The sequence below is a fragment of the Hyperoodon ampullatus genome (assembly GCF_949752795.1).
Source record: "Hyperoodon ampullatus genome assembly, chromosome: 12".
Lineage (NCBI taxonomy): Eukaryota > Metazoa > Chordata > Mammalia > Artiodactyla > Ziphiidae > Hyperoodon > Hyperoodon ampullatus.
Genome location: NC_136925.1, coordinates 28670600 through 28814778, shown reverse-complemented (window position 1 = coordinate 28814778; position 144179 = coordinate 28670600). Strand labels below are relative to the sequence as shown.

Genomic DNA, 144179 nt, shown 5'->3' with positions numbered 1-144179 from the left:
ACTTCCTGGAGAAAAATTACCTGGCAGAAAATTAGAGTTTGGAAGGATTTCAAGTTTAGATCATAAGTTTGGAAAACATATGTAGTGCCTTTTTGACTAGGCCTCTTCTTGGACTTAGGAAAACAGGTAGGGTAGTTAGGAGTGAAGAAAGAGTGCTGGTTGAGAGGCATTGAACTAGGACTAAATTTTCCATTTTGCATGTTATTTAGGGTTTGTATTCATTTTGTGCCTAGCCCAAATAAGGCATCTATTTCTTGGGGAAGTATTTTCTCTTCTGTAGATATTCTAAGAAGTCTTTATTTTGTTCTGTGATAATTTTAGAAAATAGCCTTGACTCTCCATTAGAGGGAGGTTTACTTGAGTTTGCAAGTTGTTATTTTGGATGGTGAATGCCACACAGATGTACAACATCACTGTAAATATGGTCTTAAGTAGCACTTAATCTTAATCATACTTAGCTACGTCTAATGGAAAAACGGTTTTTGTTTTCTTTTAATTTTAGAGGAATGGTATTTATTCCTCCGTGGCCTATTTGAAATGGTATTGGTGTCGGAAACACAGCACTCTGTAGCAGGTTCACGTTTATTTGACAGAATGGCTGATCCGAAAGGTTAAATACCTCTGTGCTTCCTACAGCAGTATATAGAAAATGAGTTCAGATGGCTTTCATCTATCTCCAGATGCTGTGCTTCCATTGGTCCCACACTGATACAGACAACCTAAAAAATAAGTCAAACTGTAGCCATTGAAAGCTGCTACTCTGGTCTGTGGGTACATAATTGCTTTCCCGCTCAAACCTGCAAAGCTGGTTGCAGCTCGGTGATTACACATCAACTCTGAGGGAGAGAGCTTCCGTGTGAAGATGATGCATCACCCAAATTCAACAGTGCATTGCGCACACTCATTTTAATCGTTGTCTGTATACTATTGCTGTCATCCTTTTTTTTCTTCACAAGAATATAAGTATTTACTTACAAATTTTTAGTCAGGAACAAAGCATCAGGTAAGCAGGGGACTGTTTATTATTATAGACTGTGAGTCAATTATTTCCTCATTTTTATGACCAACTTATGACTAGTTTCAAGTTAGAAGCAAATGTTGACTGATGATAATATCTATTAAGCACATGCAAATGGTAAATGCAGTATAAAACCTAGGAAAGCCATAATTCCTGTTATCTAACAGTGCATAATCTAAGACTAAAAGATAGTCATATGTTCAGCCTCTGCCTTCCTTACCCACCGGATCCAAAGGAGATTGGCAATAAGGCTGTGAGTGAAACAGTCTTCCCTAGTCATTCTTAATTAAGACAGCTTTTTATTGAGTAGATGATATCTGAGAATGTTTTTGGGAGGGGCGGCTGATTACAAGTGGGCCCAAGGGAACTTTTTGGGTGATGGAAACGTCCTATATGTTGATTGTGCTGGTGGCTACATGAGTGAATACATTTGTCAAAACACATCAAACTATATATTCAAAATGGATGAATTTTAATATATTTAAATCATACCTGGCTCCTAATTCATAAAAGCAATCCTGGAAATTAATGTAAAGTCCAACTAACTGATAGAATATTCTTCAAAGGATATGAAAAATCGATTCACAGAAAAGGAAATACAAATGACTCTGAAGAAAATATACTGGTACTAGACTCCTCTCAAAATAAGGAAAGGCAATTTAAAATAACATAATGTAGTTTTTTTTTTTTACATGTAAGTTTGAGGAAAATTATTGATAACAAACACATTGTATAAGAAAACAGGTGCTATCAAAAGGAAAGCATGAAGAATCCTTGTGATGATGGAAGTGTTCTGTATCCAGGCTGAATCAATGTCAACATCTGCCTGTCATATTGTGCTATAGTTTTGCAAGATGTTACCATCAGGGGAAACTGGGTAAAGGATACACAGTATCTCTCTGAAGTTATTTCTTACAACTGCATGTGACTCTGCGATTACCTCAAAATAAAAAGTTGAATTAAAAAGAGTCCATATACAGATTAGCATGGATAATATGCTACTTTATATATAAAAATTGAGAAACAATCTATAATTGTTTTATTGTAAATAAATAATGGAATGCTAGAAAAATTCTTAAGAAATTTAAAAATGTGGGAGGAAGGGATGGAGGGAAAATGGGGGACATGAATAGAAAGGAGACTTTTCACTGTATGTTCTTTTAAATTTCCAATTTGTATATGCTTCTGTTTTAGATTATAAAGTCCCATAGGCCAAGTATATGTGTTTTCTTGATACATACCTGTACACTTCTCCATGCTATTAGTTATTTAATAATTTGTTGAATGCTTGCTAACTGGTTTATAAACGTGAGTTAGATTTGCCAAGAGGACAAATCTAGTTGAATAAAAATGTAAAACATGGAGAATGGATTAAATAAAGCTGGAAGCTGAGTGGTGAAATAGAAGATAGTGAGAAATACGAGAAATAGACACACTTGTGAACACTTACCAAATGTAATTAATTTTTTCCATCCTCATTTTCTTTATTTGATATGAACTCGTCATTATAAAGCTGTCAGCTCTGGCTGTTGGGTAACTAAACTTTCTAATTCTTGGATCAGAGTTCATTTAGTCTATTTACTTCATTGACTCAACCCTTATCTTGATACTGCATGAGTGTGTGTGTGTGGGGGGGTGGAGAGGTAGTAAGAGAGAAGGAGAAATGGCACATCCTGCAGTTTAGTCTTCAGGTTTCTAGTCATTTCTCAATTCACTTTCTATCCCAAAGAGCCCACACATAGAAAACAATTAGATGCCAGGCACCATGTAAGCACTTTCTGCACTTATTAACGTAATACTTGTAACAACGCTATGATGCAAGTTGTATTATTATCATACTCAGTATTATCATACTTTATTTTTCTCATCTATAAAATAGGTGAAGTGAACAACTTTCTAACATCATATAGCTAGTAAGTAATGGAACCAAGATTCAGTGCAGGTCTGATACCAAAGTGTATGCTCTTTGCTGCCCTGCTTATATGTGAATGAGGAGTAATCAGGTGAGCGGAGCAGAGGTGGTGCCGTGATGAACGACATGCAGCATATCTATGTCCAGAAGAGTTCATGGGGAGAGAGGCAAGAATTGGGTAACTCCTTGACCAGATTATAGTAGTCTGTATAATGAAATGCCTGCGATATCATAGATGCTTGGGTCATCATGAAGGAAATGTGTACTTTACAGAAAGTATGAAAAACATTTTGTCAAAAAATGGAACGTGGGAGAAAAGAGCAAAACATTGGACGTCCTGTCCTGGGGAAAAGGACATGATGGTGCCTTTTACTAGTGAAAATTGGTAGTAGAGTTATCTTGGTTAATGAAAAAAGAGAGGGAAATACTTCTATTGCCCAGTTCTGCTCTATGTGTTAGGATGTTATTCAGACAGGGAATGAGGACTGGCTATCCGACAGAAGGGCAGAGTGACGTGAAGTGTATGAGGAGGTCGTGACTCAAGAAATTAGGATGGCTAAGCTTGTTTTGATGGCATACTTGGAAAGAAAAGGACAGGGCCAGTACAAAGATGAAGAAAACCAGACTCCTAAATGAGAGAAAACGAGGAGGAAAGAGAGAGACCATGAATCGGTTCAATGATAGATTGATAGGTTTGAAATAGATCTTTGAAAGAATCAGATGCGTTTGTCTAACTGTTTAAGGTAGAACGTTTCACTGTGCTGAACAATATCCGGGTATAATTTTCAGGTAATTTTAGGCTGGTAGAAATATCACTTTCGTGGAGCCTGCTGTATTTCCCTTCTCCTCACGTTTGGATTTCTGCTGATGGAAGTGCACTCCAGGCACCAGTGCCGTAACCAAGTGCCAAGTCCCATTCCAACTCTAAAATTAACCACGATGGCCCTTTGGGAACCTCAAGGATAGAGAGACTACAATTTTAAATTGTCTCCTTTCCTTCCTGCACCTCTTCACTTGGTTAGGCCAGAATTTACGCCTGACTCTCTCAGATAATTGTTGGGTGGCTGCCAATCCTAGTAGGGACAATGGTTTAGAAAAATCCTCTCTCACTGATTTCAGGGAGTTTGCACATACTGTGGGGGAAGTACGCCTTGCTGTAGCCCACCCCTCTGGGAGTTCATGGACCAGTGGCTGCACATAATGAAGCTCTACCTGGGGAGACAGCCTCTGTGATAATTTAGTGATCTTCAGGAGAGAAAGTCTGAGCCCAAGGAGCTGCTCTCAAGATTATGTCCTTGTGGAGAGCCCTTCCTTTGAAAAGTCAGCCTCCTTCCATCACACTGTCCAGTTGCAATGGCACTTTCTCCACAGCTTAAAAATTATCACCCGACTCACCGTTTGGGGGATGTGCAGTAGACTTCCAGGGTTTGTTAAATCGCCATAGCCTAGTATCTCACACAACATGTGCTACTGACATTTAACCCAGAAGAAACAATTTTTTTCTAAAAGTAAATGGTTACTAAGGAGATTACAACTATCTGGCAGGAACCAAACATAGTCTAAAGTTTGGACAAAGTGCTAGGGGAAAAAAAGGTCAATTGTGGTGTAGTGCTGAGGCCCTTTATATTCCTCCTGATTAAAATTCGCCTGATAAATTACTTTCTGGAAACAAAATGTAATTCCTCAAAGCTAACCTTTAATTCTTAAGACCTAGGTAATAAATAATGAATGGGACCTAGATAAAATGAGTTCTAAAAATGTAATTTTTACTTTACCTGACAAATTATATTTTCTTAAAAAGAGCCTCTTTAGAGATTCATACTAACATACAGATGAGGTAGTATGATGTCTGGGATTTGCTTCAAAATAATCCATGTGTGAGGGGAAAGGAATAGGTAGAAGTATAGAAAGAAGACTGGCCAAGAGTTAATAATTAATCGAATTTAGGTGATGGGTACATGGGTGTTTATTGTGCTGCCCACTGTACTTTTGCATATGTTCTCCATCATGAAAAGCTGGAAAATGATAGCACATAACGGTCAATCTTAGAGGCATTTGATTCTTGTGAATTTGACTACTTTCCTCAAGACAGATCATTCCAAAATTTCATAGCAACTGTACATCATGCTTACTACTTAGCTCTGCCCCCAGGTCTTTATTTAGCACGAAATGTTGGCACAAAGTATGGATATATTTTCAAGGAGGAAGCTCCAAGGAATTCAGCTTGATTAAGCTGAAAGAATCTATATCATATCCACCTGCGTTTCTAAGGAAGAGCTCTCTGCTGGGTCAAGAGACCTACATGCTCAGGTGCCAGAAAAAAGTGAGGTTCTAAAAAGAGAGGACCGAGTGTGGATAGAATTCAGTTTTTTTTTTTTTCCCACACACACTGTATTTTATTTTTACAAGAGATAAATAAACTGACACCAAGCATTGTAAATGGATGACCACAACAAAAGCAACAATGATTGCAATTACCAAACACAAAACACGCTCATACTATGTCATAATATTGACATTCAGTCCAGTAATCCTCCACTGTAACAGCTCCTTGACTTTGCAGTGAAAATTGATTTGTATATTTTTTGCCTCTGAGTCCTTGTGGGATTTTTTTCTTTTATTCAAGCAAAGTCACAAAAATTATAATCATCCTCATCAGTTCACTCAGTCCCATGTAATTAATTTTTTTTCATCTTGATCTTTTGTTAGCACTTTTATGAATTCATCAGTTTTCCATTAGAGTTCGGAAAATGCTTATTCATTCGGCTCAGCAGTATAGACAGTTACCAGAAACCTGTACCTGTCAGAGTCTTTTCCATGAATTCCTTGAAGATGAAACCCTATTATAGGAACATTTTTGTGAAAGCATCAGAGTACGCCCAGAACTGTCTGTAAGTGACAAAAGACTTAAAAATGACCATGGTTAAAGATTTTATGAAAGTTTATAATAATGCAATTGACAAGGAAATTTAGTTATTTCTGAGATATACATTTTAAAGTAATAACTAGAATTATGACTTATAACATTATACCAGAACATACAAGATTTTTAGAAATTCATATAATGTCTGAAACATTTATATTCACATATTTCCATACAAATAACCCAAAGAAGGTTAGTATTAGTTGTTTTTTGTTTGTTTTTTTATACTGCAGGTTCTTATTAGTCATCAATTTTATACACATCAGTGTATACATGTCAATCCCAATCGCCCAATTCAGCACACTACCATCCCCACCCCACCGTGGTTTCCCCCCTTTGGTGTCCATACGTTTGTTCTCTACATCTGTGTCTCAACTTCTGCTGTGCAAACCGGTTCATCTGTACCATTTTTCTAGGTTCCACATACATGCATTCATATACGGTATTTGTTTTTCTCTTTCTGACTTACTTCACTCTGTATGACAGTCTCTAGATCCATCCACGTCTCAACAAATGACTCAATTTTGTCCTTCTTTATGGCTGAGTAATATTCCATCGTATATATATGTACTACAACTTCTTTATCCATTCGTCTGTCGATGGGCATTTAGGTTGCTTCCATGACCTGGCTATTGTAAATAGTGCTGCACTGAACATTGGGGTGCATGTATCTTTTTGAATTATGGTTTTCTCTGGGTATATGCCCAGTAGTGGGATTGCTGGATCATGGTAATTCTATTTTTAGTTTTTTAAGGAACCTGCATACTGTTCTTCATAGTGGCTGTATCAATTTACATTCCCACCAACAGTGCAAGAGGGTTCTCTTTTCTCCACACCCTCTCCAGCATTTGTTGTTTGTAGATTTTCTGATGATGCCCATCCTAACTGGTGTGAGGTGATACCTCACTGTAGTTTTGATTTGCATTTCTCTAGTAATTAGTGATGTTGAGCAGCTTTTCATATGCTTCTTGGCCATCTGTATGTCTTCTTTGGAGAAATGTCTATTTAGGTCTTCTGCCCATTTTTGGATTGGGTTGATTTTTTCTTTAATATTGAGCTGCATGAGCTGTTTATATATTTTGGAGTTTAATCCTTTGTCTGTAGATTCGTTTGGGAATACTTTCTCCCATTCTGAGGGTTGTCTTTTCGTGTTGTTTATGGTTTCCTTTGCTGTGCAAAAGCTTTGAAGTTTCATTAGGTCCCATTTGTTTATTTCTGTTTTTATTTCCATTACTCTAGGAAGTGGATCAAAAAAGATCTTGCTGTGATTTATGTCAAAGAGTATTCTTTCTATGTTTTCCTCTAAGAGTTTTATAGTGTCTGGTCTTACATTTAGGTCTCGAATCCATTTTGAGTTTATTTTTGTGTATGGTGGTAGGGAGTGCTCTAACTTCATGCTTTTACATGTAGCTGTCCAGTTTTCCCAGCTCCACTTATTGAAGAGGCTGTCTTTTCTCCATTGTATATCCTTGCCTCCATTGTCATAGATTAGTTGACCATAGGTGCGTGGATTTATCTCTGGGCTTTCTATCCTGTTCCATAGATCTATATTTCTGTTTTTGTGCCAGTACCATATTGTCTTGAATACTGTAGCTTTCTAGTTTATTCTGAAGTCAGGGAGTCTGATTCCTCCTGCTCCATTTTTTCCCTCAAGATTGCTTTGGCTATTCGGGGTCTTTTGTGTCTCCATACAAATTTTAAGATTGTTTGTTCTAGTTCTGTAAAAGATGCCATTGGTAATTTGATAGGGATTGCATTGAATCTGTAAATTGCTTTGGGCAGTATCATCATTTTCACATTGTTGATTCTTCCAATCCAGGAACATGGTATATCTCTCCATCTGCATCATCCTTGATTTCTTTCATCAGTGTCTTATACTTTTCTGCATACAGGTCTTTTGTCTCCCTAGGTAGGTTTATTCCTAGGTATTTTATCCTTTTTGTTGCAGTGGTGAGTGGGAATGTTTCCTTTTCTTTCTGAACTTTTGTTGTTAGTGTATAGGAATTCAAGAGATTTCCATGTATTATTTTGTATCCTGCAACTTTACCAAATTCATTGATTAGCTCTAGTAATTTTCTGGTGGCATCTTTAGGATTTTCTATGTATAGTAACATGTTATCTGCAAACAGTGACAGTTTTACTTCTTCTTTTCCTATTTGTATTCCTTTTATTTCTTTTTCTTCTCTGATTGCTGTGGCTAGGACTTCCAAAACTATGTTGAATAGTAGTGGTGAGAGTGGACATCCTTGTCTCATTCCTGATCTTAGAGGAAATGCTTTCAGTTTTTCACCATTGAGAATGATGTTTGCTGTGGGTTTGTCACATATGGCCTTTATTATGTTGAGGTATGTTCCCTCTATGCCCACTTTCTGGAGAGTTTTTATCATAAATGGGTGTTGAATTTTGTCAAAAGCTTTTTCTGCATCTATTGAGATGATCATATGGTTTTTATTCTTCAGTTTGTTAATATGGTGTATCACACTGATTGATTTGCGTATACTGAAGAAATCTTGCATCCCTGGGATAAATCCCACTTGATCATGGTGTATGATCCTTTTACTGTGTTGTTGGATTCTGTTTGCTAGTATTTTGTTGAGGATTTTTGCATCTATATTCATCAGTGATATTGGTCTGTAATTTTCTTTTTTTGCAGTATCTTTGTCTTGTTTTGATATCAGGGTGATGGTGGCTTCCTAGAATGAGTTTGGGAGTGTTCCTTCCTCTGCAGGTTTTTGGAAGAGTTTGAGAAGGATGGGTGTTAGCTCTTCTCTAAATGTTTGACAGAATTCACCTGTGAAGCCATCTGGTCCTGGACTTTTGTTTGTTGGAAGATTTTTAATCACAGTTTCAATTTCATTACTTGTGATTTGTCTGTTCATATTTTCTGTCTCTTCCTGGTTCAGTCTTGGAAGTTTATACCTTTCTAAGAGTTTGTCCATTCCAGGTTGTCCATTTTATTGGCATAGAGTTGTTTGTAGTAGTCTCTTAGGATGCTTTGTATTTCTGCAATGTCTGTTGTAACTTCTCCTTTTTCATTTATAGGTTTATTGATTCGAGTCCTCTCCCTCTTGATGAGTCTGGCTAATGGTTTATCAATTTTGTTTATCTTCTCAAAGAACTAGCTTTTAGTTTTATTGATCTTTACTATTGTTTTCTTTGTTTCTATTTCATTTATTTCTGCTCTGATCTTTGATTTCTTTCCTTCTGCTAACTTTGGGTTTTGTTTTTTCTTCTTTCTCTAGTTCCTTTAGGTGTAAGTTTAGATTGTTTGAGATTTTTCTTGTTTCTTGGGGTAGGCTTGTATAGGTAAAAACTTCCCTCTTAGAACTGCTTTTGCTGCAACCCATAGGTTTTGGATAGTCATGTTTTCATTGTCATTTGTCTCTAGATTTTTTTTATTTCCTCTTTGATTTTTTCAGTGATCTCTTGTTTATTTAGTAATGTATTGTTTAGCTTCCATGTGTTTGTGTCTTTTACAATTTTCCCCCTGTAATTGATTTCTAACCTCATAGTGTTGAGGTCAGAAAAGATGTTTGATATGATTTCAATTTTCTTAAATTTACTGATGCTTGATTTGTGACCCAAGATGTGACCTATCCTGGAGAATGTTCCATGCGCACTTGAGAAGAAAGTGTAATCTGCTGGTTTTGGATGGAATGTCTGATATATATCAATTAAATCTATCTGGTCTGTTGTGTCATTTAAAGCTTCTGTTTCCTTATTTATTTTCTGTTTGGATGATCTGTCCATTGGTGTAAGTTAGGTGTTAAAGTCCCCCACTATTACAGTGTTACTCTTGATTTCCTCTTTTATAGCTGTTAGCAGTTGCCTTATGTATTGAGGTGCTCCTATGTTGGGTGCATATATATTTAAAACTGTCATATGTTCTTCTTGGATTGATCCCTTGATCATTATGTAGTGTCTTTCCTTGTCTCTTGTAACATTCTTTATTTTAAAGTCTATTTTATCTGATACAAGTAGAGCTACTCCAGGTTTCTTTTGATTTCCATTTGCACGGAATATCTTTCAGTCTGTATGTGTCCCTAGGTCTGAAGTGAGTCTCTTGTAGGCAGCATATAGACGGGTCTTGTTTTTGTATCCATTCAGCAAGCCTGTGTCTTTTTGTTGGAGCATTTAATCCATTCACATTTAAGGTAATTATTGATATGTATGTTCCTATGACCATTTTCTTAATTGTTTTGGGTTTTTTTTTTTGTAGATCCTTTTCTCTCTTGTGTTTCCCACTTAGAGAAGTTTCTTTAGCATTTGTTGTAGAGCTGGTTTGGTGGTGCTGAATTCTCTTAGCTTTTGCTTGTCTGTAAAGCTTTTGACTTCTCCATCAAATCTGAATGAGATCCTTGCTGGGTAGAGTAATCTTGGTTGTAGGTTCTTCCCTTTCATCACTTTAAGTATATCATGCCACTCCTTTCTGGCTTGTAGAGTTTCTGCTGAGAAATCAGCTGTTAACCTTATGGGAGTTCCCTTGTATGTTATTTGTTGTTTTTCCCTTGCTGCTTTCAATAATTTTTCTTTGTCTTTAATTTTTGCCAATTTGGTTATTATGTGTCTCGGCGTGTTTCTCCTTGGGTATATCCTGTATGGGACTCTCTGCGCTTCCTGGACTTAGGTGGCTGTTTCCTTTCCCGTATTAGGGAAGTTTTTGACTATAATCTCTTCAGATATTTTCTCTGGTCCTTTCTCTCTCTTTTCTCCTTCTGGGACCCCTGTAATGTGAATGTTGTTGCATTTAATGTTGTCCCAGAGGTCTCTTAGTTTGTCTTTATTTCTTTTCATTCTTTTTTCTTTATTCTGTTCTGCAGCAGTGAATTCCACCATTCTGTCTTCCAGGTCACTTATCCGGTCTTCTGCCTCAATTATTCTGCTGTTGATTCCTTCTCGTGTAGTTTTCATTTCAGCTATTGTATTGTTCATCTCTGTTTGTTTGTTCTTTAATTCTTCTAGGTCTTTGTTAAACATTTCTTACATCTTCTCGATCTTTGCCTCCATTGTTTTTCTGATGTCCTGGATCTTCTTCACTATCATTATTCTGAATTCTTTTTCTGAAAGGTTGCCTATCTCCACCTCATTTAGTTGTTTTTCTGGGTTTTTCTCTTGTTCCTTCATCTGGTACATAGCCCTCTGCCTTTTCATCTTGTCTGTCTTTCTGTGAATGTGGTTTTTGTTCCACAGGCTGCAGGATTGTATTTCTTCTTGCTTCTGCTCTCTGCCCTCTGGTGGATGAGGCTATCTAAGAGGTTTGATGGGAGGGACTGGTGGTGGGTAGAGCTGACTGTTGCTCTGGTGGGCAGAGCTCAGTAAAACTTTAATCCTCTTAACTGCTGATGTTTGGGGCTGGGTTCCCTCCCTGTTCGTTTTTTGGCCTGAGACAACACAACACTGGAGCCTACCTGGGCTCTTTGGTGGTGCTAATGACAGACTCTGGGAGGGCTCATGCCAAGGAGTATTTCCCAGAACTGCTGTCAGTGTCCTTGTCCCCACGGTGAGCCGCAGCCCCCCCACCCCACCCCCCTGCCTCTGTAGGAGAGCCTCCAACACTAGCAGGTAGGTCTGGTTCAGTCTCCTATGGGGTCACTGCTCCTTCCCCTGGTCCTGATGTGCACACTACTTTGTGTGTGCCCTCCAAGAGTGGAGTCTCTGTTTTCCCCAGTCCTGTCAAAGTCCTGCAATCAATTTCCACTAGGCTTCAAAGTCTGATTCTCTAGGAATTCCTCCTCCTGTTGCCGGACCCCAAGGTTGGGAAGCCTGACGTGGGGCTCAGAACCTTCACTCCAGTGGGTGGACTTCTGTGGTGTAAGTGTTCTCCAGTCTGTGAGTCACCCACCCAGTAGTTATGGGATTTGATTTTGCACCCCTGTGATTGCGCCCCTCCTACCGTCTTATTGTGGCTTCTTTTTCTTTGGATGTGGGGTATCTTTTTTGGTGAGTTCCAGTGTTTTCCTGTTGATGATTGTCCAGCAGCTAGTTGTGATTCTGGTGTTCTCACAAGAGGGAGTGAGAGCACGTCCTTCTACTCCACCATCTTGGTTTCTCCCTAGAATTCAGTTTTTATTAGTCCCTATGAGCCTTGGCATCAAATCCATGTCAATGGCTGTTTATAAAATTTATTCAATTAGAATTCTCCTAAAAAAAACTCTAATAAGTGCATTTCAAGTTCTCTTCTTTTGTAAAATGCCAGGGATTAATAAGTTCAATTACAATTTCCTGCAGAAAAGCAAGAGCACTCCCAATGCACTGATTTTTTTTTTTTTTTTTTTTTTTAGAGTTAGTCATTGCTAAAGCACAGTTACCAGATAGGTTATGCCAATTTCCAAACAAGGTCGGCAGCTACAGCTTAGATAACAATGTTGGAACCTATTGTTAGTGCAGATGCATTTTTAGATATAGCCAGAAAAATAGAGAGATGGATGTCATTCATTCATTAATCAATCATTTAGGAGGGAATTATGGCATAATGGTATATGCGCGGGCTCTGGAGCCAGACTGCCAGCAAGAATCTCAACATTTCCTCTTACTGTGTGGCCTTGGGCAAGTTATGACACCTTTTTGTGTCTCATTTTTCCCCAACTCTTTCATAGTGTAGTGGCTTAACTAAGTTAATAAAGGCTCTAGAAAAGAGTTAGCTTTTGCAGTCATGGAGCTTATAGTAAGATAGGCTGTTAAGACATCAATCCTAGAATGTTGGAGCTTGAAAATAGACTAGGAAGCCTAGTCTAATCCTCTTATTTTATAGCTTAAGCATGAACGAATACCAGTGTCCAGGTTCCACCATCAGAGAGCTGGCATCTGGGTTGGGCCCTCGGGTGAGTCTAATGTGCAACCAGGGGTGAGAACGGTGACTTGAAAGTTACAGAAAACTGTTCTACTGGAGGTTTTTCAGCTTAATCTTACTATCTGACATCTGGATGGAACATTCTATGAGGGCTCTCAGCCTTTCACCCAATGTCTGTGCATCCGTTCCCACTATGTTAAAGCAGAGCAACACAAACATATAATTAGTGTGCTCATACCTAATATTTATTACTGTGAAAACCTCTGATTTTTCTTTCCCAGCTTAAAAATAGTTGTTTGCTTTAAAATGCCAAGTGTGACAAGAGGGAGGGGATATGGGGATATATGTATATGTATAGCTGATTCAGTTTGTTATGCAGCAGAAAGTAACACACCATTGTAAAGCAATTATACTCCAATAAAGATTTAAAAAACAACAGCAAAAAAAACGCCACGTGTGATGGTTCTGAAGAACCTAGGGGCAAGACAGGAATAAAGACGCAGGCGTAGAGAATGGACCTGAGGACACGGGGAGGGGGAAGGGGAAGCTGGGATGAAGTGAGAGAGTGGCATGGACATATATATGCTACCAAATGTAAAATAGATAGCTAGTGAGAATTAGCTGCATAGCACAGGGAGATCAGCTTGGTGCTTTGTGTCCACCTAGAGGGGTGGGATAGGGAGGGTGGGAGGGAGGGAGGCGCAAGAGGGAGGAGATATGGGGATATATGTGTATGTATATGTATAGCTGATTCACTTTGTTTTACAGCAGAAACTAACACAACATTGTTAAGCAATTATACCCCAATAAAGATGTTAAAAAACAACAGCAAAAAAAGCCACGTGTGACAAGGCCAGCGTTGCTAAGGGTAGAGGTGAAGGCAATTTGCCTAAATCTGAAGCTTAGCAAAGAGCCTGGACTAGCCCAGTAATGTCACTTTAGACAGTAACAATTTTCTGCCACCTAGTGGATACTTCAAAGAATAAACCATATTTTTATTTTAAAAAAAATCAACATTATCACAAAGCAATGACTTCTAAGGGTCCTGCTACCAGAAGGAAACGTTTTGGGGTTAGTGAGACAAATAGTTTTCCACACACTATGTCTGAAAGGTAGTCTTCTACTTTTATTCATTTACTGACTTATTTTTTCAATGGAAAAAAATTCATTGTCCCATCACTTCTCTTAATATTGCTAAAAAAAATAGATACACAAAATATAAATCCAAATATGCTAAATTCCTAGAAGTTTACATACTTATCGGCCTGAGGTATAGATAAATATGTTTCTATTTGGCTCTTCTAAAAATTTCTCCTACTGGAAAAAATTAAAATATTGTCTACACAGAGACTCTCAAGGAATCTACAAAAACGCTCTTAGGACCAATAAGGGGGTTTAGTAAAGTTGCAGATAAAAGGTCAACCCCAAAAAAATCAACCGTATTCCTGCAAACAAGTAATGTGCAATGGAGAATCAAAGTTTAAAAAAAAAAATCCCATTTACAAAAGCTCCAAAATAACTGAAGTATTTAGGTATAAATCTAACAAAATTTGTATAGGATCTGTATGCTTAAAATTACAACTAAAAACCTACTGGCAGACAAATAACTATTCTGCAATTCAGGGAATTATGTACCAACCAAAATATAAATAAGGCTTAATAAAAGTTCGATAACAAAGTAATATTCAGAGTAATAAACACATTGCTTTACTTAAAAAAATTTCTCCTTTCCAATACTGGGGGAAATACTAGTGTCCAAGTTTAAGAGCATGAACGCGAAAGCCAAACTTCCTGTTTTAAAATTCGGGCTTTCCCTTTTATTAACAGTGGGAACTTGGAGAACTTAACCTCTTTGTGCCTCGGTTTCCCCATGTGATAAGGATAGTACCTGCCTCACAGGGCTGCTGAGAGGATAAAATCCATGCAAAGTCCTTGGTGTCAGTGTCATTAGTATTTTTAACTGTTATTTTTTACATGTGTATCAGTATTTACTAATTATGGGGAAGAAGTTCAGAAGTGGCTTGTACTGAGACCCAATTCAATTTAAAAAATTAACAAGCATTTATTTAGGCTTATTTTATACTCAGCATTACAGGGAATACAAAACTGAATCAGACATTGCCCTGTTTTGAGTCAGTGTTCTCATAAACGAATGGGGGAGAATTAACTATAATTCAAAGCAAATACATTGAGTGTGAGACCAGAGTTATAAACAAAGTATAGAGGTGGAGGAGGGTGTTTGCAGCTGGAGAAGGTGACTTATGAGCTGTAACTTAAATAATGGATATATTTTAATGGAAATTAAATTGCCTAAGTGGAAATGGTAGGGAGGACTCCACAGGTACATATTTTAAGCAAAGGAATCAAATTGGGAAAAATCTAGGATTTATTTATGATTTATTTATTTATGGTACGCGGGCCTCTCACCGCTGTGGCCTCTGCCGTTGCGGAGCACAGGCTCCGGACGCGCAGGCTCAGCGGCCACGGCTCACGGGCCCAGCCGCTCCGCGGCATGTGGGATCCTCCTGGACCGGGGCACGAACCCGTGTCCCCTGCATCGGTAGGCAGACTCTCAACCACTGTGCCACCAGGGAAGCCCCTAGGATTTATTTATTCTGGTTGCAATAAGATCGGGCTAAAGCATAAGATTTCTTCATTCTTTCACCCAACACTTATTTGAGCATCTACTCTCTGCCAGGCTCTGTCGAGGTACTTATATGATGGTCCAATAGAGTAGACAAAGACTCCATCCTTAAGGATGCATATTCCAATGAGGAAGGAATACTGGGAGAGGAAGTCTGGGAAGAGAGAGTGGGACTAGATTTCGGAGGAGCCCTCATGAGGAGACAACAAAGGCTGCTGAGTAAGATGGAGCCATGATCAGGTGCTACTTGAGAAATATTTATGTGGTGGAGGAAGTGTGTGTGACAGATAAAAGGATGATGCTGTAGAGGCACAAAACATACTTCAGTAGGCGGTAATGAAAGTCCAGGTGAGAGATAATGAAGCCTTGAAACATGGAAGCGAAAAGGAGGAAACTGACTTAGAAGACATCCAACAGGGGGAGCAGGACTTGGGCCAGCAGGACTAGAGTGGCATGGACATATACACACTACCAAATGTAAAATAGCTAGCTAGTGGGAAGCAGCCGCATAGCACAGGGAGATCAGCTCGGTGCTTTGTGACCACCTAGAGGGGTGGGATAAGGAGGGTGGGAGGGAGGGAGACGCAAGAGGGAAGAGATATGGGAACATATGTATATGTATAACTGATTCACTTTGTTATAAAGCAGAAACTAACACATCATTGTAAAGCAATTATACTCCAATAAAGATGTTAAAAAAAAAAAGTGATGCAAGTTGATGGCACTAGGCTTGCTGACGAGAGGGGAGGCATAGTTATGTAGTGCGTCGTCAGCATCACTGGCACCATAGACGCTGGAGTCAGACCTATCTGTATCATGACTCAAGCCAATTATAGTATCTCTTTAAACCACAGTTCCCTCATCAGCACAATGGGAATAAATAAAAGTACCACTTTATTAGATTGTTGTAGAAAATAAAAGACAAGTCCTTCCCACATTACTGCAGACATGGTGGGCGCTCGGCCCTGGAGGCTGTCCTAGGGGGAAGTAAAGAAGGCTAAGCATAGTCACCTACACCTGACTGTATTTAGCATCAGATGTATTTGTAAGCGGGGTGTGGGGGTGGTGGTGGTGGGGTTGCTCTCACCTTACAGCTGACAGTTGTTCACAAAGAAGATAATTAGCCAAGAAGTTTTTGACAATTATTCCACATTTTAGAAGATGACTCACAGATTAAAGGACCTTAATTTTTGTTGGAGTATAGTTGATTTACAATGTTGTGTTAGTTTCAGGTGTACAGCAAAGTGAATCAGTTATCCATATACATATATCCACTCTTTTTTAGATTCTTTTCCCATATAGACCATTACAGAGTATTGAGTAGAGTTCCCTGTGCTATTCAGTAGGTCTTTATTAGTTATCTACTTTATATATAGCCGTGTGTGTATGTCAATCTCAATCTCCCAGTTTATTCCCGCTCCCTTACCCCCTGGTAACTATAAGTTTGTTTTCTATATCTGTGACTCTATTTCTGTTTTGTAAATAAGTTCATTTGTACCTTTTTTTTTCTTTTTAGATTTAAAGCAATTTATTTTGCATTTGGGAATCCAAGCAGTTGTGAATTTTGGTAGTATTCTCCTCATAAACTGGCATAGTCCTTATTTCAGCAGCTAGAAACATACCTCTTATGAGGGACAGAGATTTCATGAAAAACCTAAGAATGAGAATTGGACTAAAGTTTCAATAGCCAGAGTGTTTTATTTCCCCCATCTCAGGACCTGTCTCTGAACATTTGCCAGCTGAAGACTTTTATTATCCCATCTTTAGAAGCTACATATAGAGCATAATATCAGGAAGCAGAACTGTGGGTGCTGGTTAAGGACCAGACAATATGGATCAAGAAGTGTGCCTCGATGTCTGTTTTCTGGAATTCCTTCCAAAGTAATTAGGTGAATAGTCTGAATCTGTGTCCAGAGGGAATTAATGCACATTAACACAAAAAGAGCGCTGAAATAGGAGAGGTGAAATGGTCAAAGGGGAAGCTTAATAAGGAGGAACAAGAGAAACAGGGTACCTGGGGAGGAATGAGGCAGCTCATGAACGCTGCTCTGCTACGATAAGAAAAGTTAGGATGCCCAGAGCTACACATACTCAGCAACAGGTTAGAGTAAAATTGTCTTGCACTTTTTTTTTTTTTTTTTTTGCGGTACGCAGGCCTCTCACTGTTGTGGCCTCTCCTGTTGCGGAGCACAGGCTCCGGACGCGCAGGTTCAGCGGCCGTGGCTCACGGGCCCAGCCGCTCTGCGGCATGTGGGATCTTCCCGGACTGGGGCACGAACCCACGTCCCCTGCATCGGCAGGCGGACTCTCAACCACTGCGCCACCAGGGAAGCCCCGTCTTGCACTTTTGAGAGACACAGAGAATGCACTTTGCAGTTTAAGCAAAGTAAGTACAATTACATTTCTAGCTGTAAGTCCAGGAAGCAAAACTTTTTTGGTTAGATCGACTCCAAATTTGGCAGGCGTATTTGGGATGGTATGGCTTAACATAAAAGCTACTCTGCATGCAAAATCTACTTTGAGGGCCCAAGAGGAAACTTCAAGTATAGGCAGTTATTCTCCAGGGCACCTGAAAATTAAGTGTCTGAAGAAACCCATGTGAATTCTGGTTGAAAGAAGCACACTCTACAGATCAGTAGTCACTGGGCAGAGGAAACAGCGACATCAAATTTAAAAAATTCAAAGCAGATGCTTGAAGATGCAGGTGTTGATTTGCAATCTAGCAGCTTCTCACATGGGCAACTTCATACAACACAATCAGGATGAGCAGCAAAAAAGATTTACATATTTATCATGGTTACTGACATCAACATAGGAAGAATGTTATTATAACAATGATAACACTTTCACAGGTAAAATTTAATTCAGTAAGTATTTATTGGTCATCTACCAAGTGACAGACATTTTGCCAAGCTCTGGGTTTATAAAGATCAGTAAAAGCATGATCTAGGGGTGGAGTCAGGGTGGAAAAGAAGGTGAAGATAACTAACGTTTAATAACTTTTTAATAAGTTAAATATGTTTTATGTAGATGGGAAGCAGTTTGCATCTATTTCATCTAATATTCAGAGCAGCTTTTTGAAGTTTATATTACAGATCCCCAATTAAAGATTGAAACACCGAGGCTCAGAGAGTTTAGTATCTACCAGATGTCACACGCCAAGGGAAGGAGCTAGGCTGGGATCTGAATCTGGTTTATCTGGCTCCAAAGACCATCATCTTTTAATTAGATTTTCTCCCATTCTAACTGTAATATAAGTTGAGTTATTTAAACTGCTCACAGAATTGTAAAAGAAGTTGAGGAAAATGAGGAGGTAACTTTGATCTGGGCTTTAGAGGTTGATTAACATTTTGACAGGCAGGAGACTCCTAGGCAGAGAAAGGGTAAAGGAATGAAATTTGAAAGAAATGAAAAAAGCTTGCAAGGGAAAATTTTAAAAGTGTGTCTTTTCTCATAGGAATTAGGTGTAAAGGGACTGGGGAGAGCAGGGAGCCAAGACAGATTAAAAAAAAAAAACTTTATGAGATGTACTTTACATATCATACAATTCACTCATTTCAAGTATACAATTGAATGAGTTTTAGTAATTTTGCCAAGAGGTGCCACCATCACCATAAATCAGTTTTGGAATATTTTCATTCCCCTATTAAAGATCCCTCATGCCCATTTACATTATATCCCCACTCCCACTCCTAGCCCTAGGAAACCACAGATCTACTTTCTGTCTCTATAAATTTGCATTTTTGACATTTCATATAAATGGAATCATACATATGTGGCCATTTTTGTCTGGCTTCTTCCATTTAGGATAATGTTTTCAAAGTTCATGATGTGGCATGTTTCAGTACATCATTCGTTTTTATGGTTGACTAATATTCCGTTGTATGGCTGTATACGATGCTTGTTTATCCATTCATCAATTGAATACTTGGGTGGTTCCACTTTTTGGCTATTAGGAATAATGCTGTTGAGAACATTTATGTGGACATATGTTTTCATAGCTCTCGGGTAGATAGCTAGAAGTAGAATTGCTGGGCTGTTTGGTAGTTTTATATTTAACTGTTTGAGAAACTGCCAAACTGTTTTCCAAAGTGGCTGCATCATTTTACATTCCTGCCAGCAGTGTATGAGGATTCCTGTTTCTCTACATCTTAATAGCACTTGTTATTGTCTGACTTATAAATCACAGTCATTCTAGTCTGTGTGAAATGGTATCTTGTGGTTTTAACTTGCATTTTCTTAATGACTAATGGTGTTGAGCATCTTTTCATGTGCCCAAGACATAAAATCTAAAGGCTCTGTTTGGATGATGCATTTAAGATGCGGAACATAAGAAAATAAGTGGAATTTGTAGGAAGGATAATAAAGTTGTGAGCTGCCCACATAATACTGATTTGCAGATGGTCAGAAGGCAGAGAAAAACTTGGGTCTGGAACTCAGAAGAGAATTGAAGGCAGGACACATAGATTTGGGCTCAGTTACACAGAAAAGGCAATTGAAATCAAGAAACTAGATGCATTCATTGACCGGGAAAATGTGGAGCAAGAAGCTTGAGGAGAGAATGTTTAGGAATATCTGTTTTAAAGAAATGGATAAAGGATAGTGTACAGGCAAGGGAGGCACAACTTTAGGTGACATTAAGAGAGACAGGTGTCATGGATACCATTGGAAGACAATCTTAAAATTTTGCTAATGTTGATATTTTATTGTACTTCTTTTCAGTGTTTTTCTTCACACATAAATTAATAAATTAACATTGGAATATATCATACATGTTGTTTTATAACACTTTATTATTTCCACTCAACCTCAAGTCATGAACATTTTTTCATGTCACTAAGTAGTCTTAAAAAGTTATTTTTTTCATGGCTGTTTTTTAAAGTTATTTCATTATAAGTAGGTATCATAATTTATTCTCTTCTTTTGGACCTTTACATTGGTTTCTTGTTTGGGGCTTTTTAAAGAACACTGCAGTGAACCTTCCAGTACAAAAATATTTGTGTGGCTCTCCAATGATTCCTCCAGTATAAGTTCTTAGAAATCAGAATTTCTTATTGAAACTTATGGAAAAGAATTTAAGGTTCTTTTTATATATGTTGACAAATTGCCTTCCAGAAGTACCTTTCTCTCCCCAGCTGTGTATAAAAATAATGAGCCAGATGTATTGAACATGAAAAGAATATCTCATAAACATAAGGACAATATTTAATATCACTACTATTTTAGAAGATTTGTTTCCAAGATTGCTGTGAGCACCTATTGATGGGAAGCACCTGGAGAATTTTGTAATTTTTTAATTTTTAAAATTATTTAAGGTGTACAACATGGTAATGTGATATGTGTATACATAATGAAATGATTACTGTGGTCAGATTTTGAAGGAACAAGGGAAGGCCAACAATAGCAAATACCTCACAGCAGCATTGGAAGGTGAATATTATTGACTTTGGCAACTATGTATCTGTTGGTGGCATCTTAGAGTAATTTTCCCTTGAGAGGGGGAGACAGATACCAAATTATAATTCTCAAAAATTTTATTAAAAATGTTCTTTTTCTTTGTCCATTTATTTTGCTTCCTTCAAATGCCTTGTGGTTTTGAAAATGTTTCATTATACTGTAGGAAAAAATGTTTTTAAATATCAATGTAATTTTCTGTTTTTTTCAGGAATGTTAATTTTTTATCACCACTCTTTTTTTCTTCATTTCTTCTTTATCCATACTCCCTCATTTATTTCCTTGGGTTAGAGTTTTCATATAAACAGCTTCATAAGTGATGCTACAGAAACAAATCAAGGATAGGCTGTCATTTGTATAAAGAAAGAATAAGCCTTTGGGATTCAGTGTGTGGACTTCCATAAATGTCAAACCTAACTTTTGTTTTTGTATGTGTTGGGAATAGAATTTAATGTCACTGTTTGAGTCACTGAATGGGTGTCTGTTGAGCTCATTAATGTTCCCCATTCAGAGAACCCTTTATGGACATCCACTCCACAAGTTTATTACCATTTGTGGGAAAATATTTGACCCAAATACTTTTTGCTCCTCTGTGACATGGATCATAATTCTATCACAGTGAGCTGTTTCCTTTCTCAACCACAGAGATATACAATCCAGGCATTCCAAATACACATAAACTCTGTTATTTCTTTTATAAACTCAAACTTGAGCATGAATCTCTTCCATTTCTTTCCCCTCCTTTTTTTTTTTTTTTTTTTTTTTTTTTGCGGTACACGGGCCTCTCACTGTTGTGGCCTCTCCCATTGCGGAGCACAGGCTCCGGACGCGCAGGCTCAGCGGCCATGGCTCACGGGCCCAGCCGCTCCGCGGCATGTGGGATCTTCCCAGACCAGGGCATGAACCCGTGTCCCCTGCATCGGCAGGTGGACCCTCAACCACTGCGCCACCAGGGAAACCCTCCCCTCCTTTTTGATTCCCAATTTGAGAACTATCTCCTCCAACCCCACATTCAACAGGGTATCTGGTCCAAAAGCTGGTCATCTGGGGAAATTCAGAATGTTCAGAATTCTGAACAAGAACTTCTCTAATTCTCTCTGGATAATGCATTTTTAGGACCATCCAGGAAGCCACATGGATGATTGAGTGGATGGACTAATTTCTAATTTCTCTTGAGTTTGGTGGTTCAAATGAAGACTCTTGGTATCCTTGCCCCTTGGTGTTCTTTTGTTATGTTGGCATAACACATCTAAACACAGTAACTTCTGAGAAGTTATAAGGTCAAAACTATCTTATGACATTTTACCCAAGTCTTGCTAGGTCTCCTTTACCTCTTTCTGGAAAGAGGACCTCAAAGTTCCCCAAACATTTCTTTACAGTTATCCCAGCTGACTCTTGGAATGTTTCTGATAGAATAATAAAGATTTAAAGGTCTGATGCTTCTGAGGGAAGAGGTTCATGCTAAGGCTTATACCCCAGCAAGTATAGTTTCTAGTGATATTCCGTTTCATTGAAGAAACACCATTCTAAGACTTAAAAGTTTATCTTTTGAGTACCCATTAGAATTTCATTATGTTTCAAAGCCGTATGATTTTAAAAAATGCTCTAGAAATGTTTGAGAGATATTCTTCTGAATCTTTGTGGAACATGTTCTGACATTAAATGAATTAATCATCTAATGTAACTCTAGAGAGAACCTAATTGATGCTTGTAGTGTGGATTAGCAAAAGTTTCATGAAGTCTGTTACAGACACAGATTTTGCTTTAGATAAAACAAAAGATTAAAACCACTAAGAGTTTTAACAATTCCTCTTATATATAAATAGTATTCCTCCAATATATAAAAGAAATTAGCAGAAGACTACCTCAGTCAAAACAGGAAAATCCAATTGAATGGGATATTTCTGATAGAACACTTTTAGAATCACAAATAATAATTAAAATAATTCTTAGTTTAGAATATTTTAAAATTTGATCACTAAGAAAGAACATAGATGTGGAGGCATTACTGTTTGGGTCAGACAGAATGGAATTATGCTATTTTTATATTAATACAAAATGATATTTGGACATATGGTTAATTTAGACATTACAAAAATGAAGATAAAAATCATTATGTCCACTTATGTAACAAAAGTAGAAACACTACAAAAGTTATTCCATACCTCTTTTGCTTGCTGTACAGTTAATGTAAAAAATAAATATCTAAAACAATTTGAGAAATATGTACTATGCAAACTTATTCAGCATAAGAAACTTCTGAAAACCAGAATTTGTAAAACAAGTAAAAGCAGTATTATTGTAATAATAAACATCTGTAAATGTATTTGAGAATAGTTTATGTGCTCAATTAAATATATCTAAAATGTACTGTAGCAATCATTTTCCTATTTAAAATATGAATTATTATCAATACAACAAGTAGGTTAAAAAATATTTTTTTCTTAAATTCAAAAATGGTGTTATATTTTTAGGCTGATTTTTCATTTGTAGTACTAAATTTTGCAGTGATATTTAACCAAGGCCATCTGTGACAGTGTTATGCATTTTCACAGTGGTTGACCAGTCTTTCACTCCAAAGTACAACTTAATGTTTTTTTAAAGTAAGTTTTGAACCCATGATTGTAGCGCTGTCACACTTCACTTAACCAATGGGCCTAGATTGTCCCAAAATAACGTTTATGATTTTGTTAAGTGAAAACTGAACGGTTGGTCACCCTTCCTGTTATCATGGAAGCAGAAATTCTTCTCTTCATTTTTCTTTTTCATCTCTAACCCCAACATGACAACACAAAATATTTGATTCATTGACTTGTCTACTCATCTATATCAACAAATCTAGCTCTTGGCTTGCATTACCTATTGCTGTTTCTCTCTTTTCAGTTCTATAGCCACTGACCAAATGTATTACTTCAGTCAGAGACCTTCACCTTCGGAACCTTGCCCTCTTCAGTTCTAGGCCACACGGGAGCATTAGCACAATGTTCCTCACACACTGTCTTTAATGCTTTTTCTTCCCTATTTAAGAACAATTAGTAACTTTCTATTGCCTGTTCTATTAAGGGTAAACCTTTAATCCTAAGAGTTCATTATTCTCCCTTCATCTGACCCTTTCTCATTTAGCAATCCCATTTCTTGTTGCTCTTTGGCACTGTTGTTCTGCTACTTCCAAGCCATCTGGCTGCTCTTAGCACACAGAATTTGCTTCTAACTGCTTCCCTACCTGTGCAGATGTCACACCTTGAATCACTGGAAGCCCACTGCTTCCTGAGACAGCCCATTCCATTTTTGGATAGGTCACTTAGAGAGGTTTTCTCTTTACTGAGCTAAATCAACTCTAGTATATTGTGTATGAGTTTTACTTTTATCTTTGTGTGTCAGTCTAAGGGCGTCTTCCTTCTCAGTTGTTGTGTATATGTGTGTTATGTCTATAGTGGCACTTTTCATAAGCTCTCTGCATCCGGCTCTCCCATGCTTCCATACCCTGATCTACCCTCCCACCACCCCAGAATCACAGTAGATTGAGCTCTAACTGTGCACAGTAAATGTTTAATACATGTTTGATGACTAAGCTACCTTCTAAATAGGGAATAAGTATCTTCTAAAAATAGAAATAATTCTCTATTTAGAAGGTAGCTTAGTCATGTGAAAGTATATATACTTAACTACACTTATCAAAGGATCACAAAATCTCTGTGTTGGAAATGGTTCTGTGAATTTTTTAATTGTAAAGATTGAACACAAGCCTGATCAGTGCATACTCACACCCACCCCCCCATCCCACACAGCAAAATGCCTAAACAATACCAATTGTTTAAGAAAAACCATTACATTTTGTATGTTTGTTTATAATTGACTGACTGAGACAGTATTACATGTTGTATATCTACACGGATTCAAAATGGCTTGGTTTTCTAAATATATGATACACTGTTATATTCTAGATCATAGAACAATTGGCATATTCAGTTTCACATGTGTGATTTCAAACAATGCAGGAAAAATATTGATATTTTTGCCTACATTTAACAATGTGAATAAGAGAAAATATCTTGGCATTGTTAATACCAAAAAAAGGACAATTATATCTTTCAAATCACCTATGAAGCCTGACCTTTTATTAGTATCTCTAAATTGCTAATCTCCAGATTTCCTTGCATTTTAAACTATTTCAAAAAATGTGTTTCCATAACAATTTTAATTAAATCTCTTGTGATATAATTGTAATCAGCCACAGCATGTAATTAGACTTCAATCAGAACCTTTAATGCTATGCAGTAATCTGAGAGTAGACACTTTTTAAAATGTTATGTCAATGTGGATTTCTTCTCGTGACCTCTCTCTGCTCCACCCAAGTGAAACTATAATAAAGGGTGGTAACTGAGCATGGAGAGCAGAGGTTGATTTCCATTTATCCCACATTCTGTGGAAAATTTTGTCCAGGGGCAGCTAGGTAGGGTCACCATCAGTAGGTGTCTGGTATAAAGTTAAACACATGGTGATAGACTTTTCACTAAGGCTGTGACCAATAAACACTGGCTTATTTGTAGATTGGCTACCGAGGGTTGAGAGTGCCCCTCACAGCCATGCAAGAGCTTGAAGCCCTAGAACATCATTGGCATGGGTGAGGTGAGTTGCATGGGCATGGAGGAACAGTGGGGAGGGCTCATCTGTAGACCTTATCGCTCTGTTGTGCTGCTTTGCCGGTCCTGAATTATCAGCAGTGAATTATTCTTTTTCAGTTCTTATTATTAATAGGTTTCTTTAAAGTCCACTTTTATGTCTTCCCATTAATCAACTATGTAATTTTGGAAGGCAAAATGCATGACGCTCAGAGCTAATTATGCACTCTATTATGCCTTTAGATATCTGGGTGAAAGTCAGTTTCCAACACTCAATCCCTTCCCTAAAACTCATTTCCAGAAATGATGATTTAATGATTTATTTACTTTAAAGATTTGCCTTTGGGGACTGATTATCTTGGTTAGCTCTTTTGAAAGAATAGACTTTTCTTTCATGGAATCTGTAAGTATTTAGAAAAAAATCTTTGTGGGCTTTGAAATGCATTTAATACAAAATGTGTTGAAACCTATGCTTTGACTATCCTTAGGGAGAAAGGACCCTTTTATGTTTATGCAGAAAATGAGAGGCATAGTGCCCAGAATTCTCAAATTCCATTGATTAAATATGGTAACCAACCAGCTGTGGAAGCAGGGTGGATGAGGGCAAATCGTAGCTTTGTTTTACAACTCTGAAGTCAGTACTTGTGAACAATAAAAGAATGATAAGATGACAAAATACTTAAATGTGATGATTAGTAATCACTTCCTCCTGATCATTTTTGTTGTTCTACCATTCACAGCCAGTCATGTTATATACAACTAGCTAGTTAGGAATGCAAAATTAGTCTTATGTATGCTCTTCAATTTGATCTCTTATTTTCCTTTTTACTCTACAGGTTTGAAAAACATCAGTTTTCAGTAATAACATCCATGACTTCTAGGTATAGATCATACATTTGATTACAATAAAGAAATATTTTCCTGTATTTCTAACAGCAGAGTGCAGTATTTTGCAAGGAAAGGTGCCTTTGTGACTTAGTATATATTCATTTCTGTTAGTCTGTGGTTTTATTTTTTTGAGCTCTTATAACATAGTTCAATCAGACTGTGTGCAAAAACTCTTCCGCTATAAACTCTACATGAATTTTTTCTAAAAATTAATTCAGAAATACAACATCGATCGAGTTCTGGATTTAGTGGGAACAAAAGCAAGGTGGATTTCAGGTGGGGAAGGACTGTCTCCTTCTACATGTCAGTGTCCACCCCGGAGCCACATTTGTGGCAGAAGATTTCCTTGTTGTGAGTCAGGAAGCCTTCCCCCACTAAGGAGACTGAGCACTTCCCACAGTTAAAGCATTCGCTGTGCCACTGGCAGTCTTGAAAGCAGATAAACTTGGCATCTCTGAGACCTGTAAAGGAATTGGAGAAAAAGAGTAATCTATTCTTTCAACAAATAGATTGAACGTTCTCTCAGGGACTCTTCTGGGAACTGGAGATACAGCAGTGAGCAGTAACCCTGAGATACAGCAAGACCATGTAGAGGCAAGTAACCTAAGAAAGGAGGCTGCCCCAAGTGACCTGTGTCTATTTGGGAAAGTCGCCCATGGACAAGTTCTTTCTATGAGACCCAGCCAGATTCTCATTCAAATTTTTCCATAATCTACATAAGTAGGTAGAATCTGGGTATACAAAGCACATATTTTTGGAGACAGTTAAGGATTGCCTAAGACATAAGGAAATACAGGGTAGTGCAGTGAGAAGAGGGTATAGGTTTTGAAGTCAGACATATCTAAGTATGAATATTTTTTCCTCTCTTTGTGACCCTGTTTACTTAGAAGCAAAATTAAGATAAAATAAATGTATACTTCCCAGCCTGGTATTTGATATTTTAATGACTTTTAGTTCTCTTCCCTCTTTTTTCATGTTTCATTTTATTCAGGATAAAGTCCCATGGTCGTATTGTGGTTTGGGACACAATTCCCAAAAGCCCTAAATAGAGAATTTCATCTAAACTATCCGGTAGCTGGCTGATGACCTTATTACCTTGCCCAGAGGTGACTTCAGCATAGGCTTGCAGCAAAGATCTGTGAATCTGATTCCTTTGGCCACTGAGGCCATGCTACCCATTGATGAGTTTCTAAGAGGTGCTTTGTCAGCCTGTATCACTTCAGCTTGGGCCTCACTTGAGCCATAGGGTTTCTAAGAAAGGTATGAGAATTTGAGTCTTCAGTGAGACTCTATCTCTATATCCCAAATATGAATCCCGCGTACGGTTCAAGGAACTGATTTCGAGGAGTCGTAGAAAAGGAGAAAAGGTCTAAGGATTGGGAAGGGGTTGGGATGCCCTAGGCTTGAGACTTTATTTGCCAATGATAATGAACTTTTGTTTTCATCCTGGAAACATTTTTATGTCTTCACATAAATTTACTAGTTCAGGGATAAATTTACATCAAATTCTTGTACTTTTCTTGATTAAATTTGTAACTTATTTATGATGCTGTCATCACTACTTTCTAATAAGAGTAAATCAATAATGTTCCAATTAATTCCCTTAATATTCAGAACATTAATAAGTTGACTGCAAGAATAATGTTCTGTATATACATAAATCATCTCTGTTCATAACACTAATTATTATACATCTAGCATTTTGATGCACATGAGGTTTTCTTGATTTTATTATTAGGCCTTGTACAGGTGGCAAATGTAAAAATAATTCTTTCTAGAATTTTACAAAGAAGAATAAAAAAGAAGCATCTGGTAGCAGGAATATAAGAAAGTCCTGACTCAACATGTGAGCTGATTGTAAAGTTTTTTTGATTTTGGATATATTTACTCCCTCAGGTCACAAGGGTCATTTGCAGTAAGAAAGCCGACAATGAAACAGGTCTCTGACACCTGTTTTATTTGGCTTCATTTATTCCTGAAAAGTCTGTAGAATAAGAGCTAGCTGAGCACTTGAAGATGAGCCAGTCACTATTCTAAGCCCTTTACTTTATATAGCTCTCACCTCACCTTCATGGGGTAGATATTACCATCAACCCGACTTTGCAGACAGAAATTGTCGGACAGAGAGGCTCAGACTCTTGGCCAAATCACCCAGAGGCTAAGTGGCAGATCTGGGATTCAATCCTAGGCCATCTGGTTTCAGAGCCTATGCTCCTAACTTCACCAAATTGTCTGAATTTTTTTTTTTTTTTTTTTTTTTTTTTTTTTGCGGTACGTGGGCCTCTCACCGTTGTGGCCTCTCCCATTGTGGAGCGCAGGCTCAGCAGCCATGGCTCACGGGCCCAGCCGCTCCGCGGCATGTGGGATCTTCCCAGACCGGGACACGAACCCGTGTCCCCTGCATCGGCAGGTGGACTCTCAACCACTGCGCCACCAGGGAAGCCCTGAATTTTCTTTTTTAAAGAACATAACCAGGGGCTTCCCTGGTGGCGCAGTGGTTGGGAGTCCGCCTGCCGATGCAGGGGATACGGGTTCGTGCCCTGGTCCGGGATGGTCCCGCATGCCGTGGAGCTGCTGGGCCCGTGGGCCATGGCTGCTGGGCCTGCACGTCCGGAGCCTGTGCTCCGCAACGGGAGAGGCCGCAGCGGTGAGAGGCCTGCGTACCGCAAAAAAAAAAAAAAAAAAAAAAAAAACATAACCAGGAACCTTAGCATCCCTTTCTGAAGAAATCAACATTTGAAACTCACTTTACTAAAAATAAACAGAAATAGAAGAAAGCAAAGATGTGATCTGGTTCAATTCCTCATTTTGCAAATAAGGCAAATGAGGACCTTGGAGGTGAGTTTTGTACCCACGGGTCACACAGTAGTCGGGCAGAGAGGCAAGACCAAGGTCTTTTACTCCCTAGATCAGAGCTCTTCCTACTAGATCAAGCTGCTTCGTTTATCCCAGAAAGTTTGCAAGGTAAATCCTATCTTAGAGGAGGAGAAAAATTGTAATTGCATCTTGAGTTTGTTCCTTATAGATTTAGTTACTTTAAAATAGTGTTTTGAAAACATTCTAACATAGTTTCTTAGGATGACATATTGTTTGCATGAATGTACAACTTTCAGAAGATAAATATATGGTAGTATAAGTTCCCTATGGTACATTAGTTCAAATAGTTCAATTTTAAAGAAGCACTACTACAGGGCCTATATACATTTAAGAATCAGATCAAAACATATTAAAGTGAGTTGGAAGTTTTTGCAGGCATTTAGTTTCTGGTGTCTCTCAATCACAGAGCTAAAAGAAGGTTAAGATAATGACCAAAAGACTCCTAAATTAAATGCATATCCTGCATGTGGATTACTTTGGGGACAAATCATTGGTTCCTGATCATCCCTATGCTTCATGTGGAACAATGTGGTTTTTCTGTCTGAACTTAAAAAAAAAAGAAGAAAAGAAAAAGCTGTGCTCAGTGACTGACCTGTAACAACCCATCAGAAAAATCACATGAATCTGTGATGGGTCAGAAATGAAACTCATCAAGTTCAGGGCTTGTGTAGACACTTTCAGATCAGTATTAGCCATTTGGGTCCCCAGAAAATTTTCAAACCATTTTGAGTTGTTTAATTTTCTCATTTCTTCATGGAACACCCTTCGCCCTCATTTTTTTTTTTTCTGGCCAATTCAAGAAAAGTGTTGTAGAATAAATTGACTAAATCCATTGGGCTGTGATTGCAGATTTTACTAAGATTTTGCTGCTCCAGTTACTGTTGCATTTATGGAAGTCCCATTTCTAACTAAAACCAGTAGAGTTGGTGGCTTATTCTCTTGGCTTCAGGAGTTGCCAGATGTATAGAAGCAGGAGAGCGGAGTGGTTAAGAGCCCAAGATTTGGAGCCCTATAGTCTGGGATTGCCAACGTAAGCCCTTGAAAGGGCTGGAGAGGTGACATAGCTGAGTGATAGAGCCAAGGTGGAAGCAGCAAAGGGGACATGCCCTACATAATGGGCCAGCCACTCAGCTCCATATGACTGTGACCCAGCCGGGAATGTGAGGGTAGTCTGCTCACCCTGGGCAGGCTCTTTGTTTAATTTTGGCTACAGAGATGGATTTTACATTAGTTGTTTACAAACAAGTGCAGGCCAAACAAACCATGCTTGCTGACCAGATATAGCCCATAGGCCAGTGTGAGATTCTGAAAAACATGGTGCTTTCCTTGTACAGACAGAACTATGTTCTGTTTATCCAGGAAACTCCCTCCCTTGCAAGTAAGTGAAAGCCTATCAAGCTGGGTTTGCAGCAAAACTCTTTATTTGAAGATGAATAAATATTCAGTTTTACTTTGTGATATATTTGAAGATAGAGGAGGAGGAAAAGGATAAAATAATCTTTAATTCTGTGTTATATAGACTGAGCTAAAAGTGAAATATGATCTAAGAGTACTAGGAATGGAGAAGAGAAGTATAGTTCTGCCACGTTATTCAGTGACCATACATTGCCTAAAAGAATAGCTGTTGGATTTCTCAGGTGTGATGAGATCTTCAGTTCCTTTACTTCAGGATTAGCATTTTAGAAGTGTCTCTAAGGAAAATATAATGTGCTCTTTACCTTGAAAATCCATTTAACACAGATCGATTTACCATTTATGTTATTTTCAAATCATGTCATGTATATTTTGTTTCTTCAACAGAATGCTATCTTTTTTTTTTTTTATCACATCTGTTCACAATTAAAACTTATTGTAGGGCTTCCCTGGTGGCGCAGTGGTTGAGAGTCTGCCTGCTGATGCAGGGGACACGGGTTCGTGCCCCGGTTTGGGAAGATCCCACGCGCCGCGGAGCGGCTGGGCCCGTGAGCCATGGCCGCTGGGCCTGCGCGTCTGGAGCCTGTGTTCTGCAACGGGAGAGGCCACAACAGTGAGAGGCCTGCGTACCGCAAAAAACAAAAACAAAAACAAAAAAACCCCACTTATTGTAAGTGAATAGAAAGCAAAGAGAATAATACATTTGTTAGAAGCATCTTAAATTGAGGTTTAATTAATTCCTGACCTATGCTATCCTAATTATTATAACTTCAGAGTTTTGCACAGTACTTGCATTTAATTAAAACTTTTTCTGTTTTAAGGCCCTGTTACCCTTGTTTGGAATTCAGCAGCACTTTGTTTTATAAGTATCCCTTCCCCCACTCAACTCCTTAAAGTTCTGCCTCAGATCAGGCCTCCTTGTGAAGGTCTTCTCCGCTCATCTTATCCTCCTTCTTCCCTGAATTATTCCTTATGTAGAGTCAGTACCATGAGGTTTAGTATTAATTACCCTCTACAGAGCATAGCTACCTTAATTACACTCTATACTTGCCTTGAGGGCGCTGCGTAATATTTATATTTATATATAGGCACCCATGTTTATTTCAAAAGGAAACACAAAGGAAAGAGCATTCTTTTTTAAATTGCATTTCCTGAATTAACTACGTAGCATTTACAGAGCCATAACTGTCTCATGGTAGGACCATATTAAACTGAATAACTCACCAGTAGTAGGCTTGGTGCAGGTGGCACACTCTTTGGCATAAAGATGGTTGTAGCAGTCCAAGCAGAATGGATAATCATCTCTGGACATAAACTCTTCTTCACAGGGCTCTTTCCTACAGCCACTGCACAGAAAACACTCTATGCCATGGCTGGTCACAAAACATTATCCCACCTGAACTAATCACCTGGCAAATGATCACAAAAAAGGCAATGACTGTGGAAGTTATTACAATTCAGACATTTTGTGATTCTCTTCTGTGCCCACAAGTGGTACTTTGGGCTATTCTATCACATTGTGTCAGGATGTCTTTTCCCTGTGATTTTTTTTGCATCTATATGAGAAACAAAAGGCGACAGGGATTAAATAGAACTGGTGATAAATATCCTAATGTTTCTCCTACAATGGAACAGAAAGGAAGCAGGACCATAATGAACTCAGGAAGATGAAAAAGAAATAGGCCCTTGATTCCTTTGCTCATCTTTCTCTTTCTTGTTGGTTTTCAAACATCTGTTTTTAGAGTTCAGATATTTTCTATGCTATGTTCTTATGTCCATGTATAACTTTTAAGGATTCTAAAAAAAAAAAAACAAAACAAAACTTTTTTTTTCCTGAATGCTTTATTCCAGCAGTAGTAACCCTGAAAGGAATTGATCAACACCATAATCTGCTAATAATGAATAATATTTCTGAGGTGCTTTTTCAGTCTTCAACCCTGTTCTTAACTTCTTCTTAACATTCTCGACATGCTGACACAGTAGGGACTATTATCTTTCTCTCTTTAGAGATGAGTAACTACTAAGAGTTAGAGTAGTTAAGTCACTTGCTAGGGTCACACAGAGCTAGCATTCAAACCTGCACAGTCTTATTCCACAGCCCATGTGCTTAACCATGAACACAGTACTGAGATTAGATTACTTTGCACTGATAAGCAGTTGACAAGTCTTTATTGAATGAATGAACAAACACTAAGGGAAAAAAATGTTTGGAAAGCAACTCCAGTATTGTATCTAGCACAAATAGGGGTGCTGTAGGCAACTGTGTGAGTTTTCAGCATTAGGGCTCAAAGTCATAAGTGCTGGTTGTACATTGAACCTTAATGTGTGATATGCTAGGGTTTTGCAGAGATGCTTGTTATTCCTCCATAAGATTTATTTTCTAAACCAGTTTAATCTGGATTTTACTTTTTTAAAGGCTGAGATATCTTTATTTAAAAATCAGATGGAAAAATATTAGACAACTTTTCTTGTGCAACAATTTTTAAGTCATAGCATCTTTCAAATCCACGGCTCTTGAGGTCCTGGGTTGTCCTGGGAACCTGGCATATGCTCATGGAAATATCTTATAATGACTGAAGCAATGTGATATCTGAGATGCCGCCTGTAATCTTTGTATGCAAATTAAGTAGATATAGAAAAAGTAGTCTATTCTAAGCCATCCTATTGTGACATCTAAGTATCCTATAGCCATCCTATAGGATACTTGTCTATCCTATAGGCTTTTGAAAAGATTATTCTAAAAATATTTTAAAATCTTACAATGACTATCTTAAAAATTAAAGATACTTGATAGAAAGTTATTTTTCATAAAGGAGAAAAAGTATACTATGCTAAATAAGTAAATAGGAAACATAATGATGTGTGTGAGCTAAAGCAATTTAAAATACCCCCCTACTGACTTCAGATGCCTTACAGAAGGCACAGGAGAATTCCAGATTCCTTTGATTTGTTTGGTCAAATGATTAGCAGGCAATGCTTAAAAGATTCAAAACTTGAAAACTGTATTCACAGCAAAATAAAACTTGATGTACCCACCAAAGATTGTTTCATTAGGGAGAAGAAACTCTGGAACATTAAAAATTGTTTGCTTGTGATTATATTCTTTTGAAGAGGCAGACGGGCTAAGATGAAGTCTAATATCCAAGCGTGGTTTCTGCTACTGATTGATCCCAGGATTTAGAACAAGTTTCTTCTCTGGCAAAGTGGAGGCAATAATGATTTTGCACCCAGTGGATGAAAGCTGATATGAATCACAGAATACTCTATGTGAAACTTGAGGAGTTTGAATTCAGAGTACTACAGTTTGAGGTTACTTGCTTTTTGGTAGAAAATAGATTTTATTTTGTGAAACTAAAATGTATGAAAAAAGTTCTGTGAGCCTGATGGTCAAGTAGTTTTTGCTTATTTTCTTTTGTTTTATATTTGGTCTTTGGCTTGGGTTGAAACAACTTGTTTTTCTTCAGCTTGGATCATCTTGATCTGAAACATTTATATCCAGCTTTCCTTAAAGGACTTGTGGTTTTAAAAAATTAAATAGAAAATAATCTGGCATGTTGTGATCTACTACCCAATAGAAACATTTCATAAATTTTTTGGTGACTTCAAATCATGTCCTAAATATAGGGCAGGCTCCTCTAACCTGGGAAACGCCAGGGCTTTGGCCCCAGATAGTTCTCAGCTCTGATGTACTAGAGAAGTTCTCTTGACTCCTTATAGCATTGAAAGAAACTTTATATTGTGTGCCCAACAAATGATTTTAAGATGAGTCTCACGAGTGTCATTAATGTTTTAGTGTAAGTCCTTAAGAAACGTAGCCTAAAAATGGCCAACTTAGTTGTCCCACAAAACAGTGAGATAAATCTATTTTATTTCCAGCATCCCTTTCTAAATGCATGTCATTGACTGATAATTTTTTGGAGCTTCATCTGTCACAGGGTTATAGGGTCTGACTGTTTCTTGTAAAGTCATTTTCTAAGTTGTTACTTCTGGTAGAGTAATGGAAGTCTTCGGGTGTAAGATGGTTTTGTAGCATGTTACTTTCAACTGTAATTTTCAGCCATCATGACAGTGTAATTTAATAATTATAACATAGGGGTTGATTGATGCCTCTTCAAATGTAGTACCAGTATTTTACATATTTGTGGAAAATCATTGAGTGTGTGTATGTTTGTACATGCATTTGTAGAAAGTGGCAATGACACTTCAGATGCAAGTATGCAAATGGTCTTAAGAGACCTGCCAGAGTAGCCTGTAGATCAAAAATGTTTAGAAACCACTGGACTTATCCAATATGTTTTCATGATTCAAGCTTTCTCATCACAAGTTATAGGCTTATTTGAAACTTATGATGCCTCACAGTTCAAGAATTTCTTTGAGAACATCGATATATATTTATGGAATACAGACAGACTTTATCAAGGTGATAGAGATGAGTGACTTCTTCACGTAAAAGCTTAGAGGATACAAAAAGAATTGGACCGTGTTTACTTGAAAAAAAATGACTTTTTTTCCTATTGGAAAATATGTTTTGAATGGGTGTCCAAGTTGAAAGGCCCTGCATGGAGCTCTGGAGATGGAGGTGAAGGAAACCACTTGCAGTTCTTAAGTCATCTTTCTGTCTTTCTGTCTAATGAATTTCCCTAAAGATCTTGTCAGTCTCTTTGAGTGTCATGCTCTTATCTATCCACTCTTTTTTTATTTTTTTAAACATATTTATTGGGGTATAATTGCTTTACAATGGTATGTTAGTTTCTGCTGTATAACAAAGTGAATCAGCTATAAATATACATATATCCCCATATCTCCTTCCTCTTGAGCCTCCCTCCAACCCTCCCTATCCCACCCCTCTAGGTGGTCACAAAGCACCGAGCTGATCTCCCTGTGCTATGCTGCTGCTTCCCGCTATCTATCTATTTTACATTTGGTAGTGTATACATGTCCATGCCACTCTCTCACTTTTCCCCAGCTTATCCTTCCCCCTCCCCATGTCCTCAAGTCCATTCTCTATGTCTGCGTTTTTATTCCTGTCCTGCCTCTAGGTTCATCAGAACCATTTTTTTTTAGATTCCATATATATGTGTTCGCATACGGTATTTGTTTTTCATTTTCTGACTTACTTCACCCTGTATGACCGACTCTGTCCATCCACCTCACTACAGATAACTCAATTTCGTTTCTTTTTATGGCTGAATAATATTCCATTGTATATATGTGCCATATCTTCTTTATCCATTCATCTGTTGATGGACACTTAGGTTGGTTCCATGTCATGGCTATTGTAAATAGTGCTGCAGTGAATATTGTGGTACATGTCTCTTTTTGAATTACGGTTTTCTCAAGGTATATGCCTGGTAGTGGGATTGCTGGGTCATATGGTGGTTCTATTTTTTATCTACTCTTTAGAAATATAAAAGCTTCAAGCTAAGAAGACATTTATATTGCTTGGACATGATGTGAAGAGTGAAATATCCTGTTTAAATTGGTTCCCTTAGTCACTCTGTGAGACAAATCCATATCTCTCTGAAATTAAATGGATCAGAAATTTTCTAAGAAGTATTTTGTATTCAAAGAGAGATGTGGGCCCTCTACCAGAATATGTGAAATCTTGCCTGAACAGCAGTGAATGGAACTGGAATATCAAATCACTTGAGCCCTTGGAACATTAAATTCATGTTCTGGGTGGAATTTTATGGTGATAAAAATAGATGGGCCTCCTCACTGTGACAGGTAGTGCTTTCGAACATGTTGGAATTCAAAATTAACATGAATGTGCAAAGATGGATATAACATGATAGTATCAGTTCATTTCAAACATATAATGCCGCTAAAAAGCGATGGTTTGGAAGATTTCACAAGCTTCATCCTCTTTAGATATTTACCTTCTTACAAAATCTGCAGTAGTGAGCAAACTCCATCTCAAAACACGGCACACAATAATTGCCACTCTCTATGGAAATCAAAGGTTTAGTTCCTATTGGCTGTCGGCAATGCTCACACACAAAGCAGGTTTCATGCCAGTAGTTTCCCTTGAATTTCATTTTCCGGGAACCTGTACCCCCAAAGTAAGAACCTGTTAGTACAAATCAAGCATAATTGTTCTTTTAAGCAATAATATGTCAAATTACTTAAAATATATACTAAAGTTAAGGTGAAAAAAGCAATCATCCATATAGAAAAAATAGTGTTTACTGGTTTCCAAAACATTTATCTGAAAAAAGAGGTCAATAAATAGAGTTCAGCCACGATGATGGTGAATCACTCTTTTCGCTGGAAACTCTTGTGCTGTTTCACAATTTTGAGACGTGAAAGTACTATAAATGTAGACTCTGAAAGGCTGCACATGCTTCAGATAAACTGGGACATAATAAGCATTACAGGGATATTAGGAATGCCCAAGGCACAAACTCCTGAGATTGATGTTGTGTAGTTATGATCTCCTAGAAAATCTTTGAACCTATAATAAGAAAATGAGAGAGAATTGTTCGTATGCTGCTGTCCATAGGGATTGAGAAGAGGATCAAAACAGAGAATTAGTACTTGCCTAAAGGTGTAACAATTTACTTGGATCCTTGTTTTCCCAGTTTGTGTTGAGCTACAAAATGATGATGGGTCCCATTCTCCTATGATGGATTATGTTTTCTGATGCTATTGGTTCTGCCTAGGACAGGGTGTTTAGTGCAGTGTTAGTATTATTTATTGGTATAGATTTTATCTTTATTCCATGGCTCAGTTTCTGGTTCAAAATGTTCCTATGAATTAGGTTTATGAAAAAACACAAAAGACAGTACTTTGCCCATTGGAGACAGAAAGAATAATCTTTTCATGTGTAAAGTACACTAAATGAGATAAAGAGATAGCAGAAAGATGTCTTTCTGCAAAGCAGGGTTTTGTATAGTATAGTTCCCCCCTTTATCTGTGAGGGATACCTCCCACGACCCCCAGTGGACGTGTGACACTGCAGACAATACCGAGCCCTATATATATATACACTATGTTTTTTCCCATACATACAGACCTATGTTAAAGTTTATTTATAAATTAGGCATTGCAAGAGATTAACAACAATAACATAATAAAATAGAACAGTTATAACAGTATACTGTAATAAAAGTTACATGAATGTGGTCTCTCTCTCAAAATATCTTATTGTACAAGTTTAATGTCTTTTCCATCTTAACCAAGCACCTATCATGCTCCGTGGCCATAACTTTTGCAGTTGGAGGTGCAAAACTAGCACAAATTTCTTTTTCCTCCTTCACAATTTCATGGATGGAAAATTTGTTCTTACATTAGATCTTAGCAACCTCAGCATACAATTTCTTTCCTTATTAAGTTGAGAACTTCCTTTTCATTTAAAGGAAGCACTTTATGGCTTTTCTTTGGCATACCTGAATGGCCAGCATCACTACTCTTGCACTTTGAGGCCATTATTAACTAAAATAAGGGTTTCTTGAACACAAGCACTGCAATACAGCAACAGTCTGATCTGATAACTGAGATGGTTATTAAGTGACTACTGGCCAGGATGCTCTGGACAAAGAGATGATTCACGTCATGGGCAGGATGGAGAGGGATTTCATCACACTACTTAGAAGAGCACACAATTTAAAACTTAAGAAACTTTTACTGCTGGAATTTTCCACTTAATATTTTCAGACTTAAAATTTTTGGCCTCGGGTAATTTTTGTTTGTTTGCTTGTTTGCGATACACGGGCTTCTCACTGTTGTGGCCTTTCCCATCGCGGAGCACGGGCTCCGGATGCGCAGGCTCAGCGGCCATGGCTCACGGGCCCAGCCGCTCCGCGGCATGCGGGATCTTCCCGGACCAGGGCACGAACCCATGTCCCCTGCATCGGCAGGCGGACTTTCAACCACTGCGCCACCAGAGAAGCCCTGGCCTCGGGTAATTTTAACCATGGAAAGTGAAACCATGGATAAGGGGGGACTAATGTACTACACTCTTCCTGTACCTGGGTTTAATTCAAAGCATTGCAGGTTCAGTTATAGACCAGAAGTGCCTTGTGATCTTACTAGGCATGATGGTCTTCTTACAATGGAAGCATTTGGAGGAACACTCGTTAGAATAGTACTCGGAGCACAGCAGGCACTCATCCTTGGCAGCAAAAGGCTTTTCCACCAAAGATTGGTTGCATTTGGCGCAATTGAACCATCCTTCATGCCAGTGACGGCCTTTGTAACAAAGATCCTTTGAGACAGTAAATAAAAGTTAATTAAGTATGTTTGTGACCAAACAGGCCATTTTATAAAACAATACTAAACACTCCTGGGACTCTGGTGCCAGTAGGTGGTGCTGGTAGCTTGAGGGCATGCTGTTATTGATACTATTACCCACAGAGGGGTGACTCTCTGGGGCAATTAAGAACTAGAGCCTGGGGCTTCCTTGGTTGGTCACAAAAGACAGATGGAAAATAAGTGTACTCTCCTGTTTCTTCAGATTTCCTCTACCTTCCTTTTATAAACTATAAGAAAAGTTTTTCATGGAATGATTTTTACTTTTAGGTTGTAACATCCTATTACTGTTTGAGATTTACCTAAACAAAATCTCAACACTAGTTAACTAAAACAAAGACCTCCCCGGCTCACCCCACAAAAAAGGAGAAAAAAAATATAATAATGTGCATTCTGGGAGGAATGGGTGTATGTGTGAGAGGTATCAGCGCACAATGGTTTAATGAAGATGAGGCTAATGTGAAGTGAGAAGATACAGGTTTTTGAATCTTTCTGGCTCCAATTATTTATATAGTTATTCACTTATACTCTTATCATTCTAGAAATAACATTTCAGCTGTGTAACTTTGGGCAAATGACTTCTTTAATCTTTAACATCCTATACTATCTCCTAAGATCACTGTAAGGAGTAAAGTGTATCTTATGTTTCATAGTGCCTGGAACTTGATTGACGATAGATTTGAAAATCCTTATATCTAGTAGCAGAGCATTAGAGTATTAACAGTCAACACTAAAGAAAAACAGGCATTCCAAAGCACTTGTCTGCTGTTCATATGCAATAATTCTGTGAACTGAGGTAAGACCTACCTTGGAATCTGATTCCATTGGTTCTTTGCACTCCTCACAATAGTTAGAAAAGATACAATCATAACAAGTAACACAGTATGGATTGTCATCCTTTAGTACATACTTCCCAAGAAGTGACGCCATGCAGTATTGACAGTCAAATTGAGCAGTTGTCATTTTGGCTTAATCCTATGAATAAAAAAATAATTTACATATATAAAGGCAAAATTTTTTGATAAGATAAATTATAAAGCCTCAATACAGCGTGAGTCAAGCACTTGAATAGATTTATATTTTCTTATATGAACACCCACCAATTTAGGAAATATGCTGTAGTTATGGTGACACTTGGAGTGATTTAGAAAAGGCTACTCTCCCATCTGGGCAGTTCCTGTGTGTTTTACTAGCAAAATGCATTAAACCAGCAGCCAGAGTGTGAAAAAACATCTTGTATTCCTCATTCACTAATGAGGAATTCAATGAGAATGTAATATGTGTTGAAATAGGATGGTTTCACCTCAAGGATATAAATATGAACTGTTGATAGAGCTTTCACTAACTGTCATCACTTACTGTCTTGTTGGAGAGTGCTGGAGGTGGAGTTCAATGGGAGTAACAACAGTCTTTTTTTGCTCTAACTGAAATAGAAATTAAGTACATTTCTAATGTACTTAATGTACATTTCTAATGTACTAATCAAGTACATTGTCATTTTCCCTGCCATCCTTTTATTTCCCAATTCTTTATCGGGTACCTAATGAGGGTTCTGCACATTAGTCCTAAGGTCTTCCTGTACCATAGACTCTCCTTTGGGATGTCCTCCTTACCTGTGGCTTCAACCTCCCTAAGTATACTGCTGACTTAAACCTCTAGCTTTAGCCTGTTCTTCATTTGCCTCCTGGACATCTCCACTTAAATGCCCCACACTTAGCTGGTCAAATAAAACTCCTCAGCAGTGAGGATTCAGTCCAAGTGTTAGGTCTTTGTGACTGCCACTGAGCAATTTTCCAGATGTGGACGTGCAGTTAAAACCATCAGTGGTAGAAAAGAGCTATCGGATTCTTCAGGTTTTAGGGCTAAACTAACATGTACACAGAAGGAAGAATAACAACAGCATTTTATAGAATGAAAAACATAAAGCCAAGGTCAGGGTAAGAATTCTAGTTATTTTGTAAATTTAGGAAAACCATTAAAAAACAAAACACGTGGATTTCAAAAGGGTTTAATTAGGCATCGAACACAAGTTTTTCATTGTCACCAAAAATAGTACCACTGATTTTCTTGGAAAATAAATATATTGGGAACTATGAATATTTTCCAATTCTCCACATCAGAAATTTGTTTTTTTAATTTTAGCAAAATTAGAAAATCAATTAATTATTGATGATTTTTACAGCATTTTTAATGCCAGTTTTTATTTACTACATTGCATTCTCACATATTTTGCTGCCTTTTATTTTAATGATGAAGTTTCCAGCAGTGTCTTGCTGAATGTACATTGTCATTAATTCTGTTTATAGCAGATCTTTACTAACAAAGAAAAGACTAAGGATTTAGAATATGTGTGTCTCTTCCCAGGAAAGATGAAAATTCAGACTAGAAGTTCCCAGTGGAACATGCCAAAATTATCTGCAAGAAACGCTGAATTCCCTATTTGATTAATTCCACAGAAATGTCCCTTTTTAGTGAATACAAACACACTGAAAGGATTGCTGAGAGCTTGGAAACAGGAGGAAATAGATCTAAATCCCCTGAAAGATTTAAAAATGCAAATTTTATTCACGTTTACAGTGATCAAGTGTTTATCTCTTAATAGTGAAATACGGTATATACCTTTAACTTTTATCACTTAATATGGAAAATACCATTTTCATTGTTAATATTTCTTTAGTTTTAGATGTATATAATAGCACCATGAAGCACAGCCTCTCAGGACTTAGGAACTCCCAGACTACTTCCATTTTGTGAGGCTTTTAGTATATTATAAAATGAAGAAACACCAAAGGTATCACAAAATCGGTAGAATTTCAAATTTTTATTTTAAACAACACTCTAAATACAACATTATAATACCTGTACCTCATTTGGTGATCAGAAGTCTAAATATCTCAAATCTAAATATCTAAATAAATACTTATTTTATAATATTGATATAGAAATATATATCAGTGAATATAAATACTTGTTTAAATGTAAGTACAAGAAGATCCTCCCCATCCCCATTCTAATCACATAATAGGCCTTGCTCCATAAAGATTCTTAACAAAATTGACCCTATTTTCTCCAGTTTTTTAAAGGAGAAAGTACATCTTATTCCATCTGTTTTTTAAAAGCAAAGTCAGGGAGTTGGGGAGGGTGAGAAGAGTCAGTTCAATATCTCAGAACTATGTAATTTTGCATTTTATAGAACTATACAGTGGGAGTAGGCATTTGGTCCAAGTCAACATGTGTTAAATGTCTACTCTGTAATAGTTGAAGTCCCTGCCCTCAAGAAGTCTGGATTCTCTTAGCTCTTACCTTGGTAATAGTGAATATTATTTGAGATAAGAGAATAAACTGAACGTTTGTGGTCTTATTCTTAGTTGGGGAAAGTACACTAAGAAATTCAATCCTCATTTTCATAAAGTCTATCATTTAACTATGGGTATATGAATACATCTATATAGAGTTTCTTAGAGGTGTTATAACCATAAATATGATACAGATTCCACTAGAACCATATAGAATTCTTAGTAACTAATAGAAAGGGGTGGGGAGCTACAGTAAAGGGAGACCTTTCTAAGAAGATTTGAAGGAAGTTAAACTTTTGCAAGTCTGTTAGGAAGGAAGGAAGGGAAGAAGGATCTTGATTAGCAGCGAAGGAAGGGGAAAAGACAACTGGGAGAATGGCACAGGATTACATCCGAAGTTGGGGAACGGTGAGTCTTGCCAACAGATTTTCACCCGGCTCCATTCAGGATAAAGGAAGACCTTGAAACTATTTAAAGCTTTTCAAAGCTATTTGGACCTTTAATAAAAGCAGTTCTAAGTGGTGTGAGGGCAGGCAAAAGAGGCAAGGGTATGAATTTTTCCAACTGGGTCACATTTTACCACCTTATTCACTCCTAAGCATCATTCTGTACTTTTTTTTTGGCCTTTGTCTCTTTTTTCCCCCTCTTCTTTGTCCCTTACATTAATATTTTTGAATAATCAGAGAATAACTAGTGTCCTCAAGAGCAGACCAAATGGCTAGTTTTTAATCATTTTCTAACAGGTAAAACTGTAGGAAAGGGGATAGGGACTATATGATTCTCATCTCAGGAGCCCCCATCTGAGGGTTAATTTGGCAAAGATATTGAAAAATGTTTGCTTTCAAAGATTTAAAATCCTTGAACAGAGCTGATTTATAATTATGAGTCATAAGAAATCTTAATAGTATCCCAATTGAATAGCATTTAACTTTTCCTGGCATGAACTTAGAAACGTTAGTATCAATATCAATTAGACATTCTTGTCAAACTTTTCAAAAGGATTAGATTATATTTTTGCCAAACTTCTATAAAAATGATTCTGCAATTATGCAACAGTTTAAGCACAGAATTTTTATCATTGCATACTGGAGTTTTGGAAGACTGATTTAGAGGTACACCGATATATCAAAGAACCTATGAAGATAAGATAAATAGCTCAGAAGTCCAATGTCATGAATGCACTTGGCTTTCTTTTTCCAATTATCTCCCTTAGATTTTAGATTTCTACCTAAAAGCATGTGAGTTTATTGGTCCTAACTTCTATAGCTGAGAATGCTGTTTCTTACATGTTATTTTTAAAACCAGGAATAATTTTGTGTCAAGTTATGTTATATGGTGAGTTAATGATTAGAAGTTTAATGCTGTGAGCAATATACTCACTTATATTTTTATTATGCTGAACAGATTCCCAGAAAGTATAGTTGAGAGAATATCAAGCAGGAGAGAGGCAAGGACTTGAGGCTATGCAGGGTATCTTTAATATGCTTTGGTTTGCAAGGCATCACACACCATTCATTCATTCTATAAACAGGTAAATATTTTTTTTTGCACAATAATCTGCTAGAAATTATGAAGGACATTAAAAATAGACGAGACTCAAATCCCATCCTCAGAGAGCTTATAATCTAGTAGGAAAAGTATGGACATTTTATAAATAACTAAACAAAGGTTTGGAAGTGATAAGGAGAAATGAAAGGTTATACTAATTTAGAGCAATGGTTCTAAACACAATGCATGTTAGAATTTTTTAAACTTCCAAAGTGCACTCCTATTCGAAACCAATTAAATTGGGATTGCTGGGGGTAGAGAATGAGAATAAGTATTTTTTAGCTCCCAGAAGGTTCTATGTCCAGTGAATTAAAAACCACCAGTTAAGAGAAGGAGGAAGGAAATTACTTTTAGCTGGGAAAAATTCCGGAACAACTTAGAGAAAATGGCATTTGAATGGATCATGTGGTAGCTATCATGGGTTGGTTCTCCCAGCCCTGGCTCTATCCTCCTCCTAGTTGGAGAGGTCAGGCAGCTAAAGACATCTCCTGGACCCTCTTACAGCTAGTGTTGAGGATGCAAACTTGGCTCTGCTAACTCCGAACAGGTGTGTGTACATTGGAAGGTGGGAGTGATACGTTCCTGCTGCTGTTGCTGCTGGCAGACTGGGTCGTAGAAATGTGAGTGGTTTCTCCCATTCAGAATGCCTGGACTCAGGTTTTCCAGGGTCCAGGGACTTGTTTTCGGGTTGTGAGAGGTAGTCGTGGTAGTGGTATCAGCGGTGGCAGCAGGTTCCTGACCTCTGGATTACAGGGCAGAATGGGTGCTGTGGTGGGCAAAGAGCAGCCTCTACCATCCTTGAAGGAATTGTTAAAAATACTAACAGTGAGTTCTAATGCTCCCGTGTGTTTCCTGAGAGCCATGTACTGTGTTAACTACTTTGTGTAGATTCTCTCTCTTAATCCTCATAACAATCCTGTAGGATGGGTCTATTATTAATATCCCCATTTGACAGATGAAGAAGTTTAGAGAGGCCAAGATAACTTGGCTGATAAAAATGCCAAATCCAGGATTTTATCCTACACCTGTCAGAAACTGAAGCCCAGGATCTGAGCCTGTGTAAACCTTTTCTTTCCTGAAGATGTTGAGGGAGGGCACTTGAGACTGACCAACAGAATTAGGAAAGATGTTTATACTTGAATACATGAGGCCTGCATGGAAAATAGCAAGTAATCTATTTGAAGTGGCTTGCAGGGCATGAGAAGGTACTAATTGGAGGACAAGTTTGGAAAAATAGGCTGGGCAAGATCACCAATGGCCTAAGTTTCAAGCTAGAGATGAACATATGTTGTCTATAGAAGAGATATAACTACTGATGATTGAGAATAGAAGAGTGAAGTGTTTTGAGCTGAGATTTGTGAAAATTAATGGAAATAGTGAGAGAAGGGATTGGAAGGTAGATATACCACAGACAGGAAATCGATAAGGGGTCTACTTTTTAATATTCCATTTAATCAACAAATATTATTATCCCCATGTAAAAAGAGTTGTTTTATGTATTTTGGTGGGAATATGAAGAATTCTTATTGAGGAAATAATGTCCAATCTATTAAAGCTGACAAAATACATGTTACAAATTTAAAAAACAAAACAAAAACTATGACCCTCACCCAGACTAAAAACACACAACCTAGGCACCTCTGGGTAAAATTACTAAAGTCAAAGATAAATAACATCTTAAAAGTAGGTTAAAAATATTACTTCCAGAGTAACAACAAATTGAGAAGTTACCTACTTCTCAACAGAAAAAAATGGAAGGTAGACAATGGAAAGATAAAATGGCTGAAAGAAAATGGGAGCCAACCTAGAAGTCTATACTCGGGTAAAATATCTTTTGTTATAAAAGGTGAAGAAAAGATATTTTCAGACAATCAGAAACTGAATATATTAATAGCACACCCATATTACAGTAAATAACAAATAGTGTTCTTCAAGGAAAAGGACACTGAGCTCAGATTGAAGCTTAAAAATAAAGGGGTGAAAAACAACAAAAATTATAAATATGTAGGTGAATCTGAATAAATATTAACAGAACAACCTTAAAGAATTTGAACACTTAGGCAAAATGGGAAACTTCAAAGATAAATAAAACATTAAAACGGACACAAGAAGAAATATAAAATTTTAGAGAAACTGAATTTGAAATTAAAAGCCTACCTATAAAGTAAAATACAAGGCCACATGGCTTCTCCAGGGGATTTTACCAAGATTTAGGAAGAAATAACACCAATATTAACAAACTATACCAAATAATTAAAAACAAGAAACATGATCCACTTAATTTTGAACCCATTAAAACTTTGATTACCAAAATCTAAAAACATTTTAAGAAAAATTTATAGGCCAATCATACTCATAATAATAAATTTTGCAGTAAATACAAAAAATTTAGCACAGACAATAACTAATTGAATCCAGTGATATATGAAAAAGTTAATATCATGATAAGCTGAGTTTATCCCAGGAATGCAATTTTAGTTTAAAATTAAGAAGAGAATCACTGTATTTTACCATATTTACCAAATAAAAGAGTAAGCCATATACTTAGCAGATGCAGAAGACTGATAATTTTAAAAATTGCTCATTGAAGGATACTATTAATAATGAAAAGCAAGCCACAAAATGACAGACTAATAGATGATATTTGCCACGTATATAACTGACAAAGGATTAAAATGCAGAATATATAAAACATCAGTAAGAATTAAAAATAAACTAATGGAAAAATGGGCAAAAGATATAAGAAAAAAATTTTCCATTTTAAAATGACAGATATTTTAAAGGAAGCTCATTCAACTCAGTATGAAATAATTTTACTCATGGTCAGAAAAAATTAACAAGTCTGACAATATGAAATGTTGGTGAGAATAAGGAGCAACTGGAATTCACACACTGAAATAAGAACGAAAGATGAATGGATAAACCACTCTGAGAAACAATTTTTCATTATATTGTGAAGTTGAATATGTATCCTTCATATGACTCAGTAATTTCTCCCCTAAATGTGTGACTCATAAAATCTTGCAAAGCTCACCTGAAAGAATGATCATGGCAACATAGTTTATAGTAGCCCTAGTAGCAGGAGACTCTGAATGTCTATCAAAGGGAAAATGGATAAATAAGTAGATGTATGGTCATATAACATACTGCTATATGGCAATAAAACAGATGAATTATATAGGTGCCCTCCTTAATACAGATAAACCTCACTACTGAGTGAACTAAGTAAGTTATAAAATAGTAAATACACCATGATTGCATTTCTATAAAGTTAAAAAACAACCAAAATTGATTATTAGGAATTATGATAAATATATGGTAACATGTTATTAAACATAATAAATGTTATTAAAGCTATTTTAAAAAGCATGATGATGATAAACACAAGAATTAGGATGCAATTTAAGATTATCTAACTTCTGGAGTTAGTCAGGGATTAGGAAGTTGCAGAGGGTTTCAAATATGTGGAAAATATTTGATTTCTTAAGCCAAATTATTTTTATACTTTGCATATATTAGAAACATTATTTTCTATATATGTTTTGTTTTTTAATAGTTTAAAAAATGAGTGGGTGATAAATGAGTAGAAGTAGTATTGATATATATATTAAACTGTTCTTTCCTTATGTTTGTCAACAGAGAAGTAATCCAGATGGATGTAGTAATATCCTGAGAATATTTTTGTGTGCTAATGGTGGTCATGGAATTTATTGTCCAAGCAGGGAAGATATGGGGATAATTGGGGCTGATTCAAAGGGTAAATTTCTCAGGGTGACCATTTTGGATACAAAAGAGAGAAGGAGACAAAGTTTTCTCTCTTTCTTTCAATACTCAGTTACCATGAAAGTGTGCAAAGCCAAAACATGGTTCCAATGTGTATGATCTTTGTCTTATTACTTTACAATAAGACACGAGCTGTGTCTTACTATCGTGTCAGAGATTACAAGTTTCAAAAGTAAGAGGGCTTTTACTTTTTATGGTGAAATTGAAACATACTAGGATATAATTTGGGCCTTCTGGTTTCCAATAATGTCTCTATGTTGGTGTGGTTTTGAGAAATTTTATTTACTTGAGGGAGTTGAATTACCATATATCTTATATTCTAAATATCAAATATAAGTTGTTACATTGATTTGATTATAGCTTTCTTTGTTCCATGTGGAGGCAAGGCAGTACTATATAAAATCATCAAATTGATTATGTGTCTTGATAAGAGGATATACAGTAAATGGTATTTAAGATTACTTCTATCTCTACTACATGACTTGTAAATTTTGCTAAATGGGTGAAAATAATGCCACAATCACTACTTTTGCACATATGTAAAAGCGCACTATTCTTCAATTCAAAGTTTGTTGGGTTTTCTGGCTTAATTTTCATCTGGTTATTCAAAGTAGCCTCATTCAGCCTGTATAAATACATTAGTGCTCATCTGAGAGTGCTACATGACTATTTCAATTGCCCATTCAGGTCTTTCATTGATTCTGTAAAGTAGATCTGTTTCTGCTTCTCTTTAGGAAAGAACTTGAAAGAATTGAAATCTAAAGGGCATCAGGAATATTAAAATGCTCTTGGGAAATGTTAGTTCAGAACGCTGACGTCTTTGAAACTTGTGTGATTGATGTACGGAACTTGGGTGAAGATGGAAAGTGGATGAAGAATCTTAATTGGAACTGTACCTAAATGAATTTACCTGTGCTAGTTTTCCCATTTAGGATTTTAATTTGAACTGTTGCTGTGAGGGCAGATAGGGGCTGATGGCCAGTCAAGGGCACTTTGGAAGTCTTACTGAGGAAAGTATATTGCTCTGTGCTCTATAAGGAGTTACAGAAACCATCCTCAGTATGTGGTTATGCAATCCACCTAGTCTGCCAAGGCAGTGGTTTCAATCATTCTCGCCTCTCTCCCTGCCTGTACCCCCTACATGTATTTACTGGGTACCATATCCTATTGATTCCACTTCAGAAGCATTCCTTAAATCTTTGTTTAGGCCCTCCTTGTATCTCTGATGGACCATAGTGGCTTACATCGAACTGAAGATATTATTAAAAGCTTCTCCCTCTACTGAGTAGAACCAAGCACATTTCTACTCTATGAATTTTGCTCTCTAAATAAGCTCAATTTCCCTGGGAGTTCCAGAACATCTTCCACAATACTCAAAAAAAATCTTTCTCAGACTCATGATCATCTCCCTTCCTTGGAGAAAAACCTCCAACAACTCTTCTTTGACTATAAAATAAAGTCCATTACTTAGCATAGAGACCCTTTGCTACTTTGTCTACTTTTCTCACTGTCTCTTCATCCCTTTCCCAACCCTGTACCATCTGATACACACATACTGCACCTATGCTTTAGCCACTTCCCATGACTCCCTATTCTTCAAATATACTATATCTTTTTACACCTTTGAGCCTTCACACGTGACTTTTCTTCTATCTCTAATGACTTTCTTCTTGTCACCCCCCCGCCCCCATTGACCACCTACTTCTCAGTCAAGGTCCAGCTAAAAATCTTTCTCTCTGCAGCTTTCTCAGATTTCTGGACACAAGTCGCTCCCATTAGTTCATACATATATCTCTTTTTCTTTTGCCACATTTGGTAACAGTTATTTTGTACTGTGTGTGTCTCTCTCACTTCTAAGCTCCTCAAGGGTAAGGATGTTGCTTAATTCTGTGTGTCTCAGGTCTGAGCATAGCAGGCCCTCAGAACATGCTTTATGGCTGAAGAAATGAATGAATGGAAAACTTCCTACTTCCCATGAGCTTGGAGTCCAAGACAAGAACTAATGAAAACACATAGGCAAAGAGGATTCTATCAACAGAATAAAAGATAAAGGCTCAAGTATAAAAAAGTTAAGAATTTGCATATGTTCACTTGAGTAGTGAATTAATTCATATCTATTATATCTCTGGCAAATACATCCAAGGACTGAGATAGGATTAGGGAACAGAGGTGAAGATCTAAGGGCCTGTCCATGACAAGGAGAGTCCTTTCACTTTCCCTGAAGAAGACAGCTAGAATGCCCTTTAAATACCAGCTGAGGAAGGTATCAAAGAAACAGCAGAATGTGGTTAATCTGTTGACATTATTAAAGGGTTTCTTTCTAAACTGTGGGCACCAATAGGCTTCCATGAACAGTTTTTGAACTGTATGATCAGATACTTCAGTTCTCTTTTGAAAGATGCACCAGCCGTTCTGCATCCATGAGTATGATTTTCGGAGACAGATCATGTCTTTACCAAGATTGCAAGGTCGTTGTCTTCAGAGATAGGTGATATTAGCTGAAGTATTATTTCACTGAAGTGTTATTTCTGAGTGACTGAAATTGACAATTTGGGTGGACAATTTGGGTGAGATATATGAAAAAATATATCCTCCAAAGTCCGTGTAAACTAGGCCAGACAAAATAAGTATATGTTGTACAGTGGGAAAATTTAGATTCACAGATTTAAAAATATCATGGAGTTGGAATAACTAGTAAAGTTCTACTCTTAGTTTTTTCCTTTGTTTTTTTCCTATTCTGAGGGTGGAGTTGAACAGAGCTGTGTGTACTTCTGTATCTGTTTTCTGCTTATAACCCAAGACATAACATACTGAGAAAAATACTGGGTTGGAAAGCAGAGGCTATAGATCTTTGCACTAGTTGCTTAAGCACGAGCATGGAAACTACTGCTATGGAAACCGTTTAATCTTTCTGGCACTTACTTTCCTTAACTATGAAATGAGAACATTATTAGCTGCTTATGATCCCACCCACAGATCAAGTGAGATTAGAATGGAAAAGTCATGAGTGAGTTGGCTGTAGGTGTACTTGACTTGATGGAAAGTGTGATTGTAAGTGTAGTTCTCATTTTGAAGAAGGAGGCTATTTTCTAGACCTCTCAAACACTACTTTTGAAAACTAAACAATTTTAAAAATAACTAAAGCCATAACTTCAGGCCATCAATCAAAAATAACCTAAAACAAGCATCATAGAATTGTGGTGGAATGCTTGATATTAGTGTCTAGGGACATATTCACAAGCCCAGTTTGTTGGAAGCTGAATGTCTTGTGTAGAGAGGTCAAATGAGAATTCTCCTGAGACCTGATGGCACTGCTCTCCCATGAAACAAAACAGCTGACGAGAGCTTTCCATCTGGTTAATTTGTTCTGTGGATACTAACAAAGGAAAAATGTGCTTTGTGTGATTTTCTTGGAGGGATTATGTTCAGAATCATGTAATTATGGCAGTGATTACAGAAACAGGTACATTGTAGTTCATGGTAATACATAAGTATAACCACATTTTATCAAACATTATATTCTTTACAAAATAAAAAAGTAGGACTCTCAAAAAATATATAGGTTTAATACCACCTTTGATTTTTTTCCTCACTGAGATATAAGAAAAATGTTAAGACATAAAGAATACCACCTTTTAAGGTGCAACTGGATTATCTAGATCTCTGACTATCCAGATACCAACTTCTTGCTTTTAAACCCATCATTAGGCTTGCCTCAATTTTTAACCCAAAGGAACCACTATCATTTCAATAGGTATAAGCTGTCAGTCCTTCTACTCCCTGTAGCCTTGCTATTATTTCTGTAAAAGGTGTTCTGGAAGAGCAAATACAGTTCCTAGGTTGCCTCAGGATCTCCTCAAAGTCTTGGGTTCTCATGTAGTGCTGGGGTTTGGTATATACAATGACTGAACTAAAAGAGGTGATTTATCTAAATGTATTTAGCACAGAGTCAGCACATGGTAGGGACAGGATGTTTCCTGCATGTGAATCCCCCAAATCACCCTCATTTTCTGGAGATGGATTCTCATCTAAATATCACTGCAAATCTATTATAAGTATCAGAGAGTATTCCCTCCACCCATCTCTAAGCTTTTTGAAAAATTCAACAAGTACTCTTTGGAATACTAAATGTAGTAGTTGTGTCAGTTTTTTTGGTTCTGTTTTGTTTTGCTTTGTTTCCTTGGTTTTCCTTTCTATTTGAAGATCACCTTCATCATGCTCATTAACTACTATCAGTATCTGAGCCCTAGTAGCTGTTTTCTCAGCAGTGGGGAGGGAGCTCATTGATTCATCTAGTTAACACTGTTTCTACCTGCTTCCTCTTGCATCTATTGACAAATGTAAGCATATTTAGCAAGAAGTGTGATCTGCCATTGTAGAAACTAAGTCTCCTGTGGAAGGACTGAATCTCTAACACATGCTAGTCATATGAATCACCCCCACAGGGCCAGGTATTTGAGTTCACAAGATCACATGAAAACTTTGCTATGGTCTAGTGGAATGTACTTCATCAGACAGGAAATGCAATATCTTTTGTACCGTTTTTTCCTTCAGTTTTTGAGTTCAGTGTCATGTGTTATAAAGACATTGTGGCTGGATCACTGTAAAACCAAGACAGCTATTTTATTTTCCTGGGTGGTTTTTTTGTTTGTTTGCTTTTTTGGCCGCGTTGGGTCTTCATTGCTGCACACAGGCTTTCTCTAGTTGTGGCAAGCAGGGGCTACTCTTGCTTGTAGTGCACAGGCTTCTCATTGCGGTGGCTTCTCTTGAGGAACGTGGGCTCTAGGTGCATGGGCTTCAGTAGTTGTGGCACGTGGGCTCAGTAGTTGTGGCTTGCAGGCTCTAGAGCACAGGCTCAGTAGTTGTGGCGCACGGGCTTAGTTGCTCCACGGCATGTGGGATCCTCCCAGACCAGGGATTGAACCCGTGTCCCCTGCATTGGCAGGTGGACTCCCAACCACTGCGCCACCAGGGAAGTCCCTTCCTAGGTGTTTTAAAATAAACTCTAATTTCCTTCCAAAATTAGTGATGAGAAAACTCTCACCTTAATTAATTCACCTTAAGAAGATGGCAAACATATTCAATTTACACAGTGCCTGAGAGCAGATTAGGGTAATAACCATGGACCCAGGAATTTAGAGGAGCTGAGCCAAGTGCTCCAATCCCCACAGGTGTCGATGCATCTTGACCCCATGTCATCTTGAAAACCTAAAAGTACGTGCCCCTTAGAACACAGAAGAACCAAGCAAAACATACTTTCCATGATTTTCTTTCCAATAAATCTTTTTATTTATTTATTTATTTATTTATTTATTTATTTATTTATATTTATTTATTTTGCGGTACGCGGGCCTCTCACTGTTGTGGCCTCTCCCACTGCGGAGCACAGGCTCCGGACGCCCAGGCTCAGCGGCCATGGCTCACGGGCCCAGCTGCTCCGCGGCACGTGGGATCCTCCTGGACCGGGGCACGAACCCATGTCCCCTGCATTGGCAGGCGGACTCCCAACCACTGCGCCACCAGGGAAGCCCATCCAATAAATCTTTTTAAATATGAGAAATAAACCATTTCTATTCTGATGAAAGATAGTATTAGAAACTGTCCAATGAAATGAAGAGTGTGCTTTATTTGGAAGGTGGCCAATATAAAATGATAGATGTATTCTTTATCTAATAGAGTCTATAAAGTAGTTTTCTAAATCAAAAAATGGCTTAAAAATGACAACTCCAGTTAAACGAATTGGGAAGAATATTCAGTCGTTTAACTAAGAGCACGAAACGAAATAAGATTTCATAATCAATCACTTAATTCTCTCCTGAGAATAAGACAAGTCTGGCCATATAATATATTGGCTTTCATGTATCCTGGCATTAATGCGTATTATAGATTCTGTTGGTTTATGAACTTCTTCAACTTCATAAAACACAATGATGAAAGAAGAGCTCATTTCTGGGCCTTCCGAAACAGAGTCTGTCAAAAAGTTCTAAAGCTGCAGACATTTTTGAATTTTAGGGTATATGAGTTTGTATTATAAGGTATATATAAAGTATATGAGTTACATTTATGAGTTGTATTATGGTATGTTCAATGAAGGCCCTTTGTGTTTCTCTTAGATAATTCTTATATTCTAACTTGTATTATAAATTTTGGAAGGGGGGTTGTTGTATTCCTTATGACCATAATATAAGCTCACTGAGAGCACCGTATCTTACTCATTTCTATACTCCAAATGGAGCCTGGAAGTGCCCCCACACTTACTGGGTGATCTTTTAAAATGTTGCAGATAAAACTTATGGTAATTTTTAAAGGATTTCTACTTTATTGAAAGTGGTGATGGCTAAAGACCAAGAAAATAAGCTGAAGCACCTCCAGTTTTGAATTTTCTGTTGGGAGGCATCATTATGATTCCCTAGTGACTAAGCATGCTAGGTAAACATTCTTCTCTTGATTTATTGGGACAAGGCACCAGATACTCTCTCTTTTCCTCTGAAGTTGTAAGGCAAGTCAGAGGATAACAAATGTCTTATGTCTTTCAAGTCTACCAGCAGTTTAATAAGTGGATACAGGTGTGGTGTAGGTGTCTCTTTGGAACTTTTTATTCTGTTTTCAACAATAGTAGTCACTGCAGCCTTTAGACTCCTATGAGCCTGTAGCAGGAGCTCTTCCTAGCCCTTCACTGCCCGGGGATGGGGGTGGCAATCCCAGCAGCCTGCCTCTGAGGACTGGCCATAAGGCATAACTGCCCCTTGTCATATGAATACAATTTCCAATCATTCTCAAAATTCTTAACTCTCAGTTGATCATTTTCATGATTTTTGTGGGGACAGGTCATAGTAACAGTTTATAAAACTACTCCATTATCAGCATCCCATTTGGCATTTTGACAGCATCTAAGTACGTATGTGGCAGAAATCATGACATTTATATTCTGCCTTATAAGGTAGAATATTGTAAATCATACCCATAGATGGCGCTTTAGAGCAAATTAGATAATACATATCAAAATACCTTAAAAACAATTATGAGTTATGCAAAAATAAACCTTGCTGAGAATATAGAGGAATTAAAGTAATGGTAGGCAGAAAATTTTAAGACCATATATAATTTGTTACCCTAATAGTGGTGTAACATTTGGTACTGATCAAAACCAAACTTACCTTCTCATTAACCGACATTTAACTTAAAAATACGTAGTCACTCTTGAAGAAACCACAAAAACAGTGATGAAGAGACAGAGAAGGTAGTGAGATTTACTTTCCACTTGTATATAGCCTTTTGTACTCTTTGAATTTTGTACCAAATGGCCTATTTTAAAAATTAAATGAAATCTTAACACAAATCAAAAGGCTAAACTTATTTCCCTTTGAATCACTTGTTCTTGACTATAGAACATAAGAACTAAAAAAGATAGATCAGTTTTAGCTCCTCATTTTACAGGGATAGAAACTAAATTCCAAAGAGGATATTTGTAGAGCTAGTATTTCTTTCTAGAAAAATTAGGAAAAATGGAATATACCTACCAAATTAATTTTTGTAAATACTTAAAAGGAAATACCCACAGTGCTAATCAAAGTGAATTTTAACAAGCTTCTTTTTTTTAGCTTCTTTTTTGGCTGTTTAGAGCGAAACAGCTACTCCCCTCCCATTTTATAAATAGATGCTGACCCAGAGTCTTTAAATGGCTGTCTTTAGATCACACTACTTTCAGTGACCTATTCCTGGTCCAAGCTCTTTAGCATTTCAGACCTTTCAAAATCTGGCATCTGCCTTGGCCTGGTTCTATCAGTTTTAAACCCAACAATACCAAACAGCTCTCTGAACACAGTGAACGGTACTTCTGTAGGTTTCACAAAGAGCTCCTGAGTGCCAAACAGTGCTTGGCAGTGAAGGTAAGACCAGGTCTCTCCCTGTGAAAAGCCTCCACTCTGGCATGGGAGACAGGCTCATAAATAATTACTCCATCAGTCTTACCAGATCAGGGCCCTGGCTCTCCATACTTCAGCACACACTGTGCACTGTAGCCCTAGTTAATCGTCTTTCCCACTCAACAGTAAGCTTCAGGCGGGACAAATGCTGTTACCACCAAACTAACTGGTGTCTAGCATATTATCAGCATGTGCTGGGCACTCACTAAATATTGTGGATGAGAGGGAGTGGGAGGGAGAAAGAAGAGAGGGCAGCTGAAATGCTTGGACATAGGCACAGGGGGCCCTGGAAATTTCAGGAAATTTCTAGAAAATGTCAGATAACACTTCTAGAGCTGTAGCTTGAAGATGGAATAAAAGCTAATCTCTAAGAAAAGGTGGGGAAGAGCAGTGGGGAATCCACACAGTTGTGGATGTGGGGAAGCAGCACACTGGGAGTGTGGACCAGGCAGAGAGCATTGCTAGACCTGCTTGAGGGACCACACCTGGAGGGTGGCATTTCATCCATACCTGGAAAGGCAAAAGGTCACTTACAAAATGAGATACTTTTACATGTCAGAGCTTTAAAAACTCAACTATACATTGCTATGAATATATATTTGCCCACTCTTCTCTTCTTGGCCACCTGAAGACCATACCCTTAAACACAGGTCTGGGATGTATGCTGTCAACTAGAAATCTCTCTTGCTTGGCAGTTTAACAGTTTACATTGATGACTTAAATTTATACTAAACTAAAATTATACTTACATATATACAAAAAGCAGGAATAGTTTTTTGAATTAAAAATCATATAAGAGAGCCTCTCATTTCCCTCAGGTTTCTATACTGGTCATTTAAAGGAATTTCTCTCTTTTGAAAGTGTTGGGGGTAAAATGTTGGTCCCTTAGCTCACTGATTCTGTTCTACCTGGGGAGCGACTTAATTGAGAAGCAACTGGGTACAGGGGTCTGCTCAAGTGCCACTCACTTCCCTTCCCCTCCTTCCAGTGGGATTTGCCAGTGCACAGGCCTAAACTCTGCCCTCCTTCCTGGAGAGAGCCCACTATAGCTGCCCGGCCCCATGAGGGGGCACTGGGTTAGAGTTCTCTACCCCACTGCAAATAAGTTTAATTCAGGATGGGAGGGGCAGTCTCAGGGAAAAGCTTTGTTTTCCAACCCAGCCTTAACAATAGTAACATTGATAATAAATGGATTCATGTATGACACTTCTATTTCACAATTGTCTTAGAACTCTGAAAGAAGAGGCTCATGATTAAGTGGGACTTTCAAATCCACACATATATTACAATAAAGGTGGCTTTATTCCTAAGTCCTTTTGCTGTACTGCATGCGTATATGTATGTGGCAGGAGGGAAGAAAAGAGAGGATAATATATATACCAGTTTTTATTAACCAGGATGGTAAATTAGGATTCTCTAATTATGCTAGGTTTGTAGTTTAAAACTTAACAGAAACAAAATGAAGAAATGAATAGCATTATTTCTAAGTTCTTGGCTCAGTCAAAAACCAAACAAAATAATAAATATTCTAATTACCTTCATCAGAATAACCATTAATTCTGTTTTAAATGTGTTTGGTAATTTAACTTGTTATCTAATTCCTCTTTAGTTTACAGTTTATAAGATTTTTGGATTTTGAGTATCAGTTTTTCAGGTGGAATTCTGACAATGGCATATATTTATTTTTATTAATCAATTTTTTCAGATCATTTGGTGCCTAAGTGAAAAATATCATAAGTGAAGTACCAATAGGTATTCTAATAATGATGTATGGTTTACAAAGTGCTTTCATGTATATTACTTAGAACAGTCATTCTTAAACATTTTTAGGTTAAGAATTTTTTAGCACCTAATGAAAGCTATTTACCTCTTCTTAAAAATATATTCATATTCCTGCATTCACAGAACTTTCTCAGACCTGATGAAGCCAGGGTTCTTGGAACCAGGCTGTAGAGTGGAGGTTGCCAACTATATCCCAAGAACCAAAATCTAGCCACAACCTGTGTTTGCATGGCTTGAGACCTAAACATAGCTTTTACATTTTTAAATGATCAAAAAAAAAAAAATCAAAAGGATAAAACTTTTTTGACATCTGAAATTATATGACATTCAAGTTTCAGTATCTATAAAGTTTTACTGGAACACATCCTCAGTCCATGGCTACTTTTGAACTATTATGGCAGAGTTTCTTAATTTTGAAACCTAAAATATTTCCTGTCTGACTCTACAGAAAATATAAAATATATTTTGTGTTTTTTAGTCATATTTTGTTGCATGTTTGTTAAATTACACTTAACTAGGGTTTGAAAAGGACTTCTGCACACTGCTTAAAAGCATATACAATTATTTACTAAATGGCTTTAAAAATAATACTAGAAATCATTAACATGGTGTTTGGAAAAGTACTTAATGATGTGGCAAAATGCACCCGATATTGCTTTAAGTGAAAAAAAAAAAGTAGGAATTAAATAATCAGTGTGATCTCAACCACATAAATACGTTTGAAGAGTAGGAAACAAGTTTAGAAGAAAATATGCTTGATTAAAGTTATAGATTTTTTAAAAAGCTTTTTACTGTTCATTACTTTCTAAATTGTACAATGCATAATGTATCACTTTGAAAATAAGGAAAAGTATTGAACAAAATTCGAGTGCAGTTATTCAGTTAAAAAAACCCTCAAAGATTAGAATCTTCTGTAATAGTATAACTGCAGAAATTTTCAAGGGCACAAATTAATAGAATGAATGTAATTACAAGACCAGAAATAATTTTTAAATCTTACTTCCTTTAGGTGGCATGACAGCTTGGTGTCAGGTGCTTTTTTTTTTTTTTTTTTCCTGCATGCAAATTATACCCATGAATCTGTTAAAGAAGTGCTGAATTTTATGGGAAGAAAACATTTTACGTAACATCAAAGCATTTTTAGTACTATACTGAGAAGCCTTTGGTCAAACTTTATGATAGGCATCTCCTTGTTCACCCATGAAATGGTCATCAGCACAGCGCAAGGATTCATGATATAAGCAAAATTGAACAGCTTGACCAGTGTTTCTGTAGATACTATACTGACTTGATCTACTTGGTGAATGAATGAGTGAATACATGAATGAATGAATTACCTGTATGTATGACTTTTTGGCCCTGTCAAAAAAAATGATAAATAGTTTGATACCTTGACCAAGACAACTATTAATAGTTTTTTTAAAAGTATTAGGAATTACATGATTATGATATTTTACTTAAATTGTCTTATGAACAGCAAGGATCATTAAATATAAAGGATCATTAAAAAGGACAGAATCAAGCTGGAAGACAAGAACCCCAGAAGCCCATTTCCCCACCATCTTCAGCGTGTACTATCATTAAAATTAAATTGAAAATAAAACCCAAAGCATATTCTTAAATAATAAGAGGGGAGAGTCTGATACATCAAAATGATCTACTGAAAAATAAAACTCAGGGTCCATTGATGATACTGCTCTGGCAAAATGAATAAGCAAAGGAAAATCTCAAAGCTTTGCCAACAATCAAGTAAGATGGGTTTAAGGTCCAGTAGCAATCTGAAGCCTGCAACAGTGTGTGGGATGCTAGAAATTCAGCGGTAATTGCCACAGTCCCTTCTCTAAAAGAGCATACAGTCTTGTAGGAGATACAGATAAATAAATGAGTTTATAATGTGAGCCCAAGAGGGCACATTGGTAGTATGAGGGTATGCAGAAGTGGCACCAAACAGATTTGGGTGGAGAGTGGTCTGTAAGTTCTTTCCAGAGAAGGGAGCACTTGAGGGTGACTAGGGTGATTTAGGTCTGTATGCAGAGAGCTCTTCTTTGGGTATATAAATTGAGGGAGAGGTGAAGTTAGTTCACCTCTAGGTTTTGGCTTGAGCAACTAGTTATTGCCCATGGAAGCCTGGCAGGAAAGAGGCATTTGCTCAGTTCTTAATCTGCTGAAGGTCATTTGGTATGACTGAGCAGCAGAGTGTGTGTGTGTGTGTGTGCACGCATGTGAGCCTGTGTGTGCACATCAGTGCGATAGTAAAAACTGTTTGGGAGAAGAATGTAGAGGCTAAATTATTCAGGGTCTTAAGTAGTAATAATAACAACTTGCACTTAACACTTTTTCTATGCCAGACACTGTTGTAATTTTAATATGACACATTGATTCCTCATTTCAAACCTAAGAAACCTAAGAAAAAGTTATACCATCATGATCTCCATTTCATATACAAGGAAAATGACAGACACAGAGGCTGACTCCTCTAAGTTCCCAGATCTAGTGAGTAATACAGCTGAGACTTGAGCTCCAGCCAATCTAGCATGAAAAGTGTGGTCCATGAACCAGTATTATCAGCATCACCTGGGCGCTTGTTAGAAATGCAAAAACTCAGGCACCAACCCAGACCTACAGAACCAGAATCAACATTTTAACAAAGACCCAGAGGTGGTTCCTGAGCACTTTAAAGTTTGGGGACATCTGTTATAACCCATTAAACGCTACTGCTTCTCTTTACTTTGGGAAGGAATCTGGACATTATCCTAAGGCCAGTGGAAAGTCAGGTAAAGGTTTGAAGTAAGAGATTGACAAAATCAAATCTGGTTTTAGACCAGTAGTTTCAGTGGCTTCAGTGTGGAGAATGCAGCAGAAGAGGGCAATTCTGGAGGCACGGAGACCCATGAAAGGGCCACTGTTCACCAAGTAAAAGAAGATGGCAGCCTGAAATAGGGTGATGGCAGTGACAAAGGAGAGAAGCTGGTGAATGTATGAGGTAGCATGGACAGAATTTGGAGACTCTTTGGGTATACAAGTTGAGGGAGAGGTGGAGTTCGTTCACCTCCAGTTTCTGGCTTGTATCATGATGTCATTTTCTGTATGAGAATACTTGGGGGAAGTAGGGTGGAAAGTAGGAGAGGGGAATGATGAATTTACTTTTGGATTAAAATGAGACTTGAGAGGACTGTGGGAAAGCCAAGTAGAGCTGTTCAGCCAGGTCCAAAGAGAGAGGGCAGGGAAACCACAGACATTACTTGAACATTTTGAAATTCTATGTCAAAAATTTTACCTGGCTTGCCCTTCAGGCCCCTTCCCTTCCCGCATTGTATTCACTGGGGTCCAAGCTTGCTCTGGGCAGTCCTGTATTCACCAGATAATTGGACATATAGGTTTGTAGCTCAGAAAAGTTACCTTAGCTGGACATAAAGATTTTGGACTCAGTCATGTAGAATAGATCGTAATTGAAGCAATGACATTTAGCTCAGAAAGAGAAAGGGAATCTAGGATGTAGGGAAGAGGAAGGGGAATCTGTGACACAGACTGAGAATAGTGGTCGTAGAGGTGGGAGGAAAACCAGCAGCTGGATACCATGGAATCCCTGTGTAAAGAGTGTTTCCAGATGGGGAAGGTGGAGAATAAGGTAAAATGCTTCTGAGATACTAAGAAGATAATGAGAAATGTCTGCTGGATTTAGCAATACACTAGTGATCAGTCACCTCAGTGAGAGGCAGGGGAAACTGATAAGGACCAAAGCCAGACTGCAGTTGATTGAGAAGTGGGAGTTAAGAAAGTGGAGATTCTTTACAAGGTGTAGACAATACTTTCACGAGATTGAGCTATGAAGCCGAAGAGTGAGGTAAGTGGAGGAGCTCAGTAATGAAGGAAAGCTTTTCAAGATGGAGAATTTGAACATGTTTAAATGTTGATAGGAGGAGCCAATAAAGAAGGAAAGAATAAAGATTGTGATCCCTGAAGCAGAGGGTATGAGATAACAGGCACTAGTTCAGATCTTCCCTTTCAGGTTCCAATCTACCAATAGGCTGGTATGGGGATTGGGGAGAATGGCCAGAGAAACAGGAAGGTCCCACTGCAGTCACCTGTTCCACATTCTGGGGTCTCTAGAGGCTTAATCCTATCACCCTTCCATTCTAAGTCTTACTCTCCACGAAAGGAACTGTTCTGATACTTGAACCTTCTACTTTTTTTTTTTTTGCGATACGCTGGCATCTCACCGTTGTGGCCTCTCCCGTTGTGGAGCACAGGCTCCGGATGCGCAGGCTCAGCGGCCATGGCTCATGGGCCCAGCTGCTCCACGGCATGTGGGATCCTCCTGGACCAGGGCACGAACCCGGGTCCCCTGCATCGGCAGGCGGACTCTCAACCACTGCGCCACCAGGGAAGCCCAGAACCTTCTACTTTTATTTCAGTGGACACATTGCCCAGAACAAGTATGGCTACAAATTAACTATGTATCTGCTTTGAAAATGAACCCTTAAATGTCATCTTCAGCTAAAATCCTTACCTTAACCTTACCTGTCCTCAGGAGAGGACAGTTGAGAGAGACAGTTTAGACATACTTCCACCGTAAGCCTTTTAAAGATTTGGTAAACCCACCAACCCCAGGGTTTGTCTGAAGCTGAAGTCTGTGGTTTCATGGAGAATAGTGGTTCATCATCAGGACCCCTCAAGAATACTCAAGGACAGGTTTCAAGAGTCTATCAACCCCAGAAATGTGAAGGAAAAATCTATTTACAATGGTTTTTTTTTTTTTTTAAATGAGAAGAGGGTCCATTGATTCTATCAGATTCTTAAGGGAATCTGTGATCCCAAAGTGGTCTAATGTGGAGATAGATAATGCTCAAGCTGATCATTTTGGAGGGACTCAAGGTGTTATGGCAGGAAGGAGTCTTCTACCTCCTCCTTCCCCTCCTTCTTTTCACAGCTCCTTCCAGGGTACCATAAGGTAACCAAGAAAAATGACAATCAGAGAGGAAAAATATAATTACAAGAACATGGAAATGTATGGTTGTTTAGCTGACATCTGACTCAGAACTTTCCATGTGAACACAAGTATTTGGTTTTCAATTCTAAAGAGATCATGTTTCCTGGATTGAAAATGTGAAAAAACAAAGCTTCTCCAACATGTTCTAGATAAAATTTTATTTTCAATATTATAGTAGAAAGTTACTAGGCTTGCTTAAGGAACCCAAATTAATCCAGCTTTACTCAGAATGTTGTTGGCAAGTATAATAAAAATAAGAGGTAGACTTGCCCCTGAGGTAATGTTACATTAAAGCACAAATCTGCTGCTCTTGTTTAGGTAGAACAGTCCCAGAATTGGCAACTAATGATAACACATGGGAATAAATAGAACAAGTATAGAAAACAGACATCAGAGTTTACCTTCCCCACCAAGCAATTTGGATTATGGCTTTAGGCACATATCATAAATATGTTAAGAAATATCTTGTGTGATACATATATTTGCAATATTTGTGTTAAATTTTAATCCATATACGTTACTAATAAACATGCTGGAATTTATACACGATAGTATTGTGAATGTGAAATGAGGGCTAAAATGGCTTGAGGAATTTCTTACATTTTATTTATAAGAATTACACATTTTATTAATGATTGTTTTTAGTTCCTACATTTCCAAAATGAAAATTGACAAGCTGAGGAGTTGCATTTGGTTTTCGAATGCATGACAGACACCAAAAAGGGTCTAATTAAAATAGTGAGGGAAAAAGCATAAACACATATGGGAAGCATCCTTTTGCTTATGTAACGCTATCCCAGTTTCAAGAAGCAATGCTTTAGATTCATTCAGTGTATTACATATCTGTGTGGGTCAGAAACAGACATTTTAATTCAATCTTAGAAAGCCTAAGATTAGGAATTGTCTTTATGCCTGCTTGTGAAAAATAGGCAGATTTGTTTTTTTGTTTTTGTTTTTTTAAATAGGAATCTCACTAACTCACTTAAAATCTGTAAATAACTTTAAATTGTACTCTGGATATGTAAATCCAGCCATAAAATATCCTTAGTGATAAAGTCAGTCATCCAAATAAATTAAGCCAAATAAAACTCCAGTATGGAGTCATTCCTTTTTTATGAATACAATGAAGTTATATCTCCAATTATAAAGACAATTTTTAGAACTCAGGAGGCAACTCGAAAGTTATCTGGCTACAATGTTGCCTTAATACACATGGCACGGAAATGAGAAATCTGAAAAGCTCAGCATATAAAATTTGATAACTGTTGGCTCAAGTGTTTAAAAAGTTTCTAAGAAACTTCTAGATATATACTTACTTGCTAAGTAAAAACAAATCACTACAAAGTTTCTTTTAAGCAGTCACTAGAAAGTTTATAAGACTCTCTTGTACTTAAAAAAAAATTAAAGAAGCCAATAAAAACCACATTAAAAACACAAAAAAACTTTAAGGAAAAGAAAACAAAACTTACTTTTTCTTAAAGCTGCTTCTTCCAGGGATTTAAACAATATGAAAGGAGAATATATGATGATTTACTTTCCCCTCCAACACATTCATATGTCAACTCCAAGAGGAACAGAATGGGCCACCAAAACTATCTGAGGGTCCCTCCCAGTTGCAGCTTCTTAAACTTTGTGGAAGACAATAGGAGGGTGTGTGAGTTTCCTCCAAGTCTTGTGACATGTACATAGCTGACTCCTACTGGGCTGAAAAAGCACTCCTTGTCAATTTTTACTTAAAAGTGTGAGTAACAGATTCTCTGCAGGACATCTTTAAAGGGAAATCCTGCCAGAATTAGTATCTGAAACGTCTGGATAATCTCCAGAAAGTTTAAAATATAAAGTGCACATACAGACACTCACATACACTCAAGAAATTCCCACTGCCTAGGCTAAATTGAGGGCATATTTAAATAAAAAAAAAATTTCTATAAAGGATGATGTATTTCCTGTTTTTTGTTTTGTTATTTCAGTGACTATCAGAACCCTTCTTATAGGTTAGAAATGGCTGAACTATAGAGCTTTTCTTTTGAAATATCTGGAAAGAGATGTGGCCCCATGTTCTCACCTGTAGCGTTTTTGGTAGCTTGAGAGATGAACCATGGTTTGTGGCTTCTATCACTGCCTTCCTGGGAAATTTGCGAACTTTGAGCCTTGGATTTGACTAGGATAACTCAAAAGTAGTTGCCTGCTTCCTGCACCAGTACCGTGGACCTGGCATTCCCTGCTGTTGTCTATTTCCCTATGAGCTGGCAACAATTGTTATGTCACGTCCACAGCTGTATGACTTCATTTAAGCACAGACTCAGATAGTCTTTTGAAATCTTAAGTCAAAACTTGAAAAGTGGCTAGATATTTCATGAGTTGGATCTAAAGAAATGTTTGAATATTGAACTAATCCACAACAGGACTTCTCAGTGGGTCAAATTGATCCATAAAGCAAGTGACATTTGCTCTTAAACGCTCCATCTGAGGCCATTTCTTCAGTTAGTAAAGGTGGGTGAGGGAGGAAATGTTCCGCCTTAACTCCATTTATGCTCAGACCAAACTTGAACTGTCCTTGTTCTAAGTGCCAAAGGAATGATATGTTAATATTTTCTGAGGTCAAACTCAGTTACATACAATCAAAAAACTTGAACTAGGGAAATATAAAGCCAATCAACTCTGTGCTTTGTTATTCACCCGACTTTGATTATGAAGATATGATGAAAATGAAAACATGGTGATTAGCAGCAACAAATTGTTCTTATGTCCTTTTACTGAATCAATCTATTATAAAACAGTCAATCTAAAATAAAATATTATTAGTAATAGATTTTGATCCTCTTGACACCATGGCTAGACAGGCATGATTTTTCTCCTTTTATAGGTGAGGAAGTGGAGTCGAGGAGGTATAAAATCGCTTATGTCCCCATCTAGCTATGGAACTATTACCCTCTTTATTAAGCCTGTGCTTCCTGAGAGGGTAATCTACATTCACGTATCTAACCTATGGCCTCCTGCTCCCTTCTCAAACTACTCCACCAAAGAAAAGCTTCATTAAGCTCAATAAAGATCTTAACACCCCAAAGAATAGTCTTTAATCTTACCTGAAATTTCTCATCTCTGCCATGTCCATTTCTTTTTGAAATTCTCTTCCCTTGGTTTCACTAAGTCACACTCTCCTGATTTTCTCCTTGGGCTTATTAGCATCGTCAGCCTCCTCTCCCTTTATTCACCTCACCCTTCCCTAGAGCTTCATCCTCAGTTCAGAATGCTTCTCTCTACACTCTCTGCGGGGTTCCTTATGAAAACAATTAATGATATATTATGACTCCTAAACCTGTATTCTCAACTGGTATCACTCTCTAAGGTGCCAGACCTGTATCCTGTTGTCTATTAGCTGTCTTTGTCTAGAGGTCCCCATGCATCTCAAACTCAGCAGTCCCCAAAACACCCTCATCTCCTCCCAACTCCCCACTGTACAGAGAGTCCGCTGTATTTCCTATTTCAGGGCATGGCACAATCATCCAACCCATCATACCTTGGACTCCTCACTTTTCTCATTTATTCTCCACCATCCCCATCATTCATCCCCAACCCCAACTTCTGTTGGTTTTACTTTGTTAAATATCTCTCAAATTTGTCATTATCCCTGCATTCTGGTCCTCACATTTCTCACTTGGATTATTGTCATCAGTCATAAAACAATTGACATCTGTCTCAGTCTGGTCCCCTTCTATCATTTCTTTATATCACTATAAAGCTATTTATTTAAAGATATCAGTTTATTGAATTATACATGCTTCTTGCAGAAAGTCTGGAATAAGAATGAAAAAAATAAAGTTTAAAATGACTTGCAATCCAAGAGACAGAACTCAAAACGTCACCCAAATATTATTATGCATACATATAGCTATACAAGGAAATGTTTATGTAAATGTTTTCATGCAAATGTTTACACAGCTATAGTTAAATGTATTTAATTAGAAAACCAAGATCACATTGCATATGGTATATCTATTATACTTAATATACTGTGAATGATTTTCCAAATCAATTAAATATTTTTAAAGTGGCTGTGAATAATGGCTGCAATATAATGAAATATGTGATGGAATAGTGCTTCCTCTTTTTTTTTCCTCTCTCTCTGTCTCTGATCTGTTTTCTTCAACACCAAAACTTAGCCTGAGCATTTATAAGGTATGAATCACAGGACTTGGATTTAGGTGGGAAAGAGGGAAGGAGAAAAATACAGAACACTCACTTAAAGTTCATTTACATTAACTAGACACTATTTAAACAACTATACATTCTGTACTGTGTTTCATGCCCTCAAGGAATTATCTAACCTGTAAGTCTATATAATAAAGTTTAAGGCTGCATTTTAGGTGAGTAAAGACAAGTTTAGTAGGAAAACAGTTTGATAAAGTGCTTTTTTTCTTCTTTACATTGAATAACAAGAAACACGAGAAAACCTGTGGGAATTTTAGCTTGACTAGTTTAGTTTTAGCTTGACTAGTCAGAGAAAGGGTTTTTTTTCAGCAGACTAGCATGTGAATAAACAAAAATATTTCAGAGCCAAGAAGATTGCCTCCTTTCCTTGAAAGACACATTGTCTATGTTCCTCTTCTATCAGAGGATGGGAAAAATATTTGTACACATTTTTAAGTCCACATTTTACTTCTCAGAAGGGGAGACACTGATTTCACAAATAACGTATACTTCTTTTTTTCTCTCTGCAGGGATGGAGAGCTTTATGTAGTTGCAAAAAATATATATTAATATATTTGATAATTTTTAACATAACACAATCAAAATGCATTTTCTTTTTTTTTAGTATATGCATTTTTTAAGAACAACTTTATTGGAGTATAATTGCTTCACAATGCTGTGTTACTTTCTGCTGTAAAACAAAGTGAATCAGCTATATGTATACATACATCCCCATATCCCATCCCTTGTGTCTCCCTCCCACCCTCCCTAACCCACGCCTCTAGGTGGTCACAAAGCACTGAGCTGATCTCCCTGGGCTATGCAGCTGCTTCCCACTAGCTGTTTTACATTTGGTAGTGTATATATGTCAGTGCTACTCTCTCACTTCATCCCAGCTTACCCTTCCCCCTCCCCGTGTCCTCAAGTCCATTCTCTACATCTGTGTCTTTATTCCTGTCCTGCCCCTAGGTTCTTCAGAACCATTTTTTTTTTTTTTTTTAGATTCCATATATATGTGTTAGCATACGGTATTTGTTTTTCTTTTTCTGACTTACTTCACTCTGTATGACAGACTCTAGGTCCATCCACCTCACTACAAATAACTCAATTTCGTTTCTATTTATGGCTGAGTAATATTCCATTGTATATATGTGCCACATCTTTATCCATTCATCTGTCAATGGACATTTAGGTTGGTTTTATGTCCTGACTATTGTAAATAGTGCTGCAATGAACATTGTGGTACATGTCTCTTTTTGAATTATGTTTTTTTCAGGGTATATGCCCAGTAGTGGGATTGCTGGGTCATATGGTACTTCTATTTATAGTTTTTTAAGGAACCTCCATACTGTTCTCCATAGTGGCTGTTATCAGTTTTCATTCCCACCAACAGTGCAAGAGGGTTCCCTTTTCTCCACATCCTCTCCAGCATTTATTGTTTGTAGACTTTCTGATGATGCCATTCTGGCTGGTGTGAGGTGATACCTCATTGTAGTTTTGATTTGCAATGACTCTACTACCCAAAGCAATCTACAGATTCAATGCAATCCCTATCAAACTACCAATGGCATTTTTCACAGAACCAGAATAAAAAATTTCACAATTTGTATGGAAACACAAAAGACCCTGAATAGCCAAAGCAATCCTGAGAAAGAAAAATGGAGCTGGAGGAATCAGGCTCCCTGACTTCAGACTATACTACAAAGCTGCAGTAATCAAGACAGTATGGTACTGGCACAAAAACAGAAATATAGATCAATGGAACAGGATAGAAACCCCAGAGATATACCCACACACATATGGTCACCTTATCTTTGATAAAGGAGGCAAGAATATACAATGGAGAAAAGACAGACTCTTCAATAAGTGGAGCTTGGAAAACTGGGCAGCTACATGTAAAAGAATAAAATTAGGACACTTCCTAACACCATACACAAAAATAAACTCAAAATGGATTAAAGACCTAAATGTAAGGCCAGACACTATAAAACTCTTAGAGGAAAACATAGGTAGAACACTCTATGACATACATCACAGCAAGATCCTTTTTGACCCACCTCCTAGAGAAATGGGAATAAAAACAAAAATAAACAAATGGGACCTAATGAAACTTCAAAGCTTTTGCATAGCAAAGGAAACCATAAACAAGACGAAAAGACAACCCTCAGAATGGGAGAAAATATTTGCAAACGAAGCAACTGACAAAGGATTAATCTCCAAAATATACAAGCAGCTCGTGCAGCTCAATATCAAAAAAACAACCCAATCCAAAAATGGGCAGAAGACCTAAATAGACATTTCTCCAAAGAAGATAATACAGATTGCCAACAAACATGTGAAAGGATGCTCAACATCACTAATCATTAGAGAAATGCAAAACAAATCATGTATGCATTTTAAAGGATTTTGGTAAATTGTCAAAATGCCTTTCAGAATGGATGATCTTTCTAGAAGACAAATCTAATCACCTCACGTCCCTGGTTAATCTTTAAAAGCGCAACCCCTTGTTTTTCGGAGGATGGCTAAACTTTTCCATTTAGCATGTAAGGCATTTTGTGATCCCCCTCTGACCTCTCCAGCTTCATCTTACACTATTTCCCCAAACCATTTTTCTTATTTTCATACTTTAGGGATTCTCAAATGTCTCATTTCATATTAATTTATCTTAGTACTCCAGAATCTCCTTTTCTCTGCCCAGAAATGCCCATACCAGGCTAGCCCTACTTTTCCTTCAGGACTCAGTTCAGGGGGTTACCCCCAGCCCGTTCAGCTCCCCTCCCTGCAGTGCAAGACAGTTTGACTTTCTTCTCCCATAACATCCTCTGCTTGCTTCTCTCAAAATACTGTATGGAACTACAACTGTTGATTCTTGCCATCTCCTTGAAAGCAAGGCACATTTTTAAGATTTTCATTCATATTCTTTGTACTTAGCTGTCTTACAGGATCCAGGAGATTATTGAGCCAGGGATTTAACATGTCCTCCTTTTTTTCCATCACACCCCAATGCAATCCCTTCCTGCTCTTCAAACACACATCCAGGTTAGGTCTTACTAGGTTAGGCCTTACTACTAATTACTGAAGAGGAACAGAGGTGCAAATAGAGACAAGCCTGGTAAAACAGATAAAACACAACACTGGGAACTTATAAAAATTTAATAACCTGTTCAAAGTAGTTTTTCCTTCTTTTTTTGTGTGTGATGTAAATGGAATAAACACTGTTTCTGAAGGCCCAAAAGTCAGGCTTTCTTTCTTAGGTGGTTTGGAAGAGGTCTGTCCTGTGTTCTATTTTTCTAAATTAATTAATTTTATAGTTGATTTACCAAGTCATGGTAAATCAACTATAAAATTATATAAAAAATATTTTCAGATTCTTTTCTATTATAGGTTATTACAAGATATTTAATATAGTTCCCTGTGCTATATGGTAGGTCCTTGTTGTTTATCTATTTTATGCATAGTAGTGTGTATATGTTTATCCCAAACTAACTTATCTCCCCACTACCCCCTGCTATCTCCTCTGGTAGTAACCATAAGTTTGTTTTCTATGTCTGTGAGTCTATTTCTGTTTTGTAAATAAGTTCATTTGTATCATTTTTTAGATTTTTTTAGATTTCACATAAGTGATAATTATGTCTATCTGATTGTATGATAATCTCTAGGTCCATCCATGTTGCTGCATATGGTATTTCATTCTTTTTAATGGCTGAGTAGTGTGTTGCATATATATACACCACATTTTTTAAAATCTATTTATCTGTTGATGGACATTTAGGTTTCTTCTATGTTTTGGTTATTGTAAACAGTGCTGCTATGAACACTGGGATGCATGTATCCTTTTGAATTAGTTTTCATCTTTTCAGGATATGTACCCAGGAGTTGGATTGCTGGATCATATGGCAACTCTATTTTCAGTTTTTAAAGAAACCTCCATACTGTTCTCCATAGTGGCTGCACCGATTTACATTCCTACCAACAGTGTAGGAGGGTTCCCTTTTCTCCACACCCTCTCCAGCATTTATTATTTGTAGACTTTTTGATGCTGGCCACTCTGACCAGTGTGAGGTGATAACTCATTGTAGTTTTTTTTTTTTTTTTTTTTTTTTTTTTTTTTTTTTTTTTGTGGTATGCGGGCCTCTCACTGTTGTGGCCTCTCCCGTTGCGGAGCACAGGCTCCGGATGCGCAGGCTCAGCAGCCATGGCTCACGGGCCCAGCCGCTCCGCGGCATATGGGATCCTCCCAGACCGGGGCACGAACCCGTATCCCCTGCATCGGCAGGCGGACTCTCAACCACTGCGCCACCAGGGAGGCCCCCTCATTGTAGTTTTGATTTGCATTTCTCTAATAGTGATGTTGAACGTCTTTTCATGTACCTGTTGGCTATCTGTATGTCTTCTTTGGAGAAATGCCTATTTAGATCTCTGCTCATTTTTTTTATTGGTTTTTGTTGGATATTGAGCTGTATAAGCTGTATATTTTGGAAGTTAATCCCTTGTCAGTAGCATTGTTAGCAAATATTTTCTTCCATTCAGTAGGCTGTCTTTTCATTTTGTTTATGGTTTCCTTTGCTTTGCAAAAGCTTTTAAGTTTCATTAGGTCCCATTTTTAAACTTTTGCCTTTGTTTACATTACTCTAGGAAACAGATCCAAAAAAATATTGTTTCAATTTATGTCAGAGCGTTCTGCCTATGTTTTCCTCTAGAAGTTCTATAGTATCCAGTCTTATGTTTAGGTCTTTAATCCATTTTGAGTCTATTTTTGTGTATGCTGTTAAACATTCTAATTTCATTCTTTACCATGTAGCTGTCCAGCTTTCCCAGCACCACTTATTGAAGAGACTGTCTTCTCTCTGTTGTATAATTTTGCCTCCTTTGTTGTAGATTAATTGACCATAAACATGTGGGTTTATTTCTGGGCTCTCTATCCTGTTCCATTGATCTATGTGTCTGTTTTTGTGCCAATACCGTACTTTTCTGATTACTGTAGCTTTATAGTATAGTCTGAAGTTGGGGAGCATGATTCCTCCAGCTCTGTTCTTCTTTTCCAATATTATTTTGGCTATTTGAGGTCTTTTGTGTTTCTGTACAAATTAAAAATTTTTTTGTTCCAGTTCTGTGAAAAATGCCATCAGTAATTTGATGGGGATTACACTGAATCTGTAAAATGCCTTGGGTAGTATGTTCATTTTAACAATATTGATTCTTCTAATCCAAGAACATGGTATCTCTTTCCATCTGTTTGTGTGGGCTTCAGTTTCTTTCATCAGTGTCTTACAGTTTTCAGAGCACAGGTCTTTAGCAGGTAAGTTTATTCCTAGGTATGTTATTCTTTTCAATGCAATGGTAAATGGGAGTTTCCTTAATTTCTTTCTGATATTTCATTGTTAGAAATGTAATGGATTTCTGCATATTAGTTTTGTATCCTGCAACTTTACCGAATTCATTGATGAGTTCCTGTAGTTTTCTGGTAGCATCTTTAGGATTTTCTATGTATAATATCATGTCATCTGCAAACAGTGACAGTTTTACTTCTTCCTTTCCAATTTGGATTCTTTTCCTTCTCTGATTGCTGTGGAGTCCTGGGTTCTATTTATTCTCCTGTTGGCTTGGTGTGGCCTTCAAAGTGGAGCAACTTGAGTGAGTCTGTACATCATTTTAACAGCCACTTTAATAGTGCTCCTAGGTTCTGTGGAAAATGTACATCCCAGAGCTTATAAATATGTTTTTCTTTCATCTCCCATGTACACTGGGTCAAAGACTTCATTGGTATTAGTCAAAGAAAGCAAACGTTCCATCGTCCCCACCCCCTATCCAACTCACATAAATTAGCTCTTGATAGGAAAAAAAATCCCATTTGGCCATGGGTCAAGTGGCATTTCTGAGGAAGGACTGAACCGTTTCTTCACACACTCTTCTTCAGCTCACTGTTGCACTTTGACCTCATCCTTGGTGCTTCATGGTCTGACTAAAGTATCAATACATTCTCCAAAAAGTTCAAGATGGTTCTACGTTCAGGTTAAGCAATTTCTACATTTATTGTTCTAATTTAGCATTAAGGTCTTTCTGGAAAATACACTGATTTTGGTAAGATGTACCACTCTTCACTGAATCTTTCTGATGGTCAGAAGTGAGTTTCCTTTGACTATTCAAAAACACATGGTCTGGAGATGGAACACATGAATGTGAATACCTGAGCACATTATTCAAATATCTCTACCATTATCTGCAACAGTAGAAAGTAGCAGATGAGAGTTTAGCTACACATTTGCTGAAAACTAGCTAACTGAAAATGATTTACTAAGGTGAAATGGTTCACGAAATGGCAAACTTTCAAGGAATGAAAGGACTATGGAATTATTTTTGAGTAAGAAAAATGTAACAAAATCCTTTAAAAATGTTCAGAATAGAATTTAAAAATGTAAATACATATATGTATCAATTAATATTAGTAATTAAATAACAGAAGCTTCAAAGTACATAAAATTTAACAGAAACAACAGACTTTATTTTAAATAACATTCTTAAATCTGCCCATTAAGATCATAGTAGATAAACATGGAACAGCTTTTATTTTATTAATGAAATTAATTTTTAATGAAATCAGCTAAATAATTTACAAAAAAAATAAAAACTGCTCTTATTTACTGTGGAAAAATAACCATTTTGATAAATGAAACAAATTTAATGCAAACAAAATAAGACAGAATATTTTATTTGCTTCATTGTCTATGATCTAGTTTGATTCAAATGTGGATTACTTTGATATCTCTTGAAACATAAATGGTAAGGTCCTTAAAGACTGAATAAAAAATCAGGTTGGGTGTTCAGTATTTTGGAAGCTGAATCAACAAACTAATTGGAATTTGTGTTCACAGAGGATTTGTCATTTTTCTTCCTTTGCCCTTATGAAAATACATTAATAGAAAATTAGCAATGGAAAATATTTTTTAGTTTGTTACATTCCTATCAACTTTGCTTAGCAAATTATATTTCTTTCAATCATTAATACTTTGTCTAGAATTAGTGTAGAGGTAGACCAATCTTTGTATTCATTTTCAAAAAGTTTTAAATGCCATGTAAGGTATTATATAAAACAGTATTTTTAAAAAATATTTGAGATTTAATTTACTATTTTAAATAAGTTCCTCTTTTATATACAATAAATTGTTGCTTGAAACTCATCTGATTGAAATGATTACTCCAAGGAACTATTTTAGTCTTTTAACTACTACTAATCTTTACAGAACAAGAACACCTATTTTTTTTTTTGCAGTACGCAGGCCTGTCACTGTTGTAGCCTCTCCTGTTGTGGAGCACAGGCTCTGGACGTGCAGGCTCAGCGGCCATGGCTCACGGGCCTAGCCGCTTCGCAGCATGTGGGATCTTCCTAGACCGGGGCACGAACCTGTGTCCCCTGCATCAGCAGGTGGACTCTCAACCACTGTGCCACCAGGGAAGCCCAAGAACACCTATTTTTTAATAAGTGTTTCTATTTTTGAAAAAAAAAGTTCTAATGGTTTAAATGCACTTATAGATCCCCTACAACAAAGTATTAGGTGATGGTGACTATTAATATAAAAAATGAAATTCAGAAATGCAAACTGGGTTAAAAACTATCTTAAATTTTTAGTTATTACAATGTTAAAATGTGACTTACACCTATCAGTAGTAAATTATATTTTTTCTCTCACTCTTGTTAGCATCTTACTTTAGAATAGAGCACAGCAGTGCATGGGCTCCTCGGGTGTTCTTCTGCACCTGTAAACACATCCCTGAAGCTCCCAGCCACATAAAAGTTCACTCTTGTGGGGGAGATTAGGGGCCATCTATCTGCCAGAAATAAGAATGAGGGCTTAGTAATAAAAAAATATTTTGCAAGTTTCTGTATTTTAGGTTTGAACCATTCTCTATTAATTTAACAGTAAAATACACTATTTTCAACACCAAAAAAAAATGACCGCATTTTAAGTTTCTGCTTGTGTAAATTTACATGTGTCACTTGAAATCCAATAACACAACAAATGAGTCCTTTCCTAGAGATAAAAGCAGAAAATTTATTCTTCATTCAGCATCTAGAAAGAAAATAAACCTGAAATGTATAATTTTTAGAATAATGTGAAAAAGAAATCTTCCATGGAGAACCCAATTTACAAAAATTCACATCTTTATAAGATTTACAATGAATACAACACTACTGTTTTAACTGAATTGTGAGTGTGGGAAGTGCTGTTGGGTGGGGGATTCCAGACTGAAATGTGTATATTTTTGGAACCACTCACCTTTAACTTTGGGGAAAACATGTTTACTATATGACAACATTAAGTAAATTAAAATCATTACTCTTCTGTCACCGATGATTTCCTGGATTTGACAACAAGGTCTTTAATGGATGAGGAAAGTTCTTGAAGCTCCTTACGAGTCATACTGATGATATCTTCTTGTTCTTTGTCTAATTCATCAGTCAAGGGATCTTCTCCCTGCCCAGTCTTATTTTGACTGACTAAATGCTTTATAACCAAACCTTGATACTTTACTAAAAGAGTATGTTGAACCTGTGAAAAGAGGAGAAAAGTTAACATGATTTTTCTGTAGAACAAAGTACTGGGTTGGCCAAAAGGTTCCTTCAGTTTTTAAAGTAAAAATGAAAGAGATTTTTCATTTTTACCAGGAACTTTATTGAACAACATATTATTCATTGTTTTGTTCCACTTTCTGCCATTTTTCAGGCAGCTTCATAATTCCACCTTCCCCAAATTTTTTTTTCTTTTTGAGCACAGAAATGTTCCAGGTGCCTTTTACAGTCTTCCAGGGAACTGAAGTTTTTTTCCATTAAGAGAATTTTGTGAAGACCGAAATAAATGGAAATCTGAAGGTATGATGTCTGGTGAATACAGCGGATGAATCAGAACATCCCAGACAAGCTGTAATAGTCTTTGCCTGGTCATCAAAGAAGCAGTCTTGTGTTATCCTGATGGAAGGTTATGTGTTTTCTGTTGACTAATTCAAGATGCTTTTCGTCTAGTGCTGCTTTCAGTTGGTCTCTTTGGGAGTACTTGTTGGAATTAGTCATTTGGTTTTCTGGAAAAAGCTCATAATAGAGGACTCCCTTCCAATCCCACCATATACACAACATCACCTTCTTTGGATGAAGACCTGCCTTTGGTGTGGTTGATGGTGGTTCATTTTGCTTGCTCCATGATCTCTTCTGTTCCACATTATTGTACAGTATCCACTTTTCATTGCTCATCATAATTTGTTTTAAAAATGGAACATTTTCGTTAATGGTTCAGTAGAGAATCACATGCGGAAATACTGTCAAGAAGGTTTTTTCCACTTAACTTACGTGGAACCCAAACATCAAAGTGATGAACATAACCAAGCTGGTGCAAATGATGAAAAACGCTTGATTTGGATATTTTGAGTGTGTCGGCTATCTCCTGCATGGTATAATGTTGATTGTTCTCAATTAATGTCTCGATGTGACTGCTATCAACTTCAACTGGTCTACCGACTGTGGAGCATTGTCCAGCGAGAAATCCCCAGCACAGAACTTCACAAACCACTTTTGACACATTCAGTCAGTCACAGCACCTACTCCATACACTGCACAAATCTTTTTGTCTGTTCTGGTTGTGTTTTTACCTTTCCTTTTTTTTGCGGTACACAGGCCTCTCACTGTTGTGGCTTCTCCTCTTGCGGAGCACAGGCTCCGGACGCGCAGGCTCAGCAGCCATGGCTCACGGGCCTAGCCACTCCGTGGCATGTGGGATCTTCCCGGACCGGGGCACAAACCCGCGTCCCCTGCATCAGCAGGCAGACTCTCAACCACTGTGCCACCAGGGAAGCCCGTTTTTACCTTTCTTGAAATAATAAAGCATAATATGCCGAAAATGTTGCTTTTTTTCCTCCCATCTTCAATATTAAAATGGCTACACAAGAATTCACCAATTTTGATGTTTTCTTTTTAACAGCACGCTGATATGACAGCTGTCTTAATACAATCTAACAAAATTGTTTCAAATAAAGTTAAAGACAACTGACTGCTACTGGAGCCATCTTATGGAAAAAACCAAAGGAACTTTTTGGCCAACCCAATACACTGACAGTCTTCATCTCTACAAATTACTGGCCATAGAATTAGAAAGCTGAATCTAGCAATGTCCTTGCTCTCAAGGAATTTACAGTTTGGGGGAGATAAAACATGAACACAGATCATTTTAATGTAAGTTGACTGAGCTAGCTTCTGTCACCAAAGATACAGTCAAAGTGATGTGGAAGTTCAAAGAAGCCAATTTACCTTTAGCTGAAGAGTTTCTCAGATGAATTTGTGCAGAATAAGAATTTTTGAGCTGGTCCTTAAAGGACGGGTTAAACCTGCATAAACTGAAATGGAAGACTGAACATTATTATTTCTCTTCCAAAAGCTTAATTTCCAGATTCAGAATATTCCTTACCATGGATCTTACAGGATCCTGAAAGATTCCTGAGCTATGCTGAGTTTTAAAAATCAACCTCCTTATTCACTGTTTCCATTCTTGGAAGCAGGAAGATGATGTTAATGTTTTGTGTCTTAGTGTTCACAGTGATTCACATCTATCCATTCAAAATATTCAGAATCTAAAAGCTATAAACGTTTCAAGTGCACTGAAAATGTAATACCTCTGGAATTTTACTATTCAGAAAAGCAATGATCTGTGGGACACATCTTCCAGGTGCATGGAGCATGCTGTGGGTTGAGAACTGAAACAACAGAACTGATGTGAGATGCAGAATAAGAGCAGGGTCTTCTGTGACTTTTAGCTGTTCAGCCAGTGCTTGTCGATGCTGGAACAGTATCTGCCTAAATAAAAATAAAATAACATAAATACGTTATATTTTAACAAGTTCTCACCAACTTCAGTTCTTCTCTTCTGTTTTCATTTTTAGCATCTCTAGTTTAATTACTGTAGTTCCATGACAATTTTAAAGGTCCTTTTAGGGGATACAGACACACATAATCCTAAACAGCATGGACAAACTAATATGCTAGAAAATGACAGAAAAACATATATATATACATATATATATATATATATATGGAGCAGGGATACTCAAAGTATGCTTTTTATTTTGAATTGTTGGGGATCAAACAGATGTGCATTGGATTAAATAAGCTTTCCTATAAAGAAGATCTTAAAGCTAATAAGAAGTTCCCAGGCTTGATCAACTATGGGATTAGCAACTCTGCTACCTTATTCTATTGGGTCAGAGAGAGACACCTAAGGATATGAAGACTGACTATGACTGAAGGTCTACAGCCATTTAGACACAACAGTTCTCTATGCAAGATTCAGATAGACTGCAATTTCAGATACGAAATTTCAGACATTAATTCAATGTTACCTTTCCCTTTTTTTGTCTCCCCTTTTCACCATAATATCACAAGCTTCTGCTGCAGAATCCAGACAAGAAAGAAAGTCTTCTATGCTCTGAAAAGGTATTTAATACCATGATTTACTTTTATAAAACAGGTTGCCTAAAGAAAAGCAGTCATTTAATACCGTTTTATAATTTTACACCCTGGATACAATTTTTAAAAAGGTCATTTTGTCATGAAGTTTGAAACTGTGATTTAGGACTAGAGGGTAAAATGCCCCCAGCGTGGTCTCTTCCTTCACCTGCCAAAGAGATGTCTGAGTGCAGGATAATAGGTTTAGATTTAGTTTTCAGTTATTCTGATAAAAATCTATCCATTCAAAGATCACAAATTCTAGCCCAAATATCTAAATAGAATAAAACTTCACTTACCTTTTCATTCAGAGAGCTATGGAGTTTTGTGAGAGCTACTTTAGTTTCTTCTGATAATTTACTTAGAATTTTTTTTCTTACCTATAGGGCAAAAGAAATTCCTTTGGAATTGTGTCTTTGACATGTACTGGATGTAAGTTTAAACAAAGCAAAACAAAAAATGAGTATTTACTATTGTAACAGAATGCTGAGTGAAATTTATCTTTGTTCTTATATTTTAGACCACAAACTAGGGATAAAAATATGCTAAAACACTCTAAAATCAGAATGCTAGTCCACAGTCAAAGACGCTAGATGCAGCCGCTACTCCTCCCATCTGCTCCAGCAGTATAAGAAGAAGAATGAGAAACAGAGAGTGCATGAGTGAATGAGCACATACACACCATTCATCGTGCAAGAAAAAGAGAATTTGGGGTAAGAGGCTGCTCCCTCTTTTTTCTATTGTGGTGGGAAGAGTGTTTTTCTCTAAGGCCAAGTGAGGGGGCCCCACTCATAAAGATCCAGAAGGCCGTAAAGTTCCAGGATGCCTATAAGCGAGGGGACCTGAAGCACAGAAGTATGGATGCTTGTTATACTGTCTGGTGTGTGGAACCTTTTCAGCACCCCTCTCCACACAGCTGTGCTTTGTGAAGTTTGGTGGCATTCTTGACCAGGGTCTTAGGGTTCCTTCTAGTGCAAAATTTCTGGAGGAGGCCTTATTGGAATGGCTTGGCCAGCAGGCCCTGAAAATTACAGTATGTCTTAGAAGATTGGACCAACCTATTGACTCCTACCCCATGCTACAGCAATCCTCCTGTGGCCCTTAAAGGGCATGGGAAGGACCTCAGGTACTTCCCACAGCAGAGGCTGGCATGCAGGCAGGTACATGGAACTATCCAAGCAGTTGAGAATCACTGCTCAATGCAAAGAATGGGAGGGAAACAGTACCTTGCCGGGGTAGGAGAGATAAATGAACCTTTATCTGGAGGTTTACGGGGAGTACCTGCTATGAGAAGGAGTCACATGATACTAAAAACATCCCCACAAAACAACATATTCCCACCTATGCAACAAAGGCCACATCACGAGAAGCCACAAGCATTAGACTGATTTGGTTTGACCTAGATCAATGCCAGTGATATGCAGTCAGTCTTATGAAGGCACTGCTGTCTCTTTCATTCTTCCTAAATCTCCAACCTTAAGTAGATCTAGGGTGAGGGAGAAGAGGAGGAGGAGTCCTAGGGATAGGCCATACCTTTCCTCCTGTAGGCAACTGGGAGCCATAGCCCCACCTTACATTGCAAGAAGGGAAGAGATGAGCTTTGAATTTGAGATTAGAATTTAAGAAAATGAACTGGAATTAGTCTAAATAAATGAGATGGTGTCACGAAATGAAAATGACTGCAAAGTCAAAACACTGATAAGGGACTTGCAACTCAGCAGGAAAAAGGGATGTGACGTAACAATAATCAGGAAAAAATAAAATAGCTGATTCCAAAGTAACTAAGCATCATTACCCTTTTTTTTTTCCTTGTTCTGGGTGCTTCCTTGGATTCTAAACTGTGGTGCTAGCCTAGACCTTGAAGCATTTGTTAAAATTTCAGCTGCTTTACTTCCAGCTTCTATGATGGACACCGCTTCTCCCTGAAGATCTGCCTAAAGTAAGCCAGTTCATTTGTCCCGTCTCTCCATCCTACACCTCTTTGAATAGTGACCCTCACTCTTTGCAAGGCTACCTGGTGAAATTAAATCCAATCTGAGTCATCTGATGAGCTTACAAAAAGATTTTGTAGGCTACTCAGCTTATTTACTTTTTTCAGAGATTATAAAACGTTTTCCTGTTGCTTTCTGTACAATAATAGGAAGTAGAAGGCCAAGCACGCATGCTGTATTTCTTACAGGCATTCCCAGACACAATGACTAGTATTTCCTTACTTTTATTATTACTGTTAATAGACTGGTTATATTACCAATCCTAGTAGCAACTGTATATATATTGTACTAAACTTGAACTAAAAATCTGACAGATTTCTTCCTAAAAACTCTTTATTTTCCTTTTAGATGTGAGAAAATAAAACATGCTTGGATTTCAAAGCAAAACACATCAAGAGTGGCAAGAAAGTCACTAACTTACTTCACTTGTAATGGTTGCAGGATTGTCTACAGCCATCATTAATTCCGAAGCCAAGAAGTTGAAAATGAGATTAGTGACATCAGTACACACTGTCTTCAGCAAGTGCTTCGTAAGAGCAGCCTGGGTATCATCTGGAAAATAAAAGCGCTTCATTAAAATGAATGTTCAAGGACAATTATGAGAATCAATGAAAAAACAGTGTTAAGTATAATACCTGTAAAGAACTTCATCCCTTTTTCAAATAATCGAATATTATTATAAAGGTTTGAAACCTCCTCTTGCAAGTCCTTGATCGTGTGCTTCCTGCCAGTTCCAGAGGCAGAAGTTGAAGACATGAATACTGAACGTACCACTTCGAGGTAAGTTTTATTTAGAGGTCTGTGCATGAGATAAATATATTTAGTTTATTAAAATGTACTGGGTTTATGTAGATAAGAAATTTTGCTTCTATGCAAATACGCCTTTAAAAAAGATCCCTGTTAAACAAGATTAATTTGGAGAATAGTTAATAAGAATTTTCCCTCAAATTCCAGAAATTATAACTTCAATGAATTATTTTTCTGTTTTAAAGTACTACAAGTTATTGCATGAAAGACAATAAGAAAAACAGTAACAAAAGCTTCAGTTCAAATTCAATTCAGAGCAGCTTTTTAAAGTTAACTTGGAGAACAGTAGCCTATACATTTGTTCCCCAGCCTCAGGAATGATAACAAATTCTCAATTTCTAATGTACTATAAAAGATATGTATTTAAAAAAAAATCTTTTTATGCCCAACTCAGAATAGATTATTTTAAAAAGTTATGGCAAATGATTAATAGTAACTATTTCATCTTTTTATATATGAAAAATGTAATTATGTAATGTATTCATGCACAAGAATGTTCACCTAAGTTTTTTAAAAATCTCACTACAAAAGCTGTTCTTCTAATTCAAAAATTTAGATGCACTAGGCTCCTGGATTGCATTTAGAGAAGCTTACACATAGAGACTAACTTGGGGGAAAACCATGTTAGTTAGCAGTAGTCAAGTTATACACAATCTCTTTTATTTCTGTATAAAAAAATTTAGCCTGGCTCACTTATAAGGTAGTGCTGTCTATTTTATTCTCTTTGAGGGCAGTGTGTTACTTTATTTTCTCCCTAAAAGTGAACTTTTTAATCTCTGTCAAATAGAAGATACTCTTCTTCATTTTAGATGTACTTTCATGCAGTGTTAGAGACCAGCCAGTGATCAGTGCTGGTGTTTTTCTCCCAATTAGAACTGTAAGATGAGTGAAGGAGGCCACCTCCACACTCCTGCCCTGTATTTCCGACACTGCCTTGCCCAAAGCACTTAAATGTTTGTTGAACTGTTTCTGTAAGTGAACAAAATCTGGAATTTGATGACTAGGTTAAATTTTAAGGTTTGAAAAGAAAACACCTAAATTATGTTTTCTATATGATCTTGGTAAAAATTTTAAGTAATAACTCACTAAATTTCTATTATAAAACAGAAAGCATATGTTCTTATACTTGCTTTATTAAGTACTCAGCAAGTTCAGAAATAAACTCCTCAGGGGCATCTTGTAAATGTTTTTGTAAAAAATCTTCAATCTCATCCTGGAACATAAAAGTGATCTCTGGCTTCTTCTTTCCTGTAATAAAAATGAGCCATAGGAAAAAACAACAAAAATAAGCAACCTACAAGCAAATAAGTTTCCATTAATATATTTAATAAGATGGTAATTCATTTATTGCCTACCATAAAGTCTCCATTGTTAGTTTCTGTCACCAAAATCGCCAATAGTAATAACCAATGAAAACACTGTTAAAATAGGACATATAGTGGCATTTCTTTTGAGTAATAATTTTCTAACTTGTTTTCTACAAGTCAATCAAAAAATAATAAAGACGAGTTTTTCCCCCCCAAACTAACTTGGATGATGAAAATAGTTGGAAATCAAAACAAGTGGATTAAAAAAAAAATCTTTTAGGAAAGGATAATTTTTCTCTGTTGAACAATGGATACTGAGCAGAATGTCCTTCTTTATAAAAATAAATATTTAATAAAAATCCAATCATCCTTATAATTCACACAAGCTTTTAAGGAAAGGTCTTTATAATCAAGTGAACCACAACTCCAGTAGAATTAAGTTAAACATTGTCTATTTTGGAAAGGCATGGAAGAAAAAGCAACTTAAAATTTTACACCCATAATTTATTTTTGCTCTCACAAAAATAATTCTATACCAAGGAAAATTTGTATGTAATGGAAATAACTGTTAACTGTGGAAATGTCATGCCTACTCACTTACTTGGAAAAGTATGAGTTGCAAAGAAAGCTAACAATATTTCCATTACTAATTGTAAAACTATAAAAAAGTGATTATTCCCAGCTAAATTAGGTTATTGACTCTATAAGTAAAACCTTAGAAATAAAAATAGAATAGCTCAAAAATCAATTTTCACTATGCATCAAGATCTAAGTACAACTACTTATTATACAGCTTTAGAATAGATGGAAAAGTACTATCCTTTTTTTCTGAGATCTGCTGTTCATTCCTGATCTCTCAACAAATAGTATCTGATTTCTCCGTTTGCTTCCTGCATGCATTTTACTACTTATTAAATTGTATTTCCTTCTAGTAATCTTTCACACAGAGTTGGTTGTATATTTTAGCTGAGAACCTAATTGCGTCCTCCATTTCTGAGATTACAACAGAACCCTTTTTCAAAAGCACTGAAATTACCTTTTTTATAGGGAGAATGGTTTTACTCTTTTATAGCTCCTCTCTTATACTATACACAAAGAGTATCACATACCTCATTTAACAATTACTTAGGGCTACAGATTTTAGAGAAGTATTTTTTTAAATGCTACTTTACTCCCACTCCTTGTTACATCTGGGAAAACAGGAAAATCCATTTATTAATGAAAAAGTAAAACTCACACAGAATAGTCTTAATGCTAATTAAAATAAGGGTAGAGCTCATAGTTTCTAAGATACTTTTCCTTTAATTAATACTGCTTTATGTATGTTGAGAACAGTAGCCATTGTTACATATCTTAGACTACTTTAGACCGATCTTAAGCAATTGTTCTGTTACAGGTAGCAGCACATTAACATCTGAAGCCTTGTCACTTGACACTTATATCTCCCAAGCCCATACATAATAAATTCTGTGGAAGAGGTAAAAGAAAATGTCAAATCATCAAGTTTTTTTTTTTTTTTTTTTTGGTGGGGAAAAGGAGGAGGGGAGGTATCACAGTTTCATTAATTTTTTAAAAACAAACATATTTAAAAAATCAGTTTTATTTAGAAAAGCAAAGATGTCTCTTGCTAACTTAACCATACCAAACACTAACAAGTCTAGACAAAGAAAGATGCATATACTTAATTCTCCTGCTTAGATAGAAGCAACCAACCAATTAGGTGTTACCATAAAAATTAAACATGCATGAAATTAATGAAATTAATGTTTTCTACTTAACTTTGTAGAGATTCACTATTCATAAAATATTCTAATTTCTTTTGCATGGAAGCTGGGAGACCATAAAAATCTGTGCAAGCTAAAACTGCAAAGTGTTCTTAATAAACAATGGGAAGATTTACGATTGTTCTGTAACCTTTTAAAAATGTTTGTGCAAACATTCAAAGCTCTTACTGTTGGTTATAAATGTATAGGGAAATGAAAAATAAGACTAATAGTTCTAGTTTAGTACACTGTAATTTAGCACATCAGAAACACTGAGAATGAAAATGTTTTATTTCTTTGTACAACACTCATCAAGAATAGTATGAACAGGGCTTGCCTTCTCATCCAGTAACTTAAAATACAGAGGAAGCATCTTTTCTATGCCTGGGCAAGTTGTCATATTCCTTTTTAAACTCTGGATCAGCTTCCAACATTTTATCCTTTGCCCTTTCAGCATTGTGAAGCATCTCTGAGAATTTCTTTAATGTGAAGCTTTTTGCCAACTTCACATCCTCTAAGACATTTTTATCCTTTTCGTCACAACCATTTCCCTTATTTATTTCTGCCTTCACCAAGTTTCTCTGACTGCGCAGCTAGAGTCTCTTGAACAGAGGCAATGCCAACATTCCCATGGTCAGGCATTTCTTTTATAACTCCATTTATTCTTGATTTATATTTTATTTTATTTTTATTTATTTTATTTTTTTTATTTTTATTTTTTTGCGTTACACGGGCCTCTCACTGTTGTGGCCTCTCCCGTTGCGGAGCACAGGCTCTGGACGCGCAGGCCCAGCGGCCATGGCTCACGGGCCCAGCCGCTCCGCGGCATGCGGGATCCTCCCAGACCGGGGCACGAACCCGCGTCCCCTGCATCGGCAGGCGGACTCTCAACCACTGCGCCACCAGGGAGGCCCTTGATTTATATTTTATTTCCAGGGTTATGACTTTTCCTTTCCTGCAAATTTATCTTTGTTGGCCAATTCCCTCTTTCGATTATCCATTTTTATAAAATGTCACATGGATTTATCACTGGGGGACAAGAAGTCAACACAACTACATGCTGTGTTTTCTGTGCATAAAGTGAATAAGATGTACAGTGATCAGCCTCTGAAAAACTTGGAAATAAGTGATGTGATTGTCACAGATCATGACGCACATCTGTTATTTACGTGCTGATCTGTAGACTAAGGAGACAGCAACAAAGTTTGTACTTTATGCAATTACTCACAGTTAATATACCCTGGTAACTGAAATATGAACTGTGTTGTTGGGACTCTGGTGTTATTTAACTAACTGAAATCTGTGCTCACTGAAACTCTGCAAAGCAAGGACTTCCTTTAAGCATAGACACCTAAGTGTATGCATCTTAAGAAAATGTTAAAAAAAATCATGCACATACAAAGGAAGAGTGAAATAAGCTACACACCTGTGTGAGATGGTTCATCATCACTGTTGTCATCTTTTCTCCCTCTCTTCTTGATTTTTTTAATTCTGTACTCTCTGGCATTGCCGCCACCTCCTCCTCTCACACTTCCACTGCCCTCTGGTGGAAAATGACATTAGTTAGTATTACCTAACTAAATACTGTTTTTAGAAATAATGACAATATATCGTTGTATTTAACTTTACAGTAGAAAAATAAAGCCAAATAACTGACCTTTTAGCCACTTTTTAAGGTTGTAGTTTATTAAAACAAGTTTTGTAAACTCAATCAGTAAAAATTAATAAGATATGAAACCTCTTGAATTTGAGCAACTCATTAGATAACCTGCCTCCTCTAAATGCAGTCTCTTCCTGGCCAAACCCATTCCTTTACCTCCTCTTCTACCTTCTTCAAAAGTGCCCTAATTTGCTTATCTCTGTTACCACAGCCTCATTAACATCCCCAACTACAGTACCTCACAAATTTGGTTTTGTCTTTTTGATTGAAAGATTATTCCCCAGGTTTACAGGAGACGTCCTGACTCTCCCGCCACCCAAAAAGATAACTTCTTGACAGTAGGGAGAACATCTCACTAACGTCTGCATACTTGAGGTTAAGGCAATGCTTGACACATAACAGGGGCTCAATAAATGTTGACCATAAATATTAAATTGATTAAGTAGAAAAATACAGTTATCAATCACCTACTGGCTAAATGAAGACTAAAAAAATACAAACTATGAAACAAACTAAAACACTGTAAATAAAAGTAAAATTGTTACTGAGGTATTTCTCTGCTATTATATATTTACATTTAAAATATCTATTCAACAAAATAGGATACTTTAGTAATGGAACTGTAACACTGAAAAATATTGAAAATACATTTCTTCATAAAAGATTCATTTTTTCAATAAAATGATTTATATAAACAAAGATCTTTTTCTAAACTCTAAGAAGAATTCCCTTAGACTTCATCATATTCTATAAGTTCTATTGCTTTCATGATAGAGAAACACAATTTCAAAAGCACAAGTTTAAAGTGAATGTATCTTACATTTGGTAATAAGTTTCTTATGGGAAAGATGTTCTTGTTTGACATTATTCCTTGAACTATAATTAAACTATTATAAAACAGCACTATCGGAACAAAACACCAGATGAACCTGAATTTTTAGAAGGATATAAAACAGACTAGTTATACTGACAAAAGTGCAATCAATTAAGGTGGATTTATAATATCTTAAAATAACAAACTATGCATGCTTATGAATATTATTATGATTTATTGCAGTAATTTACTATGTAGTTTTCTTAGAACAGAAATTTCAAAATATTATTGATTTTGTAGAAAAAGGTTTTTGAAGAGGAAAGAATCTCAAAGATATAGTGAATTCCCACAGCAAATAAAGTTTTTATAACGTGTTTAATATAGCTGTATTTAATAATGAAATATGTTGAATATCTAATTTCTTTAACCCTGATACAGCACTAATAAAATTATTCCTACTTAAAAAGTATGGAAAATACATGTTAATTTCCAAATGCGAGTACTAGTATGCCAGTGCTACCTAGGATAATTTCCAGTGACTATAAATTAAAAGAATTTTTTAAAGTCCTTGGGAAATTCATTCACTCAATAAATATTTATGGAGCACTTAAAATATGCCAAGGAGTGCTCTGAGTACTAGGGAAACAACAATAAATGAGATGGAGCAGACTCCCAAACGATAAAAGACATCACAGTGATAAAAGTGCTGTAAAAAAAAAAAACTGGGAGGATAATCTGATGGAGAGTGACTGTGTATACTATTCTGGGTGGTTAGGGAGGCCTCTGTGAGGAACTGACATTTAAAGGTGAGCTCTTAATGACAAGAAGGAAACAGTTACTTGAAGCTTGGGAGGGAAGAGCTTGTGCAAAGGCCTTGAGGTGAACACAAATTTGCAAAATTTGAGAATCAAGAAAGAAAAAAAAAGCTACTGGGGCAGGAACAAAGAATGAGAACAGGAGATCATGAAATTAGCTTAGTTCTCACAAAATGAAACACAGTAAGTAATCACCAATATTTTCATAATCAAAAGTTAATTCATTAGCAAAAGATTTGGTTAATATTAACAGCTAAAGGTGAATCAACCAAATAAAAGGCCTTTCAAAAGGTCTGATAAGTGCAAAGTTCACTGCAACAAATAAACTCATCTTGAATCTTCTTTGTTAATAATAATTTGTTACCTGTTGCTTTCCTCCTTCGTTCATCTTTTTTATCCTTTTTACTTGTATTAACGCTTTCTAAAATGGAGATTTGTTTCAGATCTTCTTCAGTGATTAAATGAACAGGATTATTTTTCATTTCCTGAAATAAAACATGCTTATTTTTTGTAGGCAAAAATATATAACATTACAAAAAGCATAAAATAAAAGTTGTTTATATACTCACAACCTAACTGTTCTTGTTTGGTTTCATTGCTAAGAACTATAGAGCTTTGTCTCAGCTGCCACTCTGAGATTGTTTCTCCATGCCCAAATAAGTCTCCTCCCTTGCTGTTCTTGACTTTTTGCATTTATTACCAGCTAGTGAGAAATCCTATCCTATCACTGAACAGCTGATCACACAGCATCAGATGCAATCCTCTTCAATTGTTATTGGCTAATTTTAGCACTGCTTAACGGATGACCCTTGCTACCTCTCTTTTTAAGACTCCCAAGGTCCAGTGCCACTTGGATATCTGAGATTACTAGAAAGATAATGAAATCTCCATCCGCACCCCACCATAATGATGACATATGAGTTGCATACTTAGGCATGTGAACTTTTTTCCCCTCTGGACTCATTCTTGATCTTTGCTTTTTAATTTATGTTAGGAACAATGAACTATTTCCAACTTCAGAAACTGATTCTTTATCATGGGAAAGAGTTCTAAATCTGTAGTGACAAACATACATTTTCACATTAAAAATACTTCCTTTTCAGTTTTGCAAAGAAATGTTAAGGATGTTGACAGTTCAAACAAAAAAATCACCTTTTTTTCCTGAATTTATTTTTGTGGTTGGAGGGAGGAGTGCAAGGAAAGAAAAAAAAAAAATCAATAATTGTGTTAAATTTTTATTTTAGTAAAGGGTCTCAAATGAAAATAATTATGTAGTCATTTAGTAACTGGCAGCTAACATGTACTAAACATTTTATTTACATTGCTCCTTAATTTATTTTTATCCTTGTGAGAGTGGGCATCACCATCCTTTTCTCTGAAGATGAGGAAACTGGAAGTCTATTTGTCAAAGGCAAACAGAGTAAACAAGTTGAAATTAGAACTCAGGTTTACTGATATCAATCCTGTGTACTTTTTACTCCTCTTTGCTGCTTTGCAGGCCAAATGTAGAAAAGTTATATCATTTTTAAGACTATTAAGGAGCTTAAAAGGAATATAGATAAATACAAATTATTTATATATTTAATAAGCCCTCATGAATTTATTAACAGTCTGAGATATAAATGGGCTTTTTCTACCTATTTTGTGAGCAGGCTTTATAATGAGGGTGCTGCTAACCAGAAACATGAATTGAACAGTCATTAAAGCAGACCTGGCATGACCTCTGCTTCTAAACACTTCCATAGCAGTTGCTCTGAGGAACTAATCAATTTTAATAGTAACAATTTCTTTCCTCAGTAAGTTATCCTGTTGGTATATCCCAAATAAGTAAAATTATGAGGCTCTGCTAGATTTAGTAAATATAATGTGTACTGATTGATAAATATACTATACATTTATGTATATAATCCACAGGCATCATCTTTTATGAATTTTAATGTTGGACCAATACCCTCAGGTGACTTAAGTGTGAAATATATAATTTCACTTATAAGATTTCAATTTATAAAAGCAGCTTCCTAAGTTCTAACTCTATGTTCTGACGGGAATGAAGGAGAAAAACAAATCCAGGAGAGGAAATAAAAAGGAATGATGCACTGAAGGAAAATAATGCATGAAACACAGTGTTCAGTTTTGGGTATACTGCTTACCTCATTTTTCAAAAGTCATCAGATGATTCTAATGTGAAAGTACTGTTAAAATTAGTAGGTGAAAGGAAATTTGGCATACCTTTTCAGCTTTTTGGTGCATCAGGCCACTGAACAGTTCTGTACAATCATTTATAAATTTTTCACTGACTACAATAGTATCGCTAAAGACTACAGCTAAAGCCTGTTTGCTGAGTGCCCTCATCACATGTTGAAGCAATATTGCAGCATCTTCCACTGATAAGGAACTGGGTAGCAGAGGCTAGAATTACAAACAAAATGAAAACAAAGTATAAATGCAATATAATATAGATAAACCATTTGTTATATGTATTCTCTCCCTAAGTGATCTCGTTAAGTCCAATGGTCTCAAAACCATCTATATGCCGACAACCTCCCAAATTGTATTTCTACCTTTATCCTCACTCCGAACTCTGAAATCACATATCCTACTGCTTCCCTAACCTCCCCCCACTCACGTACCTAACAGGTATCTCACATTTTAACATGTCCTGTTCAAAACAACGTGGTCTGCGCCTCCTGACCTCAGACTCCCAGCTCCCATCTTCTCTTCCACATTGCTCCCCCATCTCAATTAATGGAACCACTCTCCATTCAGTTGGTCAGGCCCCAAACCTACAAGTCACACTGAGTTCCTCTCAAAAACTCAAAAACATTCCAGCTTCAAGTCCTGATAACTTTGCCTCCAAAATACCTTTCTTCTTAGCTCTTTCTACTATATGAAATTAACATTTTCATTAATACCCCTCCTCCCCTGGCCAACCATGAAAGTATCCTTCCTGAAAGCTACATCCTAATTCTTAAAATGGCCATATACTAGTGAAGTATCAGTTGTCACTGGTTTAAAGGAAAATTAATAAGAAAAAGATAAAACATACTGCAATATCAACCCATGTTCCAGAGCTGATGGCTTCCTCTACTGATGCTTCCACCTGATCCACAAGTCCTTGACCAACACAAGCTGCTTTCAAAAACAAGAGTTGTGTAGTCTTATATCTTTTCTTTATGTAGCTCACAGCATCTGGGATTCCAAGTCTGGACAAAGCATCAAATTCTAGAAATACATCACGAGGTTGGAATAGAATCATCATTCACACCTTTTAGAAACCTCAGAAAAAGTTAAGTTCTACCAAAATCTATTCTTTGTGAATGCACTGTATTCTAATAGAGATTTTTAAGAATAAAACATAGAAGTGTACCATAGCCTATTCCCTGGTTATGTTACCTTCCCAAATTTTTATTACTAAACATATTTGTAGAAAAATTGGTTCAAGTACTTCATTAATTCAGCTTTGTCTCTTACTCTCCAATTGAGGAGTCAAAGGGAAACGAGGACTAAAGAGCAATAAAAGTAGAAATGAGGATAACGGAATGTAATGATTTAAGTAGAGAAACAAAAACTGGAATTTTGATTACAGTTAACTAAAGGAATGGAATTTATTTTTCAAATGTTTCATTAGACAACTGAGGACAAAGCAATCTCTAGTCTAATTTACACTAGTAAAAGATTTAGCATATAAAACAAAAGTAAAAAATTTAAGACTTAAGTTTGCAGCCATTAAAGTTATTAGAGATATCTACCATGCTCTCTCTGTCCTCAAATAATAATATTTAAGGAAATTAATTACAACAAAATTCTAATCCAAGTCCTTGGCTGAAGAAACTGAGAAGGCACATTGTAGAAAGTCAAGAAAACATAAGCCAAGCCAGTATTCATTCTAGCACACATTTAAACTGAACACTAATGACTTATAGGTATACTTTATAGGTAACTGATCCCTTACATAGTTTGACTTGGGTTATGAAATTGATCAAACTGAGTTTTATATATATATGCTACCTGTTTTAATGATTAAATTCAATCAATCTACTTTATCCAAATGATGGAACCTCAGAAACAAAATTTAGAATAACTTCTATGTTTCTGAAGTACTGGATAACTAATAAAAATGAACACTGTAAAACTGACAGCAATAAAATATTTCTAAGATTATGTAACTAAAAAACCAAGCAACTTCATAAGTTATAAGATATAATAAATATAATTACTTTTTATGAATTAAAAAGAACTTGAAGTATCTTATATATAGTATCACATTACTAGAAGGCTGGTAACAATCAATACCAGCTTCTGGCCTTTCTACATTACAACTGTTCAATAACTATGGAATTAAACTCAGTTACATGACCCACAAAAACCTACAGTGTGATGACTACTTTTATACTCAAAGAGAACCATTATAGTCTGCTGGCCAACAGTAAAGTACATGTGTACTCCCAGGGCTAATACAATCTTTCTAAGAATGTGTTTAATATTAGAAATGATTTTTAGTTAAAAAGAAAAAATGTTACCCAGATAGCCATTCTGCCTGAGAAAAGAATCCACCCAAGTACTTTGTGTTCTGGAGTAAATGTCAGGGACAAACACCGCTTTATCCTGTCTCCCACCAACCACAGTGCCTCGTAAGCGTCCACTATTAACAAGTTCCTCAAGAACAGCTTAAAAGAAAAGCAAACAAACAGAAAAAAATCAGAGCAGGTAAAAATCTCAAAAAGTAAAACACTTTAAAATTTCACAATTTAGTTATTCTTACACTTAAAAAAAGCAATTTAAAATTTAAATTTCATACTAAATAAAGACATTATATTTTAGACAAAACTTTCCTGCCATTTATGAGAATACTCAGGTCATAAATTCAGGAAATTTTGGCAACTAGCTAAAGATACTGAACTGTAATACAAACTAATTAATGTTGAATTTTTTAGTCTAATTTTGGGAAAAAAACATGCCAATATTTATCTCATGATTAAAAGTAGACAATTATACACTCTGAGAATAGATAATACACAATCACTAGTGTTACCAAGTTCAATTTCCTCATATTTAGAAAAATCAAGACACCTGGATCCTATTAGAATCAACAGTGTGAAATAAAGCCATGAAAATCTGTATAAATTATTACATTTCCACTGTTTAAATTGAAGGAACACATTTTAATCCTACCTATAACAGAAATATAATGCCATGGTTAAGAGGATGGATATGGACCCAGATAGCCTAAGTCCAAACCTCAACTCTGCCACCTACTAGTGCTGCCATTAACACCAAATTTATGATTTTTATTTAAACCATAACATTCGACTACACACTTTGTTGTTTTAAATATCAAAATACCCTAAAAAGAGACAAAGCAGATAGGAAGGAGTTATTCCTAAGTGAGCCAACAAGAACAGTCAAAAGATGTCTGGGGGCTTCCCTGGTGGTGCAGGGAAGGTTGGGGGTTCGCCTGCCGATGCAGGGGACATGGGTTTGTGCCCCGGTCTGGGAAAATCCCACATGCCGTGGAGCGGCTGGGCCCGTGAGCCATGGCCGCTGGGCCTGCGTGTCCGGAGCCTGTGCTCCGCAAAGGGAGAGGCCAGAACAGTGAGAGGCCCGCGTACCGCAAAAAAAAAAAAAAAAAAAAAAAAAAAGATGTCTGGCACAAAGAATGATTCAGCAAAGTTAGCTTTTAACAGAAATAAAAATTAGTTTACATATGAATTTCAGAATTCCAATGCTCAGTAAATTAGAGTACATCAGAAAGGTCTAGAGTTCACAATTGACTGCAGCACATATTTTAGAATTTTGTGATTGTACAACACAAATCCAAGCTAAATTCAGACAAAGTTATCAATTTATCAGTTATTACTTGAAGAACTTTACATTATAATGAAATTTCACCAACTCCGATTATGGAAATTCAGAAATACGTCACATTTTAATTTTAAATTTGTCTTAAAAAATTTAAATTTAACACCATATTCTGAAAAATATAGTGAACAAAAATTAATTTTTGGTTCTGTATTTAAATTTCTTTTCCATTATTCATTTTAATTTTATATTTGCACAGATACCTGAGTTGAAAGATTAAGTCACTGCTTTTAAAAATTACTCCAGCCAAGCTTTAAAAAAAAAAAACCTTCGAAATCTCATAAGAGTTTCACAAAAACACAGAATAGTCAATGGACCAAAATTATTTTGAAGATATTACCGTACTACTGTTTGAATGCTAAGAATTTACTTTTAATGCTATAATCCTTTTGTAAAAATTTTTTTAGCCAAACACTACTTTCATAAGAAAATGTAGTAAAAATCTGTAAGAAACAAAGTAAAAATTATTCTTAATCCCCAAATTTTAAATCTCTATATGCATATGCATAACAGAGTATTTTATACACACACAATTTTTTTTTATTCCACTCCTCTTGAGGTACCCAACACTAAATGTTTGGTGGGTATAACAAGACACGTATATGAAAATTGGTATAGAGAAACTTCTCAATCAGAAATATATTTTTAAAATAAATTTATTTATTTTATTTATTTATTTTTGGCTGTGTTGGGTCTTTGTTGCTGCACGCGGGGTTTCTCTAGTTGCCATGAGTGGGGGCTACTCTTCACTGTGGTGAGCAGGCTTCTCATTGCAGTGGCTTCTCTTGTTGCAGAGCACAGGCTCCAGGCACGCGGGCTTCAGTAGTTGCAACACGCGGGCTCAGTAGTTGTGGCCCGCGGGCTCTAGAGCACAAGCTCGGTAGTTTTAGCGCACGGGGCTCAGTTGCTCTGTGGCACGTGGGATCTTCCCAGACCAGGGATCGAACCCATGTCCCCTGCATTGGCAGGCAGATTCTCAACCACTGTGCCACCAGGGAAGCCCCCTAGAAATATTTTAGTTACATAAGTTTTAAGATTAAAAGAGGTAAAAACATTAAAATTAGTTAAGTTTTACATTTAGTCTATTCAACAGCTAATTAAGTGATATATCCTTTAAAGCAAACTCACAGTAAAGAAGCTGCTCCTGAAATCCATATTTTGAAATCAAAGAATTCACTGCTGTAGGCCTTTATGGAAAGGAAAAAAAATTAAAAAAACATTTTACTCATCATAGAGTTACACATACTTATGAATTAAAAAAACTAGGATGATTAGTTTATGAAAAACAAATTAATTTAGAAGAAAAAAATGAAGGCAAAAATTACACCATAGATCAAGACGGCGGGATAGAAGGACGTGGAGCTCACCTCCTCCTGTAAATGTATCAAAAATACATCTACATGTGGAATAATTCTCACAGAATACCTACTGAATGTTAGCAGATCTCATACAACCAAAGTTGCAAGAAAGATCACCATTTAACTGGGTAGGAAAAAAAAGAAAAAAGGAATTGGGACAGGATCTACATCCCTGGGAGGTACCCGTGAAAGAGGGAAGGTTCCCTCACACTGGGAACTCCCTTCACTGACTGGAAGATCAGCCAGGCCAGCAAGAGAGCTTCAGAGGCTCAGAGGAGAATGCAGCAACCAGCCTGCCACAGGCAGAACAGAGAGAGGCTGGCACAGATGGTCCTGACCACCTTGCTGTACTCCCCAGCCAGATGCATGTCTGCTAGTGGGCATGGGGGCTAGTTGCTGAAACTTGGGCTTCAGGGGACAGACCTGGGGAGAGGACTGGGATTCGCTGTGCAGAGACAGCCTGAAGTGGGTGGAGTATGCTTTGGGCTGCAACAGGAGGTGTACACAGGACTGAGCCTGGGTCTGCCATAGAAGCCCCACTGTTAATGGGGTGACCCTCAAGCAAAGGGAGGGGCAAGGCCCCACCAGAGCAGCCTCAATCTCTGTGTGCTCACAGCAGGTGTGGCTCTGCCTCTATGAGCTCTGGGAGCATGCAAGCCCGGGAGTGCTGCCCACACTTGGAGGTGGGGCTGAAATCTGAGCTGTGTCCCAGCAGCTGATCAATCCGCGGATTTATGCTGCTGCTGGTGGCTTTGTAAGCTCAGCACCTGTGGGAATTCCAAGCAGATTACTGGTGATCCTGTGGCTGGGGCAAGTCTGGCATTAGCAGCTGCAAGCTTTGTGGGCATGCATATGTGAAGGTGGAGCTGGGGTCTGGGCTGATTCTGTAGCTCCCAGGGCAGGTCCAGGTGTGTGACTATGACAGTTCAGGTGCCTGACTTCAGTGGATCTGCGCTGCTGGTTTTGTGAGCACAGGGCCTGAGGGTCACCCAGGTCGATTGCCTGCATTCCCATGATTGAGGAGGGGCCGGGGCAGTGCCAACAAGAGCATACTTTGTGAGACTGCATGAGTGACAGGCAACATCATAGGTGCCCTCCCAGCAAACAGCTCCTGTGGAGAAATAGGCAGTGGCTTTTCTCCCAGTGGGAGCACTCCAGTCTTGCCTATCTCACACTGTAGTAGCTTAGAAATGTATCTGGGGGCTTTTACTCCAACAACTGGTGAGCAGACCCTGTCCCCAAAAGGGCTGTGACAACCACAGAGCAAAGAGGATGCCCTGCTCAATATCCATTGCAGGCTCTGGTCATCACAACACCAGTCACACCCCCATCAATGGGATATCGGCCAGCACATACGAGAAAAGACGTGGCAGGGCCCCACACTAAAAACAGCTCTCACACCAAAAATATTAGATTCATGCAGGGTACACGGGGATGCTCCGACATGAAAACAGCCCTCCAAGACCACAGTAGATAACTGTTTCTCCTAAACTCTTACAGTAAGAGAAATATAGGTAAAATGAAGAAGCAGAGGAGCCAAATGCAATTAAAAGATCAAGAGATTCCCCTGAAAGAACACAAAATTAAACACCTCTCCAGTCTACTGGACCCTGAGCTCAAAAAGGAGGTAATAAAACTACTGAAGGAATTAAGAAAGGCTATCAATAGAAATGCAGATCACTGTAACAAGGAACTAGTTACTAACCATAAAGAGGAACCAAGAAAAATTAGAAAACTCATTTGCTGAGATGAAAGTGGAGCTAAAGGCAATAAATAGCAAACTGAATGATGCAGATGAATAAATGATCTGGAAGAAAGAATAACGGAAATTACCCAATAAGAACAGCAGACAGAAAGACAAATGAAAAAAAATGAAAGCAATATATGAGACCTATGGGATAATATAAAGTGTGCCAATCTACACATTATAGGGATCCCAGAAGGAGAAGAAAGAGAAAAGGGGATCAAAAACGTACTGGAAGAAATTATGGCTGAAAACTTCCCAAACCTAAGGAAGGAAACAGATATCCAGGTATGGGAAGCAGAGAAGGTCCCAAAAGGATGAACCCAAACAAACCCACAACAGGACAGATTATAATTAAAATGACAAAAGTTAAAGATAAAGAGAGGTTTCTAGGCAGCAAGAGAAAACAAAGAATTAGTTACAAAGGGAACCTACTTAAGCCTATCACCTGATTTCTCTACAAAAACGTTTCAGGCCAGAAGGGAGTGACAACATATATTCGATGTCCTGAAAGGGAAAAACCTACAACTTAGGAAACTCTACCTAGCAAGATTATCATTTAGGAGAGAGAAAGAATGTCTCAGACAAGCAAAAACTGAAAGAATACAGCAATACTAAACCTATCCTAAAAGAAATATTGAAAGGCCTTCTCTCAATAGAAAAGAAGCAAGAATCTGTAGGAAAGAAAAAAAATATCACAACTGGAAAGTAAATCACTTAAATAAGCCAGTACACAGATTAAAAAAAAATTACTGTGAAAGCGATAATAACTACAATGAACAGCAAAAGGATAAACATGAAGGTGCAAAAGAGGACATCGAAATCAAAAAATATGGGGGAGAAGAGTAAGAAAATATAGACTTTTTTTTTTAGAATGTGTTTGAGCCTATATGACTACCAGTTTATAGCAAGTAGATACAGGAATGGGTTAACATACTTGAAAAGCAGCGTAATCACAAATCAAAAACATATAACAGATTCACAAAAACCAAAAAGAAGAGAAAAGCATAATACAAAAGAAAACCATCAAACCACAATAGGAAAGACAAAAAGAAAAAGAAGGGAACAAATAAGAAATACAAAATCAACTGGAAAACAAGGTTTAAAATGGCAACAAATACATATCTATCAATAATTACCTTAAATGTCAATAGACTAAATGCTCCAATCAAAAGTCAAAGAGTGGCACACTGGATAAAAAAACAAGAGCCTACTTGGTGCTGCAGCCAGGAGTCAGTGCTGTGCCTCTGAGGTGGGAGAGCCAACTTTAGGACACTGGTCCACAAGAGACCTCCCAGCTCCACATAATATCAAATGGTGATAATCTCCCAGAGATCTCCACCTCAACACCAGCACCCAGCTTCACTCAAAGACCAGCAAGCTACAGTGCTGGACACCCTATGCCAAAAAACTAGCAAGACAGGAACACAACGCCACCCATTAGCAGAGAGGCTGCCTAAAATCATAGTAAGGCCACAGACACCCCAAAACACACCACCAGACGTGGACCTGCCCACCAGAAAGACAAGATCCAGCCTCATCCACTAGAACACAGGCACTAGTCCCCTCCACCAGGAAGCCTACACAACCCACTGAAACAACCTTAGGCACTGGGGACAGACGCCAAAAACAACGGGAACTACGAACCTGCAGCCTGCAAAAAGGAGACCCCAAACACAGTAAGATAAGCAAAATGAGAAGACAGAAAAACACACAGCAGGAGAAGGAGCAAGATAAAAACCCACCAGACCTAACAAATGAAGAGGTACTAGGCAGTCTATCTGAAAAAGAATTCAGAATAATGATAGTAAAGATGATCCAAGATTCTATTTCCAAGATGCAAAATCTTGGAAATAGAAGAGACAAAATGCAAGAAACAGTTAACAAGGACCTAGAAGAACTAAAGATGAATAAAGCAACGATTAAAAACACAATACATGAAATGAAAAATACTCTAGATGGGATCAATAGCAGAATAAAGGAGGCAGAAGAACGGATAAGTGACGTGGAAGATAAAATAGTGGAAATAACTACTGCAGAGCAGAATAAAGAAAAAAGAATGAAAAGAACTGAGGACAGTCTCAGAGACCTCTGGGATAACATTAAACGCATCAACATTCGAATTATAGGGGTTCCAGAAGAAGAAGAGAAAAAGAAAGGGACTGAGAAAAATATTTGAAGAGATTATACTTGAAAACTTCCCTAATATGGGAAAGGAAATTGTCAGTCAAGTCCAGGAGGCACAGAGAGTCCCATACAGGATAAATCCAAGGAGAAATACACCAAGACACATATTAATCAAACTGTCAAAAATTAAATACAAAGAAAACATATTAAAAGCAGCAAGGGAAAAACAACAAATAACACACAAGGGAATGCCCATAAGGTTAACAGCTGATCTTTCAGCAGAAACTCTACAAGCCAGAAGGGACTGGCAGGACATATTTAAAGTGATGAAGGAGAAAAACCTGCAACCAAGATAACTCTACCCAGCAAGGATCTCATTCAGATTTGATGGAGAAATTAAAACCTTTACAGACAAGCAAAAGCTGAGAGAGTTCAGCACCACCAAACCAGCTTTACAACAAATCCTGAAGGAACTTCTCTAGGCAACAAACACAACAGAAGGAAAATACCTACAATAATGAACCTAAAACAATTAAGAAAACGGGAATAGGAACATACATATCGATAATTACCTTAAATGTAAATGGGCTAAATGTTCCCACCAAAAGACACAGATTGGCTGAATGGATACAAAAACAAGACCCATATATATGCTGTCTACAAGAGACCCACTTCAGACCTAGAGACACATACAGACTGAAAGTAAGGGGATGGAAAAAGATATTCCATGCAAATGGAAACCAAAAGAAAGCTGGAGTAGCAATTCTCATATCACACAAAATAGACTTTAAAATAAAGACTATTAAAGAGACAAAGAAGAACACTACATAATGATCAAGGGATCGATCCAAGAAGAAGATATAACAATTGTAAATATTTATGCACCCAACATAGGAGCACCTCAATACATAAGGCAAATACTAACGGCCATAAAAGGGGAAATTGACAGTAACATACTCATAGTAGGGGACTTCAACACTCCACTTTTACCAATGGACAGATCATCCAAAATGAAAATAAATAAGGAAACACAAGCTTTAAGTGATACATTAAACAAGATGGACTTAATAGATATTTATAGGACATTCCATCCAAAAACAACAGAATACACATTTTTCTCAAGTGCTCATGGAACATTCTCCAGGATAGATCATATCTTGGGTCACAAATCAAGCCTTGGTAAATTTAAGAAAATTGAAATTGTATCAAGTATCTTTTCCGACCACAATGCTATTAGACTAGATATCAATTACAGGAAAAGATCTGTAAAAAATACAAACACATGGAGGCTAAACAATACACTACTTAATAACGAAGTGATCACTGAAGAAATCAAAGAGGAAATAAAAAAATACCTAGAAACAAATGACAATGGAGACACGATGACCCAAAACCTATGGGATGCAGCAAGAGCAGTTCTGAGAGGGAAGTTTATAGCAATACAATTCCACCTTAAGAAACACAAAACATCTCGAGTAAACAACCTGACCTTGCACCTAAAGCAATTAGAGAAAGAAGAACAAAAACACCCCAAAGTTAGCAGAAGGAAAGAAATCATAAAAATCAGATCAGAAATAAATGAAAAAGAAATGAAGGAAACGATAGCAAAGATCAATAAAACTAAAAGCTGGTTCTTTGAGAAGATAAACAAAATTGATAAACCATTAGCCAGACTCATCAAGAAAAAAAGGGAGAAGACTCAAATCAATAGAATTAGAAATGAAAAAGGAGAAGTAACAACTGACACTGCAGAAATACAAAAGATCATGAGAGATTACTACAAGAAATTCTATGCCAATAAAATGGAAAACCTGGAAGAAATGGACAAATTCTTAGAAATGCACAACCTGCCAAGACTGAATCAGGAAGAAATAGAAAATATGAACAGACCAATCACAAGCACTGAAATTGAAACTGTGATAAAAAATCTTCCAACAAACAAAAGCCCAGGGCCAGATGGCTTCACAGGCAAATTCTATCAAACATTTAAAGAGCTAACACCTATCCTTCTCAAAGTCTTCCAAAATATAGCAGAGGGAGGAACACTCCCAAACTCATTCTATGAGGCCTCCATCACCTTGATACCAAAACCAGACAAGGATGTCACAAAGAAAGAAAACTACAGGCCAATATCACTGATGAACATAGATGCAAAAATCCTTAACAAAATACCAACAAACAGAATCCAACAGCACATTAAAAGGATCATACACCATGATCAAGTGGGGTTTATTCCAGGAATGCAAGGATTCTTCAATATATGCAAATCAATCAATGTGATACACCATATTAACATATTGAAGGAGAAAAACCATAAGATCATCTCAATAGATGCAGAGAAAGCTTTCGACAAAATTCAACACCCATTTATGATAAAAACCCTGCAGAAAGTAGGCATAGAGGGAACTTTCCTCAACATAATAGAGGCCATATATGACAAAGCCATAGCCAACATCGTCCTCAATGGTGAAAAACTGAAACCATTTCCACTAAGATCAGGAACAAGACAAGGTTGCCCACTCTCACCACTCTTATTCAACATAGGTTTGGAAGTTTTAGCCACAGCAATCAGAGAAGAAAAGGAAATAAAAGGAATCCAAATCGGAAAAGAAGAAGTAAAGCTGTCACTGTTTGCAGATGACATGATTCTATACATAGAGAATCCTAAAGATGTTACCAGAAAACTACTAGAGCTAATCAATGAATTTGGTAAAGTAGCAGGATACAAAATTAATGCACAGTAATCTCTTGCATTCCTGTACACTAATGATGAAAAATCTGAAAATGAAATCAAGAAAACACTCCCATTTACCACTACAACAAAAAGAATAAAATATCTAGGAATAAACCTACCTAAGGAGACAAAAGACTTGTATGCAGAAAATTATAAGACACTGATGAAAGAAATTAAAGATGACACAAATAGACGGAGAGGTATACCATGTTCCTGGATTGGAAGAATCAATATTGTGAAAATGACTCTATTACCCAAAGCAATCTACAGATTCAATGCAATCCCTATCAAACTACCACTGGCATTTTTCACAGAACTAGAACAAAAAATTTCACAATTTGTATGGAAACACAAAAGACCCTGAATAGCCAAAGCAATCTTGAGAACGAAAAACAGAGCTGGAGGAATCAGGCTCCCTGACTTCAGACAATACTACAAAGCTACAGTAATCAAGACAGTATGGTACTGGCACAAAAACAGAAAGATAGATCAATGGAACAGGATAGAAAGCCCAGAGATAAACCCACGCACACATGGTCACCTTATCTTTGATAAAGGAGGCAGGAATGTATAGTGGAGAAAGGACAGCCTCTTCAATAAGTGGTGCTGGGAAAACTGGTCAGGTACATGTAAAAGTATGAGATTAGATCACTCCCTAACACCATACACAAAAATAAGCTCAAAATGGATTAAAGACCTAAATGTAAGGCCAGAAACTATTAAACTCTTAGAGGAAACCATAGGCAGAACACTCTATGACATAAATCACAGCAAGATCCTTTTTGACCCACCTCCTAGAGAAATGGAAATAAAAACAAAAATAAACAAATGGGACCTAATGAAACTTCAAAGCTTTTGCACAGCAAAGGAAACCATAAACAAGACCAAAAGACAGGGCTCCCCTGGTGGCGCAGTGGTTGAGAGTCCGCCTGCCAATGCAGGGGACAGGGGTTCGAGCCCCGGTCTGGGAGGATCCCACATGCCGCGGAGCAACTAGGCCAGTGAGCCACACTACTGAGCCTGCGCGTCTGGAGCCTGTGCTCCGCAACAAGAGAGGCCGCGATAGTGAGAGGCCCGCGCACCGTGATGAAGAGTGGCCCCTGCTTGCCACAACTAGAGAAAGCCCTCGCACAGAAACGAAGACCCAACACAGCAAAAATAAATAAATTAATAAACTCCTACCCCCAACATCTTCTTAAAAAATAAAAAAAAAAGACCAAAAGACAACCCTCAGAATGGGAGAAAATATTTGCAAATGAAGCAACTGACAAAGGATTAATCTCCAAAATTTATAAGCAGCTCATGCAGCTCAATAGCAAAAACACAAACAACCCAATCCAAAAATGGGCAGAAGACCTAAATAGACATTTCTCTAAAGAAGATATACAGAGTGCCAACAAACACATGAAAGAAAGCTCAACATCATTAATCATTAGAGAAATGCAAATCAAAACTACAATGAGATATCATCTCACACAAGTCAGAATGGCCATCATCAAAAAATCTAGAAACAATAAATGCTGGAGAGGGTGTGGAGAAAAGGGAACACTCTTGCACTGCTGGTGGGAATGTGAATTGGTACAGCCATTATGGAGAAGAGTATGGAGGTTCCTCAAAAAACTACAAATAGAACTACCATATGACCCAGCAATCCTACTACTGGGCATATACCCTGAGAAAACCATAATTCAAAGAGACATGTACCAAAATGTTCATTGCAGCCCTATTCACAATAGCCCGGAGATGGAAACAACCTAAGTGTCCATCATCGGATGAATGGATAAAGATGTGGCACATATATATAATGGAATATTACTCAGCCATAAAAGAAACGAAATTGAGCTATTTGTAATGAGGTGGATAGACCCAGAGTGTGTCATACAGAGTGAAGTAAGTCAGAAAGAGAAAGACAAATACCGTATGCTAACACATATATATGGAATTTAAGGAGAAAAATGTCATGAAGAACCTAGGGGTAAAACAGGAATAAAGACACAGACCTACTTGAGAATATGGGGAGGGGGAAGGGTAAGGTGTGACAAAGCGAGAGAGAGGCATGGACATATATACACTACCAAACGTGATAGCTAGTGGGAAGCAGCCGCATAGCACAGGGAGATCAGCTCGGTGCTTTGTGACCGCCTGGAGGGGTGGGATAGGGAGGGTGGGAGGGAGGGAGATGCAAGAGGGAAGGGATATGGGAACAGATGTATATGTATAACTGATTCACTATGTTATAAAGCACAAAGTAATACACCATTGTGAAGCAAAAAAAAAAAAAAAAAAAAACAAGAGCCTACAACATGCTGTCTACAAAAGATCCACTTTAGGGCAAATGATACACATAGACTGAAAGTGAAGGGATGGAAAAAGATGTATCATGCAAATGGAAGGACAAGAAGGAGGGGGTAGCAATACTCATATCAGAGAAAACAGACTTTGAAACAAAGACCATAAAAAAAGATAAACAAGGGCACTGAATAATGATAAAAAGATCAATAGAAGGAGAGGATATTATACTCTTTAACATATATGCACCCAATATAGGAGCATCTGAATACATAAAAAAAATACTAACAGACATAAAGGGAGAAACTGATGGGAATACAATAGTAGGAGACTTTAACACCAGACTCACATCAATGGATAGATCTTCCAGACAGAAAATCAATAATGCAACAGAGATCCTAAATGACACATTAGAATAGTTAGACTTAATTGATATTTTCAGGGCATTACATCCAAAAAAACCCAGAATACACACTGTTTTCAAGTGCACATGGAACATTCTCTAGGACTGACCACGTACAAGGACACAAAACAAGCCTCAACAAATTGAAGAGGATAGAAATTATTTCAAGTATCTTTTCTGACCACAACAGCATGAAACTAGAAATCAACCACAGAAAAAAAAACAAGAAAAAAAACAATTACATGGAGACTAAACAACATGCTACTAAACAAACAATGGGTCAAGATGAAATCAAAGAGGAAATTTAAAAATACCTTGAGACAACTGACAATGAAAATACAACCATACAAAATCTATGACATGCAGCAAAAGCAGTCCTTAGAGGGAAGTTCATAGCCATACAGGCCTTCCTCAAAAAATAAGAAAAATCTCAAATAAACAACCTAACCTATCACCTAAAAGAATCAAAAGAAAAAAACAAAACCTAAAGTCAGAAGAAGAAAGGAAATAATGAAGATCAGAGAGGGAATAAATCAGAGATTTAAAAAAATAGAAACAAACAAACCAATCAAAAAGCAGGTAGAAGATCTAAACAGACACTTCTCCAAAGACATACAGATGGCCAATACAGATGAAAAAAATGCTCAACAATGCCAATTATTAGAGAAATGCAAATCAAAATTACCATGAGGTATCACGTGACACCAGTCAGAATGACCATCATCAAAAACACCTACAAACAGTAAATGCTGGAGAGGGTATGGAGAAAAAGGAACCCTCCTACACTGTTGGTGAGAATGTAAATCTGTACAGGCACTATGGAGAACAGTATGGAGGTTCCTTATAAAAACTAAAACTAGAGCTACCATATGATCCTATAATCCCACTCCTGGGCATATAGCTGGACAAAACTATAATTCGAAAAGATACATGCATCCCAATGTTCATTGCAGCACTATTTACAATACACAAGACATGGAAGCAACCTAAATGTCCACTGATAGATGAATGGATAAGGAAGATGTGAAAGATATACATACACACCCACACACACGCAATGGGATATTAGCCATAAGAAAAATGAAATAATGCCATTTGCAGCAACATGGATGGAACTAGAGATTATCATACTAAGTGAAATAAGCCAAAAAAGACAAATATCATACGATATTGCTTATATGTGGAATCTAAAAAAAAAAAAATGATACAAATAAACTTATTTACAAAACAGAAATAGACCCACAGGCATAGAAAACAAACTTATAGTTACCAAAGGGGAAAGGTAGGAGAGACGGATAAATGAGGAACTTGGAATTAACATATACATACTACTATACATAAAATATCAATAAATAAACAACAAGGACATACTGTATACCACAGGGAACTATACTCAATATTTTAAAATAATCTATAAGGGAAAAGAATCTGAAAAAGAATATATATACACACACACATATACATACATGTAACTGAATCACTTTGCTGTACACCTGAAACACACCATTGTAAATCTATACTGCAATTTAAAAAAAAAGAAATCAATAAAATCAAGAGCTGGTTCTTTCAAAGGGTAAACAAAACCTACAGACCTCTGGCCAGGCTCACCAAGAAGAGAAGAGAGAACTAAATAAACTAAGAAATGAAAGAGGAGAAATAACGACTGATACCACAGAAATACAAAAACCATAAGAGAATACTATGAACAATTATCTGCCATCAAATTGGACAACCCAGAAGAAATGGACAAGTTTCTAGAAACATACAGTCCTCCAAAACTGAATTAAGAAACAAATTAATTTGAACTGAATGATCACTAGAAGTGAAACAGAATCTGTAATAAAAAAAACTCCCTGCAAACAAAAGTCCAGGATGGGATGGCTGCACTGGGGAATTAATTCTACCAACCATACAAAGAACTTATACCGATCCTTTTCAAACTCTTCCAAAAGACTGAAGAGGAGGGAACATTCCCAAAGACATTCTATGAAGTCACCATCATCCTGATACCAAAACCAAACAAAAATACCACCAAAAAAGAAAATTACCAGTATCTCTGACAAATATAGATGCAGAAAATCTCAACAAAACATCAGCAAACCGAATCCGACAACACATAAAAAAGATCATACACCACGACCAAGTGGGATTCATCCCAAGTTCACAAGGATAGTTCAACATAGCAAATCTATCAATGGGATACACCACATAAACAAAAGAACAGACAAAAACCACATGATCATCTCGATAGCTGCAGAAAAAGCATTTGACAAAATTCAACATCCACTCATGATAACAACTCTTACCAAAGTGGGTACAGAGGGAACATATCTCAACATAATAAAAGCTATTTATGACAAACCCACAGCCAACATAATACCCAACGGTGAAAAGCTGAACGCCTTCCCACTGAAATTTACTACAAGGATGCCCACTGTCACCACTTCTGTTCAACACAGTATCAGAAGTCCTAGCCACAGCAATCAGACAATAAAAAGCAATAAAAGGTACACAAATTGGAAGGGAAGAGATAAAATTATCATTATAAGCAGATGACATAATACCATATACAGAAAATCCTAAAGACGCCACACAAAAACTACTAGAACTGATAAATGAATTCAGCAAGGTAGCAGAATACAAGATTAACATACAGAAATCTGTTGTATTTCTTTATACTAACAATGAAATATCAGAAAGGGAAAGTAAAAAAAATTCCCTTTAAAAACTGCATCAAAAAAAGAAATACTTAGGAATAAACCTCATCAAGGAGGTGAAAGACTTATATGCTAAGAACTACAAAACATTAACAAAGGAAACTGAAGATGATTCAAAGAAATGGAAAGATATCTCATGCTTTTGGACTGGAAGAATTAATATTTTTAAAATATTAATACTACCCAAAGCAATCTACAGATTTAATGGAATCCCTATCAAATTACCCATGACATTTTCCACAGAACTAGAACAAATAATCCTAAAATTTATATGGAACTATAAAAGACCCAGAATTGCCAAAGCGATCCTGAGGAAAAAGAACAAAGCAGGAGGCATAACCCTCCTTGACTTCAGACAATACTACAAAGCTACAGTAATCAAAACAGCATGTTATTGGCACAAAAACAGATACATGGATCAATGCAACAGAAAAGAGAGCCCAGGGAATTCCCTGGTGGTCCAACGGTTAGGACTCTGTGCTTTCACTGGCAAGGGCACAGGTTCAATCCTCCGTCAGGGAACTAAGATCCTGCAAGCCACACGGCCAAAAACAACAATAACAGAAAACAAAGAGAGCCCAGAAATAAACCCACATAACCCCATGGTCAATTAATCTTCGACAAAGGAGGCAAGAATATACAATGGGGAAAAGACAGACTCTTCAGCAAGTGGTGCTGGGAAAGCTGGACAGCCACATGTAAATCAATGAAGGTAGAACACTCCCTCACACCATACACAAAAATGAACTCTAAAATGGCTTAAAGACTTAAATGTAAGACATGACACAGTAAAACACCTAGAAGAGAACATTGGCAAACCATTCTCTGACATAAATTGTAGCAATGTTTTCTTAGATCAGCCTCCCAAGGCAACAGAAATAAAAGCAAAAATAACCAAATGGGACCAAATCAAACTGATAAGCTTTGGCACAGCAAAGGAAACCATAAACAAAATGAAAAGACAACCTACGTACTGGGAGAAAATGTCTGCAAACAATGCGACCAACAAGGAGTTATTTCCAAAATATACAGTTTATATAGCTCAATTAAAAAAAAACAACCAAACAACCCAATCAAAAATGGGCAGAAGACCTAAATAGACATTTCTCCAAAGAAGACATAAAGATGGCCAATAGGTACACAAAAAGATGCTCAACATCACTAATCAGAGGAATGCAAATCAAAACTACAATGAGGTATCACCTCACATGGGTCAGAATAGCCATCATCAAAAAGTCTACAAATACTAAATGCTGGAAAGGGTGTGGAGAAAAGGGAACCCTCCTACACTGTTGGTGGGAATGTAAATTGGTCCAGCCACTGTGGAAAACAGTATGGAGGTTCCTTAAAAAACTAAAAATAGAGTTACCTTTTGATCCAGCAATCTCACTCCTGGGCATATATCCAGAAAAGACAAAAACTCTAATTTGAAAAGATACACACACCCCCAATGTTCATAGCAGCACTATTAATAATAGCCAAGATGTGAAAGCAACCTAAGGGTCCATCAACAGATGAATGGATAAAGAAGATGTGATATATATACACACACACAATAGAATATTACTCAGCCATAGAAAAGAATTAAATGTTGCCATTTGCAGCAACATAGATGGACCTAGAGATTATCATACAAAGTGAAGTCAGAGAAAGACAAATGCCATATGACATCACTTACATATGGAATCTAAACTATTATACAAATGATCTTATTTACAAAACAGAAACAGACTCAGACATAGAAAACAAACTTATGGTTATCAAAGGGGAAAAGGGGTGGGGGAGGGATAAATCAGAAGTTTGGAATTAGCAGATACAAACTATTATATATAAAATGGATAAACAAGAAGGCCCTACTGTATAGCACAGGGAACTATATTCAGTATCCTGTAATAAAGTATAATGGAAAAGAACATAAAGAAAAATATATATACACATATATGTACACATATATGTATAACTGAATTGCTTGCTGAACACCAGAAACCAACACAACACTGTAAATCAACTAAAAAAAAAAAAAACTGCACCAAATTTTACAACCTTAAGCAGAATTATGCTACTGAAATACCAGGTAATTGATCTGTCTTCCCATTCTGGGATCAATTTACTTTCCCACCAAAATTCCACCTCAAATTTGGTGACTCTTGACTATCTGTCTTGCCCTTTATTGTATGTTAATTTCTTGTTCATTCTATTTTTTCTGTCTGCAAGGCTCTCCTCACCTGGGAAGTCAGTGAATGTTATATGATTCCATTTCTGAAGAAAAATGAGATCATGTACATACTGAAAGGAAACTGAATGCTGTATTCCAGTTAGGGTGTATGACTGGGAGAAATCCACTTTAATTTCTCTCTTTTGCTTATCAGTATTTTCTGTAATGATTATACATTTCTTTTTTTTTTTGAACAGCTTTAATGAGATATACAAAATTTACATATAAATCTAACCAATTCTAAGTATACAATTCAACAATCTCAATAAATTAATAGAACTGAGCAACCAACACCACAATCCAGTTTTAGAAGGTTTCCATCACCCAAAAAGTTCCTTCCTAGATGTTTGCAGTTAATTCCTATTGCCACCCGTAGACCTAGAGAACCACTGATCTGCTTTCTGCCTCTACAAATGTGCTTTTCTAGAGATTTCTTATAAATGGAATCAGTATGTGGTCTTTTGTGTCCAGCTTCTTTTACTTAGCATGTCTTTGAGGTTCATGCATAATAAAGCACAGATCAGTATTCACTCCTTTTTATTGCTGAATAGCATTCTGGTGTACGGATATACCATATTTTGTTGTTTGTATCCATTTATCAGTTGATGGACATCTGGATTATTTCCAGTTTGGGGCTATAATGAATAATGCTGCCATGAAGATTTGTTTCATGCCTTTGCGCAGAGATATGTTTTCATTTCTTTTGGATAGATCCCTGTGAATGCTTTTCTAATAATTATAATTTCTTTTAAGTAAAGGAAACTATTGAAAAAAAAGGTCTAGACTTTTTTCTGACTCCAATTTTTTCATCCCTATTCATTTTAAGCCAATTATACCAGTCCTCTGGTTTAGGTTTAGTCTGTGTTTTTATTCTTATGCATATAACTAAAAGACTTTTAAGTTATTCCAACTACTTGATTCTCTCATGTTGATTATTTAAAATGTTATAAATTTTCCCTTATTAAGAAGTCACAGTGCACCTCATCAGTAACTGGAAAAATCTAAATTGTATGCCACCTGATAGGGTTCAATGACAAGAACATATAATCACTTTTGTGATATTCCTGCCAAAGATGCATAACCTGAATATAAGTATGACAAAGTAGCCAAAAGGAAAGACTGAATATTCTATGAAATAACTGGCCTGTGATCTTTAAGTGTCAAGGTCATGAAAGTAAGGTAAGTGTTCCAGATTGAAAGTGACTAAGGAAACATGACAATTAAATGCACTATGTGATTCTGAACTGGATCCTTTTTGTATAAAGAATACTATTGGAACAACTGGTAAAACATGAATGGGATCCAAGGACTGGATGGTAGTAATGGATCACGGTCAATTTTCTGATTTTGATGTTTGTATTGTAGTTCTATAGGACGTTGCCCTTGTTTGTAGGAAATACAGACTAAAGTGTGATTATGGGACATCATGTCAGCCACTTTCTCTCAAGTGGGACAGAATTAAAAAACAAAAAGGTTCTCTAGCAACTTTTCTGTAAGTGTGAGATAAAAAAAGGAAGAAAGAGAGAAAGAAAACTGCTGCATTAGATTGCAAGTTCTCTCTTCTATCCTTTTAGTCTTTTGTTCCACCGGGGCCCTGAATGTATTAGGTGTTCAATGCATGCTTTTGATTTGTTGAATGACAAAAAGAAATCACTGTGGCTGCCACGAAAAAATGTCCTGAAAGGTAATAAGAGTAGAAGAAGGGGGACTTGTTAGAAAGCTCCTGAAACAGTCTAGGTAAAAAACGGACTGAAGTGGTAAGAACGGTGATGTCAGAGAAGTAAAGATTATGTAAATATTTAAAATATTAATTCAAAAGATGTTGTGTTATGGAAAGGGAGGTAAGAGAAAGGATGGCATAAAGGAGGACTCCCAGTTTTCTGGCAAAACCAACCTGATGATGATATTTACTGGTAATGGAAGAATAAATTCAGAAGAGGTGGAAAGTGGGACAGTAGTGAGTTATTCTAAATATGCTGAATTTGAGGCACTTGTAATAAAACACTGCAACAGAGATGCTGTACAGATAGTATGAGTCTGAAACTTAGAAGAAAGGTAAAAGCACCTAGGCAGACAGTACAGGACTGAGAAGAAAAGATGGCCTGAAATAAAACTTTCAAGGCTCGTGAAAGGAGGAAGAGCCAGAAAAGGTACAGCCTAATAAGGTACAGCCAAAAGAGGTAAAAAGAAACCACGAAAGTATAGTGTTAAGGAAAAAAAAAAAAAGAGAGAGATAAGAACATTTCAAGAAGGAAGCTGTAATTGGGGTTAAATGGTGCTATAAAGTAAAACAAGGACAGGAAATACCCATTAGATTTAATGATACTGACATCATTGCTATGTAAGTTGTAGAAGCCAGATGGGTGAGTTGAGAAGTGACTGAAGGTAAGAAAACTGAGATAGTAACTGTAGACATCAATTTGAGAAGGTTCACGTTAAGGAAAGGAATAAACAAGATGGTAAAGGGAGTGGAATATGGGGTTGAGAGAGGTTTGATTGTTTTAAAATGGAGAAATCTGGACATTTAAATGCTGGTGGGACCCAAAAACCACTGAGATAAACTAAATGACACAGGAGAAAAGAGAGAATTGAGAATGTAGGTTTTCTTAATTCCACAATGGAGTTTGTTACACAGGCCCCAAACATTAAGTTCAAATGATTTTGAAAGTAAAATTGTTATTCATTAGAATTCTAGAATGTTATTTAGTAAAAAAAAGTTCTGAAGTCATCCAGCCCCGTCTGCGGCCCAAAGAAGTTAGGTGACTGACTGACTTATCTACTCAAGGTCACAAGGTTACTATGTGATAGGGATATGACCCAAGGATTTCTGACTGCATATTCTTTCCACGATCCCAGGGTGACTTTATATATGATCTGGGTGTGCTGCAGAAGTACATCTGGGGTCATAAGGATGGTGAAGGTAGGCGAGTAAAGGAGATGTGCGTTGGAGAGAGTGTGGCCACGTTCTAGGGCTCTGGAATCCCCATTCCTATTTCACAGAAGCTGCCCTCTGTCTATTTAATAAACTAGGGGCCTGAATGAGATTCTGCTTTAAAAAAAAAAAAAGCAAACAATAATCAAACAAACGTAAAAATATAATTTAAAATATGCTTACCGGGTAATAGCACTGAACAACCCACGGATGCGTGCTTTATGTCTAGCTACAAAAGCTTCAGTAAATATTACTCCTCTGTTATCAAGATCAATGTGTCCGTTAATAATTCTACCTAGTCGCTGAGTTAGCGCCTGAGGGTAAAGATGGATGAAAATTCTTATTAATTTGAAAGAACAAAATTACACATTTACATTCGTACAGTCTTACGAGAGTCATGTTGCATGCTGATGCTGTATTAATCATATGATTGAATAATTTCAGCAAGCATGAATTAACAAGATATATAAGGTAAAATGAAGACTTAGGATCTAGGAAACTTTGTAATCTTATGGCAGAGACAAGAATCGAATGAATCAAATAGCTGAATGTTAAAAGGCTCAGCTACGTGCTAAAATAAGGCCTATTTCTATGGTAAAATAAAAGAGATTGATTAACCAATTTTCTAGATACAGGCAGTCTGACACACAGACAGCCAAGACATATACATGGGTCTTGGAGAGGATCCTATATGGAGCTTCTAACACTAACAGAGAGAAATAAATGTTATTCCAAGATTCTGCGACCTAGGGAAACATAAAACCTGAAAAGTTATCTTCTGTGATGCAAATATTAACAAACTGTGTCCAGAATCTATACTGACAGACAACCTGATTTCTTGGTAATCTCAAGAGAGTATTTTTCCACAGCTACACTATGACTGGGATCAGGTACCTATAAAATAAGCCTGGACATATTTGCCTTCCCAGGACAAGTTAAATCTACTCAAGTCAGTTTGGCTGATACTTTTATGGTACAGAAAAATGCTTTCCAAACAACTTCTTAATGAGCTTTTAGAATACTGCCTGTGATACTGAGAAAAATTAAAACTGAAAAATATTAAGAAACTATATATATTTCTAAAATGTATCAGTAGCACAATTTTATAAGAAATCATTTGAATTTGTTCTGATACTTTTATTTAAGTGTCTAAACATTTTTTTTTTTTACCTTCTGTGATTTACATATATTTGCCGATTTTATCTTCTGTGATTTACATACATTTGCTCAGAAGCTTAGGGTCCTGAAATGCTTTGTAAAACAGATCTGTGCCCTAAATGGTATTTTAGATGCAATTAGGGGAGAAATCATTCAGCTAAAATGAGTGAGTAAATCTGTTGTATTATAAATTAATCTCATGCAATTATGGTTTGGTAAGTTAAAGTATACCTAAAAAGGGATTTGGCTTTTCCCTTATTTGTTGCAGTAAATACAAAACAAAACCATCATTTATTGAGTACTTCCACTGTGCCAGCCATTTCAGTAGATATATCATGAATATAACCTCACTGAGATCTATGAAAGAGACAATTATTCCCATTTTCAGATATGTAACTGGAAGCACAAAAGACATGAAATAATTTTCCTGACACTGAATAACTAAGCAGTGGCATAGACAGAATTCAAATCAAGGTCTGTTTAACTCCAAAGCCCGTGCACTTTCCACGGTACCAAATGGACTTCTATAATTCTAAAATGTCAAACCATTTTAAGAAAAAAGAAACAACAAACAGGGAACTAGCCTCTATTTTCAGGTAGCATTGTTATTACACTATAAATGAAAATATCTGATTTGAGTATTGACACAAGTACCAAAAATTAAGAGAATATAAATGATTCCTTGGTTCTTCTTCCTGTCACACTGACAGTTTAGAGGAGGAAAAAAGGTGACATCAAAAGATGTTGGTACTACTTACATTTTGGGCAAGAAAATTCTTTGTTGGGAAGGGATGTTCTGTGCACTGCAGGATGTTTAGCATCAGCCTTGACCTTTACCACACAAGATGCCAGTAGCACCCCTTCTAAATTATAGTCTTCATCAGTTATTTCTTAAAATATAACTAGGCAATCAGAACTGATGATACTGGTTAAAGTTTCTGTACAGTTGTTATCAGAACATTAAATAAGCCTATACGCTTATGGTAAACCTGCTACTGCATCAAAGCAGGCCTAGAACTTAAGTCTACTTAAGTTTAGGGTGTCTCTGGGTTCAGGAAGATTACAATCACTTCTAAACAATCTCATCAGAGCCATCAATGTTTAAATATTCCCTAAATATATTGCTAGAACATCAGTAGTCAAACACTTGCAAAAAATCAATTAATGGTAAGAAAGTATAGTTTCTTCCCTCCCATTAAAATTCTTTTATTTATCTGAAAAGACATATTATAGTATTAAGAAAAAAATACCTGTGTCAGAAAGTTTCCGGGAAGATCATAGGTTTTACACAGTTCGGATATGGTTACCTGACCACTTTCCTGTAATTTATCATTTACCTCTTCTGCTAACCGATCCAAATAGCTCCTAATAGTTTAAAAAAAAAAAGGAAAAACCCAATTAGGAATAATAATTTTCCTCTATCTATTATGTTTAATTCCTGTTGCAATAAGGTATTCCCCAAAAGTAATGAATATGTTTAGGTAAACACCATTCATTACTCATATTCTGAAAATTTTCTTAGCAATGTAACTAAATGTAAGGTTAATCAAATAATAAATGCTGAAATTGTTTTCAACAATTAAAATTCTGCAATCATTTTCATTAATATTTTTGGAACAATTCTGCTTTCAGAGTTAAACTCATACAGGAAAGATGATAAAAATTATGCTTTGTGTTGCTTTAAAACAATAGAAAAAAATAAAAGTTTATATTATTTCCAAGTACTCCAAACAATTAAGCACTTACTTTTTAAGTACAATGATCCTTACAATGAAAATCAGCACTAAAAGAGTTCTAAACAAAATGCTGAAGTGGCCACAACTGTTCTAAATTTAAGTATAAATTTACTTACAAAAAAAACAAAAAAGTGTTCTTAAATATTGTACATACTCATCTATCAGTTGTCCCAACACTAGTTGAACATGTTTTTCTGATTTAACAATGTCACCAATTCTATTTTCAATATGAGTCAGATCCACATTAATCGCCTGGAAAATAAGTACAAATTCTATTAGTGATAAGTTCATACTGTTTAAGTTTGAAATTACATATTTAGAACTTTAAAAAAAAACTTACTTAAAAAAAATTATCCTTAGGTGAATTTTAAATGGATATGAAATATTATAAAAAGTCTCAAAAAATTAGAGGCTTGTTGCTTATTTACTTTCATTTCTGAACAAGTACATTTTCACTTGCTAAGAAAGTTCGTAATAAGAAGTTACACCATTTCAGGGGTCTTTTCTCCTCCAGAGTCCCTCCTGTAGCCTGGGGAGTCTGGTGGGGCACAACAGGCAAGTCCCAACTCGCCAGAGATCACACAGTGAGTTGGTGAGTCTGCGACCCAAACCGCCCATTGCCTCGGAGGAGTCGCCAGACCGCCGCCCCACAGGCAGCCACTTGGCCCAAGGATCAACCCAGCCCTGGCTCTCTCGCTCAGGAAAGGCTCTGCAGGCCAGAATTCAGGGGATCAAGCTGGCCCATGCATCTCAGCCCCTGCTGTGGTTCTCAGGCTTGCTAAGACGTCAGCCAAACCTGCTGTTGGCTTCGTGAACAAGGCTTCTCGGCAGATCCTGGCTGGTGGTTCTGAGGTAGGAGGTAGATGTAGATGGGCCCCTGGGCTGAACAGCTAGAGTTTGTCAGGCAGAGTAAATTGGAGCTCTGTGTTCCCTAGACACTTCAAGGACAAAGCTAATGGCAGGAGCTGAGCTCTGCCAGATTAAAGAGATAAGATGACCACATCTATCACTCCTGAGGTCAAGGAGACCTCTCTGACTGCACATGTGCAGAAAGACTCCTCGGGGGTCAAAAAGGGAGGCGTGCTACCCCATAATAGGTGCTGTCAATGCTGCGCTGGAATCCATCTTGGCAAAAAGATGCACACGCATGTGGAGAAGCGCCCTGGGTCTGGTCAGAGGTTGGAAATGAAGCAAGATGACTGGCCAGAGAAAAACAAACACCTGGAAAAACTGCCTCCATATAAGTGATTTAAATCACCTCTCTGGTGTGCTCCTCATTAGGGAGGATGCCTGCACTCTTCTCTGGGTGTGTATTTTTGCTGTGCTCTAAATAAACTGGTTCTTTGTTCTCTTTGCACATACTGTGCTTCCAATAAATCTTGTGCCTGCTTTACAATGTCTTTTTGTGGAATTCTTTCTCCCAAGAAGACAAGGACCAAGGTCCTCTCACCTGCCGACGTCATCTGGTGCCATGACTTGGATTGCTTCCAAGGTAACTTGCAGGTCTTTCTCAACTATGGCTAGAGACCTCTGCTTGCACTATCTTCCTTACCTTCTCCTTTGGCCTGCACCTTTCTTTCCTACTTTTCTTGCACATAGGGTCTGTTTTTCACTACATATTTTCACACCCTCCTGGGAGAAGATCTTTTGCTTTTTATTTCTAAACTGCCAATGCTGTCTTTGTCAGGCTGAGTGCATAGGCTCCCTGAGGTCTTATCTTTGTTACAAAAAACACCAGGGCATATGACTTTGGAAAATAATTATGTTTCCCAACTCCAATTCTTCCAAGAGTTCCTTTTACCTCTCGGACCCCCCCACCCCTCAAGCTTTGGCAGCCCTTACACAGCTATGGACAGCCTACTGGGCTGGCCAATTCCCAGCAGATAATGTCATAAATTTTAAAAATGCTCAATCCCAAGGAGTACATCCCAGTAGGAAATCTTGTTATAGGACATAGGGGAGATCTGATGTCTATAAAGCTTAAGGGAAAACCGGCAACCGCTCTGCACTGGTTCAAATGTCCACCCCAGGTAAGAAGGGAGGGCACCCTGTGCAAGGAACCAAAGCTGACCAGAGATGTCTGGTTAGAAATCAGTGGGAGAGTAGAGGATGCTCCGAAGCCCATCAGCATTAAGATGGAAAGACATTCAGAGGACATTCTGAATCTCCTCCAGGTGCCTCCTAGTAATGTTTCCAGGATGCTGGACTTCATTTCCAGGAGCACTGTTCTCGGTTGCAGGTTATTCAACATGGGAGGATCTCCTTCTAAACCAAAAAAAAACACCCCTCAGAAACGCTCTCAGGGCACTAAGTTCTTTTCGTTCTTTCTGTCCACTTTTAGTCATAAACGCTATGGAAGGTATCCCTGGGACAACAATGTATCAGCCAGTCTGCCTCTGTCATTAGGGCCAATTTGAGCACTCTTTGGTCTAAATTCTAGCTATGAAACTATGAATATAGAAAAAGATGATTTTTTTTTGACACTGTATGGCCACAATACTCTTTAGACTCCAGAAAAAACTGGTTACGATAAAACCCTTTTGAAATTGCAAAACTGGTTCTTTCTGCATATGCAATTAGAGAAAGCTAGCTTGTTAAAATACTTTTTTTCAGAATTCTGACCCTGAGAGAACAAAAATATGCCTAGGAGAAAGACTGAAGTTGACTCTTACCATGTACCTTGAGAGACAAACACAGCCCACTTTGCCTGAGACTTCAGCCTTGGGTTAATTAGTAGAACTTCAAGCCAAGGGGAAAAAAAAGCAAAGAGGCATTTTAAGCCTCAAGCAGAAACTGTGAGATCTCTGTCTGTCTGGATTTATGTATATCTCAGTATGTGTCTCTGTCTGCGGATAATATTGCTGAGGCTAATTCATAAATGAACTCTATATAATTGGCTGAAAGAAAAGTAAGTGCTTATAATCAAACAATTCTATATACAAGAGAAACTAAGCTAAACAAATTTCAGGTTCACATGATCTGGGAAATATTCAGTATTGAATTGATATCTGATATTAAAGTTAGTTTAAGTTTATTAATACAGACATGTCTCTAGAGTCATCAATATTAAGTATAATACCTTTGTTGTACCTAGGTTTACTGAAAGTCATTAAGTTCACACTGTATCTGTTACATTTGTCAACAAGAGAATTAACTTGGTATGGGATAAAAGCTTTTGAGTAAACACTGTGGGAATAATTATGTTTTAGTTTTTCCAGATTTTTGGTACCTTGAAACTTTAGTTTTGCTAAATCAAGTCAAATGATAAAAAGTCATTAAACGTCTAAATCATTTTTAAGATAAAATACTGGAATATTGATCGCTGAACGAATCTAAATTCGCCTACTTTTGTCTTCTCGCAAGAGGGAAACTAAAGATGTTTGGGTTTATCAGACACATGCCTTGTATTACATTGAGAAAAATTGTGCTTTGGGAAAATGCATGTTTTTAGAGGTTATGGAATATATTAAGTTTGCTAATCAGGAAATGCCAATACGACAAACAGTTCACAATTGCTTTCTTCTTGGTTTTCGCTAGAGGTTAAGGTTTTAAGGGTTAACAAGTATAATATGTAATTAAAGCTACTAAAATGATAAGGGAAGCATTTCAATGTGTGAAGCAAGTAGAATATATGTTGTCGGTGATAGAAGATACAAAGACTGGAATTTAGTTTTCTCTCTCTGTTAAGAGAACAAAGTTTTCTTGGAATGCTGCTTTTGATAACACACTGTGTGAATTTCTGTCTTTAGGTGATTTGTATTTGCTTTTGAAATCTTTTGTTACTTTGATTGAGTAAATAAGTATTATTTCACAATGATCTATGATTCTATTTGACTGTTTTAAAACTTTTTGATATTTTTTTGGATATTTTTTAACAAACTTCCCAAGTGTCAAATTCTAATTAAAGTTCTTCTGACCTCCAGCTAACTTCAAGGCACTTCAGAGGGCCCCTGAGGCATCTCAGAAAAATATTACACTAACTGGGATTATTTGACAGATTAAATTACAGGAGAAATATTGTCAAATAAAAGGTAACAATGACAGAATCTGTAAAGATCATGACACATGTAGATAAAGTTCACTCTGCTTCTACAAAGACACAAAGACACAAAGTCTGACTGTCAGACTCTGCCATCCTGATGTCCTTGTAACATGGCAATGGTCTATTCCTAAATCAGGGAACTTAAAATGGGTAAACAATAGCTGTAAATTAAACAGTCAGGGCTATGGGAAATCCAAGATGGCCACCTGGCTTTTCTCAGCTCCCTGGCAAACTCCATTTTTACTTGATGGGTTAAAGCCTTCCCTGGCTGCAGGGCTGATGCCCTCACAATGAAAAGAAAATGGTTAAAAAATGTGTTTTCCACTTGGGGTATACCTTCTTCAACCTCCAGTGATCGAGGCACCCACTTCACTAAACAAATCATATAAGCCTTAACACAAACTTCTTGAAATTATCACTGTAACTATCATCCTCAATCATCAGGCAAGGTCAACAAAACTAATGGAAAAAGTGGACTCAAACAGAACAAAAATTAATTACATGGGATTAAATGAACTGGTAAATATGATTAATTTTTATGACTTTGACATATTACCAACTTCTAATCTTTGTTTTTCAGATACAGAAAAGCCCTTCTCCTCAAGCTACATATGGCTTACAACAATTTGGTAATTTACACCTGAGGATAAAATTAAAACATTTTTCTCTTTGCCTGGTCCCTCCAGAAACTGGAGATCCTTGGGTTATGAAGAGCCTTATCAGGTAAATAAAAAAGCCTGCCTCCTGACATGTACAGTAATCTCAAAATACTTTAGGGACCTCTAGAAGACAGAAATCCACCTAAGCAAAATCTGATGGCAGGCCTTTGGCATGGCTTTCTTGGCCTTGAGAGGCCTTTTGGTAATTTAGTCTGAGACTCCTTCTGAGGAGTTAAACCAGAGTCAGTATGGAGGAGCCTATGTGGTCAATGGACCAAACTTATTTTGAAAACAAATTGGTCTTGGCTGTGTTTGGTGGCAATGAGGACAATTTTAGAAAAAGGATTATGTTTCACTAAATATTAAATTCTCGTTTTGTTAATTAAGGCCTGTGTCTACTAAGACTCACTTCCCAGATAGTTCCTTGCTGTTAACATTATATTTTTACAAAATTTAATTAATTTTTTTTTTTTTTTTTTTGTGGTACACGGGCCTCTGACTGTTGTGGCCTCTCCCGTTGCGGAGCACAGGCTCCAGATGCGCAGGCTCAGCGGCCATGGCTCACGGGCCCAGCCGCTCCGCGGCATGTGGGATCTTCCCAGACCAGGGCACGAACCCGTGTCCCCTGCATCGGCAGGTGGACTCTCAACCACTGCACCACCAGGGAAGCCCTAATTAAATTATTAAAGGGACATTCTAAGTTTCTTTCTGAAGCCTAACTTCATAATCAACCTTTGGATAAAGATCACATACTCCATGATCTACAACCTGGAGATTAACACCAGGCTATGATCATTTAAGTTTAAAGGAACAATTAGACTATACTAAGGATAACCAGCCTAGTAACATTAGGAAATTAGGCTGAATGTCTTATGGACAATGCCAATGTAAATAATTTCCCTTAAAGATACAAAGTGGTACAAAACAGACTAAGACAGACAACTTGGGGATATACTAGGCTGAACCTAATGTAAGTTCTTGACTTAAACCCTTACTTCTGACCTTACTAATACTGCTAGCTATATTATTTTTTATTGCCTGTTTTACAAAATTGTTATTTCTTACATTACCAAATATGTGACTGATCTCTGATAAAATGATGATATATAGTCTCATACGAAATCAATGACTGTTAACAGTGTAACTCTAGATATGGGAGGAAGCAACAAGAGGGAATATTTTCCTAGATCATAAGAGACTAGTAAGACAGGTGGTCCAGAGACTTTTGGCTACTGATAACAAGGCCTGGTCCAGTAATAAATAGCACAGTGAGTGGCCTGTCAGCAAAATCTTCACCAGACCTGGGAATGAACATTCCTAGCGCCATGGTACAAAATGGTCATAAAATGCCACCCAAACCACGTTCAAATTTATGATTATAAAGCGCCCTGCCAACTGGAAACTGGCACTCGCCATCTACCTCTACAAGGATTAAATCATGAGCTGCTTCAGCTGCTGACCTTCAGCATCCCATGAAAAGAGTTCGGGATGGAAATCAGAAATGAGGCACTCTGTGCTCTGGGAAAAAGTGACAGAACAGGCCTTCTGACAGTTAGATTTCAGGTAAGGATTTTTTTGATCCCAAATTCTTGCCTCTTCTCATACCTAGAAAAACACTAGAATCATTAATGGTGACATCTGCTTTGGCTATTAAGGGAAAAATTACAATTAAAAGTCAAAATGAAGGAGCTGTAGTTCAGCCATCCAAGGTAATACTAGGTAACACTATGGGCGTGATTTCAGAAAAGACTTTGTATTGCTGAGAACTTAAGTTTTATGAGCTGTGTCAAACTTGACGCCACCAGCCGTTCTCAGGACAATACCAGCTGACAGCTGGTAGCTACAACCTTACGTTTTCAAGGTCTCCTTTTCTAACTACTACATTTTTAAATAATAAAATTGCTTTAGATCATACATTAACAGAAAGAAGGGACATGTGTAGTGATCAATAGCTCCTGTTATTTATGTGTTAATACCACATCAAAGGTTAAAACCTACTTAGATAAAACTAGACAACTGGCTACGTGGCTACAAGTCTCCCCAAAGCACCAGGTCCATATTGGATCTCAGGCTTATTCTCCTGGAAAAAAAAAAAGAGATCTGTTTTGTCTATTAATGTTCAGGTTGTCAATCCTCCAACTGCTTCTAACTGGGGCTGTAACACCTACAACAATCACACTGGGTTAATAGAAAAGGACATCAAAAATATATGACCAGGCCAAATGGTTCCATCCTTTGGACAGGATAAGCCAAGTACTGACTCTATCTGGACCCGTATCAAAACTGTTACCAAATGTAACCTGGTTCTTACTCCTGCTTGGGCCTCTGGTTACAATAATTCTTTTACTGATCTTTGGCCCTTGCCTTCTTTTAATCTACTTGTTCAGTTTGTTCTCTCCAGGATGCAACAGTTTCCCAGACAAGATGATGGTGATCCAGAGATTCCAGCCATTCCTTGAAACGGATCTTGGCAGAATAATAACAGAAGTCACCCTGGGGCACCTTAATGAGACCTGGTGAGGGCTCCACGGCCCCAAGTAGGTAGGATCTATGAGCCCCTTGCCAGCCTGAAGAATCTATAGAGGAAAGATTGTTGCTGTTCATCCTCCCAATAAAGATTTCTTGGGGTTCACGTCTCTCGGGGGGATTTGAGGTAAAAGGTAGACAGGCCCCTGGGCTGAACAGCTAGAGTTTGTCAGGCAGAGTAATTGGAGGTTTGTATGCCCTGGACACTTCAACGACAAAGTTAATGGCAGGAGCTGAGCTCTGCTGAAGTAATTAGATAAGATGACTGCATCTATCACTCCTGAGGTCAAGGAAACCTCCCTGACTGCACATGTGCAGAAAGACTCCTTGGGGGTCACAAAGGAAGGGGTGCTGCCCCATAAAAGGTGCTGTCAATCTTCCATAGGCCTCTGTGCTGGAATCCACCTTGGCAAAAAGATGCACATGCATATCAGGAAGGGCCCTGGGTCTGGTCAGAGGTGGGAAACGAAGTAAGATGACTGGCCAAAGGAAAACAAAGGCCTGGACAAACTGCCTCCATATACGTGATTTAAATCCCCTCTCTGGTGTGTTCCTCATCAGGGAGAACGTCCACACTCTTCTCTGTGTGTGTATTTCTGCTTTGCTCTAAATAAATTGCTTCTTCGTTCTCTTTGTACATACTGTGCTTCCGATAAACTCTGTGCCTGCTTTACGGTGGAATTCTTTCTCCAAAAAAGACAAGGACCAAGGTCCTCTAACCTAACGACATCAGTTCTGCTCATTTTTGGAAGGTAGGGAAACAAGGCGGTGGAGCTGAAGGATGTGAGCTCACCTCCTCTCAAGAAAACACCAAAATCACAACTAACTGCTGAACGACTATCAACAAAAAAGACTGGAACCTATCAAAAAGGATATTCCAAATCCAAAGACAAAGGAGCCACAAGGAGATGACAGGAGGGGTCCTTTCTCAATATAATCAAACCCCGTACCCGCCAGGTGGATAATCCACAAACTGGATCCTCTACAGAGTTACAGAGTTTCTCCCACAGAAGTGAGAGTTCTGATCCCCACGTCAGGCTCCCCAGCCTAGGGGTCTGGCATCAGGAGGAAGAGCCCCCAGAGCATTTGGCTTTGAAGGCCGGTGGGCTTGAGTGCAGGAGCTCCACAGGACTAGGGGAAATAGAGACTCCACACTTGGAGGGCACACACAAGGTTTCATATGCACTAGGACCCAGAGCAAAGCAGTGACTCCACAGTAGCCTGGGCCAGACCTACCTGAGGGTCCTGGAGGGTCTCCTAGGAAGGTGGGGGTCTGCTGTGGCACACTGCAGGGGCAAGGACACTGGTGGCAGAGGCCCCAGGGAATACTCGGCATGAGCTCTTTTGGAGGTCCCCATTTTGGCACCAAGATCTGGCCCCACCCAACAGCCTGCAGGCTCCAGTGTTGGGACACCTCAGGCCAAACAACCAACAGGGTGGGACCAGGCCCCATTCATCAACAGAAAGGCTACCTAACATTGTCTTGAGCCCACAACCACCTCTAGACACACCCCTCCTGTCCACCAGAGGGGCAGGACCCAGCTCTGCCCTGTCCACCAGGGGGCAGGCACCAGTCCCTCCCACCAGGAAGACTGCACAAGCCCCTGAACCAACCTCACCCACCAGGAAGCAAACACCAGAAGCAAGAGAACTACAATCCTGAAGCCTGTGGAATGGAAACCTCAAACACAGAAAGTTAACTAAAATGACATGGCAGAGAAATATGTTCCAGATAAAGGAATAAGATAAAGCCCCAGAAGGACAACTAAGTGGAGTGGAAATGGGCAATCTGCCTAAAAAAGAATTCAGAATAATGATAGCAAAGATGATCCAAGATCTCGGAAAAAGAATGAAGGCACAGACTGGGGAGATACAAGAAATGTTAAACAAGAGCTAGAAGATTTAAAGAACAAACAGAGATGAACAATACAATAACTGTGATGAAAAATACACTAGAAGGAATCAACAGCAGAATAAATGAGGCAGAAGAACACATAAATGAGCTGGAAGATAGATTGGTGGAAATCACTGCCGTGGAACAGAATAAAGAAAAAAGAATGAAAAGAAATGAGGACAACCTAGGACACCTCTGGGACATTAAATGTGCCAACATTCACATTATAGGGGTCCCAGAAGGAGGAGAGAGAGAGCAAGGGCATGAGAAAATATTTGAAGCGGTAACAGCCAAAAACTTCCCTAACACGAGAAAGGAAACACTCACTCAAGACCAGTAAGCGCAGAGTCCCTCACAGGATAAACCCAAGGAGGAACAAGCCAAGACACATACTGATCAGACTGACAAAAATTAAAGACAAAGAGAAAATATTAAAAGAAACAAGGAAAAAGAAACAAATAACATACAAGGGAATCCCCATAAGAAAATCAGCTGATTTTTCAGCAGAAACTATGCAAGCCAGAAGGGAGTACTACGATATATTTAAAGTGATGAAAGGGAAAAATCCTACAAGCAGGAATACCCTACCCAGTGAGGCTCTCATTCAGATTCGATGGAGAAATCAAGCTTTACAGACAAGCAAAAGCTAAGCGAATTCACCAGACCAACTTTGCAACCAATGCTAAAGGAACTTCTCTAGGTGGAAAGAGAAATCCAGAACTAGAAACAAGAGAACTACAAATGGAAAAGCTCACCAGCAAAGGCAAACATACATTAAAGGTAGGAAATCATCCACACACAGATATAATATCAAAACCAGCAATCTTGAGAAAAAGAGAGTAAAAATGCAGGACATTGGAAATGCATTTGAAATTAAAACACCAGCAACTTAAAACAATCTTGTATATATACACACTGTTGTATCAAAACCTCATGTAACTGCAAACCAAAAATCTACGATACACACTCAAAAAAGAGAAAGCAATCCAAATACAACACTAAAGATAGTCATCAAATCACAAGAGAACAAAAGAGGAAGGGAAGAAAAAAGACCTACAAAAACAAACCCAAAACAATTAACAAAATGGCAATAAGAACATACGTATCAATAATTACCTTAAATGTGAATGGATTAAATGATTCAACCAAAAGATTGGCTGAATGAGTACAAAAACAAGACCCATAGATATGCTGTCTACAAGAGACCCACTTCAGAGCTACGGACACATAGAGACTGAAAGTGAGGGGATGGAAAAATGTATGCCATGCAAATGGAAATCAAAAGAGAGCTTGAGTAGCAATACTCATATCAGACAAAAGAGACTTTAAAATAAAGACTGTTATAAGAGACACAGAAGGACACTACATAATGATCACAGGATTAATCTACAAAGAAGACACAACAATTATAAATATATATGCACACAACACAAGAGCACCTCAACATAAAAGGCAAATGCTAACAGACATAAAAGGAGAAATCAACAGTAACACAATAAAAGTGGGGGACTTTAACACCCCACTTACATAAATGGACAGATTACCCAGACAGAAAATCAATAAGGAAACACAGGCCTTAAATGACACATTAGAGCTGATGGACTTAACTGATATCTATAGGACATTCTATCCAAAAGCAGCAGATTACACTTTCTTCTCAAGTGCACACAGAACATTCTCCAGGATAGATCACATCATGGGCCACAAATCAAGCCTCAGTAAATTGAAGAAAACCAAAATCATATCACGCATCTTTTCCAACCACAATGCTATGAGATTAGAAGTCAATTACAGGAAAAAACCTATAATAAACAAAAACACATAAAGGCTAAACAATCCAAATGGATCACTGAAGAAATCAAAGAGGAAATCAAAAAATACCTAGAGACAAATGAAAATGAAAACACAACAATCCAAAACCTATGGGACACTGCAAGGGCAGTTATAAGAGGGAAGTTTATAGCAATACAATCTTACCTCAGGAAACAAGAAAAATCTCAAATAAACAACCTAACCTTACACCTAAAGCAACTAAAAAAGAAGGACAAACAAAACCTAAAGTTAGTAGAAGGAAAGAAATCATAAAGATCAAAGCAGAAATAAATGAAATAGAAACAAAGAAAACAGTAGCAAAGATCAATAAAACTAAAAGCTGGTTCTTTGAGAAGATAGACAAAATTGATAAACCTTTAGCCAGCCTCATCAAGAAAAAAAAAGAGAAGGCTCAAATCAATAAAATTAGAAATGAAAAAGGAGAAGTTACAACAGACATCACAGAAATACGAAGGATCATGAGAGACTACTACAAGCAACTATATGTCAATAAAATGGACAACCTAGAAGAAATGGACAAATTTTTAGAAAGGTACAACCTTTCAAGACTGAACCAGGAAGAAACAGAAAATATGAACAGACCATTCACAAGTACCGACGTTGAAACTGTGATTTAAAAACTTCCAACAAACAGAATTCCAGGACCAGATGGCTTCACAGGCAAATTCTATCAAACATTTAGAGAAGAGTCAACACCTATCCTTTTGAAACTCTTCCAAAAAGTTGCAGAGGAAGGAACACTCCCAAACTCATTCTGTGAGGCCACCTTCACCCTGATACCAAAACCAGACAAAGATATCACAAAAAAAGAAAATTACAGGTCAATATCACTGATGAACATAGACACAAAAATCCTCAACAAAATACTAGCAAACGAATCCAACAATACATTAGAAGAAACACAGGCCTTAAATGACACCACAATCAAGTGGGATTTATCCCAAGCATGCAAGAATTTTTCAATACGCGCAAATCAATCAGTGTGACACACATCACAAAACTGAAGAATAAAAACCATATGATAAACTCAATAGATGCAGAAAAAGCTTTTGACAAAATTCAACACCAATTTATGATAAAAATTCTCCAGAAAATTGGGCATAGAGGGAACACACCTCAACATAATAAAGGCCATATATGACAAACCTATAGCTAGCATCATACTCAATGGGGAAAAGCTGAAAGCATTTCCTCTGAAATCAGAAACAAGATAAGGATGTCCACTCTCACCACTTTTATTCAACATAGTTTTGGAAGTCCTAGCCATGGCAATCGGATAAAAAAAGGAAATAAAAGGAATCCAAATTGGAAAGGAAGTAAAACTGTCATTGTTTGAGGATGAAATGACACTACACACAGAAAATCCTAAAGATGCTACCAGATAAGTAAAGCTCATCAAGGAAATTGGTAAAGTCGCAGGATACAAAATTAACATACAGAAATCTCTTGCTTTTCTATACACTGACAACGAAAGATCAGAATGAGAAATTAAGGGTACAATCCCATTTACCATTGCATCAAAAAGAATAAAATACCTAGGAATAAACCTACCTAAGGAGGCAAAAGACCCGTACTCTGAAAACTGTAAGATACTGATGAAAGAAATCAAAGATGACACAAACAGATGGAAAGATATATCATGCTCTTGGACTGGAAGAATCAGTATCGTCAAAATGACTATACTACCCAAGGCAATTTACAAATTCAATGCAATTCCTATCAAATTACCAATGGCATTTTTCACAAAACTAGAACAAAAAGTTTTACAATTTGTATGGAAATACAAAAGACTCCGAATAGCCAAAGCAATCCAGAGAAAGAAAAACAGAGCTGGAGGAATCAGGCTCCTTGACTTCAGACTATACTACAGGTTACAGTCATCAAAACAAAAAAAGCTTCCCTGGTGGCACAGTGGTTGAGAGTCCGCCTGCTGATGCAGGGGACACGGGTTCGTGCCCCGGTCTGGGAGGATCCCACATGCTGCGGAGCGGCTGGGCCCGTGTGCCATGGCCGCTGAGCCTGCGTGTCCGGAGCCTGTGCTCCACAACGGGAGAGGCCACAACAGTGAGAGGCCCGCGTACCACACAAAAAAAACAAAAAACAAACAACAAACAACAACAACAACAAAAAACCAGTATGGCACTGGCACAAAAAAACAGAAATATAGATCAACAGAATAGGACAGAAAGCCCAGAAATAAACCCACACACTTATGGTTAATTCATCTATGACGAAGGAGGCAAGAATATACAACGGAGAAAAGACTGTCTCTTCAGTAAGTGGTGCTGGGAAAACTGGACAGCTACATGTAAAAGAATGAAATTAGAACACTCTCTAACATCATACAAAAAAATGAACACAAAATGGATTACAGACCTCAATGTAAGACTGGATACTATAAAACTCTTAGAGGAAAACATAAGCAGAACACTCTTTGATGTAAATCGCAGCAATATTTTTTTAACATCTTTATTGGAGTATAATTGCTTTACAATGTTGTGTGAGTTTCTGCTGTATAACAAAGTGAATCAGCTATACATATACATATATCCCCATATCCCCTCCCTCTTGCGTCTTTCTCCCAGCAATATCTTTATGGATCTACCTCCTAGAGTAATGAAAATAAAAACAAAAATAAAATATGGCACCTAACTAAACTTAAAAGTTTTGCACCGCAAAGGAAACCATAAACAAAACGAAAAGGCAATCCACAGAATGGGAGAAAATATTTGCAAACGAAGTGGGTGACAAGGGATTAATCTCCAAAATATACAAACAGCTCATGTAACTCAATATCAAAAAAACAACCCAATCAAAAAATGGGCAGAAGATCTAAACAGACATTTCTCCATCAACATATAGGTGGCCAAAACAACATGAAAATATGCTCAACATCACTAATTATTAGAGAATGCAAATCAAAACTACAATCAGGTATCACCTAACACTGGTCAGAATGGCCATCATCAAAAAGTCTACAAACAATATATGCTGGAGAGGTTATGGAGAAAAGGGAACCCTCCTACACTGTTGGTGGGAATGTATATTGGTACAACCACTATGGAGAACTGTACGGAGGTTCCTTAAAAAACTAAAAATAGAGTTGCCATATGATCCAGCAATCCCACTCCTAGGCATATATCCGGAGAATATTGTACTTCAAAAAGATACATGCATGGCAATGTTCATTGCAGCACTATTTACAATAGGTAAATTGCTTCCAATTAGGTTGGAAACAACCAAAATGTCCATCAACAGAGGAATGGATAAAGAAGATGTGCTACATATATACAATGGAATAGTACTCAGCCATAAGAAAGAATGAAATAATGCCATCTGCAGCAACATGGACGGACCTAGAGATTATCACATTAAGTGGAGTATGTCAGACAGAGAAAGTCCATTATCATATGATATCACTTATATGAGGAATCTAAAAAAAAATGATACAAATGAAGTTATTTACAAAACAGAAACAGACTCAGAGCCTTTGAAAACAAACTTATAGTTACCAAAGGGGAAAAGTCAGGAGGAGGGATAAATTAGGAGTTTGGGATTAACATATACACATTACTATACATAAAATAGATAATCAACAAGGACCTACTGTATAGCACAGGGAATGGTACTCAATATTCTGTAATAACCTATACAGGAAAAGAATCTGAAAAAAAACTATAAATCAACTATACTCCAGTATAAAATAAAAATTAAAAAAAAAGAAGTTATACCATTTCACACAAAATTTGCCAGTTTCTTGTATATACTGTAGTGTACCTTACTGATGACATGTACACCTGTATTTTCTAAAAATATCTACATTTCTTTTACTTCCACATATTAAAAACAAACATGAAACCGATGATTTTTCTCCCAAAATTACATAAATTCTGTAATTACATAAAATGACAACTATGAGTTTATTTCGTAAAGAATAAAGAATAAGCAAGTCAACTGAGAAAGAAGAACTTATTAAACTGATTCAATATATGTCAGTGAGGGTTATGTAATTATTTCTTCACAATCACAAAACATGATACCAGTACCAAGTGAATACTTAGGGCACTGAAAAAATTAATGATATAAAAAAAGTTGAGGAATCAAAGTAAAAACTATTATAAAGTTAAAATTTACCTGTTGCAGATCAACAATGTTTACTCGACCTTTAAAGAAAAGACATTCATTTATTTTACATTATGTGTTAAGTACATACCAGCCAAAAACTGTAAATTCCAACAGATTTATGTTTTGGACCGTCAAGGTCCTCCTTCTACAAAGGACACAGGGCTGCAGTTATTAATGTCTTCAAATGCAAACCATTAGCTGAATAAATTTTCATGACTTAAGGTACAGACAATAGTTTATTTTCAAAGTTCCATTTGTCATATCAGGCCAATTAGAGAATCAGCTGATACACGGTTTAGCCAGATATACAGGGGTTATTTACCTCCCTTTGCAATTTTATCTACTGTGACCAAAGAGATACAGACAACTAAATTCAGGTAAACTTTTTTCAATTATTTGAAACTGGTAGGTTACCACTTATTAGCTAAAGAATATCTGTTAAGTATTCCAAATTATAGCTAATATTTTATTAGGACTATGCAGGAAGATAAAAAACAAACACCAGGGCTTCCCTGGTGGCGCAGTGGTTGAGAGTCCGCCTGCCAATGCAGGGCACATGGGTTCGTGCCCCGGTCTGGGAAGATCCCACATGCCGCAGAGCGGCTGTGCCCGTGAGCCATGGCCGCTGGGCCTGCGCGTCCGGAGCCTGTGCTCCGCAACGGGAGAGGCCACAACAGTGAGAGGCCAGCGTACCGCTAAAAAAAAAAAAACCCCACCAAGGTTATATCTAATGACATCTAATGAGTTGTTTTCACAGATGCATCTAATCTAATCAAAGTGTTCAAATCTGCTCAGTAATTTGTTCAAATTTCTACCAGACAAAGGAAACAAAAACTTTCTTGTATGCTTGTCATAGCATTTCCTACAAACAGATGTAGCACCCTATTAATTGATTCCTAATTTGCAAATACTTAAAAGTTTAAAAAAGAGCATGGTAGTACAACCTTGATTTTCAACAATCTATACTTTAAAAGCTCTATTCCCTCTTCATAATTATCACCTGGTAAGAGGCAGCTAAGTATCCACCCCTGAGTCACCCAATAAATTCATGAACTGTGAAAAGAAACAGCTGATTAATTCACATACAGAACACATAACCCAAAATAATAAAAATGCTATTTTTAAAGTGACAATATTTGACTTCACTTAAATTATACGATCATGTTTACCTAAATCTATTAAAAATATTACGGCTGATTACCATATTAACAATTGAAAGGGTGTCCTATAACCTCCAAATCACTTATGATGTATAGTTTTAAGGGTTTTTTTCCCCCCTTCCAAAGAACCAGAAGAAAAAAACTAAGGAATTACTTACCACCTCGAACATGTAGCTCATCTCTCATTTCTTTACTAATTTGGGCTGGAGTAATATATTCCTTCCCATCAAGTGTGTGAACTACTTCTAGCTGTTTCTGAGCAATCAATTTATTCACAATCTCAATGCAATTCCGTTCTGACAACCTGAGGGAAACAAAAGTTAACTTTTAAAAATGCATTTGATATATTCAGTGCATAATATGATTAAGAAAACGTATGAAAATGGGCTTTTAAAAAGGTTTGGGTAGTCATTAGGTTCTATATTACAAAATCTGTATCTTTTATTAGTATAATACTAATTCAATAAATTAAAAAAGTTCTAGGGAGTAAACAGGTTTACATGAACTTAAATCATGTAGTTCATTGTTACAAATCTTTCTATTACAGATTTCAAGTTTGCTCTCTCTTCTAGGCCTCCTTCTAATCTTCAAATCTGAAAAATTAGGACATGTGATTTACATAAGGGAAAAAACTGCCCTACTTTTATTTCAATTTTCACTTTAGCTTCAGTTAAAAAAAAAAACCAAAATTTTCTTTTACTGAATGCATTATTGCCTCATTCATACAACTCATCTGTAGGCAGGAGATAGGAAAACACGTTAAGTGTCCTAGTTTGCTCGCACTGATACAAAACACAGCATCAAGGAATTAAAGTCTTCAGCCCCAGAAGGAACAAGACAAGGAATAGTCAACGGATAAAAAAGGGTTCTACTAGCTTTTTACGTGCTCGGTAATGGTAAAAAGCAGAGTTAGGGGGCTTCCCTGGTGGCGCAGTGGTTGAGAGTCCGCCTGCCGATGCAAGGGGACACGGGTTCGTGCCCCGGTCCGGGAAGATCCCACATGCCGCGAAGCGGCTGGGCCCGTGAGCCATGGCCGCTGAGCCTGCGCGTCCGGAGCCTGTGCTCCGCAACGGGAGAGGCCACAACAGTGAGAGGCCCGCGTACCGCAAAAAAAAAAAAAAAAAGCAGTTAGAGTGCTTTTCAGTACACCCCCCCCCAAAGGTTAGTGGGAAATATCAGTGTGCGGAGTCCCTAAAAATGACAAATGAGACCCTGGCTCTGGCCTAGGACACCTGTTCTGGTGAATAAAAAGGCAAAATGTTTAAGGGGTCAACAGAGTATCTGCAAAGTACTGTACTTCGGGGTTAGCCTCTCCTTTCAAGCTCTAAGTCAGGAAGTGTATAACAGGCAACGACTTGCTGACGGTTAAGTAAGGGTCGGAGGGACGTTCTTAAGACAGCTCCAAGTCACCAGCCCCAGCTGTCGTGGGGGGAGGCCGCGCCTGCACCTGGCTGGGGCTTAAAGGGTGGGGGGATGTTCTCGGTCTCTCCCCGCCGAGAATTATACTGGCAGCCGCAATCTAGGCTCTGGGAGCGGGGGAGGGGGCGGGAACGCTGACAGCGGCTGGGAAGGTCCGGGGTCCAAGGCCTGGGGTTTGCGGCCTCAGATCTTGGCGTGGCCGCCCAGGGGCTATTTTGGACTCCACAATGGAGAGGGAGGGTCAGGCACCTCTGCGTGGCCTCTGCGAACTGCGCCCGCTGGAAGTCAGCCGCCAACCGCCTAATCTCTTCCCAAGCGTCCGCCATCTCTGCCCTACTCGCCAAGCAGTCGACCAACAGTAGACACGTCAGCCGAAAAGCCACGGGAGCCGACGCGGAACGGGCCGCGCAGAGGGACAAGAGACTCCTCCCCGACGCAGCTACGAAACGCGTGCGGCCGACGCAGGCGTGGGCGGGGCCCGAAAGGCCGCAGCCCCGCCCACCCCGCGCGGGAGGTTTGTCCTCGGCTATGGGAGTCCGGCGGGGACTGCTGAGAGCTAAGCCGCGAGGTCTCTGCCCGGCCGCGGATGGGTTGCAGGAAAGCCAAGTTAATAAAGTGTTACTTTAGGTCTTTGTTTGCATTATCCCTAATGTTTTGGCGCAGTGGTAATCAAATTAACCACTCTTCTTTTTTTTTCTGCCCTCCCTTTGTTTTATTTTTGGGGGTGGGGGGCGGGGAGGAGATGTGCCGGGGCCTGCAATTAGCATCCCCTCCTCTCTAGCTATTAAGGAAGGGCAATCCCATTTGTATAGGGAATCATGCTTATTTTTACTTGGGCTCAAAGCTTTGAACCTGTTGGATAATTACTTTTTTTTTTTTTGCACAAATATGAATAATTTGGGTACCATAAATGTTGGGAACTGCTTTCATGTAGTCTAGACCCTTTCCGATTTCTCTTACGGGGAGGGTTATCTCCATCAAATAATGAAGAAATATAAACATAAGGTAGTAAATGTATATGGCTATGGATGGAATGGAAGAAACAAGGAGCACGTTTGTTTTGCTTTCCCCTACGTTGAAATCGGTAAAAAGTAGATAGTTACTCTGGAGTACCTTTCTTGATCCGTTTTACTTTCACACCTCACTCTTCATTTTTAAAAAATGTATATACTATACATATATAATTCCTTTTAACTATATGCCCTGTAGAGTTGATGGAGGGGAGTTATTTCAGTTACTTTCCCATCTCAGTATCTCATTCTGGGGCACTCAAAGCCAATGCCACAAATGTTCTTGTCTAGTAAAGTTCCCAGCTTTATTTAAAATGCAGAAAACAGTAATAAAACCTGTCACTAAGTACTGCCACCAAACAGGCAAACTGTTGGGCATAGTGGTTGCAAACTGAGAGGTGGAACATCAGACATTAAAGAGGTAACTTGGAATAGAGTAGGCGATGTGGTCACAAAGGGCATCAAGTTTCAGAACAAGCAGAAACATTCATTCATGTAACAAATACTTATTGATTGCCAGATGCCATGGAGTACAGTGGTGGATAAGGCAGACGTGATCTTGCCATAAACAACTTGAAAATCTAAGGAAGCAGATTTTTTAAAAGGCATTTAAGATAAAGTATGAAATTTATAACAATAGGGGAAGTATAATGAACTATGTGACTACTTGATATTCAAACTTCTTACTGATCATGTAAGACTCACGATCAGCATGTAGTCTACTTTCCAGCAGCATCCTCTGTGGCTGCATACCACATGTGGAGTAGCACACTGTGTCCTAGATACACCAAGGCTTTTCAGGACTTCATGTCCTTTCTGGAATGCCTGTCCTCTTCTTCACTCTCCTCTACCCACATTTATTTTTTAACTTATTCTTCCATGATGTCCCAGCTTAAATAAAACTCTTCAATGAAACTTTTTAAATTCCTGCAATTGTTTCATATGCTGTGTCCCCACAATTCTCTATTCAGATGTCTCTAGCAGCAAGCAAAATTATATTGTAATTTTTACTCACTACACCTCTCAGTAGTCTGAGCTCTTCAGTGAGCTCCTAGATGCTCTTTAGCATTTAGGATGACAACTGGTACATAGTGCCTGGTATATTCCATAAATGTTAAATGAGTAAGTCAATGTAAATGTTTTGGTGCAGCACTACATTTTAGTACAGTAGTAACATTTACATTTATTCCTAAAAAGGGAATAATTCCTAAAAAAGGAAGAATTCATGATTGTACTTTGTAGAGATGGCTTGTGCTGACTAAAAGGATAGCCACCAGACAGATGAAGCTATTTAAATTTAAGTTAATTAAAATTAAGATTGTATCAGCAATGAACAAGTGGAACTTGAAATTGAAAACACAATATCGTTTTCATTAGCAAGCCCCCCCAAATGAAATACTTAGGTATAAATCTAACAAAATATAAATAAGATCTATGTGAGGAAAACTACAAACTCTAATGAATGAAATCAAAGAAGAACTAAATAAAGGGAGAGATAGTCCATATTTGTGGATAGGAACACTCAATATCATCAAGATGTCAATTCTTCCCGACTTGATCTGTAGATGCAATGCAATCCCAATCAAAATCCCAGCAAGTAACCTTGGGTATCAATAAGCTGTTTCTGAAGTTTATATGGAGAGTCAAAAGACCCAGAATAGTCAACATGGTATTGAAGGAGAAGAACAAATTTGAAGGACTGACACTACCTGAATTAAAGACTTATTACAAAGCTACAGTAATCAAGACAGTGTGGCATTGGTGAAAGAACAGACAAACAGATCAATGAAACAGAATAGAGATCCCAGAAATAAACCGACGTAAGTATAGTCGGCTAATCTTCCACAAAGGACAAAAATGTAATACAATGGGGCAAATACAGTCTTTTCAACAAATAGTACTGGAACAACTAGACATTCACATGCAAAAAAAAATTAATCTAGACATAGACCTTACACTCTTCATAAAAATTAACTGAAAATGGATCACAGACCTAAATGTAGAATGCAACTATAAAACTCCTAGGAGATAACAGGAGAAAATTTAGATGACTTCTGGTATGTCAATAACTTTTTAGATACAACACCAAAGGCACAATGCATAAAAGAAATAATTGATAAGCTGGACTTCATTAAAATTAAAAACTGCTCTGCAAAGTCCATATCAAGAGAACAGAAGGCAAGCCACAGGATGGGAGTAAATATTTACAAAAGACACATATGATAAAAGACTATTTTCCAAAAGATAGAAAGAAGTCTTAACATTCAACAATAAGAAAATAAACAACCAGATGGAAAAATGGGCCAAAGTCTTTAACAGACACCTCACCAAAGTAGATATACAGATGGCAAAGCAGCATATGAAAAGTTGCTTCATATCATATGTCATCAAAGAAATGTAAATTTAAACAGCAAGATACCACTACACACCTATCAGAATGGCCAAAATCTAGAATGCTGACACCACCAAATGCTGACTAGGATGTGGAGCAACAGGAATCCTCATTCGTTGATGGGAATGCAAATTGGTACAGCTACCTTGGAGACAGTTTGGCACTTTCTTACAAAACTAAACATACTCTTAACATGATTTAGCAATCACACTCCTTGGTATTTACCCAAAGAAGCTGAAAAATTATGTCCACATAAAACCTGCACACAGATGTTTATAGCATCTTTATTCATAATTACCCAAACTTGGAAGCAACTAAGATTTCTTTCAAAGGGTGAATGGATAAATGAACTGTGGTAAATCCAGACAATGGAATATTATTCAGCACCAAAATGAAATGAGTTATCAAGTCATGAAAAGACATGGAGAAAACAAACACATATTACTAAGTGAAAGAAGTCAATTTGAAAAGTCTACATACTGTATGATTCCAACTACATGACATTATGGAAAAAGCAAAACTATGAAGCAGTAAAAAGATCAGTGGTTGCCAGTGTTTGGGAAGGGAAGAGGGATGAATAGGTGAAACACAAAGGCTTTTTAGGGTGGTGAGAATGCTCTGTATGATACTATAATGATGGATACTTGTCATTACACATTTGTTCACATCAGTAGAACGTACAACACCAAGAGTGAGCCATTATGTAACTACGGACTTCGGGTGCTTCTGATGTGTTAATGTAAGTGTATCAGTTGTAACAAATGTACCCCTCTGGTGGGGGATGTTGATAACGGAGAGGCTGTACGTATGTGGGGGAATGGGGTATATGGGAACTTTCTGCACCTTCCTCACAGTTTTGCTGTGAAGCTAAAACTGCTCTAAAAAATAAAGTCTTTAAAAATATATATATCATTTAATACCAGTTCTTTAGTCACAAAAGCCACTCAATAGCCACATGTGGCTCATGGCTATCTTATGGGACAGTATAGAAAACCAATTTTATCTTCACCAAAAGTTCTGTTGGACAGCTCTGGTTTAGACCTTTGATAAGGGCACAGATTTGTTCAGACTCTGAGCTCATGAGACTCAAAGCAACCACCTCCACCTAGCAACCATATATCCCAACTACAGTTTCAGTTATTTTGAATGGGGTATAAAAATTTGACTGGGAACTATTTCAGTGTTAGCCAACATCTGATACTTTACCTGATAGAATAATGGTAGGCACTAGTGACTACTGAATAAGAGATGAGAGATTCTTTTTAAGAACAATCTTCGTGTAGACTTGAAACATAGAGCTTCAATTTTCTAGAATATTTTCTAACAATTTGTGTCTACAAACAAGTCAGATTTTGACGTGTACATTATGTGGGAAGGATACAAGGTCTCCTCAGGTACACTAGGTACATGATTGTGACACCATCCTTAGAGTCATCTTAATTTCAAAGGCTAATGAAATATTCTAATATCTGTGATGTGGATTGATGGTTTCACTGATTTGATATGAGCCGTGATCCTGTAAAATTCCTCCAAGATAAACTTTCTCCAACTTAACCAGCTTAAACAGCAACCAACTTAAACAACTGCAAAACGGGTACTTTCAAGCAAGTCAGTATTCATTGTTGTTGTAGAGAAATTACAAAGACATAGACAATGTTAATTACATAGCTGACATTATCTTATTGTAGTTGGGGATATAACAGTTACCTTAACCTCATCATCAAAAATGGCAGTATAATCTTGTACATAGAAAGCATCAATGCCTTAGGAAACTACTGTGATTCATGGGTGGAAGGAGAGAGAAAAGGTCAGTAAGCAAGAAGATGAAATTGAAGAGATAGAAATAAGGGAAGCGAGAAGGTATAGGGGATCGAACAGTTAACAATACCTCTGCATGATCAAAGGGAATGTAAATAAATGCAACCCCATTGGCTTTTAAGGTAAAGAGGTTGTGACTTTTCAGAGGCCACCTTTTTTCCCTTCAGTGGTTGCAATCGAAGTCAGATTGTAGGACTACTTCATGAGCAAATGAGAATGATGGGAGAAAGAACAAAGAGAACTTATCAGATATTAAATGAAAAGAAGCTAAGTCAATGAAAAGAGAGATTGTGATGATGTTGAAGAGGTAGGCAGCAAATCACTCAGGGGTCGCAGAATCAGAGGATATCAGGGCAGGAAAGGCTCTTCAGATCATCCATGCTAATATCCATCCACAGTAATAATTTGTGAGTGTCTGATAGATTATGTACTTTTTGCTTGAACATTTGAAGTGATGAAGTGTTCCCTTCTTTGCAGAGTAGAGTAATTCAGTTTGGGACAAATCTGTTAGAAATTCCTTCCTTATACTAAAGCAAGATCTGTTTCTCTTTAGCTTCCATATTCTTTCCTTGGGTGATTCACAGGATGACTCGAATATATCTTTCCCATGACAACTCTCCAGATATTCAAAGCATGTCCCCCCTGTTTTCTTTTTCCAAGTTAAACATCTCAGATAATTCAATTATATCTCATGACAAGATTTCCAGACTTCTGAATATCCTGGCTACCCTCTCTTGTTAAATTCTAGTTTGCCAATGTCAACTTTAGAAAGTAATGTCCAGAAGGAATTTAGTATTTTACACATAGTCTGACTAGAGTGATGACAGTGAGATTAATTTCCCTAGATATTATACTTCTGTTAATTGGACTCTTGGCTTAAATTGAGCTGGTAATGAACTGTATCTGACTGGTATTCATCTAAATTGCTATCAAACCAGGTTTAGTCTATTCTGTACCTGAACAAATTAATTTTATTTGATAACTTTCGCCTTGTTATTTTTAACCCATTCATTCATTAATTCTTTCAACAAATAGTGTTTGAGGTCTACTATATGCCAGGCTTTGTGGTATGCCCTGGGGATACCAAAAGAACAAACTGTTCTAAATAGTTAAGGCTATTTCAAAAATTATCTGTGTCATTCAACATTGTTATTTCTGCCATCACTTGTCATCTATAAATTTGATAAATATGATTAAGTCTTTATTCAACTTAATAACAAAATTGATTAAGAGAGAATCAAGGACATATACCTGTGAAGACTGGTGACACTCATACAATAAGACCCTAGATTCTAAAAATTTTAGAGCCGGAGGGGACTTTAGGAACATCAAACAGTGTGGTTCATTTATTTTATAAAAGAGATTAACATGTGCCTTTGGGTATGATTGTCCTAAATGCCATACTTCTTTTGTTTAAGGGGAAGATCATGGAATGCCGCCTTGTTTATAGAATTTCATAATTCAAATTTATTAATCTTAGGAGGAGTAAATTTTTCCAGATTTACTCTTAAGGAACTCATACTGTTTTCTACTGATCATCATTTTTAAAAATTTAAATCCTGCAAAGCCATTTATTTAATGATTTATCTTAGAATATGTCATGCTTTCGTAAATTTTTCTTTTCCTTATTATTCCAAAATGAGGTTTAAAACTCCCTTTTGTTATTTGTAGGTTTTGTTGGGAGGTGAGGGAGCAAGTTTCTGCTCATTCTGACCTTTTACCTTCATCAGTAAAGCAATAACCAGCATCGATTCTGGTTCCCATCACTTTATCTTTGGTACATAATCTTTGTAGTCTGACCTATGGAGTCAAATGCATGTCAATATTTTGTAAACTATAAAATTCTCTGTATTTTTTTTTTTTTTTTTGCCGTACGCGGACCTCTCACCGCTGTGGCCTCTCCCACTGCGGAGCACAGGCTCCGGACGCACAGGCCCAGCGGCCATGGCTCACGGGCCCAGCCGCTCTGTGGCATGTGGGATCCCCCCAGACCGGGGCATGAACCCGTGTCCCCCGCATCTGCAGGCGGACTCCCAACCACTGCGCCACCAGGGAAGCCCAAAATTCTCTGTATATTTATGCCTGCTATTTATTCCTCACTAGTGTTATTTGTGATTATATTGGCAGAATTTCATTTTAGAGCCACACTTTTGTGAAAATTGTGCTGCAAATATATATATTTATTCCAAAAGCACTAAGTATTCTTTTGTTTCCAAGGGAACAAATACTATATTAGTCTTTTCTGGTTTTGCTTTTTTCCCCCAATTCCTTCACAATGCTGTATTTAGAGTCAGATTTATTAGCTCCAGGCATCACTTTCTTTCCAGTGTACACTTCTCCACAGTGTAACTCCCAGGCAAAATGACAAAAAGGAAAATTCGCAAAGGAACAAATTAGTGCTCTTGTCAGTGCTTGGGCTTTGCTCTCAAAGGAGCTGCAAATTCTTCTATTTCACCAACAAAATATGATTTAAAGGGATATATTGCCAGCTTGTATCAGTGCTAAGGCAGTGGTAAGTAGCGTTAATAGTCATAGGAACACATTTTAAAGAAATACATAGTATCTGTGCTTCCTGCCAAGCAAGGGAAAAGTTAGACTGGCTCAAATCTCCAGGAACAACTGTGTCTTTCTTCTTCTCCTCCTTTCCTTCTTCTCCTTCTCCTCTTTATCCTTTTTTTTTTTCTTCTTTTGTACCTTTTGACCACTTTCACCCATTTCACCCAGTCCCAACACTTCACCTCTGGCAACTACTGATCTGTTTGGTATCTGTACCTATGAGTTAAAAAAACTTTTTTTGTTCTTTTTTAGGTTCCACATATAAGTGATACCATAGAGTATTTGTCTTTCTCTGTCTGTTTTCTTTCTTCTTTCTCTCTTGCTTCTTCTCTCTCAATTTCTTCCTTCTCTTCTTTCTCTATGCGTTAATTATTAATTACATCAACAAGATGACATGTTGTGAAGAAATAGGACTTGCAGAAGATGCCACACTATAACGGCAGCAGTGACAACATCTGGAAGTTGTCAAGATCCACAGCTGGCACCCCTAAGATTCACCTTCCTAAATTCCATTCCGAGGAGATTGTTTCTGAAAGTAAGTTCTGGCCAAGCTCCTAAAAGTGCCAAAATCAAGGGTAATTGGCATCTATCCTAGTTCATGTGAAAGGTAAAAATGTCTTCAGACATATAGATATGCAGGCTATGTGAATGCAAACCTTTAAGGCAATTCTTATGCTCTTTTAATTGAATTTGTTTCTCTGAATTTTAAAATATATGCTTATATTTTAAGCAGACTGAGTTTGTTTATGAGGGAGATATTGCTGATATCTGTTATTACTTACCATAGTAACTATATTTCTGCGTAATTTTTACATGGACTAAACATTTATTGCCTTGCTCTACATTTATTTGACAACAGCGATTCTAATCAATTTCATAGGGTCAGCAAATACACAGCACACAAGCTAACACTTCCTTCTAGCACCCAGGGCAGACCACTAATCAATGATGGCATTTGTCTTGCTAAGCCTGGAAATGCCTCAGATTTCTTCTCAAACAATGTTCCAGCCAACCGCTGACACTATATCAGAGTTGGCACTTGCTATGAAATATATATGTCATTCCAGAGCAAGGCTATACCTCTGAGAAATAGCCTCATGTAAAAAGATCTGTGGGCAGTGGCATCAGAAATGCAAGGGTCACCGATTGAGTATTTCAGAAATCTCTCTGATTGGGGAATTGTGCTAAGAAAATCAGATAGAGATCCTAATTTCTCAGGAGCTGGGAACTGAGGGAAGGTAATTCTGGTTGGACTTGGAGTAAATGTCAGATGGAACTGAAAAGAGAAAACAAACTTCGGGGCTACATCTCTAGATCTGTATATTGTCTATCTGTGTAGCCATCACTCAGATTCTTCTCATTCTATTGAGCGTTTGTGTGTGTGTGTGTGTGTGTGTATGTGTGTTCTAAGATGGTGCCAATTGTGACATCATAGGTGTTCCTTGGGACTAGCTGTCCAAAGGAGAATGAAAGAGAAAACATTTGTTTTTGGTTTTGTTCTCCTACTACGTAGAGGAAGGGGTTCCTTCTAGTAACCTAGAGTTTCTCACTTTTTAGTCTCAGGAAAATTTTGTGGTCTTAAACATTTTGAGGATCTCCCAAAGAGCTTTTGTGTGTGGGCCCTATATAAAAATATTTACCATGTTAAAAATTAAAACAGAAATAAAATAATTATTGAAAATGACTGCAGTATATGCCTGTTAACATACATATCTGTGGTAAAATTATCTGGTCTTCTAGAACAAAAAAATTAGTAAGAAGAGTAGCATTGTTTCATGTTTTTGTAAATCTTTTTAACATTTGGCTTGCCAAAAGAAAATTCAGAGAATTTTACTTGATATAAATATTTCATTGATCGAGAAACAAATTATTCATGAGCAAGAAGACTTCAGAACTAAGAGTGGTAAAAGGTTGGCTTTCAGCAGTTATAGCTCAGTTCATAAAGTTTAAATAAACTTTATAAAATTTGCAAATAAAAGTTTATAAATAAAATTTATAAAGCATGAATGAGGAAGTACATTGTTTCTTATAGTGATCAGTAACTAGAAAGTTATATTCTTTTTAGGGTAATAGCATTTTATTATCTGACTTGTTTGTGTATATGTTCACTTGATTGGCTAGGAAACTATGAGGTGATGCTGATATGAAGAGAGCTTAAGTTTTGTTTAAGGTCAGAGTCAGCATTATAGGGAAGTTGAGACGTCTCTAAATTTTGGTTACATGACTATCTGTGTTTGGCCTACGTGTATATTCAAACTGTGCCCTCCGTTTTGGTTTCTTTTTAACAGGCTTAATAGAAGGTAGCTAGCTTCTTAATTCAGTTTGTTATGCTATCACACATTATGCAGTCTCTGGAAAACTTCACCATACACTCATGATAAAATAAGTGCAAAAAAGACAAATAATGTCTTAGTATTTTTTCGAAAATAGTTTTGACCTCACAGACCGCCCCCCCCAAAAGATTCTGGGGACACTAGAAGTTCCTGACTTATATTTTCAGATCTGCTGCCTTAACCCATTCTGTGATGACTGCTGACTTGATGTAAAAGGAGTGCAGAAAGTCTCTTGGTAGGGCTGTCCCTGTCATTTTTACCATTCAAAAATTATCAAGCCTGTGGAGACAATATAGGTCAACTGAAATAATTCATTCAATTAAATGTTTATTGAAGATATTTTCATAAATTTTGCAGTATGTGCATTCATAATTTAGAGAAAGTACACTCAAAAATTATTGATACAGAAATAATTATTTCAATAAGGATAAATAAAAAATAATCAGATGTAGGGAAATACAAGTAAACACAGAAAGTCAAGATCTGGAGAAAAAAATGACAATGCAGATAGTCAGGCCATATAACCCTTTAAAGTTGCTCGTTCATTTATTTAAAAAATGCTTATTGAGCACCAGTATTAGGCATAGGGGATGAGTGAATGACTAAGACAGCCCAAGTTGTTACCCTTATTTAGCTTGCATTCTAATTGTATAACTTGTATCCCAAATATGACTTTAAGCAAAACAAAAAACCAAAAGCCAAAACCAAACAAACAAATATGTCAATTACAGGATGATCATTGACTTCTCTGGAGAAGCAAAGGTTTTTAGAGATGCACTAAATAGTTTTCCTACAGAAATGTCATGATGGACTTCATAAATCTATTTCTTATAACCTCCATTGATGAATGCTGACAGCATGAGAACAAAATGCAACTAAGAATATCACAGAAAACGCTTTTTGTGAAACGAACATTATAACCCATTTGTTGCCAGTCTTATGAGAGTGTGACTCTAAAAGGAAATTACTTTTCCTTTTTATATTCTCATTTTCATAGTACAAGCCCCTACTGGTCCATTAGAACTGCATACTGCCTACTGAAAATTAGTCCCAAGGCTCTGGCTTACGGCAAGAGGGCCAGGAAGTGTGGAGGAGCACCGGGTATTTGATGGGAAGAAACTGTCTGATACAGATGGAACTTTGTGGGAATAGTTCTTTAGAAGGGAAGTTTTTGTTGTTGCCATTGTTGTTGTTTTCTGGAATGGGAAAGAATGGTTTGTGTTATGGGCTGTATCTTGCTCTCCCCAAATGTATAGGTTGAAGTCCTAACCCCCTGCACCTTGCAATACGACTGTATTTGGAGATAGGGTCTTTAGAGAGGTTATTACATTAAAATGAAGTCATTATGGTGGTCCTTAATCCATTATGACTGGTGTCCTTATAAGGAGAGGAAATTAGGAGACAAATATACAGAGTGAAGACCATGTGAGGAGAGAGAAAAGATGGCCATCTATAAGCCAAGGACAGAGGTCTCAAAAAAATTGATACTAACAACACCTGATCTTAGACTTTTAGCTTCCAGAATTGTGAGAAAATAAATTTCTGTTATTTAAGTCACCCAATCTGTGGTACTTTGCTATGGCATCCCTAAAAGACTAATACGTTAAGATTATATGATGAAGGGAAGAAACCACTGAAGGCAAGGAATCAAAGATACGAGGGGGAGGGAGGGGGAGGCAAGGGGAAGGGTGGGAATCAGAGGGAGAAAATCTCAGCAGAAGCAGGAAAGTATGGGATAAAACCACAGATAGATGGTGTGGTCGGTTGAAAAAGATATCCGTGTCAATTCCCTGGAATCTGTGAACATTATATGATGAAAGGTGTGACAAAGTTAAGGCTCTTGAGAGGAGACATTTATCTTGGATTCCCTGGGTAGGCCCTAAACATAATCACATGTATCCTTGTGAGAGATGGGCAGAGAGAATTTCAAGATAGACACACAGAAGAGCAGAAGGTAAAGTGATGCAGCCTGCAGCCTGGGGCCACCTGGAGCTCCCAGAAGCTGGAAGAGTCAAGGAGAGAATAGACTTCTGTTGTTCAAGTTTGTGGCGATTTGTTACAGCAGCCACAGGAAACCAAAGAGGGACTAAGCTGGAGATCAGAGGGGCCATTTCTTCCTTTTAGACCTGAGATACAAACGTAAGGATGGTTATACACTGATTATCTTGGAGGTGGTGGTGAGCGGTAGTTGA

The 144179-nt window shown here is 37.3% G+C and overlaps 2 protein-coding genes across 2 annotated transcripts; both read right to left on the bottom strand.

The window, feature by feature from the left end:
• Positions 1-26548: 26548 nt before the first annotated feature.
• Positions 26549-39754, bottom strand: FHL5 (four and a half LIM domains 5; the record flags this gene model as incomplete). Its single annotated transcript, XM_079716715.1, is given in 6 exon segments — positions 26549-26712; positions 31766-31905; positions 31907-31950; positions 36421-36590; positions 38573-38747; positions 39599-39754. Coding segments are annotated over 6 exon segments (849 nt in total).
• Positions 39755-74639: 34885 nt separating this feature from the next.
• On the bottom strand, positions 74640-132204 carry UFL1 (UFM1 specific ligase 1; the record flags this gene model as incomplete). Its single annotated transcript, XM_079716287.1, has 19 exons — positions 74640-74855; positions 76963-77143; positions 77686-77771; positions 78091-78171; positions 80204-80334; positions 80418-80581; positions 81720-81837; positions 85086-85202; positions 87313-87433; positions 89178-89357; positions 89995-90170; positions 91469-91615; positions 93936-93994; positions 111510-111640; positions 113735-113849; positions 114375-114472; positions 129309-129337; positions 130618-130763; positions 132128-132204. The coding sequence occupies 19 exons, from the start codon at positions 132202-132204 to the stop codon at positions 74640-74642; spliced, it is 2373 nt and encodes a 790-aa protein (XP_079572413.1).
• Positions 132205-144179: the final 11975 nt, after the last annotated feature.